This window comes from Odontesthes bonariensis, chromosome 14 (assembly GCF_027942865.1).
Source record: "Odontesthes bonariensis isolate fOdoBon6 chromosome 14, fOdoBon6.hap1, whole genome shotgun sequence".
In the NCBI taxonomy this organism is placed as follows: domain Eukaryota; kingdom Metazoa; phylum Chordata; class Actinopteri; order Atheriniformes; family Atherinopsidae; genus Odontesthes; species Odontesthes bonariensis.
The window spans coordinates 28,913,270-29,057,448 of record NC_134519.1 but is presented as its reverse complement, the minus strand read 5'-3'; the positions used below and the strand labels follow the sequence as shown (position 1 = coordinate 29,057,448).

General features: G+C 41.3%; 1 protein-coding gene across 1 annotated transcript; it reads left to right on the top strand.

Annotated features, from left to right (window-relative positions):
• The first annotated feature begins 44,213 nt into the window (after positions 1-44,213).
• Positions 44,214-127,440, top strand: tmtopsa (teleost multiple tissue opsin a). The gene is made up of 4 exons (XM_075483910.1): positions 44,214-44,586; positions 54,137-54,465; positions 104,681-104,914; positions 125,859-127,440. Exons 1-4 carry the CDS (start codon positions 44,214-44,216, stop codon positions 126,129-126,131), a joined length of 1,209 nt encoding a protein of 402 aa, XP_075340025.1. The 3' UTR covers positions 126,132-127,440.
• Positions 127,441-144,179: the final 16,739 nt, after the last annotated feature.

Below are 144,179 nucleotides of genomic sequence, written 5' to 3'. Positions count from 1 at the left end.
ATGTAAAAATGTGCATAATTTGACAATGTCAGAAACTTAGTCTGCCTTGAGAGGTTGACTGAAATATTTAATGAAATATTTAATTCAGTTTGGCAATGCAAGACATCATCCCATTGAAATTGAATGAAAAGTTGACATCTGAAACTCTGAGCTTTTCAAAGCAATGCATTGCTGCTACGGCAACAGAAGAAACTTATCTTCCACTTCATCTTCTGGCCTGATTTTCCACAGCAGTTTAGCATTAGCTAAGTAGTTAGCTGAAGAAGAAGAAGAAGAAGAAGAAGAAGAAGAGTGATACAAAGGTGCTAAAGCAAACAGTTTAATGACACTAACTGGTGACAATTAACCTGCTCCTTGAGTCTTAGGTATTTTTTAAAGCTACAGTTAAAAATTAGGGCATTTAACATCTTAGTATCTTTCAGCTCTTTTTTATTAGGGCCGGGACTTTAACGCGTTAATTGTGATTAATTAATTACACAACAATTAACGTGTTAAAAAGTTACGCAATTATTTTTGCACCGCTTAACGTTTCTCACTGGATGAGTTTCAGGCGTACCGATTATACTGGAGCACCCACTGACGTTCATGACTTCAGACAACAACAAACCACAGTGAACAATAGTCAAACATAAACGAAGAGGCTGATGAGACCGCTTTGGTTGGGAAACAGCCCCATGATGGGAAATTTTGTTTTAAAAAACGAACGAATGGAAACATCGATAAGAGCACGGTTGTGTGCAAATTATGCAACACGGAATTCACATATCACCGCAGCACATCAAGCCTCAAGTATCACTTCTAAGCAAAACATATAGCAGCTAGCGTGGAAGCTAGCGTGAACGTTAGACGACTCCGAGTACAAGGACCCACACCCAACCCACACTCAATCAGATGACTGGTTTCAGGGCCAGAATAACTAAGTCCACGTCTGAAAAAATAACCAACTTCCTGGCTCACTGAATTGCACTCCACTGTAGACCACTTTGTTAGAAGATAAGGGGCTGTAAAAGGTACCACAGATTGCATCATCTGACACAACATATGAGCTGCCATGCAGAAAGACAGTGACAAAAAGAATCCAGCAGCTTTATGACAATGAAAAGGAAGATAAAGAGAATTTATTGGAGAAAGCCGAATGTGTTGCCCTGACTGGGGATCATTGGACCTCGGTAAGCAATTCAAATTACCTCAGTGTGACGGCACACTTTATTGACATCAAGTGGCGTCTTCACTCATTTGCCTTGACCATCCAGAAGACCACCTCTAGGCACTTTGCTGAAAACGTGGCAGAAGGTTCTGAGTCTGTGGAGGACAGTCAGAGGACTGGGAAGTCACACAAAAAGTCACCACAATCCGAACAGATGGTTCCCGAACCATGACCGCTGCAATGAGACAGCTCACATTCCAGCACATGCTGTGCGTTGCAAAGGACCATCCCAGTTTGCCTTGCTTCACAGGCACATTGGCAAGATGTCGTACGATAGTGGGGCATTCTAAACACAGTCCCTCAAACACAGAGGAACTGCACAAGGAGCAAACAGAACTAGAACAAGACAAAGAGCCACTGATACAAGATGTTTCCACAAGGTGGATTTCAACACTGTTTATGATATCTCGTCTGCTGAAGAACCAAGACGCTGTGAAGGCTGCTCTAGCAGAAGCACAAGCTCAACATGTTGACTACAGCAGAGGGGGACCAGACTGCAGAGGCTCGAGACCCTCCTTAAACCATGCAAGTAAACACCCACCAACTGTTTTATTAATGGGATCATTGCTGTCCCTTGTAAAACGTTGTGAATTGACTATGATAGTGCAGTATGAAGTAAATTGCTTTTCCAAAATGTATTGTTCTGAATATCACAATATCACTATGACTACTGTATAAAGTTGCTACTGTTTTTAATCTACTATTAATTGGTACAATAATAAATCACTTTCCTAAACTATCCAGTGCAGATATGTGACTGAGCTCCTTGGGGATGATACTTATGTCTCGTGCTCTGTGGTGTTACCTGCTCTCCGCCACCTGACCCGCACCATGGAGGTCTCACATGACGACCCAGCCTATGTGGTGAGATTCAAGGACCTGTCTCAACGTGAAGATGCACTCAACCCTGGATGGCTCAGGGTGGCTACAGCCCTCGACCCGCGCTTTAAGGTAACATGTGTAATGGTCTTCTTTGTTTTTCTCTTTTCTTGCTTGGACCAGCGTTGAGGCACTGCTGCGAAAAGAACCAGACAGAGCCACTCCAGAACCCACAGAGTAGCCTCCTGCTGTTTAATTCAGACTCTGAATCAGAGGATGAAGAGGGGCCCAACGGGGCTCTGGGCTGCTACAGGGCAGAGCCCATCATCAGTGAGACAGACTGCCCACTGCGGTGGTGGTCCTCTCATGAGGGGGCCCATCCACAGCTTTCTTCCCTGGCTCGCAAGTATCTGGGCAGCCCTGCCACTTCTGTCCCTTGCGAGAGACTTTTCTTACTGGCGGGTAGTTCAAAAGAAGAGGGCAGCCTTGAGCTCTGAAAATCTGAACAGGCTAGTTTGTCTCAGCAACTGACTGAAAGAGAAGAAGCAGAAGAAGTAGCCTGAGAGGTATCCTGAGGCCAATGGGCTTGTTGTTACTGAAATGTTGATCAAACAGTGGCCTATGCAACAGAGAGATTGTATTTTTCATCAGGATATTGGAAGAATAGGAGGGATTGAGGTCAATCACTGGCACTTTTTTATTTGATTTTAAATGGTACACTTTAAGTTGAACTATTTATTGCTTTGGCCAAGGTTATTGAGAGAGTTGGACTGAAATTGATTTGATTCTTTTAAATCAACTGTTTGTAAATCAACAAAGGTCTTATGGCCTCTGAAGCAACAGAGAGATGTTTTCTAATAGTCAGGCTTTCCAATGTTCTGAATGTACTTGAAAGTATTGTGTTTTACTTAAAAACCAAAGTGTTATAGTTTACAGATGGTCTACCAAAATATAGGCTACCTGAATCTCTGAAATGTACAATATTCCTAAATATGCTATTGCTACACTTTATGGCAAAAATTGCACTGTTGGTCTTGGTTAAGTACCACCTTGGAAAAAAATAAACAATGTTTTTTTTGCTTAAGCTTATGTAGTTAGTCATTATTCAATGGTATACTAAAATCCATGAGAAAAAAAATTGCTTCTCACTGTTCTCAGGTCAAATATTTATGTGACTAAAAATGCGATTAATTTCGATTAATTAATTACAAAGCCTCTAATTGATTAGATTAATTTTTTTAATCGCGTCCTGGCCCTGATTTTTATATCAGTGTCTGCAACACTGGCCTTTAGGTTTGGCCTAAGCAAAGCTGGGCAAACTGTTTTATTAACAGCAGTACAACAGAATTCAAGAGTAGTTTGTGATCTTGGAATATTTGGAGGTTGTTGCCTTTAAATAGTTTAAGTAATAAATATAATTAAAGGCCAAAGCCAAGGTTATTGAATAAAAATGTTATATTTAGTTTTGTCTCCCAGTCCTACTCGTACAAGAATTTTGGAAACTATAATGAAGTGTCTGTGTTCCCAACTTCTAATAGTCAGTGACTGCGGAAGGCAGCTTAAGGCTGTCTTACATACGAACACACATCTGTATGTTTCGGTAGGAATTACTGAACGGCTCTCCTGTAAGGTTAGGGCTCCGGTTACACCGGCTTACTCTGCCCCAGTTCCTGCTGCAAGCACAGTGCACCACATTGCTGTAATGAGGCCTGCCTTGCACTGCTTATGAGTTTTACCTTGAGTTTTAATGACTTCCAGGAGATTCTCAACCATTTTCTTTCAAATCCTCATCCTACACACATTTCTGAATCATTATACATGCTGAACATGGCCCCTCCTGGCTGTCATAGTCACACACATGCTCAAGCACCTCCACACACACAAAGGCACACTGTTGTAAGGACAAACAACACAAAACTGAAAAAAGTCTGTTATTGTGACCTTACCTTATGTTGCAGTGTTATAAGAATGTTATAATCTTACTTTATTTGAATATTCTCACAAGATTTTTTTGTAAAACCATAATTTTAGAAACAGATGTGGGAAGAATTGTCTAAGGTTATCTGCGGACATTGCAGGATGTGAGCTTCGGAGACATGCCAGATTAGCTCAGTGTAACAAGTAACCAGTGAATGTAGTCAAATGCAGATTTGGTCATAGGTTAAGGTCATAGACAAGGTTTCAGTCAGCAGTGAAAACAAGGCAGATGAGACATGGGGAACACAAAACCTCAGACATGCCCGACTACTCCAGATGAGGACCAAGCCAAGTGGAAATGTCATGTCAAAAGGTTAAAAAAAAAAACTACTGGGAACAAAAAGAGAGAGAAAAGATAACAAACAAGTATGAAAACAATCTAACAAGTGCGAGGTGGAGAATAGATGAGCTCCTGATAGGATGAACCTAAACTGCATTAAGGAAAGCGTCGACCCATTTCACATGTATCAATTAAAAAATGCTCAGAAACACTGTGAGATATCACCCTGAAATGAATGAAATAATCAAATCTATGAAACAAGATCTTTCAGTGAAGCTTAATGTCGTCAAGCAGTGGTAGCAGGAGTTCTTAGGTATGCGTTGCAACTCCTGTGGAATGTGCTGGCTCACTAAAAGTGCGGGGCAGTTTCCATCCCAAAAACAGACGGTTCAAACAGGGGCTGAAAATGTGTCAAAAACAAGACACACTGCGCTTGTTCAGACATGTTCAGCTTGTCTCATACATCTTAATAACACCTGAGAAAAATTGTGTCAAATTGTTAAAAAAGGCATGACATGACACCTTTAATGTACTGTAACTGTAAAGCTTGTTCGGTGGCATAATATTTGACTGAACATGATTCGTGGTGTGGTGGTTAACACCGTCACCTCACAGCGAGAGGGTTCCAGGTTTAACTCCCTTTCTGCCCTTCTGTGTATGTTCTCCCATTGTCTACGTGGGTTCTCTCCAGGTACTCCAGCTTCCTCCCACTGTCCAAAAGCATGCATGTTAGGTTAATTGGTGTCTCTAAATTGTCCCCAGGAGTGAGTGTGTGTGGTTGTTTGTCTCTATGTGGCCCTGTGATGGACTGGCGACCTGTCCAGGGTGTACCCCGCCTCTAACCCAATCACCGCTGGGATAGGCTCCAGCGACCCTGCAACCTGATCAACGAATCAAGCGGGTAGAAAATGGATGGATGGATGATTCCTTTGACCTTTTTCTTTTTTTACCAAGTTGTAAATCCACGATGAACAAATTGTTTAAAAGATTAAATATCAAGCAAATGTATTTGAATCAGCGTTGTAGTACAGTTAAATGTGGAATAAGCAATGCCAACGTTTGATCACTGTTGTCTCAAAGTGACAGACTTTTTAGATGCCAGCTGTTTTATTGATTCTGTTGTGGAAGAAATATCTGAATCGTCATCAGTCAAACTTTTTCATAGTATCAGCGTAGATTTAATACTTCTGCTTGACCAAATTTATATATCTTAAGTTAATTTTGCCATCTGGGAATGTCAAGAAAAGGATCAGTGAATGAGAGATGCTTTTTCTTTTTTTTAAATTCTATGTTAGACATCATTTAATCCAAATTTCAGCTCCGGGGATGATTACGTGTTTAACAAGTTTTGATTGTTGTAATTATCTAATTACAATCTGTCCTATCTAATCATCTGTCCATATTAAAACAAGTGATCCCTTTGTGACAGTAACAAAGAAAATAGTTACTTTATGCTTCAAGCTGAAGCATTATTCCTGTTTTTATTTATTAGCTCACCCCTCTGGTGCTGTGCTTGAAGCCACATCGTATGCAGTTTTCTTGTTTCAGGGTTTGTATCTTTTTCTAAGCTATTACCGTAAAGGGAAGAGGAAAAACTGAAAAGGAAAACTGTGGTTGTCCTTTTTCACAAACAAGCAAGTTGATAATGCAGCATAGATGTCGGCCAGTGGCTAACTTTAGACAGGAATTAAACTAAAACCTATGTTGTTGATTTACAGGCATTGTTAGCTTTTTATTGGGATTTTCCCTTATTGCCATCTTCTAAATTAGACTCTTATTTCACATCTTCATCATGCAGTAGATGGGTGGCACTTTTTTTTCTTTAGAAACAAGATAATGAGTTTTAAGGTGCTTTTTAGGGTCAAATGAAAGTTGATCTGAGGGCTTTAAAATATTCCCATCTGCTGAACTAGACAACTATTTACACAGTCACAAAGTTTACCCCACTCCTTGCCTTTTCATGGTCTGTGCCCATCTGTCATCAGAGCTGTCAGCACCATATCAAGATTCATGATGAACAGGATGTCCATCCTGACACCTCTCCGTCACCCATTCCTTCCGCCATGTCTTAATCAGGAAGGAACCTGTGGGGGTGTAATGTGGATATCAGACTTTTTCTAAATGTAGCGTGCAGGTTGACAGGGGAGGTCGCTTCAATCAAAGGAGGGCAACATACTCGCTTGAGTACCTGAAATCTCATACATTCACCAACGCCAGCCTCTTATAGATCAGCTCATATTTTTGTTCATGGGCGTACATATGAGAGGACAGATTCAACCATTGGTTACTGCATAGATGACTGGACATGTCGATTGAAGCAGCAGTAGATTGATAAGGCTTTCCAGTTTTCTGCTCATCAACCTAGATTATGTGCTCTTCCAATCTTTCTATCTATTTTTTAATCTCTGTCATTTTGAAGCAGGTTAATCTTACTTTCTTAAGCAAATCTCATGTGATCTGACTGAAATCGTTACTCTAACAAACAGTGCTGTGGTCACCCAGCTGATCACCGGTGTGTAAGAACACAATAATGCGGAGCTGAGCCTTCTCTGTTAGGCGAATTATGTGAGAATAATGAGGAAGAACAGTGATGGGTTAAATAAAACATCTTTTTTTTGCCATTAAGCTACAACCGATATGTGAATGAGGTTATTGTCTCGTACTTCACAAATAGGGCTGTATTAGTTATTTCTGTCTTGACTAGCAGCTTGATCCTTAACGCCAGGAAGACCAAGGAGATTATTTTTGACTTCAGAAGAACAGAAAGAACAGCCAACCTGAACCTTCACATAATTAGAAAAGCAGTAAAGAGTGTGGAGACACCGAAGGTCCTTGGTGTCACCTGAAACAAGCACAGCTTCTCCAGAAACTAGAAAATAACGGGGAATCAGGGTTCGATTCCGCAGAGGGAGCCTGAGAAATGGCTACCACATCCAAGGGAGGCAGCAGGCGCGCAAATTACCCACTCCCAACCTGGGGAGGTAGGCTGCTGAATTTCTACAGAACCACCACTGAGAGCATCCTCACCAACTGCACAGCTGCCGAGGGGAAGGACCACAGCGTGTGGCAGGGTCGCTGCTGCCGCACCAGGAAGATGTCTGAGGTAGAAGGCGAGCAGCATCATTTCAGACACTTTTTCCACCCCGGTCAGCCTCTATTTCAGCTTCTGCCACAGAACGACAAATTCCCACACAAGCAGACTGAGGACCCCCATCCCCCCTCCCACCCCAATGACTTACCCACTACAATAACTTGCACTGACAATAACTCATTGCACCTTATATAATCACTCTATTAGGAATTAATTTACATATTTATTGTTTTATAAATACATTGTTTTTGTGTTAAATTTAGATGCCAGCCTAAATGTTGTTGTACTTGTATAATGACAGTAAAGTCGATTCTTTTCTATGTTCACGACATCACTTCTGCATCTGAATATTTCAGTCCTGATGTGCATTTTGGTCATCTCTCCAACCTCCTCCTGTATTATCTAACTGTTTTTTGTTCAGACTGCATTTATCCAAATGTAGGGATTTCTTGGTTGTTTTGTATTTAGGCTTCCTGCTCAGCCATTGGTGGAAATTGTGGAGAGACTGGAGGGACACAGAATTTTACCGACACTGTTTGCTTGATTTGGTTAACTTAATCTAATCATTGACCCAAAATGTAGTATGTATTGAGCCACGTGTGCAGCTGCAGAGTCCTAATCTGTTCACCGATTTTGAAAAAGCGTTGCATTATTTACTGTTTCATGGTATCAGTGGGGCATTTATACATAAGGAATCCTTTACTTTCAAACCAGTTTGAACACATCTATGTGACTGTGACTGCACATGCTGCCATATAATGTACGGCAGAGCTAAAATTAGTAATAAGCAACACTGGTCAAATTTTCATTCTTTGGAAATCCCACGTGAGACGATCCTGGACTTCTCACTTGGCAGACTACTGCCGATAATTAATTCACAGGAATGATATCTTGATGTATTCAGGGTTGTGTGCCCGCCTGTTTACTTGATGGTCTTCCTCTTTCTCACCACTTGTCTGTTATCCTTTGCCCAAGCTTTCTTTCTTCATGTGTCCCTGAGGATGTGATTAGATGTGTCTGCGGTCCCGGTGGGAAATCACTCGTGCTGCCGCTGGTATGTCTGTAGTGACAGATTGGGACCAGGACTCACTGATTGCTAAATTACTCTGCGGAGCTGGCCAGGTATGAGGAGAACGGGAGAGGAACAAGAGGAAGGAGGAAACGGACACAGATGATAAAGCAGAGCAAAAGGGAGATGGAACATGAGGCTGATGCATGGAAAGGGAAGCACAGTGAAGAGTACTTCAGGAATGTTGAAATTGAAAAGGAGATCGAGATGGCTGAGAAGAAAGGGGGAAGGGGTAAAAAAGACAGGAGACAGAATGAAAAGGTGTTATTAATGAAAAGATGTGCAGTTGATGGGAAAAGAGCAGGTAAACTGAAAGGAGATGTAGGGAGCAGTAGACAGGAGGGGGGAATTATGTAAAAAAAAAAAAAACAGCAAATGGTTACTGAAAACCCTGAGATGCTATAAACAAAATTACTGTCTATCCTCCACACTTTTTACTTTACAAAGAAAACATTTTTGTACATAGATATAGATGTTGTGTAAGAACATTTCCATTTGCTGTCTCACAGTAATCAGAGACTCAACAGTGTGTGATTCATTAAAACAGGCTACAGTCAGTGGGTTATTTGGCACTGAAAGGATGGGATTATTGGCTAAATTACAATAAGACTGAGTTGCTCCTTATTTGAGCAAAGGTAATTATCCGATATATGGCAGTGAATTAATCTAATCATAGGCACAAAGCATGTCATACTCCGGTACGATAGGTGGCGCTGTACCCATTTCAACTATTGCTAATAGAGCCACTTCCGGTTGACCGCTTCACCACCAACAACAACAAACTCAAGTATTCGAGAAAGATGGCGAACTAAGAGCAAGATGAAGCTTCTTCCCTCTACATTTGGTTTGTGATGAGCTGCTTATTGCACAAATGCGACGCACAACGGCGCATTCTTCATCGCCTTGTTTGTTTCTTTCCGACGGCGGCGGCAACAACAAGAGTAATATCGTCTCTTCCGACTTCCGGGTCACGACCCCGGGAAAAAATCTCGAGCATGCGCAGAACGCAAAGTCTAATTCAGCGTCTACAAGCACGTTTAGTGTGACTTTCAACGGAGTTATCTCGGGGTCTTAATCCAATGGCGAGTAATCCGATCCGATCCAATTTTCTGTCCGATTAAGGTGTCTACATGAACTTAGTAACTCAATCTTATTTTAATTTAGCCAATAATCTGATCCTTTCAGTGCCATGTAACCCCACTGAATGTCTCGCAGCTCTCTGGTCGAGCAGTGAAAGCATCCTCGTAAAGAGCCAATATCTGGAGCTGATCAGGTTTTCTGTGCAGGTAATGACTGTACAGGCTGTACTTTATGATCACTAATGCCAGTCAATGAATGTGTCTTGATTTCCCTACTTCATTAATCGATGGATGGTAGAAGCAATGGTCTCAGTTTCACGTCAAGAAAATTCAAACCCACAAAATGAATCACAAATGTGTAGCGGACAATGTAAACAGTAGGCTAATTTCTCAACTAACGTGAGGAATATACTCAAAATGTGGATGTCACAGCAGCTCTGAAACCATTGGTTGCTCCAGTAATGTGCACACAGAAAAGCAGAGAAAACCTTTGGGGCTCTGTGAAGAAATGACACCTGTCTCTGGAAACTAACAAAATCATCTTAAATTATGGTAATTATGCTTTTCAAGGCTTTCCACTTATTTTTGTTGTTTCACAGTCGGTTATTGATATCACACCAGCAGAATTGTAAGTCGCAGCTGACCACTGTGCATGCATAAATACCTGATTGAAAAAGTGTTGCAGTGTTAAAAAGAAAGAAGAAATCCCTCTGTGCCTTGTTTGCTCAAGCTGTTGTGTGGGTTTTATTTGTGTTAGATGGGGAAAATTTGGTCTGAGAATGCTCTGATTACTGAGAAAGGTTGCTTGTTTGAAGAGAAACAAACAAATGAGAAAAAAAGCATTATTAGAAAAGGCTATACCTTTAATCTGCAACAGCACTGTTGATCACTTTCAAATATTTCTGGCTCCCTTCAAAAAGTATTAACTATTAACACTGAAAGCCAAAATGTCCTTCCTGCCAATATAGCCTGCCTGGTGTCAGTTGCTAGATTTGCCCTTTCTAATCACTCTGCAGACGGTCCTTCTCAAAATTATATTCAGAAGACATTTGTCTTGATACGCACTTTTGCAAAGCAAATGTTCGTCTTGCTGAATCAAATTCAGTTGCAATTTAGTAGACTGTCATTACATCACTGTGCCCAAAAATATGTGCTTGTGTTACTGCCTGCTATATAAACTAATTGCAGCTGTTGTACTGAATGTTATTTGGTATTAATATTTGTGCCAAATTTTTCAAACAGAAAAAACATGCAAAAGAAAACTAAAAGTATTCTTCAGTAAGCAGATGCACACAAAAGAGTACACGTTTCAACACATTTACCATGGTTACATATGTCTTGTTGCTCATGACAAACCAATAATCCCGCTGAGGCAGCTAGCGCTGGAGCTAAGTTGGTCTGTGGTAAAGTACAACTGAAAATAAATCCAGTAACAAACACTAACTGACCTTATAAACTTGAGGCTTCGCTCCCTTTTCTGTATGGCTGTTATTTTTCCTGTTTGGCCTTGGTAGACGATAGCTGTAATGTTAGAGCTCTGTGACCCACAAACATCTTAATGTTGTCCTCCATTATTTATCAGCCTGCTCTTTTTCTAGACAAATATACTGCACAGTGATGTGGTGGTGAGCACCGTTGCATCAGATTAAGAGGGTTCCTGGTTTGAATCCCAGCTGGGGCCTTTCTGTGTGGTGTTTGCATGTTCTCCTTGTGTATTTGTGGCTTCTCTCTGGGTACTCCGGCTTCCTCCCACCACCCAAAAACTTGCATGTTGTAAAGCCTTTATTTTTCTGGCAAGATCTTCTAAACATACAATTTTGCTTTTGAATCAATTTAGATGCAATTAAGATGCAAATAACTTATTGTATTTTAATTGATTTCTTTATGTCACTAAATGAAAATCTGACTCAAGCAGTATAATTATCAACAGACTGTAAATAAATAGATTAAAAACAATCCAAATTACACCACTTAAAACCTGTTAAGCGAATCTAAATGAAAAAAATAATTTAAGATGATGAATTGCTTCTCGTCGAAGGATGTGCTCCTTAAAGGGTTGTGGTTCATTTAAAAAGATACTCCTTTTGATATACTTTGTTGAAAAGCTTTTTATGTTCTATCCTTTATCTTCTCATGCTGTCAATCTCAGAACTCATTTGGATTCACATCGCCCCCGAGCAAATCGCTTTGAGTTGAATAAATGGCTCCCTCAGGTAAAATGATGAATATTTGCATCTCACTGATACATCGCAGCTTTCTGCCTCCTCAGCTTGTAGCTAAGAAAACTAAACTGCTGTTGATCTGTGATGCTTGCAGACACAGAGAGGCCTCAGAGCACATTTGCTTTTTTCATGGCTGAAGAGAAATTGAGGGCTGTTCAGCGTTTTCATCGATTTAGGGCATCCAAAATGGCAAAATTTCATTTAAATGGAAAGTATGGTTGTCTTTATGCAGTTTGTGCTGTGTACAGTGCTGACATAGCAGCGGCATGAAGCCCTCCTGTTGCCTGCTTATCGATGGAAGGAGAAGAAAAAAAAAACACATCCTGAGATCATATTACTCTGGTTTCAACTTGTCTGTGTCAGCAGCCTGCTAATTTTAATTTTGACTGTAAAGTGACCATTAAATATTGCTGAATGTGAAAGACTTGAGGAAAATTTCCCCGCGGCTTCCACTTGCTCACTAATCGCATACCTTTCTCTGAGCATTTTCTCTTATTCGACCATGGAGAAAAGCCCCTCGGGAGGGCCCAGGGTCACAGGGCCTTTTTGTCATCGAGCAATAAAAGCAAAGGACAAAGTAATATTCTTCCAGAGTCACAGCAGTAAGTATTAGGATGAATAAACTATTTTCTGATGTCCTCATTACCTTTGCTGTAATTAGTGAGCTTGCTCAACTTAATGGTGAGAAAGGAAACTGTTATTTCTGTCAGTTTTGTCTGCATTACTGAAACGCTTCACCCATCTAGTTCCCAAATGAGGTCCAGTGGGCCAGCATGTGCTGCATGCTTGTTCTCTCTTTGTATTATTTGTTCTCAGTTATCCAACTCTGTTATTTTCTCATCTTTTTGTCTGTTCATTTCCACCAAAACTAAAAGATCATTCGTCATTCGTCATCATTTGGTAGCAATCTCCCAAGTAATAAATAGCGGCTCTACAAAGGTGAAAGGTGAGAGTATGGCACAATTTTCCTCAATTAGTTAAACATGGACTCAAATGTGCGATACTGGATTACAATAATTGGAACTGTCACTTCATACATCTGTATTATTGTAATGATTAGTGTGGTCTGAAAATAGAATGACCTTCTGTGTAATATGAGACACATATAATCCATCAATTCTTCCCATCATTACGAGCCTGTTAGGAAGGGCACGTGATTGGGAATGAAATTGGGGAGACATTAGCTTTTTTTTCTTTTTCTCTCTTTTAGGTAGGAACATCCTGTTACAGCTTCTAAAAAATATGGGCCAGGTGGTCATAATCCTTTTTTAAAAAAGCTAAAATCTGCAATTTGCTAAACCAAAGCGGCAAAAAAGTAACACACTTTTTCCATCATTTTTTTTTTTAACGTTGTATGGAAATAATGCAGCTGATACAGAAAAACAACAAGCTAAAATGTCAAAAATGTAGGAAATGTCAAGCTTATTCACGACTTATGATGCACGGCTTCATTCATACAGGAAATGTCACTGCGATGCGGAGTGCCTTGCTACAAATTGCATGTGCAGAACTTCGTAATGAAAATCATTCATTTGAAACGGTCATTACACACACTAACAATGTGAAATATCAATATATGACAAAAAAAAGCACTGAGGTCTCGGAGGGGTAATGGGGTCTTCAACGTGGGGTTGCGTTGCAGCTCATTCTAGATGTAAACTGCAAAGTTCCAGAGCACAATGTGTCGCAGCGCTCTGCTGGAGCCTTTCTGTGTGGCCTTTGCATGTTCTCCCTGTGCTCACACAGGTTCTCTCCAGGTACTCTGGCTTTCCCCCTCCCTTATTTTTTTTCTATTCAGTGAATGGGGACTTATGAATATGCTAATTTGTCCATATTTCTTGCCCACCAAAAGCTAGCACAGCTCCGTTTCTTCTGCTACACTATGCTGTGGCTAGTTCTTTTAACCAACGAGCATTTCTCAAGAAGCTAAATTTGATAAGATCACACATGCTAGTGGAAGTAGGGGGGTCAGCTTGCACAACTCACCCAAGCAGCTGCTGCCTACAACCCAGCTCAGCTGACATGGCTGGTTACCGCTGTAGCTATAGGCCACTTCTAGCATTCATCACCGAATCCATGCAGAAATTTCTCTCCAACTTTTATCCAATGGGAATTTTAAACAAACTTAACAGATTAAACCGATCAAGTGAAAGGTGAAGAGATCATCTAATTGAAATGCAACTTTCTGCAGGTTAAATGTGGGTCTTTTGCGTTCATGTAGGCAAGGCAAGGCAAGGCAATTTTATTTATAGAGCACAATTCATACACAGGGCAATTCAAAGTGCTTTACAGCTACACAAAATCACAAGAAGGCAATAAAACCATTAAAAAGGAATAAAAAAAAACAAAAGAAAGAAATTAAAAAAGAAAGAAATTTAAAACCCATTAAAATAATCATTAATTAATTAAAAAGTGAAGAGTGCAGATAAAATACTTTCAGGTGTCATATGCACAGCTAAATAGAACTGTTTTCAGCCTGGATTTAAACATTGTCAGAGTTGAGGCCTGTCTCACATCTTCTGGAAGACTGTTCCAGATTTTAGGGGCATAAAACTGAAACGCAGCCTCACCTTGTTTAGTCCTGACTCTGGGCACCAGCAGGAGACCCCTCCCTGAGGTTCTCAGAGCCCGAGTTGGTTCATATGGCTCTAACATGTCAGAGATGTACTTTGGCGCTTGACCGTGAAGAGACTTGTACACAAGCAGAGCTGTTTTAAAGTCTATTCTCTGAGCGACAGGAAGCCAGTGCAGAGACCTGAGCACTGGACTAATATGGTCGTATTTCCTGGTTCTAGTCAGGACTCGAGCAGCAGCGTTCTGGATGTACTGCAGCTGTCTTACAGCCCGTTTAGAGAGCCCAGTGAGCAGGCCGTTACAGTAGTCTAACCTGCTGGAGACAAACGCATGGATCAGTCTCTCTAAGTCTGCTTTAGACACTATTCCTTTGATTCTGGCAATGTTTTTTAGATGGTAAAAAGCTGCTGATGTTACAGATTTAATGTGGCTGTTAAAGTTCAGGTCTGAGTCCAATATTACCCCGAGATTTCTAACTTGATAGTTAGGTTTTAGAGAGAGAGTCTCAAGGTAACTGATAACACTTTCTCTTTGTTTCTGTGGGCCACAGACAATGATTTCAGTTTTGTCTGAGTTTAGCTGGAGGAAACTGTTTTGCATCCACACACTGATCTGTTCGATGCAGCGACACAGTGTATCTACAGGCCCGTGTTCTCCTGCCGTCAGTGACACGTAGATCTGAGTGTCATCTGCATAATTGTGGTAGGACACATTATAGGGAAGGCAAGAACAGCATTCAACATATTAAATAAGATCTGGAAAGCCAAAAACATTTCACTCAACACCAAGCTCAAAATCTTCAACTCCAACGTCAAAACAGTGCTGCTATATGGATCAGAAACCTGGAGGACCACCAAACAAATCACCAATAAGCTGCAGACCTTCACCAACCACTGCCTAAGACGCATCCTCAGGATCTTCTGGCCCAACTGCATCAGCAACACCAGCCTGTGGGAACGCACCAAGCAGGAAAAAATAGAGGCACAGCTCATGAGGAGGAAGTGGAGCTGGATTGGACATACCCTGCGAAAAAACAACACAGCTATAACCAAACAGGCATTAACATGGAACCCACAAGGCAAAAGAAGCAGAGGGAGACCCAAGAACAACTGGAGAAGGAGCACAGAGATGGATGTAAAGAAGAGGGGATTGTCGTGGAAACAGCTGGAGAAAATGGCACAAGACAGACGAGGGTGGAAAGTCTTCATCAATGGCCTATGTTCCGAAAGGAATATAAAGGCCTAAGAAGAAAGAAGACATTATAGCTGCGTATTAGCTGGCCTAGTGGAAGCATGTACAGATTGAACAATACGGGTCCCAGGATTGACCCCTGGGGAACCCCACAGGTCATAGCCATTTGGTCTGAGACACAGTTACCAATTTCAACAAAATATTTCCTGTCCTCCAGATAGGACTTGAACCAGTTTAAAGCACTACCAGAGATTCCCACCCAGTCTTCTAACCTCTGTAATAAGATCGCATGGTCAACTGTGTCAAAGGCAGCACTCAGGTCCAGCAGAACTAAGACTGTGACTCTACTTGCATCTGTGTTCAGGCGGATGTCATTTGTCACCTTGATCAGAGCTGTCTCAGTGCTGTGGTGGGGCCTAAAGCCTGATTGGAAAGTATCAAAAGCATTGTTAGACAGGAGAAAGTCACTAAGCTGTTGGTATACAACTTTTTCTAGGACTTTGCCTAAGAATGGCAGGTTTGATATGGGCCGGTAGTTGTTCAGTACTGTGGCATCAAGATTGCTCTTCTTTAGAAGAGGCTTAATGACAGCAGTTTTTAAGGCCTTTGGAAATGTTCCAGTCTGGAGTGAGATGTTGACTAGATGAGCGAGTTGTGGTAACAAACTGCTCAGCACAGACTTTAGGAATCTAGTGGGCAACTCATCAAGGCAGCACGTTGATGAACTCAGACTGCAGATGGTCTCTTCGACTGTTTTGTCAGTAACAGGTGTGAAATGTGTCAGCTCTAGGTGTCTAGCTGGATGCAGAGTAGTTATTTGTGTTGTGGAAATTATTGCATTTTTAATGCCTTGAACTTTGTCATTAAAGAATATTGCAAACTCATTGCACTTGGATGTAGAAATGAGTTCTAAAGGCAGTGAAACTGGAGGGTTTGTTAATCTGTTTACTGTAGCAAACAGGACACGAGAGTTGTTACTGCAGTTTTTGATGATTTCAGAAAAATAACTCTCCCTTGTTCTACGCAAAGTCTGGTTGAACACACATAGCTTTTCTTTGTAAGTCTCATAATGAACCTGGAGCTTTGACTTGCGCCATTTCCGTTCGGCTCTCCGGCACTCCCTTTTCTGTGCCCTGACCGACTCTTCTTTCCTCCATGGCGCCCTTTGCCTACTTTTAATCATTCTAACCTTGACAGGAGCAATGGTATCCAAAACATTTAAGAGACTTGATGTGTAAGAGTTCAACAGATCATCAACATCAGAACACAGGGTGTTCTCAAACCTAATCATTTCCATAAACTGTGTCCCTGTTCTGTCATTTATGAGTCTTCCCCGAACAACTGCAGACCCAGCTGGTGTTTTGGGTAAAGTAGATAGGTCGAAGAAAACACAGAAATGATCAGATAAAGCAACATCAACGACATTCACGTTTGAAATAACAACACCCCTTGAAATGAGCACATCTAGAGTGTGCCCTCTGTTGTGGGTGGGCTCAGTCACATGCTGAGTTAGACCAAACATTTCAAGGACAGCAGTGAGCTCTTTAGCTTCCTTGTTATGCGCTACGTCCACATGCACATTCAAGTCCCCTGTTATGACTAAACAGTCAAAAGCAGTGCACACAATTGAAAGTAGTTCAGTAAAATCATCAATAAAACAATTCTGTGGTGGTTTATAAATGGTGATATAAAGTATGGAAGATTGTTTTATCTCCATTTTGAATGACACATACTCAAATGATGAAAAAAACCCAAATGACAACTTGTGGGTGGGTATATTGTCCCTGAACATGGCACAAACACCCCCACCCCTCTGGTTTTCTCGTGTTTCAGACACAAAATTGAAGTGAGGTGGACTAGACTCAATCAGGACTGCATTTGCTGTGTTTTTGTCGAGCCACGTCTCAGTTAAAAACATAAAATCAAGATTGTGAGAGGAAATAAAACTATTAATTAAGAATGATTTGTTACTTAAAGATCTGACATTGAGTACTGCGTGTTTGAGATTAGTTATAGTTGAACTGGATGCTGTGTTCTTGCAAGGGATATGGATAAGATTTCTCTGATTGGACAGTCTGATTGTCCCTCTCTTCACTCCATCCTTGGACCTCTGGTTGAGATGGTGTTTACCAACACAGAGGCCCTTAGTGTCCTAGACAACAGCATTGACGCTGTTGGAAATGACAGCTGTGGGCACTGGTGGTGGGGGCCAAGCTGGGGGGGCTTTGGTCGATGGAGTAGACTGGGGAGGGAGAGGGGCTCGATGCTTCTTTGAGGATAGAATTCTTGATCTTGCCATGTTTGGCGTGAGAGGAACCATTTTAATCCCCGATTTCACCAAGCTTTCAAGGTGATCAGGAAATCTCCTGGGTGGCGGTGGAGAAGAGAACGATGGTGAAACATCTCTGGAGGGTGTAGATGCAGCAGGTGGGTCCCAGGCCTGTGGTGAGTCCCGTGGTGAAGGCGATGGTGGAGCTGCTGAATCCTGTGTTCGGGATGCTGGAGGTGCTGCTGTGGCTGCTGTGGCTGAATCCTTTGCTGGTTTCTTGGGTGGCGAGGCAGGAGCTCTTCTCTGGCTCGTCTTCTGTCTCTGCGGCAGCACAGGACCCGGTCCTGGTCCTGGTCCTGGTCCTGGTCCTGGCCCTGGCCCCTTCTGATGCCTCAGAGCGTGGAGAAGATTATCCGTCAGTCGTCTCACTCCACCTCTGTTCAGGTGTGGGCCTTTTCTTTGAAAGAGATCATCTCTTTGCCAGAAAAGATTAAAGTTCTCGATGAAATGAGGTCCTCTGCACTCACAGACTTTGGACAGCCATGTGTTCAACTGAAGCAGCCGGCTGAATTTGTTGATCCTCCTGTCGATGTTTGGGAGAGGTCCACTTATGAATGTTGGTATTGTCACTTCATCAAGACTCTCAAACAGTTTCTCAAAGTCTTTTTTTAAGATTTCAGACTGATTCTCTCTGATGTCCACTGCACCCACGTGCACAATCAGCTGTTTCACCCCTTGGTGTTTTGCCAGTACCTCTGGTAGTAATCTTGTGATGTCAGAGACAGTGGCACTTGGATAGCTGCATGTAACCATTCTGTTTATGTTTATATTAGATATGGCTCCGTCTCCAAGCACAAGAGTATCTTTGACCTTGACACTCGGCACAGTTTCTCTGTCCATCTGCTGCTTTGTACCGTCTCTCTGTCTGTTACACTCAGTCACATTTGGCTCTGACAGTGGTAAAAATCTGTTTGTTAACTTTATTCCGGGTGATGTTACATATTCTCTGTTGATACCAACAGTTTGACGATTCTTCGGCTTTGCACCAAGTCCATCATATGTGCCTTTACAGAGTCTTGGAAAAGACACAGTATCATTTAGCTTTAAGTTGGAGGTAGCAGTTTTTTCACTCTTTCCTTTGGAAGTAAATGTGGACTTCTTACCACTGGATTCCATTGGGAGCGTTTCATGAAGTCCCATTTCAGTTTCTAAGGCAAAAATCCTTACTTGTAGCGCCCAAATTTCTTGTTGATATATCCGACAGCTTTCATAGGGCATGTTGAAAGGATTGTAGTCGCTGGCTCGTCAGATAAGATGTAAAAAGAATAAAAATGATTTTAAAAAGTCTTGGTTCACTTAAAAGAAAAAGAATAAAATTATATCCAAGACTTGTGGAAAGAAGTAAAATGATTTAAAAGCAAATAAAGCGATAAGCAGCAGGAGGAAGCAGAGACACGTCTGCACTCTTCAGAAGCAGGGGTTGGAGATGATTTTCACATGTGGCACCTTTCTAAACCAGTGTGCACACCAAGCACACCCTCCTACAGTGACAACTTTTTGTTTGATCTGTTCATTCTTATCATTTTATGATGGATGTAAGGGAATATTTGACACATCAAATATTTCATAAATTAGTGACAGACATTCATACCATCCATCCATCCATCCATCCATCCATCCATCCATCCATTATCTTCCGCTGGTCCGGGGATCGGGTCGCGGGGGCAGCAGCTTAAGCAAAGAGACCCAGACGTCCCTGTCCCCGGCCACTTCCTCCAGCTCTTCTGGGGGGACCCCGAGGCGTTCCCAGGCCAGCCGAGAAACATAGTCTCTCCAACGTGTCCTGGGTCTTCCCCGGGGCCTCCTCCCAGTGGGACGGGCCCGGAACACCTCACCGGGGAGGCGTCCAGGAGGCATCCTAACCAGATGCCCGAGCCACCTCATCTGACTCCTCTCGATGCGGAGGAGCAGCGGTTCTACTCCGAGCCCCTCCCGGATGACCGAGCTTCTCAACCTATCTCTAAGGGAGAGCCCAGACACCCTGCGGAGGAAACTCATTTCGGCCGCTTGTATTCGCGATCTCGTTCTTTCGGTCACTACCCACAGCTCGTGACCATAGGTGAGGGTAGGAACATAGATTGACCGGTAAATCGAGAGCTTCGCCTTCTGGCTCAGCTCCTTCTTCACCACGACGGGCCGGTGCAGAGCCCGCATCACTGCAGACGCCGCACCGATCCGTCTGTCAATCTCCTGTTCCATTCGTCCCTCACTCGTGAACAAGACCCTGAGATACTTGAACTCCTCCACTTGGGGAAGGATCTCATTCCCGACCCGGAGAGAGCATTCCACCCTTTTCCGGCCGAAGACCATGGTCTCAGACTTGGAGGCGCTGATGGTCATCCCCGCCGCTTCACACTCGGCTGCGAACCGCTCCAGTGAGAGCTGGAGGTCACGGCCTGACGACGCCAACAGAACCACATCGTCCGCAAAAAGCAGAGACCCGATTCTGAGGTCGCCAAACCGGACCCCCTCAACGCCCTGGCTGCGCCTAGAAATTCTGTCCATAAAAATTATGAACAGAATCGGTGACAAAGGGCAGCCCTGACGGAGTCCAACCCTCACAGGAAACATGTCCGACTTACTGCCGGCAATGCGGACCAAACTCTGACACCGGTCATACAGAGACCGGACAGCCCATATCAAGGAGTCCGGCACTCCATACTCCCGGAGCACCCCCCACAAGAGTCCCCGAGGGACACGGTCGAACGCCTTCTCCAAGTCCACAAAACACATGTAGACCGGTTGGGCGAACTCCCATGCTCCCTCCAGGATCCTGCGGAGGGTATAGAGCTGGTCCACTGTTCCACGGCCAGGACGAAAACCACACTGCAACTCCTGAATCCGAGATTCGACTATCCGGCGGATCCTCCTCTCCAGTACCCCCGAAAAGACCTTACCAGGGAGGCTGAGGAGTGTGATCCCCCTGTAGTTGGAACACACCCTCCGGTCCCCCTTTTTAAAGAGGGGGACCACCACCCCGATCTGCCAGTCCAGAGGCACTGCCCCCGATGTCCACGCGATGCTGCAGAGGCGTGTCAACCAAGACAGCCCTACAACATCCAGAGCTTTGAGGAACTCAGGACGGGCCTCATCCACCCCCGGGGCCTTGCCACCGAGGAGTTTTTTGATCACCTCGGCAACCTCAGCCCCAGAAATGGGAGGCCCCACGTCCGAGCTCCCCAACTCTGCTTTCTCATCGGAAGGCGTGTCGGTAGGATTGAGGAGGCCCTCGAAGTATTCCCCCCACCGACTCACGACGTCCCTAGTTGAAGTCAGCAGAGCCCCGCCCTCACTATACACGGTGTTGACGGTGCATCGCTTCCCCCCTCTGAGCCGCCGGATGGTGGACCAGAATCTCCTCGAGGCCGTCCGGAAGTCGTTCTCCATGGCCTCCCCGAACTCCTCCCAAGCCCGAGTTTTTGCCTCAGCAACCGCCGAGGCTGCGTTCCGCTTGGCCTGTCGGTACCCATCAGCTGCTTCCAGAGTCCCACTGGCCAAAAAGGCCCGATAGGACTCTTTCTTCAGCTTGACGGCCTCCCTCACCACTGGGGTCCACCAGCGGGTTCGGGAATTGCCGCCACGACAGGCACCGACCACCTTACGGCCACAGTTTCGGTCGGCCGCCTCAACAATGGAGGCACGGAACATGGCCCATTCGGGCTCAATGTCCCCCACCTCCCCCGGGACATGGTTGAAGCTCTGCCGGAGGTGGGAGTTGAAACTCCTCCTTACAGGGGATTCCGCCAGCCGTTCCCAACAGACCCTCACAATACGTTTGGGCCTGCCAGGTCTGACCGGCTTCCTCCCCCACCAGCGGAGCCAACTCACCACCAGGTGGTGATCAGTTGACAGCTCCGCCCCTCTCTTCACCCGAGTGTCCAGGACATACGGCCGCAAGTCCGACGATACGACTACAAAGTCAATCATCGAGCTGCGGCCTAGGGTGTCCTGGTGCCAAGTGCACATATGGACACCCTTATGCCTGAACATGGTGTTCGTTATGGACAGTCCGTGACGAGCACAGAAGTCCAACAACAAAACACCACTCTGATTCAGATCGGGGGGGCCGTTCCTCCCAATCACGCCCCTCCAGGTCTCACTGTCATTGCCCACGTGAGCATTGAAGTCCCCCAGCAGGACGAGGGAGTCTCCCGGAGGAGCACTCTCCAGTGCCTCCTCCAGGGACTCCAAAAAGGGTGGGTACTCTGAACTGCCGTTCGGTGCATAAGCACAAACAACAGTCAGGACCCGTCCCCCCACCCTAAGGCGGAGGGAGGCTACCCTCTCGTCTACCGGGGTAAACCCCAATGTACAGGCGCACAGCCGGGGGGCAATAAGTATGCCCACACCTGCTCTACGCCTCTCACCGCGGGCAACTCCAGAGTGGAAGAGAGTCCAACCCCTCTCGAGGAGGCTGGTTCCGGAGCCCAAGCCATGCGTCGAGGTGAGTCCGACTATATCTAGCCGGAACCGCTCAGCCTCGCGCATCAGCTCAGGCTCCTTCCCCAGCAGAGAGGTGACGTTCCACGTCCCAAGAGCCAGCTTCAGTAGCCGAGGATCAGACCGCCATGGTCCCTGCCTTCGGCTGCCGCCCAGCTCACACTGCACCCGACCCCCATGGCCCCTCCCACAGGTGGTGAGCCTGTCGGAAGGGGGACCCGTGTCGTTCCTTCGGGCTGTGCCCGACCGAGCCCCACGGGCACAGACTCGGCCACCAGGCGCTCGCCGGCGGGCCCCACCCCTGGGCCTGGCTCCAGGGGGAGGCCCCGGTGACCCACGTCCGGGCAAGGGAACACGGTGTCCATTTTCTTTGATCAGACATTCATACATTTTCTGCCATCTCACTGATATCAGTAATGGTTCTATTCTCAGCTTTAATCACTACTGACTTGTTCTTTAGTGATTTCACTCATCACCAAAATGCATTACCATCCCAGTTTTGGGAAAGATAATCAATTTATGCTTGTCTTACAAAGGGTCCCAGAGTCAGCAACTCTGCCAGTCAGAGTTTTTGCCAAATAGACCAAATAATTCAAGAAGTATTTCTATAGCAATGGGAAGAGAGATCTTACTCCCTTTTTTGAAATTACATTGCAGGTTTTATATCTGATGGAAGAGCAAATGTAGTTCTAAAGTTCCCACCTAATTAACATAAGGCTAATATAAGGCTGAGTATTGACAAATGAGTGAGACTGAGGAAAGAGCACAACACAATTCTTGTTTAATCATGTCGGAATAAAATAGAGCCATATTTTTTTGCTTTTTTGACTGTAGTATTCTGACCATACACAGATAACAGGACTGTGTTGCAAGGTTTGCACATGTACAGCTGGTAGAGTGCAAAAAGCGAAATATTCTGGACCCTCAATTTTTTTCTTTTTTTTTTTTACATCACTGCTGATACTTCTTGACTCCCCAGAGACGAGTTCCAAATCCTCTCAAGAGGAAAAAATGGTCACAACATGTACATAAAAATGTATTTATGTGGCTAACATTTAAAGAGGCTTTTTGAAACAAGACCATCTTTACTTTGCATACACACACAACAGTTGATAAGCGGAAGATGTCTGTACTACTTATGTCCTACTTTAAAACTAGTCATTAGAATCTCATCTAATCATAAACTTAAACACATGAGGCAATGCAGCTCTTGCAAGAAGAAATTAACTCTTGACAAATAAAAACTTCAATTTATAAGAAACAAAACCTACTTTGGTGGTGTTTTGATGACTGTTTGACTCCCTCTCCTATGCTACTGTCAATTGACTCAATAAGTTTAATTTAGTTTTATCTATAGAGCACCAGTTCACACTAGAATTGATCTCAGTCAACTTTCAGGCAAACAGCTAAATCCAAGTCAAATTCAGTATTATAGTATTTCTATGCCAGTTTATTTACAAATTGTCTACATCAAGAAAGCAACTGATTGCACTGAAGCTTAAGTTCCATTCTATCTATCATCCTGAGCATGCATTAAGAGTCATGTGAACAAGAAGAGACCTCCAGCAGAACCAAATTCCTGTCACCCATCAAATCTGTGGGCAAGAATAGCTGCCATGGAATAGGCTAAAAAGGACCTTTCACAAAATTAGTGACAGCAGCAATGGCATATAAATACACAAAGAGTAAAGCCATTAAGCTCAAGGATAATAAGGACGATAATTCTTAAAAGCAGTAGTCAACATAAACTGGCTGTACTGGCCTCCATTTCCATTCTTCCCTTTTTTGTGTAACTTCAATCCTTTTTTGTGTTGTTTTTATCCTCTGATGATGACTGCCAAACAGTTTGCCAGTTATCAGCTGGGAGACAGTTGCACTTCTAACCTTCTAAATGATAATTTGAAACATCAATGTTAGAGCTTCTGAATGCATTCAGTTAAAATGCTAAACAGTCGTATTTATTCCATAACTGTGAATTGTAATTGCGTTGACGCTGTTTGGAAAAAGAGAAAATGCCCTGCTTTGAACATCTCAGTTAAGCAATATTCACTTAACTTGTTTCTCCTCTCCTCCTTTCTATCATCCCGTGTATTTCAATTTGCTGTTCTGTGTTGTGCACCTCCATGTTGTCCTTTGTTACATCTGTGCATTCATTCGATTTCTTGTCAAAAGCAAAGTCTTAACTATTGGTTTGCTGCTTGGTTTCTCATTTCTGTTTCCAACTGTCTGTCTCTGCTGACTGTGTCTGTTCTCCCTGAGACTATTATATATATGTATATATATATATTTATATAGGGCTATATTCATTTGCAAAGGGATGGCCACAGTCACATAAAAAAACTTATATAATTTATATTTATGTTTGTATTGTATGGATAAACTTCAGAGACAGCAAAAGCATATATGTCAAGACTAAAATACAAAAGAAGATAGAGGTCATTGCAGGTCAAACTCTGCCATTTAGTCAGTCAATCCATTTGAAGCCAGATGTCAGAGCCTGCAAACTATTGGCAACCTCTTTAAATTTGTTTTGTGAAACCAACTCTCTCAGATTCAGCTGATTCTGCAGCCGAATTATAACAGAAAGAGCAGCATATTTAAACACCCTTTTTACATGTTCAGTGTGGGCTTCAGGGATTCTGTTCATAATTTTTATGGACAGAATTTCTAGGCGCAGCCAGGGCGTTGAGGGGGTCCGTTTTGGCGACCTCAGAATCGGGTCTCTGCTTTTTGCGGACGATGTGGTTCTGTTGGCGTCGTCGGGCCGTGACCTTCAGCTCTCACTGGAGCGGTTCGCAGCCGAGTGTGAAGCGGCTGGGATGAGAATCAGCACCTCCAAATCTGAGACCATGGTCCTCGGCCGGAAAAGGGTGGAATGCCCTCTCCGGGTCAGGAATGAGATCCTTCCCCAAGTGGAGGAGTTCAAGTATCTCGGGGTCTTGTTCACGAGTGAGGGACGAATGGAGCAGGAGATTGACAGACGGATCGGTGCGGCGTCTGCAGTGATGCGGGCTCTGCACCGGCCCGTCGTGGTGAAGAAGGAGCTGAGCCAGAAGGCGAAGCTCTCGATTTACCGGTCAATCTATGTTCCTACCCTCACCTATGGTCACGAGCTGTGGGTAGTGACCGAAAGAAAGAGATCGCGAATACAAGCGGCCAAAATGAGTTTCCTCCGCAGGGTGTCTGGGCTCTCCCTTAGAGATAGGGTGAGAAGCTCGGTCATCCCGGAGGGGATGGACTCCTGGATTCCTCCTTGGTGAGGTGTTCCGGGCCCGTCCCACTGGGAGGAGACCCGGGGAAGACCCAGGACACGTTGGAGAGACTATGTTTCTCGGCTGGCCTGGGAACGCCTCGGGGTCCCCCCAGAAGAGCTGGAGGAAGTGGCCGGGGACAGGGACGTCTGGGTCTCTTTGCTTAAGCTGCTGCCCCCGCGACCCGATCCCCGGACCAGCGGAAGATAATGGATGGATGGATGGATGGATGCTTCAGGGATTGCAAAAAATAGCACATCTAAGGAGTAGAGACAAAAGGTTTTGGTATGTTTTTGAGTGATGCAGATGAGGAGATGGGTGGAAGCAGACCAAGAAAAGCTACGTATACCCTAATAAACCAATACTTGAGCCTACTGGATGATGAAGCAGACCTAAGCATACATCATACAATGATGAGTAAGGGTTTTGAGGTTTTTAATTAACCTTAGTGCTCATTGGTAGACTGTGTCTAATGCAAAGATGCATGAATGTAGATGACATCTCATAAACCCGTCACAGACATAAAAACGTTGGTGAGAAGTCTCCGTCCGGCTGAGAGGAGAGACCAAACTTTATTCCAAAGAAATATCGCTGACTGCACCGATTCTTTTCACCAATATGAGACACAAAACATATATTTCCTATGCACATACATATATATGTTAGGATATTAAGGCAATCTCAAAGCCTTAAATATAATCATGGATGAAAGGATTTTGTAGCAGTTTTGTTTTGTTGCCCTTCAGAGCAAGTTTTAAATCCCATAAAGTACCTTGGACAGTCCACATGTAGCTAATGGAGAGCCTGGTTAGCCGTGGATGTAGAGCAGTACATCACAGTAACGTGCATAAAAATGAAAATTAGTGTTGGAGACATTTTGATTAAGAGATTCATATGTGAATTGAATCAGTATTTCTAGTTCCGGTCCCATGCCCGTATAAATGGTGAGGGTTGCGTCAGGAAGGGGATCTGGCGTAAAACGTGCCAAATCGATGATGCGAGATCGACTCGCTGTGGCGACCCCTGACAAAGGGAGAGGCCGAAAGCAGAAGAAGAAGACATGTGGATTGAATAAGTGATCCAAGAACTGACTCCTGGGGAACGTCTCTTGTTGCACTGTGGTAACTGGTAACTGGGGGCTGGCTAAAGTTCAGGAGCAAGAGCAGTTGTCCGCGAGTTGGAAGGTTGGTGGTTTGATTCCCGATGATGAATTACAATCTATCTCTTAGTAAAATCCAACAATCCTACAGTGGTCAGTCATTGCTTTCACTTTGTGTGTCCACAGTGTCAAAAGTAGTGTCGAAGGATCAATTAAAGGTCTGATTAATGTTTAAAGATTCAGTAAAATAATTTATTTCCTTTATTTAATTTCTCAATGGCTATTATGGAAAACTATAAAGGGTCATTTTGACTTGGATTCTTTTTGCGCTGCACGTATGGTGCACAGATCTCCCAAAGTTAATGTGAACATGTCTGATATAAAAAACATGACTAGAAGGGCTGTAATAAAAAGGCTGTACTGTCTAAATAATGTTTTGGAACCAAAGGGGACTCAAATATAAGTCTTGACCTGCTCTCCATCCAACTAGTGATGAATAGAAAAACTGTTGCTCTTGACATGTTGCCATTTCTTAATGTGGTGACAGCTGTAGAACCCCCACAGAAAATGTTGTTTTTTTCTTTAGCATGAAAAGATGTATTCTTACAATTACCACCTGAAGAGGGATTTCTGAAAGCTTAGTGCTTTTAGCACCCTGCTCCTCTCAGACAGTGCAGCAAATTGCTTTTCTTCATTTGGTCTGAAAAAGGGCTCAGTAGATGAAGATTAATGAGACACTTCATAAGAACGATCTTCAAAAAGTCTTTCATGATCAGCACAGCAGGAGAAAGCATATTGTGCTGAGGTAAGAAGGAGAGGGAGATACGTACAAAGAGAAACTTTATAGGACAAGAAGAAAAACTGCACGACCCTGTTCATATCTAATGCTTGAAAAACACAACGTGTGATGGTTGAAAACTCAAAAGCCATTTCCACATGTAAACTCCAAAATCTGAAGTTCTCTCAGTGCCTCAAAAGTTATTTAAAATACAATACTTCTATTTTTTCCAGTAAAGTTGTCTTTTAATAAATCTAAGGTTCAATCAGACTTCAGAGAAAAACAGAAGTTCTTTTTTTATTTGGATTAAATCACGTCATGATATTACAGTGTTCTTTGACTTAAAGCCATGTTCAAATTTTCTTTTGTCAACACATTCTGTATAAGGAGAAATAAGATCTAATCAGTACTGTGGCACTTTGCACACAACAAGCACTTTTATTCCAACACCTGGTTATTCCCTCCATAGATTAAGTTACAGCCTTTCCACTGTGCATATTCAATGATCTGGTTTATTATCTATCTCAATTTCTCTCAGAGTGGTTCACAGGTTTTTGTTATCAGTGAAGCCACTATAACATCTGTAGGAGTAATGATGAGAATGATCATCAAAGTGCCTGTTTTATATACAGAAGAGGTGTTTTAAATGCTTTTCATGTTTACCTGAGGCCCTTTTTCAATAGTCATAAAGTAATTCACATGTCGCCATTGCTTTTGCTCCTATCAAACTACTTTAAAAGAAGAATGAATCTTTTTTCAGTTGGAATAATACAATTCTGACTTTGCTTTGGTTTGCCAAGAGCAATATCCTCTTGGGTCAGACTTGATTTCAGTGGAATAATATTGGAATGGTGTGACTCATTAGCAGTAGTGACTAATAATGTTACAACTCAGAAATAACATAATTAACTTTCTTTACGATGTTAGGAAGCTAAACTTAAACCTATCAATAATTCTATTATAATAGGTGGTGAGCCAGATGTCTCAGTGGTGGCGTCAAAACAACCTCATTGGATACAGATGGCTTTTGTGAATCTTCTCATGGGTCAGTCCTTAAGTTGTGCAATTTCTTCCAATTGTCCAAGTGCGTTTCACAAATTGAAAAGAAAAAATTCGACTCTCAAGATTAGAGACCAGAGTTCTTGGATAAGGAATTTGAAATGGAAAAAGAATCCATCCATAAACACCTCGCTATGGTCTCTCTCTGTTCAACAACACAGTCTCTGTGCCTACCTTAAAGCAGCTAAATGCTTATTATGATTCCTCGGTTGACTGAAAAAATGGAGAGCTTTTCTGCAAGAATCAAACTCTTTATGCTCCTTCAAAAGTTGCGCTTGTCTACATTATCAGTCTTTTAACTTTATACCCATCAGCCCACTTATTTGGATGGAGGCCAACCCCAGGAAGGGCAAAATAAACTGATTTGAATATTTCTTTTTACCTCTGAGATGTTCGTCCAAGTTTGTCCAAAGCGTGAATAAAATCTAAGAATATCTAATTGTAAAACCGATAAAAAGTGTCATTGGTGCAGAACCATCTTTAGCAGCAATAACTTGAAGTAATCTCTGACATTGTGGAGGAATTTTGGCCCCACTTTTCTTTACAATGTTACTTTGTTTCATTGAGTCCAGCACACTTTAATTCCTGCACAGCTCTCTCCGTGTCCCAGCACAACAATTCAGGTTGAGGTTTGAACTTTGAGTAATTTTTGATTGGAATTTGAATTCTTTTCTTTTTCATCCAGTCTGTTGTAGATTTGCCGCTGTAAGATCCAATTGCAGCCAAGTTTTAGCTGTCAGACAGATGTTTTTACATTTGACTAATAAGTTTGTTTTACAGAGGGGTTCTGTAAGGAGCCCAGATCCTGTGGCTGTAAAACACACCCAAAACAAGTCACATGTTGTTCATCTGAGGTTCTCTTTAATTTGATTATCCTTTTTTTTATTATTATTAAATTATGTCCCTGTACAAAAAATCTTCAGAATTGAAGGAGAGTGCCATTTCGTTTTCATGTGTCTGTACTTGAAAACTTGAAAACAGCCAACGGAATGCAGAGCAGCAGTAATTTCCTGCCCGGTGATACCACAGGATCAGGATCGCCTTTTGCCGAATCCATAAAAAAAAAAAGTTGGGCTGTCATATCAATTCACACTTCTTCTATTTAGTTTATTCTAATATCCCAAATAGAGATTAGAAAAAGGATATAGGAATTGAGCAACCGCCTATTCTGCACTCTCTATGAATAATACTGACATTCAAGAAGGGTTATAAAACTTGGGATCCTGTCAGAATATAAGCCACTTGTTTGCCCTGTCAGAATATAAGCCACTTGTTTGCCCTGTCTGAATATAAGCCTTGGTTGGCTGTACCTCAAGGGTTTACGCCTGTGGCAGGTGTGACAGTGTCTGTACAACAGTTGCACCAGAGGGAGAAGGTGCTTTTGGCAGAAGCAAAAGGGCCAACATTTGTGTTTAACGTTTATTTTTTCATATTCTTATGTCACATGTTTCCTGGTGGGTTCCTGTGATAGACTGGCAACCAGCCCAGTGTGTACCCCGCCTCTCACAGGTGGCAGCTGTGGTAGGCTCTACACCCGTAACAAGGTGTAAAACATCAGTGAATGAATGAATTCTTCCTTGTCATCCAGCTCCTTGGGGAAGGAATGACATCACAGTGAAACTATGTAATGTTGAAGTCTTTATGTCTTTGTATTGTTGAATGTTTGGGGCTGAGCCCCTTATTTCAGGTTCTAAAAACTGGTATTTGTGATACTGTATTGTACAAGAACAAAACTTAACATGGAGTGACAGAAGGCGGGGGAAATTTAATGGTAAATGTTCCAGTGAATTTGATCCTTATCCAGGTTTAACAAAGCGTTTCAAAATATGTTTGTCATCCTCCCATTCAAGCATACACTCATTCGTCACTTTTTATCCTACGTTTTCTCTACAAGTGTGGGAACTTTGCATGCTGTCCTTGTGAATGCATCTGTTCTCTTCTGATACTCCAGCTTCCTCCTACTGTCCAAAAACATGCATGTTAGGCTAATTGGTGATTCTAAATTGACCCTTGATCTGAATTTGAGCGGTTTGTCCAGTTTGTCTCTTTGTGGCCCTGTGATCGACTGGCAAACTGTCCAAGGTGTATCCTGACTCTCATTTGATGGCAGCTGCAATAGGCTCAGATTTAGGCAAGGCAAGGCACATTTATTTGTATAGCACAATTCAATAACAAGGCGATTAGAAGTGCTTTACAGATACATTAAAACAGTAGAAATAAAAAGCACGATTTAAATTTTAAACAAAAAAGAAAGAAATAAGAACAATAGATAAAATCAGATAATATAAGTAGTTAAAATGTGATTAAGTTTGAAACTCAAGCTTCAGATTTAGCTGCGAAAGCGGCTTTTTGGATGATGGGAGAATTATGATCATTTTGGCTTTCCATATATATGTCAACAGAAACAATTGTATTACAATGTGCGTTAGACTGGTATATCAAAGTAAGCAAAGAACAGAAACAGAAGAAGAACATTTATATCTATATTGAATAAATTTTGAAAAACCATGCCACAGTGCTTTGAATCTAACTGAATCGAATCATCTAATCAAGCTAAATCGTTCTGTTTAAAATTGAATCATCCCAGAAACAAATTGAACTTGCTTGGTGTTAAACAGTAGGGCTGTGCAACTCTCCTTAGGAGAGAGTCTCTCCTTAGGAGAGAGTTGCACAATCCCTACAATATATAATTAAACAGTTCTCGAGAGCTGTTTGAATTTGGAAAGATTTGATATTTGAAATATTGCTCCAGGTCGTAGTTGCTCTTGTTGTATTATGTAACATATTCAAATATCTGCTTTTAATAGGAATCAGGCAGACCTGAAATTACTTATCTTGTTGAAATAAATAAATCAGTATGCCTTTGACAAACCCAGTGACCCCACTATCAAATCTATCTGCAGATGCTCTCAGTTCTACCGAATGTTTTGGCATCTGTCAGATCAGAGAAATTTTGAGCCAGTCTCCTATCAGGTTTGTTTCCAGCAGCAACAGCTGCTATCTGCCCTGCTCTAAACAGACAGAAAAGGTTTGCCGGTTGATATGCATTGCTGCTTGAAAGCAGATATTTTTCTAACAAGTTTATGAGCAAAAAACAAATCAGCAGACAGTGGATATCAGACTAATGATTTCATTGATTATTTTTTGGGTAAGGCTATTTGCACCCCTGGTACAATTAGCACTGTATGCTGATTGTACCCTGGTGCAAATAGAAGTGAATGCTATTCGTACCCCGGTGCACTCAGCAATGTGTTCTATTGATACCCCGTCTGGTGCAATTAGAAGTGTATGCTATTTGTACCCCGGTGCAATTAGAAGTGTATGCTATTTGTACCCCGGTGCACATGGCAATGTGTTCCATTACTGTAATAGCCCCTCTGGTACAAAATGCAATGTATGCTATTTACACCCCTTTGCATTTACACTGGCATATTGATCACATAATTAAATTTTAATGCAAAATCTGCAATGGAAATGCCTCTTTTATGATACTCGCATTCTCATTTACAGAGCTATGATCTACTTATTATAAGACATTTTTTACATGATCATGTATGGAGGATTACGTCGCTATCCATTAGGCCAGAGATGTCCTCAGCTAAGAGTTAAGAAAGACATCTATATTTCCATTTAAAAAGATATTAGTGCCATCAGAATTCTTCGCTTTCTGATAAGGAAAAAACGAATGTCCGCAATGGCCTTTGTGCTCACGAGCAAGGTGTTTTTGGTGGTAATTCACGGGGTGTGAAGAATCACAGATCTATAAAGAACCTTCTTTATAGATCAGTGGTGTGAATAGTGTAAGGCTATTGTACCAGGGGTGCTAATAGACATTCAGAATAATGTACGCTATTTATGATCGCGAAATTTCTAAAAACTAACAAACTGATGATTGTAATGTGTTCACTGAACATCGATTATGAAAATAAAACACAATGTTTCCATCTAGTTTTTAATTGGAACAGATATTAGTGCCGAAACCTAGCAGTATTCTTCACTTTCTGATGACAGAAAAACGGATGTCCGCCATGTTTTTTTGTGCAAGCGAGCAGCTTTTGTTTTGGTGTTACGTCACGGGGTGTGAATAGCTCAGCTGTGTGGCCAAGGCTATTTGTACCAGGGGTGCAAATAGACACTCCGTTATTTTTTCCGGCCCTGGTAACCACACCAAATAATACAGTACATACATTTGTGATTCTATTGATATTTTTCTCTTTCTCTTGAAACATTTTAATGGAATGTTCCATGACCTGGTGGTTAATGAATGACAAATGTTTTAGGAAAATGTATTTTTATTCACCCATTTTCACTCCTTCCTACTGGTTATAGAAATATGACTGCTACGTATTTTTCAAAAATATATTTTTTCAATACTTTTGACATTTAAAGTCATGAAAAAGAAAGTACACCCTTTTTAATTTCTAAGCATTTTACATGTCAGGGCAAAATAAAAAAAAATGATCCGGTCCTTAAAAGCCACATTTGGCTAAAGAAAAAGACAGCGTATCAACTCAAACCCCTGTTTGCAACGGTCAAGCACGGTGGTGGAGGGCTTGTTCTGCAGCCACAGGACCTGGACACCTTGCAGTGATTGAGTCCACCATGACCTCCTCTGTATACACAAGTATTCCAAATGCAAAGCCATCTGTCTGACAGATTGGCCGAAACTGGGTCGTGCAACAGGAAAATGAGCCCAAACACAGCAGCAGATCTACAGCAGAATGTCCGAAAAAGAAAAAAAACATGAAGGTGTAGCAATGGTCCAGCCAAAGTGTAGACGTCAGCCTGACTGAAATGCAATCTGATGTTGGACCTTAAAGGGATAGTTCGCCTCTTTTGACATGAAGTTGTATGACATCCCATCCATCCATCCATCCATTTTCTATACCCGCTGAATCCGTCGGTCGGGTCGCAGGGGGGCTGGAGCCTATCCCAGTGGTCATCGGGTGAGAGGTGGGGTACACCCTGGACAGGCCGCCAGTTGTATGACATCCCATATTAGCAATATAATTTATTAAATTTGACTTACCCTCTGCTGCGTCCTGTGAGCCGAGTTCCAGCCTCGTTTTGGCGTTGAGAAGGTAGTGCGGCTAGTTGGCTAATATGGGATATTAGCCCATATTACAACCTGGAGCAATATAACTCAAATATCAATGGGATGTCATACAGCTTCATGTTAAAAGAGGTGAACTATCCCTTTAAGAGAGCTGTGCATAAATTAATGTCTGTAAATCTCTATTAACCGAAGCAACGTTATAAACAAGAGTGAAGCAGAATTCCTCTGAAACAGTTTAAGAGACAGATAACATCAAACAGAAAATGATTACTTTATAGTTACTACTGATAAAGGTGGTCCTTCAAGATGTTAAATCATGGCTTTAGGTTACAGTTAATAAATAATAACATTGTGCAACATGTCATGTGTTTGTCTTCTAAGGTTTTTTTTCTTTGACCTAATTTGAGGTCCCCATAAGGACCAGAATAGTATTGGGACCAGTAATAATGGTGGCAACTAAGACAAAAAACGACTATTACAAGGTTTAATTTGATAAGAACAGTTTTGGAATCTTTTCTCTGACAGCTTTTCCTTACCACCTCTCCCCACCCATCCCAGATATATTTTCCTTTCTTGTATCATGTCATGACAGGCTGTGCAGTAAGAATTCAAAGCAGTGGTGCTCGAGTGACACGCATGTCCAGATAAACTAGATCCTGCACTGGGCCCATGCATTATATGTGTGGACCATAAATTTATATGATCTACAGTATGACATCGCCCCTCACGTGAGCATCCCTCAAAGCTTCGCTCTTATTAAGTTGCAGACCAGCGGTGGCCACTTGCTCAAGGTCAGTGTCAAAGGGGAGGGCAGCAGGGATGTATAAGGAGGGGGAGAGGAGAAGAAATGATGAAGGTTAGAGGGAGCAAAAGGGGCAGAAAAAGAAGTGCTACAAAATATAAATGTGATTGCAGGTTTGAAACACAGATGCCTAAAAAAAACCTAGCCGTAAATCATCCTCAGGTCTGTTGACCCTTCCTTCATCTGCTTACTCTTGGCTCCTCACCCTTTGCCCCTTATTGACTCAGTGAGGTATCTTTGTGTTTCGTGCATCTGACACTATGGCAAACTGCTTGCATACAAAGATCCACTGTGTGCACTCCACTGTGTGCATTTTTTAGATGCAGGGCAGTAATACCAGGTGACACTTTCACCTTGTGTTGCCTACTCTTTGGAGGCAGCGTAATGTTGACACAAAAAAAGGAAAAACAGAAAAAAAACCAGCAAGACTTCCATTATCTCTCTGTGAAGCAGGATAAACAAATCAAATGCACTGAATCTGGGCCTGATAGTGAAACAGTGACAGTCTGAGAAGATGTAACATGAGAATTTATGATAATGTACGTAGATGTGAAACCAAACTGAGTACATTTTTCAAAATTCTATCAAAAGAGAGAAGAATGAAACATTGCTTGTTGTGGTCCTTCTTTACGTTTTGTCGATGTGCAGCTTTAACAGTCGATTATGCAGTTTAGAGGACAACACTTTCAAAACTGATGAAACATGTCTTTTGATCTGCATTGCAGTTTTTTTTTTCGTTTCACAAGACAAAGTTTTCAAGGCGACATCATACCTTGTATTGTCTCCAAAATAAAAACAAATACACAGAGTGTGGTGATTGCACTATTAGAGACACTTTGGCATAGACTAAGATACCTTTGTTAGTATAGGGACTGTAATGTAAATTCAACTGACAATAATAAATCCTGGATTTTTTTTCTCTGTAATACCAGTAGCAGACTGAAAACTGATCTGCACCTCGAGTCAAATATCTTGACATAAATTAAAGCGTGTGTTCAATCCCCATTAGAATGTGTTGAGTTATTGATATGTGCGAAGGTCTGACTCTTCCCCTCCAGCTAATTTGGTTCATGTGGCTTTCCTTGTTTGTTTTTACCTGGGTCTTTCCAGCCAATCACTGCTCAGCAGTGGTCTATAAAATGACCACGGAGCTGTATTACCTTTTGGCCATTTGCCTGCCATGACTTTATAATCACTTCTTCATGTACCATCGAAGCAAATTGCAAAAAAGAAATGTGAATCAGGCATGTTTCTCGTCTGTTCACATCAGCTTCAAATTCTGGTGCAAATAGTACGGTCTACCTGTCTACCTGTTGCCAAACGTAGGTAACACATTGTCAATAAAAATAAAAAAAGTTGACTGGATAAGACCCAACTGTCGTAAACCAGTACACCTCCTCTGACAGCTAACGCACCTAGCTAGCGTGCTGAATTTAGCTAACGTTAACGTGTGCTGCTACGACAATTTACACCGTTGTCGAGGAAAGAAGTTACAAACGATAGTTGACCCATGTATAATTCGTGTAGTTCTTTGTTAAAAACACAACCTCCACGACTTCAAGCCCCGGTTTTAATCCTGGTTGCACTTCTGCTGAGTATCTTTTTACAAGAACTATCCGCGATCTAAGTTAAATTACGCTTACCAGACTCATTTAGCAATTAAAAGTTAGTTGTATCTGTTTTTGTTTCCACTGATATGCATCAACTTTCCCGAAACATGCAAAAAACTGACTGAAGTGGCAGTTCATCTAAACTTTTTAAATTAATTATTGGAAAATTTGAAGTGGTAAATGGACTGTAATTGCATAGCACTTTTCTCATCTAGCTGACCACTCAAAGACCACTCACCTATTCACACACGTTCATACAGCACGCCTTAGTGTACGGGGTTACACAGTGCTTTCTTCTACATTCACACACATCTCTCCACATGGACACAGCGGTGGGCAACGTGGGGTACATTGTCTTGCCAAAGGACAAGCTAAGGCCGTCCATTCACCTGCCAGTAGCATAACCTGAACCACCGCCCTGTTGCGACACTGCGCAGCATTGTTTACACGCTGTCAAACAGTCAAGGAATGCATCTGATTTATATTCTTTTTTTTTGCTGCTTTTTAAAAGATGTCCTCACATTTGCTTTGATAGTGAATGGAGACCGTGTTGTTCTTAATATGTTGATTCCCAAGTTGGCCTTCAAGTACAGAGCTGCCTTGTTTTGTAGCAGCCCTCTTGCTCTCTGTCATTATTTTTGCGGGATTTCAGCTACTCAACATCTTGTGGCCTGAGGGCAACACATGTTTTCACTGGATGACATAGTGATTGTTATAATGTATGCAAAATTAATTTGGCATAATCTTGCTATAAAGAAACAAAACCTTTCCTGTAAACAAAGGAGCCCATGTTGCTCCAAAACCTGCATATATTGTCCATGAGAAGTGGTGCCCCAAGAGATTATCAAGTTACTGATACCAAACTGATACCATATACAATAATACACTCCAATACATCATCATGGTATTTGAACAAATTGGGTACTCCCTGAAATAATTGCCCAGAAGAAGCAACCCCCCCCTCCAAAAAAAAAATCTTTATCAAATTTTGTTTAATCTACCTGCACCATAGTTTAACTCTCTTTGTCAGTCCATCTTGGATATAGTGTTCCATGTTTTTTTCTGGAATTTGCACAACTTTCTATAAAATAAGTACAGTAACACTGTTCTGAGACATTCTACAATCAGCAGAGTAGTTGGCAATGGGTGAGGGTGTCAGGATTGGGTATGAAAGGAAAATCCACTAAAGGAATAGCCTTTCCAAGCATGGATGGATCATCACTCACTAAAATGTACCAAATTTGGTCGAGGAATCATCAACAAATTTCATAAAAACAATCAGTTTCTTTCAGTGCCTTCAGAGCATACTATGGTAAGTCTGCAGATATCTCAGTACATAAAGACAAAGGACGGACACCCAAGTTGCATAACCTTTGAGCCTCAGGTAGCACTGCATAAGAGACCATCATGATGAGCATAGTCACGTGGACGTAGAGGTATCTTGAAACTCTACACAATTTACTGCTACATCCAGGAATTGTATTACACAAGAAAGAAGCTATATATGAACTCGGCACAGTAATGCCACCAAGTTCTCTGCTCATTTCAGATGGACAGACAGACAGTAGACACATGAGTCCACTTTTCAGCTGCTTTTGGGAAACTCTAATGTCTTGTTCTACGTGCCAAATATCAGAGAGACCATAGACTATAGACATATGATACCATCAAGGTAATTCTAGCAGCAGATTCTTAGTTATTTCAGCAAGACACTGCCCGGCTTCATTCTGCACAAATTCTAAAAGCATGGCTTCAAATATAGAGTGCGTGTGCTTGACTGGTCTTGTCTGCAGTCCAGATTAGTGTCTTACTGAAAACATATGGAGAGAAACATTACGAAGAGGAAAATCAGACAACACCAATATATATATGAATATTGTACTCAGCAAAAATAGGCACTTTCTGATTCCAGAGCTCTTTTACTTGAAAATGAACATTGTTGTTGAACTCTTTGTTGTCGTCTGTGATGATGAGAGAGGTATTGTGTAAGGGTGCATGAGGCTTTAGAAGCAATGCTGTGATCTTCTCACATTCTTGTTAGCTGCAGAGCTGCTGTGTCCCCTCTGAACAGACTGAGATGACAGCAGAATAAGCCGCAGACTTTGAGCAAACTCTGCACCCTAATCATACCTGAATTCAGACAGCAGATGTGTTTGCTCTTCATGCTCGCAGCAGGAGTGTTGTGGGGAAGACAGCAAACACAGTTGCTCAACAACCCTTCACTAAATGTCTGCTGTGTGGAGTTTTGATGGAATTGGTCCCAACTCTTAACAAATGAGAAATTTAAGATTTTGTTGGCTTTCAAATCGGCTCCCAACGTTTCTGGAAATGATATTTGTATCTTTGAGACTTGGGATACAAACATAATTGCCATGATAGGTGGTGTCTCATAACACTTGCATTCTGCCTGGTATGATTACACTGTAAGATAGTTTCTTGGTAAAGATGTTTTTATGACAATAAAAAAAGCAAAACAAAGCCAAATCATTGTGTTTGTCGAACAAACTTTTCAAAATGCACGTTGGTCCGACTAAAATCGCCAAATCAACTTCTCAAAACTGGGTTAACACCCAGATAATGCAGTTGGGTTTGAATCACTCTTGCAAGTCAATGCTCGACCAGACTCAAAAAGTGCTTTCTACATGCTCCAAAGTTCTAAAACTTGATTTACAAAAAAAAAACAAAAAAAAACAAAACAGTAAAGTGGAAGTTTAAATGGTTACAGCTGAATTCACATTTTTTTCTGTTACAGCTAAGTGAGTCAGAAATTTTCGTTTAAAATTGGCCCATTAAGACTATGAGCCCATTTGCGGTTACTTAAAGCATTTCCAGACTGTCACTCTGCTCTCATAAATTTCTTATTCTAGAACTGTAGCGTCATCATACAAAAATCGCCATTGGAGTAACTTAAAGACAACTTCTGTGCAGTGAACATAGCTACACTTACATGTATGATGATCTTCCACAGAGAAAGGTAGAAGCAGCAGAATGTCTTGAACATTTTTTTCACACAGTCCATAGCTTTTACGTGTTGGACATATACTATATTGCCAAAAGTATTCACTCACCCTTTCAAATAATTAAATTCAGGTGGTCCAATCACTTCCATGGCCACAAGCGTCTAAATTTAAGCATCTAAGCATGCGGACTGCTTCTACAAACATTTGGGAAAGAACAGGTCGCTCTCAGGGGCTCAGTGAATTCCAGCGTGGCACCGTGATAGGATGCCACCTGTGCAACAAGTCCAGTCGGGAAATTTCGTCGCCACTAAGTATTCCACAGTCAGTCAGTGGTACTGTCAGTGGTATTATAGCAAAGTGGAAGCGATTGGGAACGACAGCAACTCAGCCAAGAAGTGGTAGGCCACATGCTTCATAGAATGGGTTTCCATGGCGAGCAGCTGCATCCAAGCCATACATCACCAAGTGCAATGCAAAGTGTCAGATGCAGTGGTATAAATCACGCCGCCACTGGACTCCAGAGCAGTGGAGACGCGTTCTCTGGAGTGACAAATCACGCTTCTCCATCTGGCAATCTGATGGAAGAGTCTGGGTTTGCTGGTTGCCAGGGGAACCGTACTTTGTCTGACTGCATTGTGCCAAGTGTAAAGTTTGGTGGAGGGGCTGTTATGATGTGGGGTTGTTTTTCAGGAGCTGGCCTTGGCCCCTTAGTTCCAGTGTTAAAGCAGAGACTGTGAGCCTGGCCTTCTCGTCCAGCATCAGTGTCTGACCTCACAAATGTGTTTCTGGAAGAATGGTCAAAAATTCCCATGAACACTCCTAAACCTTGTGGAAAGCTTGCCCAGAAGAGTTAAAGCTGTTCTAGCTGCAAAGGGTGGTCCAACGTCATATTAATGCCTATGGATTATGAATTAAGCATGATGTTGCTTAAGAGTACAGCCACATAGTTGACCTAGAAATCCAACGAAATATCAGCTTCCCAATCCCACTGCAATGATTAAATGAGGGTGGTATTCACGGTAGAACCCGAATGTCTTAACTCAACTAAATTAGGCCTGTATATGGAGAAGATGTTGTCAGAGTAAATGTCTCTGTACAGTTTCCATGGGTAATTACCTTGGGTCCAGTTTGAAAAGGGGCCTATTTAGCAAGAATGGTTTAGAACAGACCATAAAGTGGAAGCCTAATTTTCCCTGTCTAATTCTTTTAGGTTGCTCTATAGCTTTCAAAGCCAAGAATCGCAGAGGACACATTTTTACACATGATAAGGTATACTGCTTTTGCATTAAATGCCAATATTTGATTGCAAGAGTTAGATCTTAATTACAGACTAATTGCTGACATTTTGATACTGTAGTTTTTTTTCCTTTTTTCTTTATGTGGCTGATATTATTGGTGTAGTGCGGAAACATATTGGATCCAGCTTCTGTATCTGCACCTGCTGCCGAATGGAAACTGTTTTCTGAAGAACTTGGTGGAGCTCTTTTGTACGCACTTGAGTTTCCTACGTACGGCATCTGCTCACTGTTTGCAAAGGACAGTATTCCTAACTTGAAACCACAGGACTTGCTGTTCTCTTCCTAAAATGAAAAAAAAAAAAACAGCAACATTTAGTTGCTTTTTCTTTCTGTCACACATGTAAAGTAGGTAACAGCACAGAGGTTATTTTGTGCAGCTGAAGATGAGATTATACTTGTTGGACTGAGGAGGCACTCAAGATTCTCAGTACATGGAGTGCTAGATGAGTCTGCAGCTTCTCTCAGCTGGTGATAGAATGCTTGGACACATTGATTGGAGATGCCTGGCACTTGGCATGTTTTCAGTGTTTCGCTGCTCGTCATTATTCCAGTCAGAACCTGCAATCCCTGAGGTATGTTTTTCAGAGCTAACAGATGGAGAAACACTATGAATACAATTCACAAATTGGAAGGGGGGGCAGAAATAGGACAAAGTAGAATATATCTAAATTGATTTCCTCTTGGAGAAAAGCAAGTTACTAAAAGGCAAGGCAAGGCAATTTTATTTATATAGCAAAATTCATACACAGGGCAATTCAAAGGCAATAAAATCATTAAAAAGAAATAAAAAATAAAATAAAGAAATTAAAAACCCATTAAAATAATCAATAATTAATTAAAAAGCAAAGAGTGCAGATAAAATACTTTCAGGTGTCATATGCACAGCTAAATAGAACTGTTTTCAGCCTGGATTTAAACATTGTCAGAGTTGAGGCCTGTCTCACATCTTCTGGAAGACTGTTCCAGATTTTAGGGGCATAAAACTGAAACACAGCCTCACCTTGTTTAGTCCTGACTCTGGGCACCAGCAGGAGACCCCTCCCTGAGGTTCTCAGAGCCCGAGTTGGTTCATATGGCTCTAACATGTCAGAGATGTACTTTAGCGCTTGACCGTGAAGAGACTTGCACACAAGCAGAGCTGTTTTAAAGTCTATTCTCTGAGCAACAGGAGTTTACCTGTACTTTCATGTTGAAATAAGCACTACGCAGTGACTTCAGCATAATTGTATGTCAGACACAGAGAACGGAGGACGCAGAAGCAGGAGATGTTGAAAAAAATGAGCTTTAATGAGGAGCAGCAGATCTTAAATCTCTTCAACAGAGAAATAGACACAGTTATCTATATATATATATACCTCTCCCAAAGTGAGAGAGGTATATGTATGAAAATTATCAAAATAATGATCACTCCACTGAAAGGAGGAGAAAACATAAAGGACTATCAAAAGATTAATCTTAACCAAAAATCCCTCCTGCTACGGAGGAAAGCCAAAAACCTCTCCTTAAAAAAAGGAGGCACTATGCTATAGAATATTACACAAACAAAAGATCACTCCACAGGGAGGAAAAACAAGGAAGCTATGAAACTTAGACTTAAACTTTAGCAAGGCTATATAATCAAAATTTAACAAGAACAAAAAAAAACTCTCTTAAAGAGGATTCAACCAAAATGGTGACTTAGATCAAGGCTTTAACTGTGGCTTGGAATGGCAAGAGTGAACGCACGTTAGACCAACAAATACGACACACTGGCACAAGACAAGGGGAGACGCAGACTCTTATACACACAGGGTTAACAGGGAACAGGTGGAATCATTCATGCGGCAATCAGACTGGGACACGAGAGGAAGGGCAAGTGACCTGAAACGAGAGGGGAGTTAATCTTTCAAAATAAACAGGAAGTGACAAAACATGACATGGAGACCAGACAAAGAAAAAAAACCTTGACCTCACCGCGGTGAGACATTGTATAGTCTTGAACAACCTCATGGTTGAGCGTATTGTACAAAGCACATTGAGTTGCCTGTAGTATGAAATGCGCTATAGAAATAAAGATGCCTTGCCTTGCCTTGCTTTGTGGCTGGAAAAATCTGGAGAGCTTCTGTGTGTAGGTTAAAAGTACTGGAGGACTGTTTGAAATGCGCCTCTAAACAAAGTGAGAAATAGTTTAAAAGCTGTTACAGACGTGGACAGATTTGTGTTTGGGATCATTGTCCTGTTGTATGACCCAGTTTAGCCAGTTTAGCTGCCAAACAACTGGCTTCACATTTTACTGTAGAACACTTTGATCAATAGAGTAGTTCATGGTCTCGCCAGAAGTCTTGTGGTTCGTTCAGATGTAACGCTGCAAACATGAGCTGTGCTGCCATGTTCTTTTTAGAGAGAAAAAAATTTTTTTGGCAGCACCTTGCTATTACTTATCCTCTTAATTCGTCTGGATGCAGTAAGGGTGGACTGCTTCTCCAGTTTCCTCTTATTGTTTGTTAAAAAAAAAAAAAGATTGACACAGTCTAACTTGTCATGTTTTGTATTTTTTTTAGTAAAGTTGTATTTGCCTTGCTGAGGACCAGATGATTTTATATTATGTCCTGACAAGTAAAATCTTGGAATTGGAAGAGAGTGTACTTTTCTCCCTGTAAGACACGGAGAGATGACATACATTTTTTATCTTAATTAACTGATCAGGTGTCAGACTTGGCATTAGTATGGTAGAGATGTTTGGTTGCTATGCGCCGACCTTATCGGCAGCAAGTCTGTCTCAATTTTTCTCATCGTGTATATGATAATTTGTCATTTTTCATTTTTAGTTTCTATCTAAACCAATCATTGTAAATATTTAAAAAAATGTTGAGCTACTTGATGAATTTGAATTTAAATAAAGTATAAATAAAGTAAAAATAAAGTAAAAATAAAGTATTTTTCTATTCTATTCTTATGGCTTGAATCAAAGACATTTCTGCGCATGCCTCTACTGTTTACGACTTTCAACGCTCAAACAGATATTGAAATGCAAGACTTGAGGACTTGAAACCATCTGTTAACACGTCCGACTTAACGATCCGACTCATGAGCACTTACCATTCATTATCACACGAATTGCCTTTTCAGTACTCATAGGTCGGACTCGAAACACACCCATTTCTGACGCGCGCCTTGGCTCTGATGAGAGTGAAAGAAAGGCGCACACAGACATACACCTGCCAAAGTTCTCCAAACCATCTGTGAGGTGGCTGCTGATGCAGTAGATGTGTCAAGAGCACACACACACACACACGCACGCACGCACGCACACACACACACACACACACACACACACACACACACACACACACACACACACACACACACAAACACAAGAACTATTTCAGGAATGGATCAGCGGAGCGGCTGCTGAGATCGTGTTCAGCACACCGGACAGCACCTCGTAACATCACGCGCCCAGTAGCGCCTGAAACTTTAAGGTGGACCTGAGTCGAATCGAACTCTGAGCGCAGCGGGTTGCGCAATATTTCTCTGTGAGACGCCCGGTTTAACGATTGGTCTGCCGCTGTTTTTCCACGCGACTCTCTTGCCCGCCCAACACCAACCCCCCCCCCCCAAACCTAAACGTCATCTGCCGGAGAGCGCGCTACAGTGATTTAAATACGACTAGAGAGGGAAGGTGTCTGGATGAGACACAGCAGCATCTCTGGAAAGAATGAGAGCGCGCATCATAGACTGCCACACGGTGGAGAAAAGCCTAACCAAACTTTTTATCCCCAGAATTTTAGAACACCCCCCTCCACTTATGCCCCCCGAACGGAAGCACACAGTTTAGATATTCACAACAAACAATTAATTTGTTATCTCAAATTTCAGTTTGGCTCAATTTTTCTCAGCCTGACATGTTTTTTTAAAGCAACAAGTGTTTCTGGCGGCTCCTCTTTCTTTTTCATTTTCCACACAGCCGAAAAAAAATAAATGTTATCGACACATTAGCTGCCGTGGCCTCCCAGCGTGCCACCGCAGTGACACAGACTGCCATGATCGTGTCCAACGTGAGCCTGGGCGGCTGCGCGGAGTTCAACAGCGCTCTGTGCGCCGGAGCCGGGGAAGGACACCTGGGGGGCGGTTCATACCGGACGACCCTCAGCCCGACAGGGCACCTGGTCGTGGCGGTGTGCCTCGGCTTCATCGGCACTCTCGGACTCATGAACAACCTGCTGGTGCTGGTGCTCTTCTGTCGCTACAAGATGCTGCGCTCTCCCATCAACCTGCTCCTGATTAACATTTCTGTCAGCGACCTGCTCGTGTGCGTACTGGGGACTCCGTTCAGCTTCGCAGCCAGCACTCAGGGAAGGTGGCTCATAGGAGAAGGGGGATGCGTATGGTACGGCTTCGCCAACTCCCTCTGCGGTGAGTAGAGATACGGAATCTGTTTGTTGATGGTATGTGATGGTCTGTTGCATCTTCACGTTGATGTATCGCTGTATGTACAATCATGGGCACAGCTTTTTCATCTGAGATGTGGTTCTGGTGGGTGTGCGGAGCCTTTATCGCAACACTTCGTCCGATGGAATTGATGAAGTAAAGTTTCTCTCTTGGGGTGGAAATGAGCATTTTGGACAATAACTGTGTCACGCTCTGATGGGCACTTTATAGCCACAGCAAACTTTCTGATTAAAAACGTGGAAATTTCGAAGCGCATGTCAATTATAGGCCTATAGGCTATTGAGATCATAATGATCATTTATGCGTGCACGAATATGAAATCTGTTTAGCAGCTTGATCTGTTTCCATGTGTAATCTGGATTTTCTGTCTTTAATTATTCGGGTGAGCAGCCAGCTGTTCGTCGGGAAGCGCGAGTCGCCTCATCATCTCTAATCTGTGACTGTTTGCAGAAAAATAAAAGTTGAATTAATTGTAAGTAAAAAGCCAAATTCTTGTGTTGCTGGTGTGCACGTCCGCTGTCATAGTCCGGATCATAAGGCATGTGCACGTTCTGTTCTGGTGGTTAGTTCTGAAAACAGCTGCTCAGCTCCTCGTGCGGGGAATGGAGCTTCATCACAGACTGTTGAATTACTTCCCAAGCTGCCAGCGCGTGCATTTCCACGGCATAACATCGCGTTACGTGTTTAGGAAATAATGTGGCGTTTTAAACAGATGCTTAGTCATTTGCTCAAACCTTATTAAAAACTCTAAAAACGTTCCTGTTTCGCACGGTGCAGGCAGACGCTGTTAGATGGCTGCTAAATACTTGTTTAGGAGGAAAACGTTGTTTGTACAATAAATTCAGCATGATGGACAAGAGTGTGCGGTATCTTCCCCTTTGAAATGTGCTAAATACTTGTTACCTGAGGCGGCGGAAGCCTCCTCACTGTTCATTCAGCTGCCTGTGGAGGTCTGCGGAGACACGGGGTCGATCAACGGGCGTCCCAAAGGATGCATTAGGAGTATTTCTTGCAAAAACCAAATCATTCAGTTAAATGGCTAAGGGGACGTTGGTACCTTTGCTCAGGTTTGCTGATATCAATGCAAATGAGGTAAGATTATGAAACTAAGAATTAGGCACTCAGTCACTTGGAACTGGGCCAGGATGGAGGGAAAAAAAGCACACACGCAGAGCTTGATCATTCCAAATGGGTGTGCTGTAGGTGAGCAGCATTTGGTAAAATCTAAATAGAATAAGATGATATTTTCGCAGCTAAATGTATTAAGTGAGTCATTTGTGTTTCTATTGTGTTGCAAAGTCTGCTTTTTTTCCCTTTCTCGCTCTCTCTTTTAAAAAAAAAAGAAATAAACCAGCTTTCTTGGTGTCTGCAATTGATTTAAAAGCTTTCCATTTAATTGAAACAACCTTTGAAGACCAGACAGATTTCTCCTCTCCCTGACATCAGCACTATGTTATAAGACTCTCATTGTTATATATTACACAACTTCTGCTTTGCTTTTCAGTCAAAACGCATTTCAAAGGCTGTATAAAGGATGTAGGTTATAAAGGGGAACTAAGCTCCTAAATCAACTGAAGCAGAACTTTCAGAAAAAGGATATCATCCTGCATAATGGTTTCATTTTTGTTCATATAAGTGTTTATCTAACCTTCCACCTTCAGTCGATGCTCAAAGTTTTAGGTATACAGAGAGATGTTTGAGCTCTCTGATACCTTTTATAAATGTCTTAGTAAGCTTGTCAGGAGTGTGGCTTCTTAACAGTTATTGGGGGAAAAAGGTTAGGTTAGGTTTTAAATCATTCGAAGGTCATAAGTTTTTGATTCTTCAAACCTTGCCCTGACAATTGGCAGTCATGAGATCCACGAGGGGCTGCACGGTGGTGTGGTGGTTAGCACCGTCGCCTCACAGCAAGAAGGTTCCAGGTTCAACACCCAGCTGGGGCCTTTCTGTGTGGAGTTTGCATGTTCTCCCCTTGTATGCGTGGGTTCTCTCCGGGTACTCCGGCTTCCTCCCACTGTCCAAAAAATCATGCATGTTAGGTTAATTGGCATCTCTAAATTGTCCTTAGGAGTGAGTGTGAGCGTGCATGGTTGTTTGTCTCGTTTGTCTCTATGTGGCCCTGCGATGGACTGGCGGCCTGTCCAGGGTGTACCCCGCCTCTCTCCCATTGACTGCTGGGATAGGCTCCAGCCCGCCCGCGACCCGATCGACGGATTCAGCGGTATAGATAATGGATGGATGGAGATCCACGAGCAGCTGCAGCTGTCAGAACATTAATATAATTGATCCTCACAAAGCAAGAGAAGACTGTGAGAACACAACAAACCACAAGAAGCTTCTTTCTCAGTTTGTAATGCAATTGGAAAGTACAGCTGACAAGTTGAGCTGTGGGTGACCAAGAAAAGAACTGATTGTAGGATAGAGGCAAAAGAAAATCCCATTCTGTCTGTAAAAGGCCTCCAGAAAGATTCAGCAAACTCTGAATGGTCAGCGACACCTGTACGATTCTGACCTTCACAGGAGTCATCACAGGAAATCCTCCAGGATTCTCAGTACAACATTTATCATCAGAAGTTTGTAAATGAATATCTGAAGAAGCTTGAAGCTCTGGAAAAATGATTGAAGCCTGATTGCAGTAAAGCAGAACTTTTTGGTTCAATAGAAAAAGTATGTTTGGAGCATTTCGTTGAAAGAATGCCCCTCCTACTCTTATGTTGGATCGATCATGCTATGAGCTTGTGTTGCAGCGAGTGCCATGGGGAACCTTTCACTGGTGCAATCAATCAAACACCAGCAGACTGTGGAAGCAAACACCACGCTGTGTAAAAAAAAAAGAAGAAAAAAAACAGATAAAAAGAGTCTGTAATGCTGACACACCTCAAAATCCAACTGCCTAAAGGAGTACAAGCTGACGGTTTTGCCACAATCCTCAGAGTCCCTTGAGTTGAAAATCATAAAAAATGTGTTGAAAGGCCCTAAAAACAGCAGCAGATGTATGAAAACCCAATAATCTCACAGAACTAGAAGACCTTTTCCAGGCTGAAAATCTCCTGGTGACGAACATATAGATGGTTAGCTGACAATAAAAAAAGCATTTACGAGCTCTGATATTTGCTGAGGAGATGTTGATAAATATCGTCCATGCAGGATGTTTAACTGTTTACCTCGGGCTCTTTCAGTTTTTTGCTATTCTGAAACTGTAAAAGCTGGAAGTAAAGAACTAAAAACTGTAAAAGCTGGAAGGAAAGCACTCAAAACGGTGAAGAAATCGTCACCTTGTCAGCTTTTACTCGCTTAAATGTTCTCAACAGACCACAGCTGATATCTTAACAAGGGGAGCCGAGATGTTTGCATGCCGGTTTAAATTCCTCCAGTAAAATTGATATCATTATAGTTGTGGTATGTTTGAAGCTTTCAACTGCTTTGCTTCCAGCAAAGCACTCGTATCACCCCATCAAAGACAGACAAAGATTAAGGGCCATTTGAAGATGTGTAACACTGACATCCACAAGGAGCCAATTTGTCAAATTCTGTCTCGCAGAACTTTGGTTTCTACAAACTAAAAACATCGCAGGAATACATAGAGAGAAAGAGATGGCTGGCAGACATCATTAGAGCATCCATTGGTCACGGACGAGTAAATCCTCGATGGGCTCATAAAAACTTGAGTGAGGAAAGGAAAAGTGAAATTGATTGTTTAGATGAATAATTCTCGTTTCGGCATTGACAAAGTGATCCTGTCTGTCTTCACAAAATCCCTGTAAAGCTTTTCCGCCCCTCCCCAAATGATCAATGCTCCTTCAAATTAGAGAGCCCCATTGTCAAAGACAAAAGATGTTGTTAGCCTGGTGGTAGCGCATTCTTGGTCTCCCCTCACATCAATTTCTTCTCTTTGCTTGCAGCCTCTTGCTTTCATCCTCACATGTTTTGAATAACTGAACAATTTATGTTCCACGCCTTTGACTTTATGCCAAAAGGATTTTTTGCGCGCCACAGACACATCCTCCAGCTCTGCCTTTGCCATCAGCCTCCTGGCACCCATTTAGTTGCTTCACCTCTTCTCCGCTCCTCTTTGCATTTTCCTCACTCCCTCTCTGTACTTTTATTGTCTTCCATAATACTGTCGAGTAACCAGCCACAGTCTTCTATTCTGTCTTTGACACCCAGTATACGTGCTCCTGCATACTGCCGGCTGCCTCCTGCCCCGAGTGGACTCTGCACACAGTCGCTGGATTAACCTTGCACTGCTGAGCCCGCTCACCGCATACTAAAGTCAGGCTTCCCTCCGTGGCACATACACACACACACACACACGCACACATGCACACACACACACACACACACACACACACAGAGAAAAGAAATGGATGCACAGAGGCAAGGACTTGCACGTGCACCTCACCAGCAGAAGCAACACCTAGCCTCACCTAGTGATGTTAATTTGTTGTGAAGGTATGGAAGTCTGAGCAGGGATAAAGGTGAGTGAGTGAGATCATAAATGAGCCGAAGTAACACACAGCAAATTAGAGGCTTCGTAACGCTGAGGTGAAAATATGTTCAGAGGATGAGAGGTGTATGAATAATTGACCACATCCACTGAAATGTTTCTCTGTTTTCTTTGTGAACTTGTCGGGATAGCTTTGCGCCTCTGTGACGACCGAGGGGAAGACACTGGGACGGGATTCCCAGAACAAAACATCTTTATTCCATTCCATCCAAAATGTCTTTTGCTGGATATACAGTTTCAAGTTGAGCGATACTGAAACAGAAGCTTTTCAAAAGACAATTATGACAACAGCTGAGAGGGAGCAGCATAGGGACAGCAGAACAAAGGTTCTCGGGGTTTTTTTCTCTCGTAATCAGATCCTGAGATGTTTCATTTCGGAATATTAGATTCTGCTGCTTCGTTTGATTCAGCCAGAGGACCGTCTTTCAGAATGACATTATACGCGCTCAAATAAAGGTTTCCCTTTTACTCACACAGTGTGCAGTAAAACCAGAGACGTGCTGTACTCATCAAGAGGGAGGCTATCATACAGGATCTGCTGATATGGGCTTTTCCCTAAGATTAAAATCACAAACCATCAAAACTAATGACTTATTAATGGCTACAGCAGTTTTGAGGAGGCCCTCCAGAAGGCAACAAATTTTTTTTGGCGTAAATATGAGCCAAATCTGGATTTTTCTAATCGTTCACATTTGGCCTTGATTTGAAGGTCTGGGTGAATGTGACTGACTTGACTGACAAGACTCAGCCATTTATCCACTAGATGTGGCCAGAACCTGAATTTCCTTTAGAATGAAAGGATTTCTGATTGTTATTACAAAAAGTAATGAAATTGGCTTATTAACTTTGACATACCCCTGCAGCCCTGTGCATGCTCAGGCTGACGGGATAGAATTCAACCGATGATTCGATGTGATCAGCTTTTTAAAAAAAATTGGCTTCATTTGAATAAAATTCTAATTAAATGGATTTAATTGAACTGCATTTACTCTCTCTGTGTAGCACCCTGAGATGACTTCAATTTTGTTTATTTGGTGATAAACAAAATTGAATTGAACTGAACTGAACTAAATTGTGTCCCAGATCAGGTCAGACGTGTCAGCTGTCCTGGTGAGGACAGAAAGTTTCAGCACCATTATGCCCAGGGTTTCCCTCTTGATGTCACTGAATGTGAGCAGTGTACCAGAGCTGCTAATGAGCTGTAGCATATTTGAAGTGGGATTTATTTTGGCACTCACTAAAGCTGATTTATAGAGACTGGAGACGTGTGTCACCTCGAGGACTCATTATTCACATGCCTCAGCAGTTTGGATGATCCTTTCATTTGATTCACAACTATTCAGTTAATAGTCATAAGATTTGTCATAAAGCAAATTCCATCATTAATCCTGAAGGTCACGTTTAGCAAATGGAAAACAGCAAAGTAGAAATATGGAAATTCTACCCTTCAATTGTTTGCTGTTGCACCAACAGGGGTCGAAATGATATATATTTTACAATGTGGCCCAGCTGCCTAGTGGGTACACGAGAAGTAATTCACACTTAGTGTATGTGAGCTCTCACATTGAAGAGTAATATGAATCTCTGGAGGATGTGATGCTGCTTCCTGCTGTGTTGCGTGTTGGAACAAGAGAGCCGCTTTGTGAGATAACTTCTGTAACTTGAGCTGTTCCAGTTTCTACTGGGCGATGTCACAATATCTGACCATCACTGCACACTTATTGTGGATAAAAGCATTTATGATAACAGTGTTATTGTGATATCAATGCAAAACTTTTTTTAAAAAGAGGAAAGAAATACATCCCCAACAGACTGATTCATCTTTGTTTCATGAGATTTATTTATTTTTTTGGTTCCTGTTTTTTTAGCATTAGTAATGCACTAAATCAGAGGTTTTTGATTTCATCATCTTAGGTCAGATGACCATATATGTATAATCTTGACGATTTGATATCACAGTTATCGTTCATTCAGGAATATGTTTACCTTTTATTTTGGATGACTAATAAGTTGGTCAAAAAATTATCTAATAAGACTAAGAATTAATTACCTCGGGAATATTGATCACAACACAAAGAACGATATGAATGGCATAAATAGGTTTTCAGGCTGTACAGTGGTGCGGTGGTTCGCACCGTCACTTCAGAGCAGGAGGAATCCCGGTTCGATTCCTTTCTGTGTGGAGTTTGCATGTTCTCCCCCTGTATGCATGGGCTCTCATGGGGTACTTTGGTCTCCTCCGACCATCTAAAAGCATGCATGTCAGGTTAATTGATGTCTCTAAATTGACCCTTGGAGTGAGTGTGGCTGGTTGTTTTTCTCATTTGTCTCCATGTGGCCTTGTGATGGACTGGTGACTTGTCCAGGATGTACCCCGCTTTTCGCCCAGTAGCCTCTGGATTAGGCGACTCCTCCAACTATGTTTGGCGTCCTTGTAAACAACTAAGACATTCAGAAGAAGGTTGTTTCTGCTTGAAATTCCCAGCTGTGAACCTGAGCTGGGATAGAAAATGGATAGATGGATATTGATTTTCAGTCTCATTTTAGGCTCAGTGATACACTTTGAGCCTAAACTTTAAAATTTACGAATCCCAGGAACCCGTGAACAGTTTTGGCTGGGTGTAAGATCTGCTCATTTACAAGCCGGTGTCATGTTGAAATCTCAGATTTCAGAATCCAACCCTTTTTCAGTCTATTCATGAAACTAAACTAAATTCCTAGGTCCCAACATTCAGCTGTATGTTCTTGGTATTGATTAAAAAACAATGGGATTCATATCCCATCATTTATATCACTTATCAGAGGATAAGAAAGATTAAAGCTAACCAAGCAACACAATACAGTATGTCTTCTGTCATTGCCCTCCAAAACAACATGTTCATTTATCAATACTTTATAAAACATACATGTGAAAAAGGATTAACATGACTTTTGGCTTTGTCATTATTTGATTGTGTAAGGCTGGAAAACAACACAAGACGGTTTGGCTTAGACAAGATTATGGTTTGAAGGGGGTGGGGGGTACAGATGACAATGGTCAAGGTTAAGTGTATTTATTTCAAGAAATCCAATGATTCTGATGGGTAAAAAGAAAAATATCAGAGGAAAGAAAATGAGGGTCAGGTGGTCAGGTGGACTTCCCCTGATGTGAAAACGTGGGCAGTAAAGAAAAGGCTACAGTTTCACCTCAGTTTCCAAAATAAAAAGTTTGTTGGAGCCATAACGTTGGATCACCTTCAGCTCGTAGCAAGCATAGAACCACTATGGATTTCTGCAGCTTCCCTTACGTGCAACAAAATATCAGTGACCGAACCACAAATGGAAACTATGTTTGGCGTCCTTGTAAACAACCAAGACATCCAGAAGAAGGTTGTTTCTGCTTGAAGTCATTATTTTCCATCAAATTCCTTACAGGTAGAGTTTTCAGTTTTACAGGCCTCCAACATTTTGATAGAAATGTAACAATGTTCACTGTGAGTGATGCTCTGAGCCTGAGATGATTTTTTCTACAAAACTGTTAAATCATTCAGACATAAATTGTTAAAAGTGACAAGAATCTCTGAAAAAAAATCAATAATTAATCATACGCTTTTGATAAACACGCCTTACACTCAAATTCCAGATGAGATCAGAGAATCCCTCCAATGAAAATAGAACAAGGAGGTGAAAGCAGTGTCACCAGATCAGAGCTCACACATCACTGAGAGCTTCTGCTGCACTACACCAGTATTTAGTGATGACACCCAGCTATAAACACTCTATCACAAAGTCTCCGGTGTGAAGATGACATCAGCCTGTCTGCCAGGTGTGAGAGGACAATTCCCCCGGTGATTCATAAGAAACCTGACGACAGAGCTCTAAACGAGGCATTTTTAGTCAAAATGACACAATATTGGAATCATATTTGGAGTCAAATTGCTGTGAGTCAGCCCATATCAAACAGAAGCATAAGTGGGTGGTTGTAAAGCTGTGTTGACCCTGTAATATTGCAGTAACAGAACTAATAAAAGCCCTGAGCTAATCAGTGTGTGAAGGGAAAAGCAACATGAGTTTAATATCTGAGAGCAAACAGACTTATACAACACTGTCTCTGAGACTCTGCAGTCAAGAAACGCACACAGTTTGGTCAATGTACTGTTTGCAAAATGTAAGGACAGACACACAGACATAAAAACACCTCGTCTTCATGGCAGAGCAAAAACGTGTTTCCATCTAATTCTTATTCTAACTCACCTCCCTTTATTAATATTTCCTATTTATGATTACCCATCATGCCGAGTAGTCAGTGAAAGGTCTTGTTCTTAGAAGAGCATTCAGTTCAGGTCCCCTTTATTGCCACTTAGACTCAATGGGCTTTACCAGCAGCCCCATGGTACATAATGGCTTCAAATAGCAAACAGGAATGAAAATGCCAAGGGATGGCATGAACACTGAGCTTCAGGCTGCCACTGCTCAGCTTTTGCAATACTGAGTAACAGAGACACAAAGCATGTGCTGCATTGAACGATAAGAAAGCTTCTTGAAATGTCTATGTTGTTTTTCAGTGGACTGCCTCTGTCAGAGACACTTCAGGTGGTGCCATTGTTTCTAATTTACAGCAGCGGGGACCTGCTGCAGGTTGCAACATATGAGCTGAAATATTAGCTCTAGTTTTACTGTGCTGCACGTCTCACTCAGGCAATTGTCTTTTTAAAACTATATCCTGCCCTCTGTGTGAACTGGTAAGACACATTTTACCTGCACCTCTGATTTCAGAGAGAACTGTGAGGCTTTACGTCACAGTGGAAGGATAAGCATGTGGACAGAGAGTGCACTTGTGTTTTATGGTCAAATTAAATGAACAGAAGAACTCACCTGCACATGCTGTTTGCAGCATTTGTCTTTTGCTTAACTCCTTTTATTATTTGTATACTATAGGTTAATCCACGTTGTGTATCTTTGTGCACATATGCAGTATATACGGTACATTTCATGTTAATTGTTTTTTGTGTCCCATATACACTGTAGGCATCGTGTCCTTGATCTCCCTGGCCATCCTCTCCTATGAGCGCTACAGCACCATGATGACCCCCGCTGAGGCAGACTCCTCCAATTACCACAAGATTTCCCTAGGCATCGTCCTGTCCTGGGTCTACTCCCTCATATGGACCCTGCCACCGCTCTTCGGCTGGAGCCACTATGGTCCAGAGGGTCCAGGCACCACTTGCTCTGTCGATTGGACTGCCAAGACAGCAAATAACATCTCTTACATCATCTGCCTGTTTGTCTTCTGCCTCATCGTGCCATTCCTGGTGATCATCGTCTGCTATGGGAAACTGCTGTATGCCATCAAACAGGTGCGTCAGTCAGGGACTCTCCACTTTAAACATAAACCTGTGCTGGGGGGCATTCCAGTACTTAGCTGTTGAGTTAACAAAATCAAGTCTCAAAACAAAATATGAAGCTTTTACTGATTTATTTTTTTTAAACATGTTTAAGAGACAACAAAGTATGCATTTGGAGGTCAGAGAGGTTGGGGGACAGAGTTGCACACAAGTTGAACAGCCGAGTTCAACTTGCATCCCAACCACTAATGTTTCAAAATAACTTTACTTTGATTGTCTCTTTGCACTGCTTCACACATCACATATTTGGTTAACATAAGGCATTAAAAAGCTACATGTTATGGGTAGGAAGTCATCTTGGCCTGTTACATACAGAGTATTAATGTATTGCATGAACATATAACTTTACTGTGTCACTGGCTGCTGAGTCCTGCCCTCCTCAGCTGAACAAATAAAACATGTTGGACACACAAACCAGACCTCTATACATTTATCTGAAACTGGTGCTAAATGGCATTAAAACAAAAACAAAGCAAAAAAAATAAACAAGCAGAAATCATATTCTTCAGCATGGATGCAAAGGTTTCTGTGTGGTGCCTATTTCACATTTTTTTGTGTGACCCAGGCTGGTTCACATCTTATTTACATAAATCTCAAGATTCAAATGCATTTTTTTAAATTATTGATTTAAATTTCAAGCTGTTCTCATCACTATTCTATATTGCAATTAAGTTAAATTGAACATATGTGTGAATTATTTTACTCATACTCTTCAGTATCTTCCTGTTCTGTGGATTGTTTTTCATTTCATCTTATTCTTTTAGTTTTAGATACTACATACTCGATTGTTATAGTTTACTCTAACTGCTGCCAGGTAGACAGCCTCATTTTTGTATAAAATCCTACTGTAGTGGCCTTTTGCCCATAAAAAACAAACTCAACTTTAAACTAAACAATATCAAAAGGCCACTGATGCACCATGGGGATGTCGTTTAATGCAGGCAAAAGAAGATGAATGTCCAAGCTGAATTTGTGCGTTTTCTGATGATTTATTTAAAAATAATAAAACAAACAAAAGAACAAAGAAAACCATGGCTGCTGCTTCTAAATAAAGCACTGAAATTAATCAAATAAAGTTATTCATAATTAGCTAATTAAATTTACAACTAGAACCAAAAAACAAAAACTAACTTTACAAATAGCTCCTACACCTACCATATGCTACATGCTAAGCAATAAACACCAGGCAGACAGACACAGTTAGCAACTAGCTAGCATACACCACGGAACATTTAAAAGCTAAAAAGCTCTACATTTTCCACACAAGTTGATGGAGATCAAACAGTGAGCATTGAATTCACACTCGTCACTGGAAACTAAAAATGAATGCTAATGATGCTATTAATCTGAGGAATGTATAGGCAAATGTTTGCTAGCATAAATCTTTATTTCATGTGTTTATAGATTGTTTTTGAAACTTCCAAGTGGCCAGATAACCGTTAATGCAATGTCCCTCACACACACAGAATCTTTTTTAACCTAAACAGAATGTACTGTATGTCATAAAAGATGTAGCTTGTGGGAATGCAATAATAAATACACCGCCAGCTGATTCAGCTGATTGGGAATCTGATAGTAGAACAATAAAACTACATTCTATCAAAATAAAAAGGTCAAAACTTCTATTTCAACCCCTGCCCTATAAACATAAAAAGTGATAATGTTCCTGTCTTTTTAAGGACACTTGTTTTCAGTGTTATAAAAGCAATGCAGACTTTGTGTCTGGGGTTTGAACAGATTTCTTTTTAAAGGAAAACATAAAGAAGCAGTTGTGTAACGAAGTAAATATGAATAAATATACTACAAAGGGGCAACAGTGTTACAGGAAAGGATTATATTTCGACAAGGAAATTAATTTAATTATAAATAAAGACCTACTGCTGCGTCGCCTTTAAAGGAAGTAATAATTAAAAGAGTATATATCATTTCCACGGCTTTAATCGAGACACGACAGGCACATTTTATTCTTAAACATCTTACAGCTCAATGTTTTGATCTCAACAGTACATTGGCAGTTAAAGTGACATTTCACGGGTCATCCAACATTGAAGCAGTGAACCCGGCAGTGATCTTAGGTAGTAAAACTGTACTTCCATACACAAAATGGTTGGTTTACACATTTATCTGAATCACCATTAAAAAAACACAAGTATCTTAAAGTGGTCTCAAGTCTAATGATATCTTCCATGCCAGTACAGACGTGGAGTCTTGTTATCACACTCTCTCACACACATTTTAAATACTTCAATTAAATGTAGTCCAAGTCAACAGGTTGTAATTTGTTGTCTAAACAAGCAAATCCCTCCAAAGCAGAGACAGGTTCACTTGCATTGTGAGAGTTGAATAATGATCCCTCAATTTAGCCAGGGAAGCTGTAAATAAACTATAGTGTTCTAATTGGGTTTTAAAAAGTAAAAGTATTTCATGCAAGATGCAGTTTTAACGAAAATTAATGCATATCTACTCGGCTGAATATCATTAGAGTGTTTTTCCTCTATAAATGCGGGATGCCAAATAAATAACTAAAAGAAGTAGGCAGCCTTACTCTAAAGTGGGAGTGTCTTTAATCTTGTGCTGTCTTCCAATCTCTAGAGGGATGTTGACATACTTGATGTATATCGGTTCTCATCATGTCAGTGAGTTTTCAGCTGCTGCCTGCTCTCAGGTGAGGAGGACAGCTGGTCACCCAGACTGTGTTTTTTTGGGATTTGCTCCTCTTTCCCCCTCGGGTATGAACTGTGGCATGAGGTGACCGGTTCTTCACACTCTTTCTCCCTCTGACAGAGTGGGAGAATATGAGCAGAGACTGTGTTGAATGCTGCGTTTGCTGGCTCTCCGGGGAAGCCACACCACATGCAAACATGTGCACTCGCACAGTATCCAAGAGCAAGTCCCTGAGCAATTTTTTGGGGATTATAACTCACTCAGACTCTAGGACAAACAGTGAGTTACACATGTGAGTGCGTGTGTGAGCATGCTTGTACACTTTCTGCTCTGATAAACTGTGCAGCCTGGTATGTGACACTGACATACCTGTGAGGGAATTTGAATAACGATTCATCAACAGCAACAACATTTTGTTCACTTTGTTCTTCTTCTTTTGCCTTTTGAACACCTTATCTATTTGCCTGTCCAAATGCCTCCACTGTTCTTTGTACAGATGAAGAATCGTGCTTGGGAAAGTAAAAGTGTTAAGTTCTTTTTCTCTCTTTGTCTTTGTCTGCTTTTTTTTTTTCTCCCTCGTATATCTACTACATGTCAGCTCCAGCTGCTTGTTTCTGTCTCTCATCCTTTGCCCCTTCTTTGTGCAGGATTACATGTGCATTCCTTATCTGTGCTTGTTTTAATGGCCCACCATGCTGTTTACGGTCCCTCTCACAATGTCAGTGCTATATAAAAGAAAGGCTATGGTTCTCCCATCAGCTCACATGGGTTCATGCCTGCTGGAACAGAAAAAGATTTTCGACCGGCACTTTCTTAACCGCAGAATGTCTGTTTAGCAACACGGCCCACAGTGTGTTCCAAAGCTGTCCAGGCTGCAATACCGTGTCACAACACAGATCTCGTTACGCTGAGCAACTCTGTGCAAATATCGAGTGCAGAAGTGACAGGGTGTAAAAATCCACTGTATAGCGATGGATCAAACCGCGATGATACAAGGTCTGGTGGCCCCATTCTAAGTATCTTTTAGTCTTAACTTGTCTGTGCCAATAGATGAATTATGACGATGAAAATTAGGACATCTCCATATAGATAATGCAGTGGATGCACTTCTACTGACAGTGAAAATCACGTTTCGAATATTTCCTGTACTATAAAATAAAGTAGGCATTTAGAGGCCCAAGAGTCCAAAAACTAAATGTTAACTAAATTGAAAAAAACTGGCTTATGCCAATGCAAAGTGTGCACAGTATGGTTTAAAATAGATCTCGGAAATAAGTCTGAGGTATAAATACGGTGAGAAATACAATCCTCCTAAAAATAAAATAAATTCAATATAAATTCTATCATTTTCTATGAAAAACCTGATGTGGAACATGGACTTTGGACATTTTCTTGTCATTCAAACAGGACAATCAGAAGCAGCAGCTGATGGGGTAGAACCAATTACCAAGACAAACTTTAGGGTGAAGCTAAAGAGAATAATGCCATTCTCTGCTGCCTAATGCTTTTTTCTTGATTAACAGTCAGCAAGTTAATCAACAGTTTGTTTATCACTGGCTCGAAACTGGTTAGAGCTTGAGTGCTTTGTTTCTAGAGTTCATTTACTGTTCCTGGGGATCAAGCGACATGAAGCCGATTGAAAGTTTTTGTGGCATACTGTAGTTTTGGGAACGTCATGTCCAAAGAAGCAGCATGCCCTGGCGCAGTTGGAAATGGCCTGCACTGGGATTTGGAGGCATGAATTACATGTACTCTTTAAAATGAGCGCTCTCTGTGTTGGAACTAGGTCGCAGCTACTTTGTTTTAGCAGAGCAGTGACAGAATAAACAGTTTTGTTTTGTGCAATTTTGTTGACTTTAAGTTTTTACCTAATTAGACAGGACCAACTCTAAGCACACTCTTAAACACACACATAACATTTTAACAGCGCCCAAGCTGGAGTGGTGCACAACACGGTGTAAAAACAAGTTTTCCACACAGTGTTTAAGACTCATTCCTCAAAGGCTGCATTAAACCTTTTCATTTCTCCATCTTGATAGCTCATGTCTAAAAAAGGACGTTCAATATAGTATAAAAGGGACCACTGCATCCAGCTCCCTATAGTGCTTTTTCCTCTTACCTTGATGTGTTCAAAGATGTGGCAAAACTCTTGAGAGACAAGAAAAATAGAAGTTCTTCACTGTAAAGGCTCACAAGAGTTATAATAATCTCTTTATGTGGGACATAATACATGATTAGGACATTCATGATCAAATCAAGATAATGATCATCAGATGAGATGCAAATTACTTTGATTAAACCTCTAATAAACCTCTAATTGTTGACAGATCACTGTAGGGACAACTAAGTGGCTGAAGCAATAAAACTTGTTCTAATAATTTCATGATTCATTCTACTCTGACAAAGCTGCTAGCTTTTCTTGACCGAAAGACCCTAAAAGACTTCAACAACAAAGATGTAATCAAAAATCTCAAAAAAGCAGCATTTCGTGAACAACTGCTTCAGGAGACCCACAAGGACAAGCTAAATCCGTGAGCTCGAATTCATTTGGAGTAAAACAGAAAAAAAGAACAAAATATCCTGATGTACACACACACACACACACACACACACACACACATACATGAAGTGGTCCTTGGTTAGATAACCAGCCGTTCTGTTCCTCGTCTCGGCATCTTTACCCTTGGTCTGAATTCGTTATGTGACTTGTCTGTCCCTGTGGATTTCTACTCATGCTGTCTTGAGTGCGACAGTATCTCTTCAGTATCCTGTCTGTGGCCCATATGGATGCAGGCAGGAAGATGGAGATATAAAGAGTAAGGGAAGGAGGCAGAGTGATGAAAGCGTTAGAAGGCGGTGGAAGGAGGGCAGAGAGTGGCAGACTGTGACTGCTGGAGTTCTAATTTTGAGCTGGCCTACATCAGATGTAGTGACCTTGGGCTGCTCAGGTGTTAATGTCTTCGGCTGCAAGAAGATTTTCTTTTCACACCTTTACAGATTAAGCCATTTTATGACTTGCTGTAATGTCTCACATAAATGTACAGGGAGCGTGCCTGATGTACTCTCTTTCATAAGAGAGATGTATTGCAGTCCGTCCCAGTTTGTTCATGTGCAGAGCTGCAGCAAGCAGCTCTGTTCACTTCCACACTTTCTCTTAACAATTTAATAAAGTATCATTTTAAATTAAATATTCTATAAATGCATTTGATAGGTTATAAAAGGCTTGGATTTTCCTCTTCTCATCTCAAATCACTGACTTTACCTTTGAAGACTTTTATTGCTGGACTAAACTGTGGATTAACGAGCTTGACGACTGACTCAGAATAAAGAAAGGCATCTGGATTCAGAACTGTTGGTCAGATGAAAATACACCTTTGGCTTTGGGACATTTTAATGCGCAGATCTTAAGTATTTTCAATACTTAAATATGAATATTAATTTAGACAATCTTAACAAAAACTGTGTATGTGCACAAAGGCAGAAACTTACATAATGCATTCTTAGTGTCAGATCTATGTAGTGGTTGTGAGTCATTTGTTTCTTTTTTTTTTTTATATATATTTCTTTGACACATTTTTACATTCCTATATGCATTTCTGTTTAATAATGCAAATGATGGGGACTGTCTTTCAGAGGGTCTAAGCTGATCTGCTGTTGATCTGCTGTTGCCAGCAGGGGAGGTAGCAACAGAGGCGAAACGATCCCTCGCATGTGCTTACACACATCAAGCTGGCATCCCAGGAACTTGGTACTCTAATCAATGGTGCTGTTGTCACACAAGCCTGACACCTGATACTGCAGGCGCACTGGCAAATTAACATGGATGTCTTTTTTGCGCTGATCAGGAGCAAATTATTGTGTCAAAGTGGCTAATGACTAACTGATCTGCTTAAAGTATAGCTGTTGTTTATAGCAGTAGAATATAGCAGTTAGCCTTCCCGACTTCTGGTCTGAAAGACAGGTCCCCTCATTTGAGTTATGAAGCACAAATATATAAAGGAATGTCAGAAGAAAATATGGAAATAAATGAAGCGCAACATACAAAGGGGAAATATTAGAGAATAAATCAATCTATAAATAAAAAAAAGGAAAAATTATTTAATTTGGAGGTGCTAGGAAAACAAGAAGAGAAAGAAAAAAATATTGAAAAAAATATCAGGAATATATGGATAAATACAACAGTTAAATAAATGAATACATTTGGGGGTATTAACATAAAGTTAAATGAAAACAGTTTGATACGTCTGCTTTAATTTCTATTAGTTTACTTAACTTAATCATCCCACAAAATGACATTTTGCTATATTTTAGTAGCATTTATCAGCAAATTCTTCTGGGGCATTTCTTTGGCAGTTTTAGTTCTCCGTAAACCTTAACTCAGTAGTTTCAAATGTGTAAAACAGCAACAAATTAGCAAGTGAAAGTGCAAGGAATCGCCAAATGAATCCTAAAATGATATATTCAAATTAAATTCACTTCAAAATGTGAAACTTGAACTCAGCTCTTCAGCTTGACAGTTCTGTGCAGCAACACCACCCAACTCCTCTGACCTTCATCTGGTTATTTTAATCTCTTAAATGTGATAGTCACTTTGTGACTCTTTCATGACATGCGATGACACTGTGTTTATCTCCAAGTTTTTTTTCTTCTTTTTGGTGTCCATTATCACTGTGGGCATGGATCAATAGATAAGGCTTTCATGACGGTTTCACAGTTTGCTGTGAGTGGGTTGGTTAAGAACGTGCAGAAAGGCTGCTGCTGATGGAGGAATGGAGGATGGAGGAAAAGTTGATACATAGTGCCTATCTACAACACTAGTTTGGTGGTTAATGAAATCTTAAACAAGCAGCAATGTGGAAAGTGAGACAGATTACATTTAGTAAAAGAAGAATGGTTTGGTGTAACATTTCAATCTAGAAAATGAAAATTCCGTTGTAATATGTTTCAGAATGAATAGGAGCCGACAGTACGTTTGACTTCTCCCTGTGTGTTAGGTTGCATCAAATTCAGTTTGTCCAGTCACAAATGAGTTTAAATAAGCGTTACAATCTGTGTAGCATCTGACCCGGGGCATGTTCCTTTCTCAGACTGCTTCAATTGAATAGGTTTTATGATCCCCAGAGGAGGGTACAACTCTTCTCCAGTATTTGGCAGGCAAGAAGCATGAATAGTCTTTACAGTGATTTGTTGTTTTCTCTGCAATCCTTTGGTTGTTTGACCTGTAGTAAAAACAACAACAACAACAACAAAAAAGAGTCCAAGATTTTCAGAATTAAAAAACTCAAGTGTTAACTGCTCAGTAAAACACCTGCTCTGTGACTCTGGTCAGACATTATGAAAAGAAAGAAAAGACAGCCGGCTTGTCTGGTGATGTCCATGTGTCCTCCACAATGTCATTTCCGTGTTTATTTCTAGGCTCGCGTTAAAATCCCTGATGTTCCTCACACAAGGCTCACACATATACACTCAAACATCACGGGAAAGAAACTGAAGGAGACACAGCTGTATAATGGCTCTGGAAACCCTTGGAATGAAAATTGCTAACACTTGTGCTTGATCTGAGCTTGGTGAGGGAGGGGCAGGATGTTGGAGACCAGACCTCACACAGAAATTAGTTATCAGATGAAGGATGAAGCTCTTATTCTGTTTGTATGTGAACCTCTAGTGCCTTATCTTATTGTATTTTGGGGTCCTGTTTGCTGTTTTTTCCCTCCTCCCTCTAAGCATCCATCTCTGTCTCCATTCCTGCTCTTTTGAGATGTCTTTGGACTGTGATGCTAACCTTGTGAGTGTGTGCGTGTGTGTGTTTTTCATTCCTCACTGTCCCTGTTACATGCTTACTTTTCTCAATCTTTGTGTGTGCACACAAACGGCACAACACAGGCTCAATTTTAATTTTCTGCAGTCACGGCTTCAATCCCAGTTTTTCTTGCTCGCTCATTCAATCTTTTCAAAGCCCTCTTACTCTTACTCTCATTCTCATTCTCTCTCTCTCTATCTCCGAGCTCTCCGTGTGCCCCGTTCCCATACCGTCTCTCTTTCTCTGTGCCATTATCATTTATCTTCTTCACCTTGGTCGTCGCAGTTGCCATTACCACTTCCATTTCATCTCCACCCCTCATCACCTCTCCAGCAAGCAAACCAGAATGCGCAGCCTGTGGAACCTTGAGACAGATGTTGACCTCTGACAGCTAAACCTGTAAAACAAAAATGAGGTGGGAAGCATTGGGTTTGAGTGATGTGGACACGCTAAAATACTGTTTTGTTATGCGCTCCCATCCAATGTAAACACTGACAATGTAGCTTAATTCTAAAAAGAAAGTTTAACTTTAATATAGCCTCTTGAAGGAAAGATCCTTTTTTTTTTTTTTTTCTTAAGAAATTAGATATTTTTCTGCATTAGAGACAGCTTGGAGAAAAATTTAAATCGCAGTCATGTTTCCAGCAGAAAGTAAGTTGACTTTAATGAAAGAAGTTCTGTGAGAATTTTCTTAGAGAGTTGTAAGATGTTGCCAATGTCACCAAAAAATGAAAAAATGAAGCTGGAGAACATTTGTGACCTCTGAACATGACAAGTGTCACATTCCCTGAAGACTTTTTGTGATGTTGCTAATGGCAAAGTCAAGAGCAAATCAGAGTGGAGATGCCGAGGTTTTATATCACCGACCAGAAGAGTTGACAACTGTTTTACTTTGGATGGATGTGCGAGTGAAGTGACAATGTTACTCTCCTAACATTTAGCATTTTAATTATACACATGATCAAAGTTTTAATTAAATAATTATCAGTTATTTAGATCAGTCCATGACCTTCATGTATTTGCTGAGTGTGTGTTGTACAGTAAAAATGAAAATTTGAGATTAAATTGCAGTTATTGCATGTTGAATTATGTTCGACCGAACTGATTTAAAGTGGAGAGGGTGTGTGGGAAGTGGGTGAGCTAGCTAGTCACTAAAGGAACAGATGGAGCTGCCATGATGTCCAAAAGCCAAAATTGGGGTGGTGTGGTACCTGAGAGGAACAGAGCTAACAACATCGATTTCGAGTGTTGTTGATGTTCCAGAAAGTAGAGGCCCTCCTCAGTGGATCCAAGGCCTGCCACCACACCAGTCAACTGAAGAGAGCAACCCTGGCACACAGCCTTAAGCATGAACAGCCGATGCTCACCAAAATTATCAGGACCTGAAAGAGTAGGACAGACACTGCGCTGCATACCATGGACTTCTTCCTTGAACTATTTGTAGCTCTAACTTACAATTGAAAGTGCTCCAGAACTGAATTTGGAACGCCCTAAGGGTTAACTGCAGACAAAATAACGCGTGGAACACTGTGGTTCATTATCATCTTTTATGCACTCAAATTATGTCCTCAATCCGCAATAAACTAATTAGAGGGTAACGTAACGGGCATTCAAAAGTCAGGAAATACTGAAATACTTGTCCTGACAGGCTGCTGTGACATCCTTTATGACATTCACACACTTAAAGGGATAGTTCGCCTCTTTTGACATGAAGCTGTATGACATCCCATATTAGCAATATCATTTATGAACATTTTCTTACCCCCCGCTGCGTCCTGTGAGCTGAGTTCAAGCCTCGTTTTGGCGTTGACGAAGGTAGTGCAGCTAGTTGGCTGGGGTTTAAAAAATAAAGCGTTTTGCTTTTCAAAATGATATGTGTTCAAAAGAGTAATACATTTGCATCACAAAATCGTTCATCCAGAAAAAGTCAGACCTCACAATCGCTCGGCGCTATTTTCTCTACCTTCGTATCACTGCGTGCTATGTAGACCGTGCAGACCGAAGTGCAGACCGAGCAGCAAACACCGTAACAGGCGCGGCTGTCGGCAGGTGGCGGGTGGAAGATATCCAATGAGATCTTTAAGATATGATGGAGCTCGGTCTTTAAGAGCTTTATATGTGAGGAGAAGAATCGTAAATTCTTTTTTGAATTTCACAGGGAGCCAATGAAGAGAGGCTAAAACTGGAGAAATATGATCTCTCCTGTTAGTTCTCATCAGAACTTTTCTTTGCTGGCTCAGATTGATTACCACCAGTGAGTCACATGATTTTTATTTTTGCAACGTTAGACACAATTCGCACAGTTGTTTCCATTCCCCAAAAGCGCATCATTAACCCCTGAGCCATTGATTCACCATTATCTACACCAATTATATACTATACATGGTCATGGGATGCTGAAGTTTTCCAAGCTGCCACTGGGTAGAAGCAGGGTACACTAAAGATAAACTAAATAAACTAAAAACACTAAATTCAGAATCACCAATTAACCTAACAGGCATGTCACAGGCAGAAAGTCCTTACAGAAAGGACTCAGATGAGGCTTGAACCTTTTTGGTGTGAGGTGACAGTGCTATCCACTGAACCATTGTTCTGGCATCTTCTTTAGGTTCGTGCTGCCTGCTTTTACAACCAAATATCCACTGCCATCAACCATACCCCGCTGATACATTAATTGATAACTTTAGTGAGAAATGTTCCCTGCAAATAAGGGTAAAAGGGGCTGCCCATTCCAACTACCCATTGGAAAAACCAGAGGGAAATTTTTAATCTGCCAAGAGGGGAGGAGTAATACAGCTCTAGAAATAAAACTGGTAATGTGGTCATTTTTTGCTGAGTTCTTAATGGTCCATTGAGAAGAAGAAATCAATAGTGACAGTTCCATTTTTGCTGGATGTATGAACCAGTTCAGTGGGGTTATTGTTTGTAAGCAGCATTTGTACATCGGTAGGTGCTAACTATTGATCGGTGTTACAATAGCCTTTGCATTAACAAATCAGTTGTTATGTCCTCAACAGAGTCACACTAGAGCCTGCCTTCAAATGTCACATAGAGGTCACTGAGCTCAAGCTATTCTGACCCAACCCTCAAAGCAACATTTATTGGGGGAAGAACTGGAAACATCATCAGCAAGCTCAACTAAGACTTAACATGGCAAACTTATTTTCTGGCTTTGTGTTACTGTATCTTTCATCCTTTGGCATTGTATTACCTGATATAACTCTTTCATTTATTTGATTTTTTTTCTGTAGTATGGAAGCTGATGTAATAGCTGGGGATGATCAAGGCTTTGTTCAGATAAGGTGTTCTAAAAGTTAAAGACTTTTCGAAAACCACATTTTCGATTTTGTTAAACTCCGAAATGCTTGAGGGTTCATGATTATACTGTTTAATTCCACTAATTTGCAAACAAATGAGACAAGATAACTGCAAACTTTTTGTTTGACATATTCTAACTTCACTAAATCTATAAATGGTATGTCCACTGGGCCTCACCAAGAATGTTTGAAGACCGCTGGCTCAGATCATAACAAGGTTGATAAACATTTGAGAAATAGTTCAAATTTGGACAAAGAAACCTGAACAACAGCCTCTATTTTTTTTTTAAGGGATGTACGTATAAGCTGTCAAGACCAAATCTCAATTGAACTTGTGAATGATGTCACTTACCTGCTGTTTTCAATCACCACTTAGGTTAATTAGACTCTCCACCCTGGACACCCCTGAAACACACACACACACACACACACACACACACACACACACACACACACGTATCACTTTCTTTGTCCTTTGACTTTGAAATCAGCTGGAAGAAGTCCTGGAACTTTAAGGAAATCTTGAAGTACAGAAAATATTTTTATACTGACGGTATACATCTACATCTAGCATTTTGATAAAAGGTAAATGCAGAAGTACATTGCTGTTGACAAAACCTCAAACACTCTTGCTCTGTTCCAAATGAAAGACAAGCTAATGTCACATGCCTACATTTCCCTTTAGCAAATTGTAACAACGCTTACATTCAGCATTAGAGAAAACTTTCACAAATGCGATTTTGTACAACCATTAGATGTTACAAAGCACTGATGGCTTTGATTAAACGACCGAACAGGCCATTTTAAATGTTAATGCTGACAAAGACAGCTCCAAACACGACCAAGTAACAATGTAGTGTAATGTTACAGCACCTAACAGGAATAAGGCTGCATATTTTTTATATAATATGATATATGTAGATATGTGTTATTTGTAATATAGTGAAACGTAATGGTACTGCATATATCACAGTGCCATGTAATGCAAGAACATTCTGAAAGGCTGTAAGCTACAAAGTGTGAAATTTGCAAAAACTGACTTCCTTTTGTGTGGCTGTCCTGGGTCTCATCGATGCATCTACCACAGAATATTTGTTATGACAGACATGTCTTTGTTCAATATTTATTGCGGCAAAAGTGTGTTTCATCTCGTGCTCTTGTGCTATGTGGTACCTTAAAGCAAAATGGTGTCTTGCTAGTCTGGAAACCAAAGTTTTGACCTGCAGTACCTCGGGCCTGAGGGGATTCCACTGCATTTTCAGGCCAAGGAATGCGCATTACAAAGGTTGGTTTACTTTGAAATTAATTAATCAATTAATTAATTAATTTTGAGGTTAAAAACTTTAGTGTTGCTTTAAAAGGCTTTACATTTTTTTGTTTGTTTGTTTCTAACTGTACAGGACAAATACAGAATTTTAGTTACATCCCCAAGCAATGATGGACCCAGTTACAATTTGTTGTGTTAAGCATAACTTACTCACTTGGTGAAAGTTTACACAGAGAGTTTAATAATTCCCAGGCTCAAATGTCCAAATAATTCAAAGAGAAAGAAAGCCTTTGTTGGGTTTTTTACTGACCCAGTAACCCAAACAACATTGACCACATGGATTAAAGGGATTGAATTATTAATTTTCTCTACATTAATTATTGACGGTTGTGCCATAGCCCTCTGTTAGAGGACAAAGTCTGAAAGACCAGCATCAAAACCACTTACATTAAGTTCTCATCCTGTCATCCCCATCACATTTGCCTCCAAATCAAACTGGGACAGGATTCATCTGAAAATATCGACCCCGATTCTCCCTGCACTAAAGCTGTCACGTTGGCACTCCAAAGAGGGAACTAAAGTGTGGGCAGTTGATGAGAAAAATGCACAAATCCCAGGGAAAAACACTTTTATTGTATCACACAGAGTTAATTGACGTGCTTTTGTTTTCATACCAACATCAGTGTGGCGTCCTTAGCCGGTTGCCAATCAGCCTCTGCTGATTTGCAAGATTATACATCTTTGGCCGAAAAGTACTACAAGCGCCTCCCGGAGTTGTCCTTGGTAGATAATAATAGACAGGTTCTACAGGGTGTATAGTCACATGAAAAAGAAAGTACACACAATTTCTTGTCATGTCTTTTCTTAAGTAAATACAACCAGGTGAACAAAAACTCAAAATATTACACCATATCATATTTAACTAAAGCTAAACCAAAACTAAACCATTGCTGTAATGTCACATTGATGGTGAGGTTTCATTGATCTAATTCTAAAGTAAGGAGAGGACCAGATATTTATTTATTTTTTTTTAATGTCCTGATTCATAAGACCTTGGAATTGTCATGTGTCATTGGCCTTTGATGCCAGAAAGTTCAGCTATTCAACTTAATTGCATCAGAACATTTTATGTCATTACCTCCCATTAACCTCCCTACAACATTAATGTTTTTTTTTATTTCTTAGAATCAACTTTAGGTCTTGTTAAGATGTAGAGAAAGATGCCTGCTGTCTTTGGATGCACGTAAGTGGTACAGTCAAAAGGGTTCAGAACTGTCTCACTCACACACACACACACACAAATAACTCAATATACTCAAGTAATTCAGTGGAGGTGACAAAACTGCCAGTTATCATCTGACAATTTGGTAGCTACCAATTTGTAAGCTGCCCAGCTTACAAATGAGAAGTCTTAGGTTATCCATTTTCTTCTTTTCCATGTGAAAAAGGGATAGGGTTGTCTTCATGCTCATAGTTTCAGTCTTTACCCAAATCATTCCATTTACCAGTAAGCCTTGGTGTCTTTGGAGTATTTGAATGAGAGGCAGCCTGATACTGCTAACCTCTGCAGCCTTCTGTATGTAGGATGTAGCATCATGTCAGTGTAGGCTGAGGCACACATGTTCAGACTCATTCATCCAGCAAAGCAGATGAAAAGTGATGCATTTCTTGGAATTACAGCAGTCTGTCTCAGTCATATTTCACAGAGCACAGGTTTATTGAGGATGACTGCCTGCTATTGTGACAGAGTGTGCTTGCCCAGCTCCACTTCGTCCGTCTTTTTTCCCAAGGATATAAATCTAACAAACCTCATGAGAATCCTTTATGGAAATGGAGCAGCAGCTACAGATATGTTATCACTTTGATTGGGTTCTCTCTGACCTATTTTTATGTGTTCATTTGTTTCCTTGCCCTCATTTAAAAATTAAGTTTGCTTGTGGAAATTTTCTACTTCTGTTGTAGATGGCTGTTCCAAACTAATGATTTTTCTTTTGAAGAGTTTGAAGCTTTATAAACTGATTTATCTTGTTAAATCAACCATTATGTCTTCCTCAGAATACCTGAACATAATTTGTTGTCAGTCATTTTACAGTCATGTGAGTACTTTGGTATACAGAGGAGTCATGGTGGACTGCAAGGTGTTGGGGTTAGGGTTAGGGCTGCAAAACAAGCCCAAATCATCAGCCCTCCACCACCATGCTTGACAGTTGGTATGAAGTGTATATGGCTTGTAAGGGTCAAATCACTTTTGTACTATTTTCTAATTGTCCTGTCATGCACTATAACATTAGAAAATGCTAACTGAGGCCTGTAGTGTCTGAGATGTAGCTCTTGAATTTATTTGCTGTTTCTCTAAACATTGAGCAGTTTGACCTTGGGGTGGAAGAGGTACCTGAAAATAGCGGGGCATAAATGAATGCTAACAAACTACAACAAACTACAGCAACATTGGAAAGAAGAGTTGGTGAAAATTCCTCCTCAGTGATGTGAGAGACTGATAACTTCATACACACCAGGAAGTCATGCGATATACGTAGTTTTTCACATGTTGCTTCTGCATTTCGATCCAATTTTAGAGCTCGTAAGGACCAAATGATTTTTTTAAATGTCCTGGTATGTAATACATTTTAAGAGAGTTTATTTTCTTTTTTCCTTTTTATATGACTGCATATTGTGCTTCGTGTCATTCAATGTACTTCAGTGAACAGGAAATGCTCGGAAAAAAATCTCAAGAACGTGGCAATATACGCTGTTCAAAGAAACAGCATGTGGTGTTGCGTCCATTTTCAGGGCTTACTATAAGAGCTCTGCACGGTCAAGCACCTTCCTGCTTTAAAAATGTACTGCAGCTATAACATGTAAGAAGATGTTTAAGGTCATCTGGCAAAGGCATCGCTCAACTGGATAATTGATTCATTCAAAAGATTCCTACTCCTTCTCTTTGAAGTGTAGTACGGTCAACTTGTTTGTGAGCAGGTCTTGAGTGGAACCCTTAGCTAGGAACATTTAGCATAATTTACATCAAGATATACAGTCATGGCTGAACTTCCAAAATAAAATCAAAATTTTTTTTAATTAAGCATGCAAGACTCTTCAGATCACATCTGTAATGTTAAACCTTGGCTAATTGCCTTTTTTCAGCATTACACCAAACTGAACATTCTTGTAGATGATTAATTTGCAGCTGGAAATTTATGCCCCCCTAATGTATTAAAACAGAGCCATACTAGGGCAATCAATAATATTCTCACTGAAAGGTGCTGAAAACCCTACTCCTAGTAAGCTGAGGGTGTGAATTTGTGTTTCAGGCAGTTCCAGGGCACACTGAGCGATGAGCTGTTGGCCCCCTGTCGCTAACTGATGAAATGCAAGGACGTAAACAGTTGTACCCCATGACTTTGTGTGTGTATGCATTTGGTTACACATGACTGAGCTTATGTGAGGGAGTAACAATTAACAGCATATCGTCCATGCAGTAATAAATTTTTTAAAGGGACACTCTGCAGATTTTATTCATATAATCTTCATCCTCAATTGGAAGCACTGTGAGGTTTTCAAAACTTTATAACTTTATTTAGTGTAATGAAATGTATAATGATTGTGGAAAATGTTAGCTAAGGGTCTGTGAATTTTAAGCTTCCTTTTTATAAGTGTGGTGAGACCTAAAAAGTGGATTTCATGACTTATGGAGGAATACGTATGGCGATTGAGCGCAATGATTTGCTGATGAATTGAAACTTAAGCTGCATCTGTTTATGAATAGAGTAATGAAAATGTAGTAATCGTACAGTTTTGAGGCTTAACTTTAAGTTCTGTGGACCAAAGTATGAGGTTTGTAATGAGATGGGGTTATTTTATTGTAGTCACCTCCATTTTTTCCTTGGATAAGAACCAACAAACCTTGTGAACAAATGGCCTCAATCTCACTATGATGTCCTCAGGCTGTAATGGCTGATGCAGTCATTAATGGAGACTGTACAAATATTATTCGGACGAAGTCAGGATATCAAGGTCCCCACTGCAGAAATTTATTTTCCATTTTGTCTTTTGTGAGTCCTCGTTGCGATCTGGTATGAAACATGAGTGTAAACATTTATTGATTTCAAGAGTCTTAACAAAAATGGTGCCTTATTTGTCCCATTCTGTGTTTTCATTTGAAATTTTTACTACCTCAGTTTTTTATTCTTTTGTATTTTTATAGTTCTGAAGCAGGTTTTGAGCATAAGTTGCTATGGTAATACAACTTGGTAAGAAGTGAATCAGCTTTGTGATATAAAAAATCTGAACCTGAAGTTGACTCTGTAATCCAATTATCCTGCTCAGTCGTACAGGCCCCAGGACAGGGATGTTCTTATGTTATTGCTAGCTTAGTGGGTTAACACTAACATTGCAGGTTGACAGTAATCATCGCAGGTCAGCAATAATACTTGCTGACTTATTCCTTTTCACTCATCTCACGAAAGATATCGACATTTAGGAGGGATCAGTGGGATCTCAGCACATTAGGAGGCACTGTTAAGCAGCCTATTAGCTGTGAAGTCTAAATGAGTGTGTCTGTGACCAAATAAGCGATTTTAAAATCCGTCTTTGTGTGAGTTCATGTCTCTGTGTGTCACTGTTTGTGTCAAAGAGCTTGACTGAGCCAGCCAGCTATCGACATACAAGACAAACCCATCAAATGAGTTGGAATAAATTGTTCTCTCTTTCAACACAGTCTGTCACACTAATGAAAGCCTTCAAAGGCCCAATTTAGCTGAGTCAAGTGATAATTTCCCTGTAGATTTGTAGATTGAATTTGTTTTCTGCCAAGCCTCTTTTCTTCAATTTATATGTACACACACACATGCGTGCATATGTATACAGTACAAATATGGATCTGTATGAGGGTCCATTTTTGGTGTCTAAAATGTGAGTTGTGCTTGGTGAAAGCATGACTAGTATGAACTCATCTTTGACACCTAACTCACAGCTGGCGGACTTCATTTATTTTGTTCTCAGTATTTTGTGAACTCTACAAAGCCTTTTGACACTGAAAAGAACATCAGTCTGTTGATTTTTTTTCTTTCTTTTCCCCTTCGGAATCTATTGTCCTTTCAGTACTCCGGGAAGCAGCAAAAGTGGCAGGATCTCCAGACGCTACCAAAAGCAATCTAACGGGGGAAAAAAGACCTTTAGGTCAACAATTCAACAACTCAATTTCACATTGCTCGTACAGTGCTACTCTCTCTTTTTGGTCTTCAGAGTGTTATTACTCCAAATGAAAATGAATGTCCCGGCACTCCACCTCAGCACACACACATATGCGAGCGCATCAGCCTTCCATTCACCACATCCGCTCCTGAACTCCCTGTGCAGCCTCACCTCCAATTTGATTCCTGTTTTTTTTTCCTTTAGAGATTGTTTGTCTGCAGAATGCAGATGGTGATGCTTATTCCTCTTTCCCCGGCAGATTTACTTTACTCCGGCTCATTCAATAAAAGTCACTATCATGCTCTATTTTTTGCCCGACCTTGCAGACACTTTGATACAACAGCGAAAGAGGAGAGTTTAAGCAGGTGGAGGGAGGACCGTCAAAGAGGGAGGAGGCGGGAGGGCGTTTGTAAAGAGACACAGTGGAGCGTTGAAGATTCTTGCTGAGAGAGGCCCTTTGATGGGCGACAGGCAAGCGTAGTGTTTGGCAAGCCACAGGAGGCTAGCGCTGTACAGGACTAATGCAGTAGACACAAATCCTGCGATCAATCATGTTTAGCAGCCAACTACTGTGCTGGCAGAACACCCAGGCCGACTCAGGAGTCGGAATGCTGAGGCAAAACAAGACAGTCGAAAGTGCTGCTCCTATGTCTTTTTTTCCTTCTGGGTGTTGTGAACTTGTGTGTGTACTATCTCACTGTTTGTCTCTGTGGATAAATTTAAGATGATGTGTTAGTTGAATGCCATATGTTTGTTTTTAGACCTCAGAGTATCTACGTGTCTATTTTATACTGCAATATTTATTTTGGATATATTTGCAGGGTGCATACACACAGCTGCCTATACATTTCAAAACAGTATATACAGACAGGAACCAGGAACAATTTAAACACTCTTTAAAGTTTATATTTGCTATGATTTCATACGCTGAAAAAAACAACTCATAAGATTTACTTAAAAAACCCTTTGTAAGTATTTGCACTCAAATGATTTAAGTAATATTTAATGCTGCAATATCAAGTAACACTCACTTGTCAGTATCAAGTCAATTTTACTTACCATAAAACATAACAGTTTTGAAGATATTAAGTAACATTTACTTAATTACATCTAAGTTTTAAGTTATATTTATTTAAATAAATTAAGTAAAGTCTACTTGTTTTTTATAGGCAGGAACATCATTTTACTCAAAATTTTAAGTAAATTTTATATATCTGTAGTATTTGCTGTTATGAAGTAACTTAGTAGATTTTAACGATACACTTTCAGAGTAAAGTTTATGTAGTCTTTCTAGGTTTATGTACATACAACTATTAAACATTTAAATTGTATGAGGAAACCTAAATAAAACTTACTCTTCCCCCATAATTCATGTATTACGTTAATAAAATGTTTAATTTTACTTAAGAAGATCTAGTTCTTACTGAATCTTAAAAATACAAGGTAGAAATTATGACAGTTACTTTAATAGAGTTTACTTCACCAAATATTCACTTTTTTCAGTGTAGCCTGAACCCTCTTAGACGAGCTTTCTGTCATTTCTTTAAGTAGTCTTCAGGAATAGTTCTCCAGGCTTCTTGAAGGACATTCCAAAGCTCCTCTCTGGATGTCGGCTGCCTTTTGTTCCGTTCTCTGTCAAGACGATCCCACACTGCTTCAGTAATGTTGCCACTGATTTTCAGTCCACTTCTTGTGTCATTTGTCACAGCTCAGCCTTTTCTTCCTGTTTCCCTTCCTTAAGAATGGCTTCTTGACAGCCGCCCTTCCATGGAGACCATTTCTGATGAGGCCTCAGTGAACAGTAGATTGATCAGCTGAAGGTCCAGATGCATCTCTCAGGTCCAGTGTCAGGTCTTTGCTGGATTTCCTCCTCTTTCTTGACATCACTGTCAGATACTGTTCGTCTGCTGTAGATACAGTTAGTATACAGATAGTTTTTTAGGCCTGACACTTATTCTTTTGTCCTCCAATTTTCCAGTTTCCTCAAATTATTTTAAGGACACAATTCAGAGATATGACAAGTTTTAGCTGATGGCTCTTTAAGTATAAAAAAAATGTGTCTAACAAACTGTTATCTTCTAGCCTGGAAAACCAGCGCCAACTGCTGGACGGCAAAATGTTTTGCCTGCGGTTGGGTCTGGCTTCGAACCACTTTTCATTTTGAAAATACTGCCCTGAATCTGGCAGATGGCAACTAAACCAATCACAACGCAGAGATGTGTTTTGAATCAACGCGGGCGGGGCAGAGGGTTCTGGGGCGGGGTTTTGAGGGAGTGACGACAGAGCAGTGCGACGTTGGGCAGTGGAAGCGAAAGCACAACAAGAAAGATGGCGGCGGCAATGGAACAGCGCTCGTTTGATTCAGCCTTGCTGAAGTTGCTTCAGTTGTTTACATACAGTCCCCTCCCACCAAAGCTTTCTGTCGCGCTTACTACGTACGTCACAGTCAGTGCGCTGATTGGTCAGAGCGTTGGCCTATAGGCACAGACACGGTTTGAAAGACAACGGGTTGTGCTCATCAACAATGTTCCGTTGTATCCATTCATCGGAGCCAGACTAAATTAGACATCCAATCCATTTAGGCTGGTTTATCAGGCTAGTTATCTTCTGCCTTTATCATAGATGCAAAAAAAGAAATGGGAACGCACGATGTGTCTTTGGGACAGACTGAAGTGCTTCAATTGCCTGAAGACACAATTAAAAAAGTTTATAAGTTATCTTTTAGGTGTAGACACAACACTAGTTCATCCCTTGAGTTCAGTGCCTTTTTATGCATGAATGAATTATAGGTCAGTGTTAAACACACACACATTTCCCTTAAAATGATCAGGTACAAGGACATGCTTGAGAATGAGTGAAAAAGCAGCCACATTCCAAAGAAAAAGTATGAGAAAGCTTCAGAAAGCCTGGAGAACTATTGTTCCAAACCATTTTAAAAGATTACAAGGAAGTCATGCTGCTTGGAAGCAAAACATAAATAAATTAGGGCTGGATTAAGACTTTTGCACAACTGAACTGAATGTGCATCTGATTTTGTGCACAAGCCACAAAGCATCATTCGGCTGGAGTTGTGTTCAGCTGATTAGCTGCTAGAACCATTTTTCCCTCGTGCCCACTTCAAGTGAGTAATTTCTGAGAAACTTACATGTTTTCATGTGACTCTCAGCATTACTTGAACATCTTGTCTCAGCCACTGCGCTCCCCCCACCCCCCCCCTGGCAGAGCAGGGAGGGAGATGATGGAAGGGCACAAAGTCTGATTAGATGGGTGAGAATGCAGCTTTCACAGGCGCTCATGTTCCGCTGCCAGGATTTGACTTTTCTTTGATGTCGTGCTGCAGTTTCAACTGTCAAAGTCCTGCCAATGGGGGGAGGGGGAAGGTTAAGAAATCATCAGATACATTTTCCAAATGAGCACCAAAAGGGTTGCATTTCTTCACTTTGGCTTAAATTTCCTACTATTACTCCGACGCCTGAAGCACAGCGAGCTGCTTTACATTTGTAATTTCAGAACTGCAGGTCTTGAAAAGCCGCGCTTTTCAGTCAGAAGCCAGAAGCTGGGGATATTTTGACGGGGACATATGATGTGCCTCTGTTTAATAAATGATTAGATTAAGAAAGGAAAACTGTAAGTTATGAGAAATCCTAGTTTTCATGAGGGCAAGTTGCCAAACTCAAGAGCTGCAGCATGAAAAGTTTCCTCTCCATTAAACTTTGAGAGTTGCCTGCGCTGAATGTATATCTCATATTTTGTTCCTCGGAGCTAAACTTTGGTCACATTCAACAGTCTCAAGATAAGTTTTTGGAGTTGTAACATTTCATAGTTTGATACAGCCAACTTACAGACTTGAAAATGGGCAAAAGTTTTGTGGAAACGATATAGGGAGATAAGAAGTCAGAATTTATTGCAAAGGACTTCAAGGAAATTACTTCTAATCTTTCTTTTCTGGTTGAGTTGGTGTAGCGGTACAAAGCTGTTCCGGCTCATGTCTAGTTTCAGGGGAGCTGCCAATGCATTCTTGCAAAAAACTCTGCAGTTTTGGTAGATACTAATTGCCTCAAACGATTTGGCTCTGGTCTCCGTTTCCCTGAAGGTCTCTCAGGGTGTGTGCTCACAGAGGAAAGCAACGGTGCACTTATTTGTTGCAGCTTTCTTAGAGAAGTGCACCTACATGACAGCTGTGGCTTTCAAGGTTAAGCACACGTCTGCCTTGCTGGTGAGTCAAGCATGACTGCAGCTGCTTTTTCTCTGCAGCCATATAGAGCTGGCCGAGCTGGAAGCCTCTCCTGACGCTTATAACATCAAACAAACTCCCCATAACGAGAAATGAAAAAAAAAAGAGCGAGGGACGAGGAACGCTCTGAGCTAATCTGGCAAAAAAATTGGACTCACAAAAGGAGAAATCTGTTATCCACCTGCATGCAGGTCATCCCTATATGACTATTTCCCCCCCTGTGGGAAATTCACTTGTCCACCTCTCCTCACTCGTTCCTTCCCACCGCACCATTCCCACTCCTCCTCCTACCTACCTGCTGGGGACATTTACCTGACAAAAAGCCTATCTTCACTCCGTCTCACTCTCTCCACCCTGCCTCCACTCCACCTCCATCATCATGTGTCGGGTTTGTTTCGCCCCAGCAACAGCCTCACACTGACTGCTTTCTGCTTTTCGACACCACCAATCTCACAGTCCAGCAGCCTGTGTGCGAGGCAGCTGCAGGCGGGAATGAAAGTATGAACGCAGCAGGGGACTGCACAGGAGCAGCTCTGCCGGTTTCCAGCCTCCCGGAGCTTCAGCAGCATGTCTGGCCACCGCTTGCTCCGTCCATGTGATCGAGCCCTCTTAAACTGTACATTAACTGATTATGGGGATTAAGTAAATCTATTTAGAGTGTGCTAATCTGGTTGCATTTGGTATGAGTAAGGTAAGCCAATTAAAGTGAGTTTAGTTTCTGTGATCTTTGTGTAACATGGACTGTGAAGCACTTTTGCAAGACTCAACACTGAAGGGTGCCCAGGGAAACTAAACACTCTGTTCAGACAAGTGGTCCAAAGGATGCATGCAGTTGTCCAATTGGTCAAATGAAAATACAGTAAAGGTAATTTATATAGTTTTTCCTTAAGGTCATTAAATAACATTGTTGTTATTGTTAGACTCTCGCTAGCCATCCATTTGTAATATTCCATAATCGTCCATACTCTAAAATACAACCCTTAACTGCGTCCTGTAATGTATTTCCCCTACAAGTACCAGGAACGAGATGCACCTTTTTTGCTGTTTTTCACATTATTCACACATCAGTCTCAGGTCTTTTGTTTAAGAAGTTCTTTTGTTTAAGTCCTCATGAGGAGGAACGAAGACCGGTTGCACGTACTGGTTTGAATAATGCGCGTTAATGGGTTGTGAGATTAAGACCAACGTCTTTAACATGGTAACGTCAGCATCAACATCATCAACATGGTAACTCATCATGACAGACGTTAAAAAGTGTCAGAAGCGTCTAAGCCAGCGTGGAAAAAACTTTGTTGTGTGGAAAGCAGGACATCTGAAAAATACTTGAAAAAAATTAAAAATATACAGCATATTATTGGAGCTACTCTAACTTGCCTCCACTATGGTGCGGCTTTTCTAGAATCATATATGTACGCCGGATTTATTCATCCGTGGATGTTGACAATCCCTAAAATAGTAATTTGCATGTAAAAGTCTTCTTTGCTCCTTCTGTGTTTGACATGTTGATGCTCTGTTTGGACTAACAAAGAAACCAAAAAGTTCTGAAACCGGAAAAAAATTACAAAGTCAATGTAGGTTCAAAGCAAACTTCAAGGCCCGTCAACACAACCAGAGCAGACAGCTTTAAACATCACTGCAGCTAGTGGTACCACCCACAATAAACAAAAACATTTTTTAAGACTGATGATCTTTCATAGTCATCCATTTAAAGGCTGTTGATGAATGGTAAACTGTACATGTTATAATAGATGTGTGTGGATGTGGATACTATTTTTCATTTCCACTTCAATGTTTTAATCTTAGCTTGCTTTCAAAAAAATGTATGTATGCATTGTTTGAAGTCTGTGTGAAGTACGCACGCTCTCAGCGCACATTCACAAGTGCCTGTTGAAGGCATCTGCGTTGCTTTTATGTACACGTGGTTAATGAATCTGGCTGCTGGCCTTGGATAGATGATGCTGTCAGAGGGAAAACAAGTGATAGAAAAGCAAAAATATGCAGAGTATGGCAGGGGGTGTAGAACGTCTCTTTCATTCAGCTGTACACCAGTTTTATGTGTGCTTGGAACATGCTGGTGGTGACTTATCCTGCACAGGGGGACCCCACACACACCCGAAAGTGTGGCATCAGCGCAGATTTACTCAACTTTAATCTTCCTCTAAAAACCACCAAAACACTCAAGTTTAGCATTAAACCGACAAGATACTCTGCCAACCAAAGCCTTTTTCATTGCATATTCATAGTTGCACCACAGATAAGTTTGTGGTTACAATAGCCTCGATACAATAAAACTCAAAACTCTTAAAATTCATCTTGCGAGACTTCATTGGAAGGAAAATAACAGGGGATTGAGAGGTTTCACTGCTTGCAGCTCTGTTCTTCAATATTAAGCTGATGAGAATATTTGATTACACTGATATGAAAAGCAGCTGATCGCATCAGTGCGTCATGAGGCTTCAGAGATGAGCTTATTACAACACAAACACCAGATCCACACCTCTATAGCCTCTTGTTACTTGAAAGCCCATAACTTGTGTTTTCATGCATGGTTTGGAATAAGCAGTTGGTTTCCTTTCACTGCATGAAACACCCCCCCGAAAAATTTATATCTGATCCGTGACAGGGTAATGTGACAGAAATACAGATTTGGAAGTTAACTACCTGTAATACTGGACTTTATTCTTAAACTTTTAAGTCTAACTTTGCACAGACTTTTGCTGTAATTCATATTTGTAGAACTTTTAAGTGGATCTTGTGTGAAAATACAAAAGGGCAACAGTGTTGAATTGGTAGCTGAGCTGAAATGGAAGCAATGAAAGGAGCTGCAGTTTCATTTCAAGGTTAAACACCAAGAGGTATCAAATTAATTTTGGCAAATAATTACAGAATGTAGATGTTTTGGTTGAAGTGGAAAAAATTTAAATCCTCTAAAACTCATCGGTGTTCTTCAGAACTGTAACTTTTGTCAACTGTAAAAGTTTTGCCATGAAAAAGTGCTTTGTATGAGTGTGACTCCATACCTTTTTTCCTATTCAATGAATGGGGATTTAAATACACTACTCAGGCCCAGCCCATCTCCTTCTGCCATCAGGTGACAATGCCTTCCATGTTTAATTTGACTGACTCTGCACTGTGCTGTGGCCAATTCTGTGAACAAAAAAATTATTTTCAAGGGGTGTGCTTGGAGATTGAGTGGTTTAGACCATGTCCCGAGTTTGTTATCAAAGGCCATTGCAGTGATTCGAGTCTCGACTGTGCCGATCTTTGCTGCATGTCCTTCCCCCAGTAGCTCTCTCCCCTTTTCTGCCTTTCTCCACTAAGCTATCCATTAAAGGCAAAAAATGACAGTAAAAAAAGGGATTTTCAAAAAGACGAGGCTAAATCACACAAGGTTGCATACAAATTTAGTATCACAAATTTGTCTTGTATTTACTTTCTATCTCTTTCAACATGATTAGAAATGCACCACTCATCAGTCGGCCGGAGCTGCCACTGCAAGCAGCTGGCTGGTGAGCAGCTTTGCAGCTACAGCTCCATAGCCTAGCCATGGATGCTCCCTGCTGCATCTGGGAGATTCAGCTCAGGGGCCGAGATCCATGCTGGCTGAGACAAAAACAATCTGCAGGAAAGAGACACAAGGTTAATGATTTGCAATGGATGGCACAAATAAACGTATAAAAGGAGAGTTGGGAGTAGAGGGAAGATGCTCGATGCATCATGGAAAGTCACCGTTAACTTCATCCAGTTTAACCATGCTTTAACATTTATGTTCAGAATGCATCTCTCCTGCATGATGTCACATTGGCTATCTTGCCAATGGGTTGTTCGAGAGCAGGTCTGTTTCTGGTGTTTGAGGCTTCATTTTTCATTGTAAACAGCGCTTCTGGTGACTCAGCATTCCCTCATTCCCTGTCTTCATAAACTAAATTTTACGGCCACACGACAGAGCATTAAGAGCACCGGGCAAGCAATCCAACTTACTCAATACGTTTTGTTAGAGCCGATTCTTTATATTGGAAGCCCAAGACCCAGTTGGAGCAGTCTTAAGTTAAACAAAGTATTTATTGGAGGTCACAGGTCAAGTATCAGCGCTGGACTTGGAGAGAGAGTTTTCGCGTGAAATCCGTCTGACCAAGTCCCGAGATCTGGAAACATTTCATATTTATGTTCACCCTTATCTCAGAGATTGTACCTACATTTGACAACGCATCATTGAATATTTACTCATGCTGTGAGCAGGCCATCCACTGTCTTTGTCATGTTCTTTGGATGTGATAAGCGATGTGTGTGTGTGAGTGTTGTTTCAGGCGTGCACCTACTGTACCAGACCTATCTGTCCTAAGAAACGCTTTATTTGACCCAGTTATTTTATCCCGCTACGTCATCTTAAAGTGTTGGACATACATTTGCGTTGTATGAGTAGAACATAGATTATCTAGAGAACTACAGACTATGAATACATAAAGTCTAAGAATAAAGCCAATTTATAACATTCCCCCTCTTGGCATGATTTCATCATGTCAACCTTAAAATGAGGTCGGAATGTCATATTCTGTATTGTGTCACCACTGTTAGCGGCAGCCAACCTAGCAGGGCCCCAAACTGCAAGTCTGCGGCCACTTTAGTCTGCGGCACAACCAGAGGAGATTTTTTGTCATCATTATGTGAGCGTCAATGTGTAAGCTGTTTCTTCATTGCGTTATCAGCAGCAAGCAAGTCTTCATTGCACAGGCATGTAGAAATTAATAAATATAATAAACAATTCTAATGCGTTAGCAAACACTTTTCTATCAGGAGTATTCCCTCATTTTGCTCGGAACAGAACCTCTTTCCGAGAGGGTTAAGACCTTCATAACTCACTGATTGTAACTCTGCAAATGAGCACATTTCTTAAAAACTATAAGTGTCACGCCTCTACGTGTATGCAAGGACTACATGTATAAATATTTATATTATTCTGTGTGTATGTGGCCCCGAACCCATCTTCTGTGTGGAAAACTATATGTGGTTTGAGCAGTGTCAAGGCCCTGCTCACCCATAAGCACCATCATAACACATAATAATAAATAACGAAGCTACAAAAAATTTCTAACATCTTGAAACTCAAACATTGCATAAGGCAATTAACATTACCAGCAGGCTCGTCCACCGTTTGCAGCGAATAGGAGCGAAAACCCGATGGCTGAACCGGGAAACATTACATTACGGTCATTTTACAGACGCTTTTAACCAAAGCGACTTACAATAAGTGCGTTCAACATCGGTAGGCAAAAGAACTTCAGGTCACAAGAAATCATAAGTGCATTTCCTTCCAATACCAAACAGCTAAGAGCATAACTAGTGCTAGAGTAAGTGCGATAAGTCAGATACCTCAGCCTCTCACCAACTGCACACCAGTCACAGCGGGGAAGGGATGCAAACCCTGGTTTGGGTAGGGGAAGAAATAAAAGAGGTAAGAAAAGCAGGAATGGGATGCAAACCCTGGTTTGGGTGGGGGAAGAAATAAAAGAGGTAAGAAAAGCAGGAATGGGATTCAAGCCCTGGTTCGGGTAGGGGGTAATGAAAATATAGAGGGTGCCAGTGGTGGAGGAAACAATAAGTGCGTAAGGAACTAGGACAGAGGAGGGTAGTTTTCCTTGAAGAGGTGGGTTTTCAGCCTGCAGCGAAAGATGGGCAGCGACTCAGCTGTCCTGACATCAGTCGGGAGATCGTTCCACCATCGGGGTGCCAGAACAGAGAAAAGCCATGACCGTGTCAATCGTGCGCAGGGACCCCTGAGTGACGGGGCAGCCAGGCGCCTGGTGGCCGCAGAGCGAAGTGGTCGGGCGGGGGTGTAGGGCTTGACCATAGCCTGGAGGTATGAAGGAGCTGTTCCTTCCACTGCCCTGTAGGCCAGCACCAGAGTCTTAAACTGGATGCTGCAGCTACAGGGAGCCAGTGTAGAGAGCGGAGAAGGGGAGTGGTGTGGGAGAACTTGGGGAGGTTGAACACCAGACGAGCAGCAGCTTTCTGAACCAGCTCCAGAGGTCTGATGGCAGAAGCCGGGGCGCCAGCAAGGAGGGAATTGCAGTAGTCCAGGTGGGAGATGACAAGAGCCTGGATGAGCACCTGTGCTGCCTTGTCGGTGAGGAAGGGGCGAATCCTCCGGATGTGGTAGAGGAGGAATCGGCAGGAACGGGTCACTGATGCGATGTTTGGCGAGAACGACAGTTGGTCGTCCAGGGTCACACCCAGATTCCTCGCGGTCCGGGTTGATGTCACCACAGAGTCATCCATGGTGATGGCCAGGTCTCTGAATGGGCAGCCCTTCCCCGGGAGAAACACCAGCTCAGTCTTGTCCAGGTTGAGCTTAAGGTGGTGCATCGACATCCACCCCGAGATGTCTGCCAGGCACGCAGCAATGCGTGCTTCCACTTGGGTGTCAGAAGGGGGAAAAGACAGAATCAGCTGGGTGTCGTCTGCATAGCAGTGGTAGGAAAAGTTATGGGAGTGGATGACAGAACCAAGAGATGATGTGTAGAGGGAGAAAAGAAGAGGACCCAGGACCGAACCTTGGGGAACCCCGGTGGTGAGCCTACGTGGCTTCGACACAGACCCTCTCAGTGTGACCTGGTAGAAGCGATCTGTCAGGTAGGATGAGAAGATGAGAGAGGATGGGAAAAATTCTCCTATGGCCCCGTTTCCACTTGGCGACCGACCACCTCATTACCTTTCAGTGTCTAAGGTCCCGCTCCAAACAGCCGAGTCACCCCACTGGCAATGGTTATACTAATGATTGGTTGATTTATACCCAAAAAAGATTAATCAGCTTAATAATTACATGAAATACAACATATGAACAAATACAGTTTCTTTTTTTTTTTAATGTCCACGTGACGAGTCGTGTAGTCTCTTCTGGTCCAATCCTGTCACTGCTTGGTGCTGGGTTCTCCTCATGGCTGAACATCAGTTCAGCATTCTGATCCGGACCTAAGCTTGGAAGGAGAGGTCACCAGTACGTCACTTCCTGAGGGATCTTCAGCATCCCTTTTCCCTAATTAATCTTGTTTTTAGGACAATTTCAAGAGAGAATTTCCGCTGTGTTATGTTGACAGTGCTTGAAGATTGTGTGCTTGTTCAATCATCATCTTGGCATGATGGGCACGGCCTTCCAGAATTTCAGATGGACTCCTTGTCCGTTGCTTGGCTGTGAGTCCTGTAGTGGTTCTGAATCTGTGGATTAATAATTAGTCGGAGAACAAATCATGCAGCACACCAGAGCAATTTTCATTTGCCCTGTATCTTATACTCAGGACATGTCTTTCTTGTCCTCACTAGTGGGCACAGGTTCAATCCTAGTGCCCAATTCATCATTTCCTTATGTCCCCCAAACCAAAACCAAAACAACCAAATAAAATAAAACAAAAAATAAAAATAAAATACCAATGAAAAAAAAAATAACCCAAAACAAAACAACTGGCCAGTTGATATAACCCTTGTGCTCATATGACTCAATGCTGTGCAGCATTACTGCAGAATTCAGTACCATCAATTTCCTTTTGCTGTGGAAAAAAACTTCAAATCATTTAGAGAACACATCACCACAGAGACACAACACAAAACAACACAATACAAAGACAAAAGAAGACAAAAACACACACAGAATTTTGTTGGGAAAACTTGAGAAGTAATTAATTGCCGAACTGCTCCACTGCAGTTTCTGCTCCTGTGCTGTTCTCTGCTGCAGGACAGAAATGTTTGTGGTTAGTATTGAGTTTTTTCCGGCTCCAGTTGAATCAGAAACATTGCCTATTGAGCTTTTCATGTTCGACTCTCCCACCCCAGGCGGAGAATGAAAATGAGAATTGCAGTGATTGTAACCATTAATGTTACTGCCACTGTGGTACTACAGTCTAGTCTCCAACGTAGTGTTTTCTTCCCTTTCATCGTCAGTGGTCTGTTCAGAGTTTTAGTCCCAGTGATGCAGTCTTTGTCAGTAGGTGAGGTTCCTCAGTCAGTGTTCTTTCGGTGGGATCTGGAGCATGAGTACAGCGAGTCCTGTGGCTCCAGTTACTCAGTCTGTCTCCTATCAACCATACCTTTACACAATCCGATGTAGCTTCTGCTACCTTGTTTGGTCCCATCCACAGAGGAGAGGACCAGTCACGTTTGTTGACTGTCTTTAGGACCCAGTTTCCTACTTACACAGGTGAAGTATGGCGGTCCTGTTCCTTAGTGAGCATTTCTGTAACCTGTTGAGATATACTCATCACCGTGTTATTCAGTTGTTTCACTTGTTCACACAAGTTTTCATACTGTCGTAGAACAGGGGGCGAGCCTGTTGGTGCAGTAGTAAATGGACAGAGTCTTTTCTCCCTGTCCAGGCCTCATGTGGGACAACCTGACAACATTCATGGTGGATTCTGGAGTAAATCTCAGGTTAATTAACATCATAGGGAGAGCTTCAGCCCAAGTTAACTTTGTGTCTACACAGAGTTTGTTGGGCCTTTTTGATGGTTCTTATTTGCTCTTTCCACTCGTCCTTGTGAAGCTGGGTGATAGACTGCACCGAGCTTATGTCCAGTTCCAAACATCTGTTCCACTTCTCTTAGTTCTTCATAAGAGAAGTGAGTACCATTGTCTGATCTTATCACTTCTGGTACCCCAAATATTGAAATAATTTATCTTGTAAGCCATTTAATGACTTATTTCTCTTTTTCATTGTCTTGCCTTCCAGTTGGAGCAGCTGCCTCTTGAGTTGATGTAGGTGTTAAACAGGGCTGAGGTCACAAAAACTTTTCTTATAAACGGATTAATCTTCCTTTTCCAATCAGAGCGGCTCAGACCTCTAATTATTTAAAATGTTCTAAAATTCTCAGTTTGTTACTATGGTTGAGTGGCATCTCTTTAACTGCAAACAGAATTTTATTTCTATTTCATCCATTCTATCCAATGCTATACTGTTTAATTCAATTATCATTTATCTGCAGGGTTACAAACTGCTAATCGTGTTGATATATTGTTTCTCTTGTATGGCTCTCTGGTCACTGTGGCTGTTTTTGAATGCGTCATAATAACAAACCTTTTCTTGTCTTGTTATGAATCAGTCTCCCTGCAGCTGTCTTTAAATGTCTTTCAGAGTTTTCGTCTTTAAGAAAGCTATTGGTAATATCTGACTCCTGTAGCGCCTTTTGTTGTGTTTTTGTTAATATCCTAATAATCTAACCTATTTTAAACCTCTCTATAAAGCACTTTGTTGCTTTGTTAAGAGAGCATTTTAATAGTTTCATAGATCTGCTGCAGTTAAATAGTTAAATGGTATATGGATATTGATCACTATTAACTCAGAATTGGTGAAGAGAGGCAGAGGAGGCCTATTTAGATCAGCTAAATTTTTGGAGTTATGTTAATATGATCTCTAAAATAATAAAGGCTAACCTTTACTGCTTTAAGATGATAACCGGCTGTTTGACATCTGACTGTCTGGCCTTGCTGTTAAATCCTGATTGTTCAACCTATGTCACATGGTCTGACTGTCTGATCTCAGTCCTGCTTCAGGTGGAAATCATAAAGTCTCACTTTGTAGAACATTTGTTTTTGTTCCAACAGCTTTTCAATCAAAGGAGGAAATATTCTGAACGCTCTGCTTGTGTAAATCTTATTTCAGCAACAACTTGTATGAATGTCTTGTTTTCCTGGATTTATTTTGGACATTTTATTGCTTCTTATCTCTTCACTGTGTTTCTTGCATTGAAAAGCTGTTTTTAGTTTATCTAAGTACTTTAGTATCTCTCCTAATCATATTCATGTTAAAATAACTAGATGTAGTTCTTGTACTCTTAAAGTACCGGCCAATGATCACTCAGAGTCTGTAGATAAACGTATTGTTTGGACTGTCCTCGCTCTCAGGTTGAATGAGAGAAGAAGAAGCAGGATTGAGATGAGGCACTCTTAGGGTGATAGTATTTTATGATAAAGAGAACAACTAATAACATTATGGAGCAGCTTGGAGGTTATCAGTTATCTGACAAAGTGTTTGGAGCTTTTAATCTGTGTGATTCATTATTTACTGTGATGCTGCTGCACAGCTGATCTTTAGTTAGAACCCTCAGGCCAAGCCTCCAACCCTGTTGATTTTTTTTTTTCTTTTTCTCTTATTTAGGTCTCTTATTAGTGACTTCAAAGTTGATGCTGAAAAAAAAAATAATTTCTGTCAATGAACCTTTGGGGAAAAAAAATGTTACTTTGATCCTAGGTTAATTTGGCTAGTTGCTCTTGTGATTGTTAGTTTGGAGTTAGATTGATATTAGTTTTATTGCTAATACCATAAATGCTATTTTATTGTTAATTTAGAGCTAGGTTAATGCTCAACCTGTTTTGATGTGACTCAAGCTAAAGGTGTTGCCCCAACTTTTGCCCTAACCAGATGCTCCCAATCGGATCTATTCATAGACAACAATGCACATCACAGCTCTGTAAATTCTAACCAATGAAGTATTAACACACCTCTAAGCACAAGATTTTATTAAGTCCTGGGACGCCCTATTGTAGCATTCGATGGGAGCCAGAGGCCTGATGCCAAGAATTCTGGTTTGGGTAGGGGTGGGGAGGGGCTTGCTGGGGACCCCGTTGTGGAGGAGGGTAACTATCATACTCATATCGTGGAGTCCCTCCTTCTGATTGTTCTAAGTGCTGTCTGTGGCGACATTCATTGGCCCAATGGCCATATCTTCCACATTGATAACACTTATCATTTCTCTTTGGGTGACGGTGTTTGTTTTTATCATTTCTTCTGACTGGAGATCTGTTCTGCTGAGCAGCAGGTTGGTGGGGGTAGGAAAGTGGTGTAGAGTTGGGCAGTGCTTCTGACGTAGCACGTATAGCGTGGAGCAACTGTGTCTGAACCGCGTCCAATAGCATGCAAGCTTCAGCATAAGAGGGAGGAGGAGTAGGAGGAGGCAGAGTTGTGTGTCTCTCCTCCGTTGCAGTTATGTTGGGAAGGGGTGTGTTATCTTTTTGTGTGTCAGGATGTGTCCCTGGAGAAGATTGCGGCCCTGCTGGCATGAGGTGCTGTATTTGTGCAGAGGACTGTGTGTGACAGGAGAATTTAACTTCACCTAAAAAACCCTGACAGTCCGCAAGAAATATTGATGCCTTTTTTTCTTCTCTATCTGCTCTCGCTCTTTGCAGTATGCCTGCCTCTTTTAGCTGTGTTACTGCATGTTCTTTACTTCCGGTTGCTTGTTTTAAGAAGATACTGAACTCATTCAGCTTCGGCAAAGCCCCTTCCCAGCATCCTCCAAACATTCCTCTTTTTTGCATCTCTCTAGTCCAATCTACAAACCTATCAGTCCCCTTTTTTTCTTCTTCTTTTGGGACCTTTTTTTTCCATCTTGTCAAGGTGTCAAATAGTACCGACCCCAAAGAGCCGGGTTCACATGTTTTCCACTCATTGATCATTGTTTGTGACATATTTAGATATTATTACACGTGTTAGTCAGAATGGGTGAAGGGCTCAGTGCCCGAGTGGTAGGACCCGTTTCAAGAAGCTTCTACACAAGCCTAAAACTCCTGTGCGCTTGATTCGCTCGGGGTCATTTCCCAGTCCACAAACTCGTTTTACTTCACCAATTTCTGAAACACCCTATCTTACTTCCCCCCTTTTTCTATTCCAACCCCAATATGCACAAACCACTTGAGATCTGTTTTCTGTCACAGCAAAAATCTCTTCAAATGGCGAACCACCCCCACAGTTTCATTGAAAATAACAAACTCTTTCCCTTTGTCCTTTATGATTTATCAGACTGACCACCACCGTGGATTGGTTTACCGACCCTTCCAATTGAGGATTAACACTTTATTTTTCTAGCCTAACCACTAAGCTGCGGACGTTTTTACGGACTCTGCCCATGAGGATACCCCAAATCATAATTGATAGTCTGACCACCACCGTGGATAAGTTTACCGACCCTTCCCATGAGGATTAACACTTTATTTTTCTAGTCTAATCACTGAGCTGCGGACGTTTTTACGGACTCTGCCCATGAGGATACCAATTTAGAAGAAAACCTCTCACACGGTTTCTTTTATTTGTTCGAATTAAACTTTTTGCAGGACACTTATTTTCTTTCCCTATGTGAGACTATGTGTTTTTATACTTTTACGTGTGACTACTCAATAAACCAAACAAACAGTAAATTTATGCTTTGATTTTTACTGATCAGGGGACATCTTAATTCAGACAACTTAATTTAGCTTGTCCAATGTGCAGAAATTTCACAAATATTCATATATAAGAGGTTTTTCTGCTCACCTTTTTTTCTCGGGCGCCTCGAATTGTCTGAACAAAGTGACCCCCTCAATCAGCTCCGGCAGTCCTTCCTCGGAGTCAGTCCAATTCACAGGGTCACGGCACCAGCTGTTAGAGCCGATTCTTTATATTGGAAGCCCAAGACCCAGTTGGAGCAGTCTTAAGTTAAACAAAGTATTTATTGGAGGTCACAGGTCAAGCTGGACTTGGAGAGACAGAGTTATCGCATGAAATCCGTCCGACCAAGTCCCGAGATCTGGAAACATTTCATATTTATGTTCACCCTTATCTCAGAGGTTGTACCTACATTTGACGACGCATCATTGAATATTTACTCATGCTGTGAGCAGGCCATCCACCGTCTTTGTCATGTTCTTTGGATGTGATAAGCGATGTGTGTGTGTGAGTGTTGTTTCAGGCGTGCACCTACTGTACCAGACCTATCTGTCCTAAGAGACGCTTTATCTGACCCAGTTATTTTATCCCGCTACGTCATCTTAAAGTGTTGGACATACATTTGCGTTGTATGAGTAGAACATAGATTATCTAGAGAACTACAGAATATGAATACATAAAGTCTAAGAATAAAGCCAATTTATAACAGTTTCCTCCTCCTGGTGTTCTGGTATTGATTTTGCTTGTCTGGCAAATTAGATGCAATATAACCTTGGTGTGTTTTCTTTCTGCATGTCCCTCTGTTTGAACTTGAGAGATAAATATGAGAAATTTAGGCCAAATTTTTGACGTCACATCATTTTATTTATTTTTTTATTTTTTCAACTTTTCTTAATGTGTAATTCAATACATTGGAGCTATCAAATATGCCAACAATTGGTTTGGAATTATCCCCCTTGGAAACTATACCTAAATAATACTGAACTTTTTCCCATCCTATATACTTTTCCATCAAGACTGACAACACTGTAATAAGTTGTGACTTCCCTTTAGAAACATAACTGCCATATGAAGCACACACGTCAGGCAAAACCACAGTAGGGAATTCTCAGAAAAATCTATCAAGTATGATTTCTCCTCATATGGGTTCTGTTGAGCTCTTTGCTCAATCTTTAATAATCTCCCCACCCTGAGCCCTGCAACACCAACATCAGCCATGCTGCTCAACTCTTAGCTGAAGCTAAAGCTCTTTAATTTTCTGTTTCAAGTTGTGCATGACTTTCCACTCTATCCACCTTTGAACAATAAAAGCAGATGTTTTGGCAGTTAGCTGATCTGATCTGGAACGTTCAGGTGTGTGTTAGCACAATCCCAAAGAGGAAATACATTAGCAATGATGTACATAGTGGAAAATAAAGGAAAGCCATGTCTATGTTCTCTGGTGTGCCATCAAGTAATAGTTCATATGCAAGTGTGTGAGGAAATATTTGAGCATTTACAATGCCACTTGTCAATGCCATTTGATGCTTATTATCTGACCAATCTGTTAGTCGACTCAATGACTGCAAGGTGCCCAGGTCCTGTGCCTGCAGAACGAGCCCAGATCATCAGCCCTCCACCACCGTGCTTGACAGTTGGCATGAGGTGTGTATGCTGTGTTTGGTTATGGTGTAAGCAATGGGCCAAAACGATTTGTCCATCTGTGCAAGTAATCCGTGCATATTTGGGAAATGTGTGCGTCTTTGGTTGTAGTTGAGTATAAAATAAATATTTGTGATCTCTAAAAATGAGTCCATCTGTGTTTTTACTGGGTTGTGTTGTAATATTTGTCAGAATACAAATTGAAAAGTCACGAGTTGGAAAGTTACGAATGCAAAAGTTACGAATCAAAAAGTTACACATTCAAAAGTTACGAATACGAATTTCTCAAGTGCAAGGAAAGGGGACACATATACGTCATCGCTGACGTCATCACGCCACAGGCATCACCCAGAGCTATAGAGTTACAGAGTTGCGACACGCTTTGAAGTCGCCGCTTGGGCTGTCACGTGGTTCATGTGAGCCTCTGGAGTTCCAAACATCAAGGCGCTGTCAGCTCCGTTAATCTCAATTACTCGTCAAGAACAATTACTGGTAAGTTAATAAAATAACAACATTTTAAACCTTTTTTTTTTTTACATTTTTAAGCATTATCTATCAGAAGTATACTATTAGATATCGTTATTTTTACAATTGGTTAGTGTGAAATATTGATGTTAAAAATGGAATGGATTTAGGGACCTAGCTTAAAGCTTGGTAACGGTGGCTAACGTTAGGTAATTAACGTGATCATTTCACTAAAGTCCGTTAACTTTTTATTGTCAGGTGACATAATGTAAAGTTGTTTTGATTGTTAGGTTTTAAAACATCACCAAAATACATTTAATACATTTTTGGTATTTCTGACGTATTTTCTCCAGTAAATTGATTAAATTACAAAATTTTTGGCATACTGAGGCATTAGCTGACTGTTCTTTAATAAAGTAAGTTTTTTTCAGCATGACTTTGCAGCTGTGATAATGAATTTATGAATTTCTCTGTTGTTGTTGTCAGGGAGGTCAGCAGATGTGCTGGTCGCTGCTGTCATGGATCAACCCTTATTAGGACTTCAGCCGATTTCTACAATGTCCAAACGCTTAAATTTGATCAAATACAGTTCATTGTTGCAGATTAATCTACCGAACAGCATAAATAGCAATAAAATAACTTCTTTATTAAGGCTTGTTTTACATTTTCCATGATGACATTTTATAATAAAATGTTTGGTTTAAATCTTCATCCATCCATCCATCCATTATCTATACCGCTGAATCCGTCGATCGGGTCGCGGGCGGGCTGGAGCCTATCCCAGCAGTCAATGGGCGAGAGGCGGGGTACACCCTGGACAGGCCGCCAGTCCATCGCAGGTGGTTTAAATCTGTTTTGTTTATTTTTTTCACAACTGACACATTTATTTTGTCGTTAATATGGTTTTAACCAGAAAAAAGTTAAATTCATATTTTAATCCATTAGACCCGCTGAATCCGTCGGTCGGGTCGCGCGGGGGGGGGGGGGCATTGTCCATCTGACACCAGAAAGAACAGACAGACTGAATGACATCTTCTACAGATAGAGTGTTTGGGACAACAGGAGTAGATCCTGGGAACAGACAGTAACATCAGGCTCTGTTGAAGGATGTAGATCTGAAGGTAAGCTGGACCACTGGCATGATTCAGTATAAAGGAGGACGAGGTAGCTGCCCCCTGCTAGCATGCAGGGGTACCTTCTACGATTTAAAATGGTGATAAATGTGTGTCTGCGCTCCAAAAAAGAAAAACGTTGATAAAATACATCGTCGGTGAAGTGATCAATGCACACTATGGGTCAATATTTACCGAAAATTGCATCGTAAATGTTAAAGTTATCGTTTTTGTGCTCCGTTCAGCTAAGACCCGTTCAAACTGACTGACAGTGCCTTGATGTTTGGAACTCCGGAGGCTCACATGAACCACGTGACAGCCCAAGCGGCGACTTCAAAGCGTGTCGCAACTCTGTAACTCTATAGCTCTAGGTGATGCCTGTGGCGTGATGACGTCAGCGATGACGTATATGTGTACCCTTTCCTTGCACTTGAGAAATTCGTATTCGTAACTTTTGAATGTGTAACTTTTTGATTCGTAACTTTTAAAAACACAGATGGACTCATTTTTAGAGATCACAAATATTTATTTTATGCTCAACTACAACCAAAGACGCACACATTTCCCAAATATGCACGGATTACTTGCACAGATGGACAAATCTTTTTGGCCCATTGCTTACACCATATTTGGTCACCAAATGTTGTGCTGTGCATCATGGCCAAAACTTTGGTTTTGTCTGTACTTTTTATAATTGCACTGTCACAAACTTTAATATATAACATGCTATCTTTGGTTTTTCACCATTCCTCTTAACACGGTCTGACTTTGGGGTGAACTTGGGAAGATTATTAGCTTTTTTCACCGTTTTCCACTTGTAATTAATCTTCCTTACTGTACCAACGATCACCACCAAATTGTTTGGAAATGGCTTTATAACCCTTACCACAATGATGGGTGGGAACAATTGCTTCTCTAAGATAACTGCTGATGTCTTTCCTCCTTGGCATTGTGTTAACACACACATGAATGTGCCAGACCAGCCAACTGACAAAACCTCTGCTTTTACAGAAATGCTCACCCTTGATGATATTATATATTATAGTATATTTGATTAGCTACTTACCCTTTTAATTTCTATGGAAGCAGTATGGGTGGACTTTAGCTTAGTTTTTGTTTAGACCAATAATGACACGGTCATGTGAAATTGGAATAACCTATTTTTAAACTCTGGTAAGTACTGGATATATATTTCTTTCTTCTTTTTTCACCCTAAATTATGTATTTATACATAAAACCACAGAATTGAAAGATTTTGTACTTTTTTTTTCACATGATTGCATATATGCATGCACAGATTCTGTCATTCACTCTGCCCAAGTTCCCCTTGGTAACATGAAGTATATACAGCTTGAATGCCTACAGTACAGTGTAACTGTCAAATATATAAAGTGGCATGGTATGCCATCAAGTTTAGCTGCTTCCCCCACTTCACACACCATTATTTATCTTTTTCCGTGTGACATGCTGTGATTATAACAGATGGTTTTGCCTACAGACAGGACATTTCTATAGCGGATGTCTGTGTGACAGCACAAGTCTGCCGAATGACTTTCTTTCCCCACGGAGGGACACCGTAGCTGACACAGTGAAAGCAGGTTCTTAATGTCAACTTCATTGACATCTGGAAGAGATGCCTGTCCAACAGACAGCACACAACCGTGCAAGCAAAAGCAACAAAATACATTTCTTTTTCTATATTCAGTCATGTTCAGTAAGCAGAGGACATTTTCAGTCCATACTTGGTAGGATTTTAGGATACTCTTGTTGTTTCAGCAAAAATATTTAATCAAGGCTTTACACAGTTGAAGCAGATTTTTGTTTCTGACATCACGTTACATGTGGTGCTTCTCTTACATTGCTTGCAGCACAATTTTAAGTACATCGCACCGCTGGTTTCTTGACCTACACAATCTGTCAAGTCCATCATCTAGTCATAAATCTTTCAGTTTCTGGACTTTTGAGCTTTTATACTCAGCAGTTTGCATGGCTCCAGTTGTGCCTTCTGCTGCTGAATCCTGCTTTGCCAGGGCCATAGCTTTCATATAACATAAGATGTGGGTCTTTTCAGATCACAAAACTGTCACACATCACTCAAACTGCATCTGAAAGGATCCAATTACGACTAGCTGAACTTTGGTGTATTTCCTAAACATCCATGGATGGATGGATGCATGACCCACTGGGGCAACACTGCAAGACAGGCAGCTGTGACCCTGATCGATAAACACATTTAAAAAATATTTTTTATGTCAATCACGTGTACCAGCAAAGAACTCAGGCAGGAACTTTTCTTGCCAATCGAGCAGTTTTCTTTAGAAAGAAAAGGGGCCGACTCATTTAGTGTAAATTACTGCATGCAGATCTCTGGCTCGTATAAATCATAAGCAGCTAAAAAGATATCATCCTAAAGAGTCTCCTGAAATAAATCCAATAATAATTTATGAAAACAAACTTTTATTAACATTCAGAACTTGTTTGTGCAAAATATTCTGTATCTCTAGCCTGGAGCATAACATCAGGTTTCCAAACCAGAACACCAAGACATGTCTCTGTTATAACTACCCAAAGCAAAGATAATACTGACTGTTTCCTCAGCTGGGATACTTGCTGCTAGGGAAAAATTATCTTAAGGCAATAATACAACACCTATTCAAAAACTAAAAAATACTGATTCTCGTAAGGGTTTTCTATATTGTACCCTCTGTGTTTAAGGTTTCATAAAGTTTTTATCTGCTCTAACTTGTTTCAGGATGTATATTTGCTAAAAGACACATCATTAATAAAATAAGGAATAAACAGAATAGCCTCTCGCTTTGCAACCTTTGGGAAGACGGAGTTAGACCATCAAACTCTGCCAACATCTAAGTAGTTTATCATGTTTATTTAGAAGCTACAACCACTAACCCCACCCAGTTGAGTGTCTTCACACATTAACACATGAAATGAACACATTCATGAGCAGCTTTCATAGTTTCCATGGAGTTTTAACTCAATGAGCCTGTTTTTACTGACAAATGTGTAGCGTGCACAGCTCTCCTTCGTAGCATGGAACGTCACTCTTGTCGACTCTGAACGTTTCAGCACGCATTCGCAGGTGAAACCACAGATCTTATAATAATTTTTGTACCATTCACAGGCATGAATACCCTGTATACAACTAATGTTACTAAGTTTCTTTTAGATGTATGGTATGTTGTTAGATCCCACTAACTTGAGTGACATTGATTGATTCAAGTGTTTTTCACTGAGCTTCAGATGGCTAATATGCTTTCATCGGTGTGTAAAAATTATTAAATGAAGTTGGCTATGCACTAAAGACATGTTTTATTTTTAGTCAGTCTTAACTATCTTGATGGTCGATGCACAGATAGATGAAGATATGTGCATATATCTACTCACATGAAGTCTATGTCCCAATACTTCAAAGCACTCTATAACACTGTGTTACCTTATAAGGAGAATTCAGAGGAGGTGATAATAAAGTGAGAAATGAATGCGATCTAATTATGTTTTAACTGTGACCTTAGTTCAGAAATTCAAACGATCAATTATGAACACTATTGACAATTAGTCCTTAAAATCTCTTCCTAGCTTAGATTAAGTTTAGTAACAAACCTATTATCCCCACACAGCCAGAAAGACTTGAATAATCCCTGTGACTGCGTATTTCCACTTTGAAACTGCAGCGCATCAATGAAAATCTCAGAACAACAGTTTCAAACTCTCAGAGATATATACATAACAAACTGAAGCCAATCACATCTACTTGCACATAATGCTTCCAGGACAAGCAATCAGGGACAAAGTTTATCCAATGTCAGCATTCAGTAACATTTTAGATGAATGCTCATGTAGGCTAGTGGTATGCTCATATTATTTTTGTACATTTGTTTTACTTCAGTGTGACTGAAGTAAGTTATACGGCTGCTTTGCTCCTCGCTATCTGATATGTTTGAATCAGAGACTCGCTTCAGCCCCAACTCATATTGCTACTATTACCATAACTATTTTCAGTGGAAAGCAGCTAAAGCCAGCTAGAAAAAGTAGCTCGATGTTGTTAACATCATGTGCTTATTAGCATAGCTATAATGTCATTAGCTCTTATTACATCCTGCTCTCTGTTAACTGTTCAAAACTTTTTTCTTCTTTCCTTGTGGCCCATTTAGAGTACATGTTAACCCACGATCAGAGTCAGTACATCCCCAGGCTGCTGCTCTGCTCCCATAAACCCTGTTTATATAGGCGGAGAAAAATTGTAAGCCATTTTTACCCGTATGGAAAGAAAAAAAAATAAACCAAAATCTAAATAACCAATCAGTCAAAACATTATGATCACCTACCTAATACTGAGTAGGTAATACTTGTCACCAAAAGGTCTCTGACCAGTCAGGAGTCGGACAAAGAACATGTGAGGATGTCTCTCACTGTCTGGTTTCATGATGTTGGCAATGTATCCTTTTGGCTCTGTGCGTTGTCGTGTGCATCTTTGTGGATCCTAAAATTCCATCAATTCCCATCGGTTTTGTATTTAGGGATTTTTTTTTAGGTTGGAAGAACATCATCAAAGTGAATGCTAGGATGCAGAGTTTCTCAGTGGAACTTTATGTTATAACAAGATGAGCAGCGTTACTTAATCCATTTAGTTTTTAGAGGTTAAATTGAAGCCTGAAAAATGTCTTTAAAGTTTAGATAACTTTTTAGCGCAGCAAGAGTGATACTTTTTGGAACAGGCTATGGAGGTCACCCAGTTCATTCTTACGGTATGTGAGTAATTTTGAGTATGTGTGCTTTGAAATGCAGATAACGTTAGACCAGGGGTCGGCAACCCGCGGCTCTTTCATCCTGATGCTGTGGCTCCACGTGGCTTGGGAAAATAAATAAAAAAGTATCCAATTGAAGTGTATTTTATTTGTGTTAGTTCGTCCAAGCGATGTGTATTGTAGTTCTAAATTGGAAGATTATTGTGATCTTGAAATATTAAAATAAATTATATTTTATTATTTTTATTATTTTTCCTCATAATATGCGTCACACTAGTCGAAAGCCGGTCTAAAAACGCTGTGCTTTTATCAAGATGTTCAAGCTGCCCAGTACGGAGAAATGTAAGAAAAGAAAAATATCTGAAGAAAATAGAACAATTAATGATGCCCGGGCAGATTCATTTGCAAGTTGTAAGTTCAGCTTTTTAATTAATTTGAAAGAATCCTTCAACTCGGCGTCTTTTTTCAAAATAATTTTTTTTTAAGAGTTCAAATTGTTGTAAAGGTGTTCATTACATCAATAAAATTTAATATTCTCTGTAGCACTTCGTAAGCAACACACTTTATACAAAAAAAAAGACATTTCATTGAAGACTAATTTTGACAAAACAGCACAGCAGTCGGATGATCGACCTCTACAAAACACCAGACTCAAGGGGTGGCAATACTCCTTCAGGAGGATTATAAACTATGACATATTTAAGTAAGATGGTAAAGGATGTGGAGATATTCTCCCCCTCTTGACAACATTTTCCCCACCCAATAATTCATAGGAGAATGAGTATCAGTGTCACATTGGACTACTGCCTATAATCTACAACTCTATTTTAAACTGTTGCAGAGCTGAAAAGAAAGGGTCTGTTGTTCTCCCTTCACAGCAATATCCTCAATGTGTTGTGCCATCAGTTGGACACAACACATTAATATTAATTACTCAGCTTTGGGGTTTGGTGTTTAGCATAAGAAACGGCTTCTTGCAGTCAATTGCCAAGCCAGCCTCTTTCACCAGCCACACAGCCATTGCTTGTGATCATCCAGCACTTACTCTCCATTTCCTCAATTTGTCTCTGATCTCTGCCACTTAATTGAATTAATCAAAGGCTAAATTGAAGCTATTAGCCACCTACTCCTCTGAGCTGGCAAAGTGGGGGGGGGGGGGGGGGGGGGAGAGTACTGGGTGGGAACATAGTCATACAGGAGGTAAAACTGAAACTTTTCTGGAGCAAAATGACAGCTGACCTTTTCATTTGTACAAGGATGAATCCAACAAACGTCCGACTAGATGCAAAAAAGCAATAAAAGGACAAAAATGTGTCTACATTTGGACAGCTTACTGAATGTTGACGGGAGAACAGAAAAACAATGTCAAAAGTAGAAATAAGATTTAGTGTATGAATCCACAGCTCAAAACCAGACAAAAATAAAATAGCTTCCTGTGGAGATTTATTTCCTTTATAAAAATGACAACAGAATTGTGGATCTGTTGCCTTGAATTTAAGGTGAAAAAATGCATGCAGTAATACGGACCTTATTAAGCTGTTTAACAGGATCTGTGGAAGCAGAGTTTCCTGATCCTAGTAAGTCACATAGTGGAGGCATTCAATGTTAAAATGACATGTCAGCACTGAAACTCCAGTCTCTCTTGTACTTTTTTGTCTCGATGCTGCTCCACTGCCACTCCCTCCTGAATTAGGACATCTTTCTCTATGTTTACTGTATCAACTAACCAAGGGAATTCCTGTGCATCGTGAATCAGTTGACATTGGCAAGATTTAGCTCAGTTTGGTAGATTATGTGAGATCAGTTTACAAAATTATGTGAGAGACATTTTAGTTGTCATTCTCAATCCCCAGCCCTTGGTCTCATAAGACAAACAGGATCCACACTGTTTGACAAAGCATAATCCACCTTTTGCTTGGCAGTAGCAGGCAAGGGTGAAATATGTTTGTTATGAGATATAGAGTTTGTTAGACATTTAGGACTGTGATGTTATTCTCATTTTCCTTCATTAACTTTACAAATATGAGAACATGGTGTTGCCAACTGTTTTCAGTGAAATGCAACTAAAGTCTATTAAAAAAAAGGTTCCACCAGCTGATGTCACACACAAGCATATACATGACATTGTTACTGTATATTTACATTCTGCTTTGTACCAGCCATTTACATCTTTTTGCCTCTCTTTCTTCATATATTATCCAGTTCAGCCAAACCCCCCACCCCAAAAAAGATGCTCCCGTTTACATAGGTTTCTCTTTCAGTTTTTGGACGATGATACAGGTCTAAAATTCTAGATCATTCTGTTTGGTAGCAAAGAGAAGAGGGTCAGCGTTGGTAAATATCTTGAGACTCGGGACCTTACAATCACTGACCAAGTTGGTAACCTCGGAGTGTTGATAGACTCAGATCTGACTTTCAGCAGCCACATCAAAGCTGTCACCAAGGCAGCTTTTTACCATCTCAGAAACATCAACAGAATTAAAGGTTTCCTCTCCCAAAAAGACCAGGAGAAACTCATCCATGCATTCATCTCCAGTAGACTCGATCACTGTAATGCTCTTTTAACTGGACTTCCCAAAAAGAGCATTAAACATCTGCAGCTCATCCAGAACGCTGCTGCTAGAGTTTTAACCCGGACTAAGAGATCTGAACACATCACACCAGTTTTAAAATCTTTACACTGGCTTCCAGTCAGTCACAGAATAGATTTTAAAAGCCTGCTGATGGTTTACAAATCCCAGAACGGTTTAGGCCCAAAAATACATCTGTAATATGTTCAGAGAATATAAACCCAGCAGAGCTCTTAGATCCAAGGACTCAGGTCAGCTGGTCCAGTCCAGAGTCCAGACTAAACATGGAGAAGCAGCATTTAGCTGTTAAGTGGAACAAACTGCCAGTGGAGATTAAACTTTCACCAAATGTAGACATTTTTAAATCCAGGTTAAAAACATTTCTTTTCTCATGTGTCTATGCATGAAATATCTTTTAACATATCTAGACTGTTGCCTGTTTTTAAATTCATTTAAATGATTTTATTTGTTTCTCTTTATATTCTTATATGTATTTTTAATGCTTCTTGGACTCCCTGCTGCAATGCTTTTATTTTATGTAAAGCACTTTGAACTGTTTGTACATGAAATGTGCTATACAAATAAATTTGATTTGATTTGATTTGATAAAATTCTGACAAAGTGCCTCATTAAGACTTTGTGTTTACCTGAAATCACTTTCAAGGTACTGCGATGGTGCTTCTCTGCTATAATAAATTCTATTTTTTTTTTTAAAGTCAGTGTCATCTGTATAAAAAAAAACCTCCATCCAGTTAAGTTAAAGACAACTTCGATGCAGCGACTCAGTTTTATTTACATGTCCAGTGATCACTCAAAGAGAAAGATAAAAGTATATGAAATGTTTTATCTAAATTTAAGGTGGATGTTTCACTTCCTTCCCTGTGTTGCGGTGCTGGCTCTGCAGCTGGAGCTAGTTAGCTGGCTGGATGCTTCTTACTCACTTTACCAGAGGCGTACCCACAGCAGTTAGATCCCGCACCCATGGAGCAATATTTCTGTTTCTTTTCAGTGAGGCAGCTAATAGTAAAAGTCTCAAAATGTTGTCGCTAATTGCTTCAAAAGTAGAAGTTTGACTGAAAAGCAGCTAAACATGTCCATAAATCCACAAAGTTAGCAACACTGTGATAGCAAAGTAACTTAGCATACTGCATGAAAAACTTCCGAGTGGATTATCATGTGGTAAAGATTCTTCTTTGCTAGATGCAATCCACAATACACATAAAGCTTCTTCGAAAGAGTATAGTTTTTTTCTTTTTAATTTGATTTATTCTGTCAGGAGAGCTAAACTTAGAACTGAATTTTCCCCGCCTAAACAAACAAAAAAGTCAGTAGTTCAAGCATTATTGAATAAAAGATTTTTGTGAACCAACAATGTAACAATAACAATATTATTGTGACATCAATGGGAAATTAAGAAATAGTTCAAATTATTATAGTATTAGACTAATTTACATTTGTTTGCTTTTCTGTGTTTGGCACATGAATTACACTCAAGTAGACGGTAGGGAACCGGGAATTGTAAAAGGGAACACAATCTGCAATCAGTAACATTTTACATTATCAGCCAGAATGTGTTTTTGACACAATGTTGAATGTTCCTTTTTTTTTTTTAATACAGCAATTATCCTCAATACTGACACGTTGTGACACCCCTTAGGCTACGGCTACACGAAAACGAAACGAGGTTTTTTTTGAAAACGGGTACGAAAATTCTTGCGACCACACGGCAACGCGCTGCTGTAAAGACTCAGGTCCAGACGAAAACGGATGAAAACGATGAAACGATGCAGTACACACGCCACTGTGTCACGCCACGCTGTGAGACAATAGAGAAGTGTTAAAATTGGCTCACAGCGTCAACGTTTGACTGACGCAAAAACGTTTTGGCTGTAATAATGGAAACGAAACAAGGCCGTTTTCAAACTTTCCCACTCTGGAACCCGTTCTCAAAAACTATCGTTTTGGGGTAGTGGGAACGCCGGCTCCGTGTGGCCGCGACAGCGAAACGATAAGAAAAAGTATCGTTTACAGTGAAAAACGTTTTCGTGTAGCCGCAGCCTCAGTTGACACCATTGAAACAACACCTGACACCTTTCCAAGTCATGGAGCCATGACACATGTTGCCGGATTAACGCTTAGTTTGAAGGGAATTTTCTACTCGTTTGGATGAATACGGTTCCTCTGTGCAAAGTTGCGGAAGTTTTTGGGGATAAATGAGCAAAATGTAAAGAGGCTGTTAAAGGCCCTGTCACACTGTTGCGTATGAGAGAAGCATATGAGTTGCGTATGAAAATTATCACTCATACGCTGGTATATGCTGACACATGCCAGGGGAACGTTAAGCATAGGTTATATACGTTTCAAGCACGCTGGCATACGTTGGCATACGTTGGCATACGCTGAGGCAGAAATAAATTTTTGAACATGCTCAAAACTTTTGTGTGTATGGTTAATACGCTAAACATACGCTAGGCATACGCTGAATACGCCAGAGGTACGATATAGGTACGTTACTGATAGGTCGAGAACGCTGGACATAAATTGCCATATGTTGGCATGAAGGTGTACCGTACAGCTAGCGTATTTATAGCCTCCGCCCGTCTGCCGCCGATTCACGGGAGCGGTCAGGAGGAGGAGTTGGGGATCTTGATCGCTCAGAAACATGTAACTCATCAGCCGCAGGTGCATCATGTCAGGTTGTGGTGTGGAGGGAGGACACGGATGCAGACTTTTCAAAAGAACAAGGTAAATTTATTAAACAAAAACAAAGTACCAACATAAAACGCGGCTGAGCCGGAAAAAACGTAGCTGTGGACAAAAACAAAACAAAGAACTTAACACGGCATGGATAAATACTTAGCTTGAAAAAACGACGTGGAACATGGTAGCATGACATGGGTTTACCAACTTGACTTTAAACAAAGATCCAGCAAAACTGAAAGGGGAGGCAGGAAACTAAATAGGGAGTGAGAGTGATTGGGGAGTGAGTGCAGCTGAGGGAAAAAAACACAGGTGAAGTGAGTGAAACTGATAAACAGAGTGCAGGGAAACTAAAATGGCAAAAACTAAACATGGAGTGACACACAAACATAACCTAAAACATGAAACTAAAAATGTGAGTCCATGGGTGTGACACATCAGGCATTTCAGCAGGTTTGGGTGAGAATGATTCTTGTGTTTTTTTGCCTTTTCCTCGGCCCAGGGCCCGGGCAAACGACGATTGCTTCGTGGGAGGCATGATCGAGATGAGTGTCTCGAGAGATGTTGATAGCGCGGCGTCTACTGCAATAATGGAGCAATGTGGAAAGGCTGCTGATATAGGCGCGTTGAAACGTACGCTGGGCATGCGCAGTTCATATGCTACTCCTACGCTAGTCATTTTTTATTTTCAAGGACTTTTCGTGCGTATGAAAATTATATTATTCATTTTCATACGCAACTCATACGCTTCTCTCATACGCAACAGTGTGACAGGGCCATAATGTCTGGCACGGTTTGATTAGTCTGCCACAATAAAAAGGCACTTGTTTTTTCAATGACTTGTAACAAGAAATATGTGAATTAAAGAATGAAGCAGAACAGCAGCCACTCATTCTTCACCATATTGTTCATTCAAAAATACATGTGTAAAGTGTGAAAGTTGCAGTGAAAGTAGTGTTAAAAGTGCATTGAGTGGTCGGCTAGACTAGAACAGTGCTATACAACAGTCCATTTACCATTTATCAATATGTACTTTTCAAAGAGAATCAACAAAACCAATTTTCCTCATGATAAGCCGTTGTGATGTGAGAGATCATGACTGATCTCTGGGGCTTTGAATGATTTATTTGTGTTTCTCAAAGCACATCTGCTGTTATCGGGTTTTCTTGCACGGCATCCCTCATAAAATCTAAAATAAAACCTGCCACAGCTGGAGCTTTTTTTGAAAGAGGAATCCTGCTTGTGAGCATCTCCCTGGTGGGGAAACTGAGTGACAGCAGCAGACATGTGGCCATCAGGCAGAGATGCACATTGGAGACAGCTCAAGTTTGCTGAGAGTGAAGGTGTTTGGCAGTGTGCAAGTGTGTTTATGTGTGTTTGTCTTAACCTTTTATGTTTGGCATATTCAACTCAGTGTTCTTTCAAAATCAACCTTCTACAAAACTCCAGTTTAATAAAAAAAAAAAAGTGTGATTGTTATGTAATCTATGTAATCATCTTTTTGCTATCATTTATATCAATTAAGATAATGTGCTGCTCACTAAAGCAATTTGCGAGATCTGAGATAATGGCCACATTGCAACTCCAACTTCAATTTCATGAGAACCCAAAACAATAGTGGTCAGGTAATAACTCAGTCTGATTCCAGGGTTATTTCCCAGTTTCACTGTCCAAGCAAGGGTATCGATTTTACTTTTCCCCTTATTTTCAGAGTCTTATTAGTCATATTTTGCCTGAAACTTCACCACAGCACTGTTTACCTTGGGAGTCCTAGAGCTTGACCTATAACTCCTGGCAACAAAGCCATTGAGGATCTGTAGACCATAGAAGCTCTTAGATCTAAGAATGTATAAGCTATGTGGTGTTGTGCGGGGGATAAGTAACTAAGGTGGGGATAGAGGGGATAGTTTTAACAGCACTCTTTCCATTTTTCTTCTCTATCTCGTCTATGTCATCACTGATTACGGTCCTTCTGTACATCTTGATATAACTTCCTCTCCCTTTATCTTATCATCTCTTTTCTGCTGTCTCCTACTCTCAAATCTCTATTTGTCTCACTTCAACCTGACTGACTTCCTCTTTTGTAACGCAATCGTTTCATTTAACAGCCTCCTCCTTTTCTGGAAGCACCTTCAGGGAGTACAAATCCAGATATAGAAGCCAAAATGTCTGATCGCATTGTGTAATCATGGAAGATTGCAAGCTTTTAATTGAAGCCAGGTTTAATTTTCTTTCTCTCTTTTTAAATCAATGTCTACAGGTAGGCAGGATCAATTCATCGATGAGCAGAAAACGGGAGCAGCGTGTCTTATTCATGGTGGTGATTATGGTGATCTGCTACCTGTTGTGCTGGCTGCCCTACGGGATCATGGCCTTGTTGGCCACCTTTGGGCCCCCAGGCCTAGTCACACCTGAAGCAAGCATCATCCCCTCAGTGCTGGCCAAGACAAGCACGGTCATCAACCCAGTCATCTATGTCTTCATGAATAAACAGGTGAGAGCGGGAGAACTGTGGCTCGGGCCGGAGCCTTTTATCTTTTGCTGTCACAAAATGGCAGGCAGAGGTGATCTTGCCCACTGATCCTAGAATTTTTGATTGTTTTCAAGGTGGTTGTTGGGCCCGTGCTTCGTTGATCTCTCAGGTGTTTTTTGCAAGGACATCTTGACAGAATATTTTACATTATGTGCAGATGGGTGAATTGTGAATACGAAGGTGACTTCATGTCCGACTCTTGCTAGTTGTCAAAATTTGTGAAGACAAAAAAAAACTGTTGGCAGGATCACAGAGTCCAACAACCAGTCACCTAATGGGATTAAGAACAAAGTATGAACGGAGAGGATTGGCTTTGATCTTCTTATTTGAGTGAAATTTCAGTGTACTTAACAAATCTAATCTCGTTTGTCGTCAACTAACTATCCTTCACGTGGTTCTACCCAATTCCTGGCACTCACTGGTTGTCAGACCAGAGGGGTTATGTGCTGTGTTAGGAAAGTACCCATCATGAGAAGTGTGGAGAGTTATTTTCACACTAAGTCTCCATTAATCCTGGCCCTTACTATCTTTAAATAATGATGAATCACTTTGGGTGTCCTTATCTTTAATTGGAAGCTCTTACTCACAGCTTGCTTTTGAATGTGGCCTGGGATGACCGTTGTGTTTTATTTGCTCTTCTTCTTTTAATAAAACTACTTTGAATAAATCATAAAATCCTTTGCAAACAGGCTACTGTCTGAGATATGGTGAGAACCGTATCTGCATATTGAACCTGCCTATGAGGAGGCACCTGTGGTAGTTTGGGCACCTGAGAAAAATGTATTGTGAGCATACAGCTTTGCCAGGCACAGCATGATGAGAAAAGGCCTGAAGGGCTGACCCTATATTTGCCTGCGAGTAAATGTATCCGTTGTCCTGATGTGCAATACTTAATATTCAGAAATGCATCATTTTAATATTAAAGTCTACACTTTTTTTATCAGAAGATGTGATCTTACACAGTGGCAAACGTGGTCCGCCCCACCCTTTATGAAACGGGTCTGCTATCAATCAAATTCAAGATAGGATAATACTTTCAATTTAATGATAAAATACCTCTCTTTCAATATTTGATATGTTTTCTAAATTCTATTGTGAATAAAATTCTTGTCTATGAGATTTCCAACTCAATGCATTCTGTTTTTATTTACATTTTTCCCGTCAACCCAACCTTCTCAGCTCACTGTCTACAAAAAAGGGAATATCACATAAGATGTTGTGTTAGATATCCGAAACTAAAACTATGTTGCTACAATGAAAGCTAAAGGCAACCCAACTTATCTTATCACAATTGATTGACAGTGACAGAACAGAATGGTGTGTATGGAAATAAACTCATTCGAATTCTGTCACCCAAAGAAAAATGTTTCTTTTTCTTTTTAGAATATGATGTATTCATCTTGATCATTTCTATCACTTATGAAGAGAAGTCTCTTTGAGCAGACATCTGTCGCAACTCGAGGGGAACAAACACAATTTTGGGCCATCGGAAACTTAACTAGACAGTGTGGGTCCTGCTCGTGGTTTTATGGTTTGAGGGGCCAAAGAGACAGAAGAGAGGAAAAAAGTCAAAAGGAAGGCAGAGTTGGGAAATGAACACCAGCATCTGACGGGTTTTCTCAGTAATCCCTCATGTCATGGCTCACATACAGAGAACCATATTTGATTATAAACGAGCTGTACATATATACTAAACTATTCATTAAGGACCAAGGGGCACAAGCAAACTTTGTCCACAAATAAAGAATGTTTTTTTTGTTTTTTACTCAAATCCACTGACCGATGGAAACAAGCAGGTTTTTGTTGAATCATTCAGCTGGAGCTTTTTTATTAAGCAGTTTTAGGTTAGACTGACCTGGAGTTTAGAGCACAAAACAATAGCTGAAGAGGGTCCAAGATTCTTCTGCTTGAAAATTAGATTGAGCTATTTCCAGCAAAGGTCTTTGGTGAATCTGATTAGCTTTGCGGTCCCACAAAGCCTTAGTTGTGTTTCCTTGAGTTTGGTAGTGGCACCCAAAGAATAAAAGTTTTTTTTTTGTCGTGATAATCATCCCCTTTAAAGAAAACACAATGTCACAAATAATGTCTCTAAAATGCTTCAGCAGTTCTAAAAATAAACCAACCACCTTTTTTTCATGTTTATGAGGGAACTGTTCAGGGTGTGTCTGATAGCAGCAGCTGCAGAAATCTGAACAAATCTCACCTGTAACTCAACAGGGAGACACAAACACTCCCGGTTGACAGCTACGATGTACAAGATATCCTACATGACATAAATGCAACACCAGCAGACATGAGTAGTCAGTGCTTGCCAGGTATTTTACCTCAAACTGCAACATAAACAAGTTCAGTTGGAAACTGGATTTTCAGGTTTCACTGCTGAACATTGTTGTGTTTTGGACAGCAGTCTTGTGAAAAAATAGACCTTATTTACCAGGATATAAATTAAATAGAATTTTTAAAAAATCCAGTTCTTACTTGATCTTAAAGGATAAGACCGGTTTTTTGACATTGGGCCCTTGATTTCACATTATAACATGATGTTCTACTCACCCCTGCTTGTTGTTGGTCATTTGGAGCTGTTCCGAAGATATTCGCGAGGCGTCTGGCTGCTCTCTTGAGATATTCGGCCATGAAACGGTTTCCTATGGGCAAGCTCATACAGGCACAAACTATGCTGTTTATAATTTATTAATTACTCTACACTAGCACTGATAACGTGGAGGTGCGTCGCTTACTTAAAAAAATCCGGGTTATTGTAATTTTGATTTTTTTGTCGTAAAGTGGGTGTTACTGACGTCCTCCTCGTGCTACTGCCACAGACAGCCCACAGACCCTGCCTATTTATTCATTCGGCTAAAATTCAAAATTATTAACCCGGATTTTTTAAGTAAGCGACGCACCTCCACGTTATCAGTGCTAGTGTAGAGTAATTAATAAATTATAAACAGCATAGTTTGTGCCTGTATAAACTTGCCCATAGGAAACCGTTTTATGGCCGAATATCTCAAGAGAGCAGCCAGACGCCTCGCGAATATCTTCGGAACAGCTCCAAATGTTCAACAACAAGCAGGGGTGAGTAGAACATCATGTTATAATGTGAAATCAAGGGCCCAATGTCAAAAAAACGGTCTTATCCTTTAAGATTCGGTAAAATTCAACAGCTCGTAGAACACCTTAGCAGCCGATTGTGACCATGTGGACCATTACAACACCTTGATTCTTCACTTTTTTAAAGATATTTTGTTGTAGATGTGCTGCTGTGTTTGGGATCATTATCCTGTTGTATGACCCAATTTCAGTTGTTTTAGCTGTTTCAGCAGTTGGTAGTTTGAAACGGGACCAACTTCTTAATTTTTTTAATGAAGTTATTTAAGTCTAGAATCCTTTTGTATCTAAAACTGGGCAGCAACAACTGCTTCACTAAGATCATTTCTGATGTCTTTCCTCCTTGGTAAGGTGTTAACAAACACCCGACCAGAGGTCCGTTTCACGTAGCAGGTTAGAGAAAACTCTGAGTAGGTAACCCTGAAATGAGGGAAACCCTGAGTTTTCCGTTTCACAAAGGGAGGTAACTCAACCCCGAGAAAGAGGGGTAACTATAGCCTGTTTCACAAAGAGAGGTAACTTAACCTCTCGGTCAGTTACCGGAGTAACAGACTCTCTGAACCTAACCTGGTCGGGACCAGGTTTTATTCAAGAAACCTTGAGTTCTTTCTGTCTCCGCCCTCTTTCAGCCACACACGCCATTTGATTTCCTCATTCATTCAGTTAGCAGAGCGAGTTCTTCTACTTCTATAAGTCCATTAGGCACAGTAGGAGGCAACTTTTTTCACGAACATGTCCTTTTGACAACGATCCCGTGGATGAAGGTGCAGCATTATTGCGCGGAGAATTATGGATGATGGATGGTATAGATGAGAAGACAAAGTTTATGTGTGTGAAAACAGCATTATGTTGGGAATAAAATAACTGCACAGTCAAATAGCCACTTAATATTTATTTTACAGTGTAAAACATGATCAAAATGAGCCTCCATGCCGAGGTCTCACCTGTTTGAACTATGTTTTTATATTTCATCTTGAACTGCTGCCAAGAGCGCTTCTCCCCTGCGGATTGCACCTAAATTAAATAAATGAATGGGCTACCATTCAAGCAGTGTCCCTGTAATATTATTGTGATTGCAAAGGACTACATTTAAACTTACACTTTTGCTGCTGCAACGGTGTTGCACTTATTTCTAAAAACGTATTGAAACTCGCCGTATGAGCGCATTAACGGTAGGCGTCCACTATTCCGGCACGTCAAGCCGTATCCAACGCATTCAATTCATTTTCAATGAAATCCGGCCGATCGTTGTCGCCGTGCTCCGCAAAGCATGCTGGATTCCGGCACGGCGAGCGGGGGACCTGCGGCACGTCAAAAAGTTGGGCTCGGCCGAACTTTATGCAAATTTGCCACGGCAGCGGAGTTCGTTATCCAATGAAAGTAGATCATGTGATCTCCTGTGTCGCAGCAGCAGCAGCAGCAGCAGCAGCAGCAGCACAGCAGCTCTCCTCGCTCGCAGATCCACAGCCATAGTGAATACGAAATAATGTTCCATTGCTGACGATTTATACACATTCATTTCCCTCCAAAACTCAAATTTTTAGAGGGAGAAACTTCGGTTGGTTAAAATCACAAGTTATTTACTTCCCCCGAGCCCGTATGTTTTATCTACAACTTCGTATACAAGCCCCTCTGTACACGCCCACTGTAGTAGCAACACGGCGAGACTAGGCATCCAATCCGGCGAGTTAAGTTGACGTGCCGGAATAGTGGACGGCTACCGTTAGATTTCCAATTCGAGGTTGTTGAAAAACGTAGCCCCTCCTCTTCCCCGTTCCCATGGTGACTCGTCGAATCGGGGCTCCATTGATGCTGGCTTTTTAAAGTTGTGGTGCACGAGCTAAACTCAAGGTGAACTTACTCAGAGTTGATTAACTCACTCAAATCAGCGTTTCTGGAACCGAAAACTCAGGGTTTTCTATCTCAGAGTAGATCAACTCAGAGATCAGGAATAGACTCTGAGTTGGTTGAACCTGCTACGTGAAACGGACCCCAGCAAAACTCCTGCTTCATAGAGGTGCTCACGTTTGCTGATGATCAGTTTATCAAGTGCATTTGATTAGCAGCACCTGCTGCTTCTTACCCCCTCAGTCACTATGGAAACAGTGAAGGTGACTTGTATACATGTGTATACATGTGAAAACGATAAATGACAGAATACATATTATATAATTGATCAAACTTCACCAAAAAAATAGAAAAGTGAGAGATTATGAATATATTCATCTTTTAAGTTCAACCATAACCCTCTGAGGTCTAGATTCACGGCCGGCGTCATCAGATCGCATGACGTCATTACGGCTCAGACCCCAGAGGGTTAGTATCCTAATAGTTAGCATTTTAAAGATCTCTTACGTGCAATCTTACACACCCTCAGGTGTTATACAGCTTTCCACTGCAATACCACAATTAGGTGACTGACGCTGATAGAAAAAAAATAAATGGGATATTAAACCCATAATACATGGTTTTGATACTCTCACAGCAAAGAATGTCAGCTAACAGATTGCCTCCACAGAGTGAACACCTCATTCTTAATTCAATGGCTGTTTGAGTTGATTAAGGATTCTCATTTTTGCTCCAAAAAGTAACTCTTCAAAATTCGAGCTTACTTTGTTCTCTGGGCCTCTTTATCAAGCTGCTTTCTAAAGCAAATCTCTTTGTACAAAGCAATTATGTTTAGAGTCAAGATTTAAGATGTTTTGTTCCATTCTGAAACGCAGTTTATCATGGTGAGAAAAAATAACTGAAGATAACCAAGATTGTCCCACTGGAGCAGGACTGATAAAACCTTTTCCTTCTAAAAAAAATCTTTTAATCTCATTCTGGTCCATGTGAAGCCCAAAATGCTGTGTAAGGCTTTGGAAAATATTCCCCTCAGACTCTGTCAGAGGGATTTCATGTACTGTAAGAGAATTATGTACAGTGCTGTATATTGGAAAGTAAATCTTATCACTTTGTCAAAGACTTTCGAGTGTAATACGTTTTGTTGAAGTGTAAACTTTCTTCACAGAGTTGATGTCAAGAGTTATTTATTGCGCAGCTCAAAACTGGAATAAGAAAAATAAAATGAAATAATTTTAAAAAGCAGGTTTTAGATGTCATTGTCATCTGGAGTTGGGCACTCTTCTCCTGTCACTGTCTTTCTCTCACACGGAAGCCCTTCCACAGCCGACTGACCTCACAGAGGCATTTCGCCGAAAGTCATCGATCTCACGTCAACGCAAAAGAGAGCAGAAGTGTGAGCAGGGGACACCACATGTCCTGTATGTCATTTTCAGTCTTCAATTCCTCCCAGCCCGTTACTATGGAAACTGTGAGTTGAGGCGAGTTGAAGACTAAAAATGCTGTACAGATACAAGTAGCAGCTGGTGTGCATTTGTCCCGATCAAGTCAGCAGCGATCACAGCCAAGAGGCTGAGTGACGTCAGAAAACCCAGGGATTATGGGTAAGTTTCGACTGAATCGTCTCACTGTTTTTCCCCTCCTGTGAATACATTTTAGCGTGCACTCTATGTCTGCAGTCAGGCAGAACATGGCGGGGGTGGGAGGCTTTGCACAAGCTGCACATCTTGAACCCTCTCACCCTAAATTGGTGTTTTACAGACATACAAACTCGGGGGGATGTTAACTTGAGGCTTGCCTGTGTCTGAGCATCCCATTCCAACAAGATCTGGCAACACAAATGCAAAAAATAAAAGCGACATCTTATGTGGAGAACCCAAATATAACGTTGATACATTGAAATGTACTCCTTAAGCCTGATTCTTACTCGGCGCAACCTCGCTTTGACCCATTCTTACTAGCTGGTCGCAAATGGCGCAAACGGTCACGTGACCCAAAATTCCGCCTCGCCCCCCGTCGCAAGCTAAAAAATCCTCGCGCGTCGCAAGGTCGCGCACACAACTGTTTTTTCTGACTTCGCGCAAGCTCAACCGAAACAGCTGACCAAGAAAAAGGAAACATGAACACTGCAGAGACCGCGGTGACCGAGAGGGTGCGCCTCTACAAACATCTGTACGACACGTCCTATGAAGTTACACTGGGACAACGTTGTCCAAAAGGACAACGTTTGACAAAGTTCGTCTTGTTGCAAAGGACGAACATTCCACCTTCTCTCTGTTTTGCCGCAGCCGCTTAGCTCTGAGATACATAAACAGTTCTACACCCAGAGTAAATTCATTCCGCATCCGCATCAGATGTGCCAGCCTCTGCTGACGTGACACCACAGGTGGCATTGTGTATGCTTTCTTCGTATGCTTTTCAGCTTGTTTCCTCAACAGTGACGCCCGCTGGTCTGGAGAGAACTGCAAATGTGACGCATACTCGGCGCAAGCTGCGCTCATGAGCTGAAGGAACTGTGAAGGGGCTGGCGCTTTTCGATGACGTCATTAATGGTTCTCGAGCCAGAACAGTTGTGCAGTTGCGCCGAGTAAGAATCAGGCTTTATCCCTATTACCTGCATTCATAACATTTCCTTTGAAATGATCACAATTGCAGCACTTAAAGCCCACCCACTTAAGAAACAGGAGGTTTTCTCCACTTTGGATGTTTAGCACAGCTTCAAGTTGGTTTTGTTGTTGGTATACAAGCGCTATGTATAAAAGATCCACTTATGTGATTTCCCTTTGGTGTAAATTAAGAGTTAAGCTGTACGCTACGTTGGTCAAAACAAACCAGCACAATCTGCCACTCGCTAATACTAATGTTTGCCCATTGAGAATGCCAGGTGAACAAGTCATTTCTCAGAGTTCTCAGCTGTGACAGTTAGTCTCTTTTCTGCCTGAGAAGCAGGACTTAGGAAATAAATGTAGTGTGTGTATTGGAACCGTGCTTGAAAGTAACGTTCTTCAGTCTGAGCAATAAATTGTAAATTGTAATGCAAGTTTGCTGTTTAAATACTTGCACGCAAGGTACAACAATCGCTTCACCAACAGGTTCACTTAAAACGGTTTTGACCAATTTGTTTGGATTTTAAAGGCTTTTGATATAGAGAAGGATGCTCATTACGACATGTTCTCACCCCAACACAGCACACTTGTTCTTTCCCGCCTCAGATTTGACATGTACCTACTCTAACAACATTTGTTTGGCGACACGTGACGTGATTTCCCTTTCAGCGGTGCTTTGCAGATTTAACGGCAATCATGAAGCACCGCTGCATTCAGCTGCTGTCTGAAATACATTAGCAACTGGCTGCCCCTAATGTTAGCGGGTCTTCTGTATAGTTGACATCATAAAGCGAGCAATGAGAGAATGAATGGACAATCCAAACACAGCCAAGATCTGTGCCTGTGGCGGGGTGCATGCACTGGAACAGCTTCAAAAGCAGGTTTAAACAGAAACGGTGAATTGAGCACTCTGTGTAGCATTTTTATTTGAAACTTGACATATATGTTCTCAGGACATGCAACATTTAGTTTAACCTGTCAAAAACAGGGTATAATCTTTTTCCTTTTATGCATGATTACCTATGATAAAAGAGACAATAAAAGTACTTTAAGTCATAAAGTAGTAATCAGCACATGCAACTGTGAGATGGTCTAAAATGAAAGAATGGGCTCCAAAAAGATCAAATCATCAGAGTACGAACTGCAGGGGAATTATTCTAAAAGATTTAAAAAGTACTCACCATCAAAGCCATAAACAAATAAACTACACTAAACACACTATTCCGTGCTGTCATATCAGCATCTTCAGTTTTCACTGTTGTGAGTTGTTGCAAAGCATTCTGACAGGCGCTGCGATCCTCTGTCTGAGCAACTCCATCGCTGCTTAAATATTAAAATCCACAATTTGTTAACCAGTGTTTTTCATTCATGAGGAGCTCAAAGCACGTCTGAGCCTCTCAAGAGCCATCTGCCGTGTCTCCAGGTAGAACAGTGATTTAAGCTTCATCTAAAGTCTCTCCCTATTCACATCCTCAAGGACGGTAGAGACAAATGTTCTTCATCACTTTGACATCAGCAGGAGAGAACAGATTGCACACTACTTTATCTCTCAGTTCTCTAAAACAGGACGTGCAGACTGATTATTCTCAAACTCGATTCAAAGGCCACTCAGAAAGTATATCCTCGGCCATGGCAAGGTGATCCAGATCCATGCCAAAATGCTGTGGGTTGACAGACACACTGAGAGAAATGCACATACAGTCTGCCATGTAGTGCCAGTAGTTCAAAATTCTGCAGGAATCAGTGATCTGGATGGGCACAGTTTTTGTCTTCTTCTTTGTTTCTTTACAATGATGAACTTGCTTGTGATTGTGAATTTTATGTCTGTATTTGGAAAAAAAAAAAAACTATTTACCAATGGAAATAATTAGAGCAGACATTTGAGTAAATCAGTTTTGATTATCATGCACATCTGTTGCACAGCAGTGAGCACTGGCCTCAGCTGCATCCCAGATTTATCGCTGGTATGATTGATGGAAGGGTATAAGCAGGGCTGCTTTATTCGACTCTGGTACACCAGAACAGTTAGGCTTGCAGAAAAATCTGTTACAAAATCTGTTTTGTAGTGTTTGTTAATAGATCTTCATATTCTACTGACAAGATGAGAAAGCAATCAAATGTCAAATTAATATGGAGGTACTGCGTTTTCAGCAGGAAGTCATTTAACTGAGAAACTCCCAAAATTTCACCGTGTGGGTACAATAACTGTGTTTGTTATTTATTATTAGAAAAATAACAGGGAGGTTTTATATTATCCTTATATTTATTAGACTGGTTTGGGTGCCTTCAGGCTTTTTATAAAGCTAGATTTTTTTCTTACAACAGTGTAATAATCTAGATTTAGAATTCAGCTAATACCAGGATTAACCATGTGATATTACACCCAAGTCCTGTACACTTCTTTCCCTGTGTTACTTGTTTTCGAGATACATAATTTCTTAAAGGAGATATATTGTGCCCTGTATTCACAAGGCGACACATTTTTCAAAATACAACATTCCTTTATCAAACACTATTAAAAAAAGGCCAGTTATGTGCATGTGATGAAGTTTTCCTTGAAGCAATATTACCATTAAATGACAGTGAAGACCATGAACACCTTTTTTTGTTTCGAGGAAATACTCAAATTAAGTAAATTTGGCCTCAGCATCTGTCTGAGGAAAAACAGTTGCACAAGAGCTCACGCGAGCAGAAACAGCAAGGTCAGCTCAGACTACCACCCATAAAAACTGATAGAAAAAATACATGACGGGCAATTTTATTCTCAGATAGTTACATTGTCCTAGTCTGCAATTTGGCCACAGACAGTCGGCACTAGTCCTCTGTTTTAAGCGCAAGTAATGTACTGGCCAAGGTTGTGAAATCACTGCCTGCGGATAGGGCAACATAACAGTCGGCTGGCAGGTTAAAGGGGAACTCCGGGGCATTTGGAGCGCAATCCCATTGCTAGAGGTTGTCAAATACTGACAGTAGGACACAGCCGGTGCAAATCGGCACTTCCCTGTGTGGAGATCGCGCTAGTTTGCGCAGCCTGTCATGCGAGGCTAATACGTGGTGGCTAGGGGCAAGTGCTAAACCTTCCACGTAAAACAACAACTTGCACACTGCAGAAACGTCACACCACTTTATAAACCATCCGACAATAAAGTCACAAGCCTTACCATCAAAACCATATGCATGGTTCTCACATTACTGGCATGGGGACGTTACAAAACAACTTTATAAACAGCATGTAACTCACCGGTTGTTGGTATGCGCGCATGTGAAAGCCCAAAACAGTCAATGGACCGATACTCCCATATACAAAACAATTATCTTCTCTAGAAAAACTGCGTTCAAGTATTTAAAACATTACAACAATATTACTTGGCATGTATTGTTGTAATGTTTTAAATACTTGAACGCAGTTTTTCTTGAGAAGATAATTGCTTTGTTTGTATAATATGAAGCTTGTGCTTTTCTGAGCTCATTCACTACTTTATTTCTCAAGCTTTTAAAGTAAAATTGTCTGTGCTGAGTTTGGATTGTAGTGATTTCTTCAGGGCTAGATCTCTCTTTTCATGAGATTCCTTATATCATTATTTAGCCACGGGAGACTATTTTCCTTTTCTTTGCACTTTTTTGAATGGTAAATTTGTTAGTTAATTGAGTGCTCGCAGCAGTGATTGAATTGCAACATTCATCAACATCTTCCAAGGCTAAAAATATGTTCTCAATTGAGATGTTTTAGTTCCCTCTCAAACTGTGGGATTTTGGATTTAGGGATGAAGGATTTCATGCTATTTTCATTGTTCTTTAATTTACCAAAGTAGCAAAGTCTCTTTTAGTCAGCTTCCTAGCAGTCAAGTCAAATTGTGGGTCAGATAGTCCCGTTATTAAATTATATGTTTTTATAATGCGCTCAGGTTTGTTTGTAAATGCCATGTCAATTAAGGTTTTTGACTGCCGGGTGATCCTGGTGGCCCTTTAATCATTTGATGGTACTTAAATTTTGTCATGATTGTTTTAAGTCTTTGTTTGCAAACTTTTTCAGCACAGTTAATGTAAAATCCCCGTACCATATTGTTTCTTTGTAAGTCTCAAGCTGCTTAATTGCATGAGTTATTTAATCATAAAAAGACACATTATGAGAAGGTGGGTTATAGAGAACAACAACATTAAAATTCATGGATTGTGACAAAATTACATTTCTGTCAGAACCACTCTAGTCAAAAAATACGAGACAAAGACAGAGATAAATTCAGAAGCTTTATTTCTGAATGCATACAATTTGTGTTTGGCGGTGTGGCTCTGTTTGGAGGAAGTTCCCGACTTCCCATGAGCTCCATGGAAGCCAGACAGGGAACAGCAGCATCCTCAGGTGGAGTGCCTTCCATTTGCTGTAAAGGCAACATACCCCTAGAACAGAGCAAGCAACAATGACAACATATGACATGGTTTGGCAATGAGAAGTCGGTGGAGCAGGGAGGTGGTGCAGCAGAAGCAAAAAAGAGCAGTGACAGCAAAACAAATTTGGTAGTTTAAATGAAGCGCCCCACATGCCAGCAGCCAATTGCGAGCTGCAGCTGATTACCATAAGCGCAGTTGGTTTGTGGACAGCCATTGGGGTTGTGTCGGCGTCAGCCAATAGGTGCATTGACTACGTGGCCTGCCAGAACTAACGCGTCGCTCCATTTAAGGCTAGACATTCAAGAGGAGTGTTAAGTTCAATTACTTTACAATTAAATTGATCTTTGATATAAATTAGAACTCCTCCTCCCTTCCCAGAGTCTCTGTCCTTTCTGAAGCATTGATATCCTTTAATGTCTATCATATCAGTAGGGATATTGCTATGAAGCGACAGTTCCTTCTAAGTGCTACATTCAATGACAAAAAGTCAGATTTTGTGGTTGGGATAATTAGACAAAGTAGAGCATTGTCAGCTCATTCCCTTCTTATTTTAACCATATAACTAACTATGAGAATCTGATGTCAATATATACTGGCAACTGAATGTCATATTTTCTGACCTAAAGGGTCCCATGGAAAGGGAAAGCAGCAGCAGTGGACACAAGCCTTCCCTGTCTCTTTGATGCAATGACCAGTTCTAATATTGGTGTAATCAAGCCAAACATTTTTATATTCAATTTGTTATAATTACATGCTCAATAAAGCCCAGTTAAAAGAAAAAGAAAATTCAGCCCAACGACTTTGAACCATAGAGCGAATCTCAAGAAGACCAAATGAATAATTCACATGAAAGTATCATAATGGTCATGTAATGTTTTTTTTTGTTGCTTTCAACAATTCAGGAGCTGCTAGCCCAATTCTCCCAGAGGTAGTCCGGTTTCTGCGATAAGCCACACGAGAGAAGCATGGCCAAGCAAAAATCACTCAGCAAGCCATATGAGCCGAGGGGCACGCCCCCAGCTGTGGGGGTGCTGGGTTGGCAGTCTCAGCCCGGCCGCAAGCTCGACCAAAAGCACGTTTGCTGCAGAGGCCCCTAGTTCCAGTAACTAGGTCTGTTTCCAGGCATGTTGAGCCTGCCACTCCCACAGCAACTGGCTTCCATGGTTCGTCCCCATTTGACAAGAAGCAAGCCGGCAAGCTTCTGACCACCTAACACAGCTTCTCACTCGGCCTTGCTCTCTTGCTTCTCATTTCATCTATTCCCTCGTAACTCATAGAAATTACCTACTTAGGATTGGTTGGTGCTGGTTCCTCACAGATGTTTACGCAGCACGTACAGGGGGTCTAACCTCACTTTCTGTACCTTTTCAGTGGTGCTTTGCAGATTTAAAGCAGAAAGCCTCAGCTAAAGTACTATTTTTTTGCTCATGACTTGTCATGTAACACGGAAGAATATCTCATAGGCATTTTGAAATGGTAATAAAATAGATTTTTAGCAGAGGGGGACTTTAAAGTATTCTTAAGACAGCTCCAATAAGTGGAGTAAACCAAAGAGCTGATCTAATCTATCACTGTAGTGTTTGAACATGTCCACCTTTAAACCAAAAATAACAGGTCGTAAAGATCTCGTGTCAGCAGACAAAGATGGCATTGATGGTCGTGTTACCATGGAAAAGCAGTAATACATATAAAACAACTGAATAACCTTATTTCCGCCTCCAGACCATCAGGGCATTGTACTGGATGCCCCCTTTAAAGTTTGTATCATATTACCTTAAATATGCTGTTAAATTACTCTCAGGTACTTCAAGTTAAAGGCAAGCACTCAGCTTGTTAGGAAGTATTAAGTCAGTAATTCTTTCCATCACAGAATTTAGAAATTGCACAAAATCTGCCATGCAAGGCTTGTTCCGTGCCTCGCTTCAGTGTGAGGAAATGATTGATTTACAATATAAACATAGTGCACTGCTGTGCTGAATTGAGAGGAGAGTGCCAGGAAATCCCAAAAGGAAGTCAGATGATTGTCATTCTCTTCACACGTGCCTGTGCGCTCCTGCTCTCAGATCTATTAATTTTCCTTCCCGTTGCACTCTGTGGAGTGCATGATACTCCGTAACACTGAGGAGTTTGCTCAATCACATTAAGTCAAGTAATTGTCATGTGAAGTAGCAGTTTATGTGCTGATGCTTATAAGAGAGGCTTAACGCTTCTCACCATTGACTCACTTAATTTAGATTTCTTAAAATGCTTCTCTTTCTTTTTTTTGCAGTATTATGTAGTGAAGTGTTTCTTTCAGTCTGCGGTGAGAACATCAAATGTGTCATCTGGGACTGTTACCTCACGAATACAATCAATGTTTCCACTTTCAAAGCAAACGTGTGTTAACTGGCAATGATTCTCTGTATACGGTCATATAGAAACAGAACAGGACTTGAGCCGAGCTGATGTCGTAAGCTTTGAAAAATAGATGAGCTTGTTATTGTCAAAAGTTGATTCCTGACATTTGACCCTTCAGTTGTCATCCTGTATCCGTGGAGGATCAGGCTGGATCACAGAGCATCATGCAGACCCGATAATGCATGTCTGAGAAGACCATTCATGAGTCACCCACAGCCTTCTCTTTTCTCGACTTTCTGTCAGCGCGTCTCTATCCTTTCATCTCCCTGTCATGCTTCATCATTTTATCTGTCATTGCCCACACTTTTCCCACCATAGCCTTGAAGCCTCTGTGTTTTAACTAACTTCATTTGCTACCTGTTTGTCTGTATTCCTCCATCACACTCTCTTCCATCTTTCCAAACATGTTTTCAATGTGGTTTTTGGACAAACTGAGGGGAGCAGGGAGTGTGTGTCAGCACCACAGAGAGTTGCTGATAATCTTGTTTCTCCACATCTCCTCACTAGCTTTCCCTTTCAGATGACCTGAAGGTTGCAAGCAGACTGACAATAGGGATGAATGCGATGCTCGTAGCTCTGGCGTGAGTGGAATTTTTCAGTAATAACCTCAGGCATTTCTGTCTTTTTCTGCATCTCTTCCGAGGCAGCAAGCATTTGACAGACAGCAATGTGCAGGAGAAGTTCGATGATGTGTCAAATTATTGCAGTTCTCAATAGATGAGTTCATGTTGTTTAAACACAAAAGATTGCCAACTTTCAAAGCCTGTTCAGCTCTCAATCCAAACCCCTTTGTTTCTTGATTTTATGTATCGGGCGAAAAATAAAAAACAAATCATCTGGCCCTCGCCTGCTCTTAAGTTAATAGGTAAATACAACTCAGATGAACAACAATATATGACATATTACATTGTGTTATCCTTTATTTAACAAAAACTGAAGCAAAGCACAGAAGTAGTGTGTAAAAAAAGTTCACCGTAGCTGCCTCCACGGGAATTAAGAGAGTAAAGAGCAGCCAGGAGCTGCTAATCAGATCAAATGATCATCAACAAGTGTGAGCGCCTCTATAAAAGCAGAAGTTTTGTCAGTTTGCTGGTCTGGAGCATTCAGGTGTGTGTTAACACAATGTCAAGGAGAAAAGACATCTGCAATGATCATTGAGAAGCAATTGTTGCTGCCCATCAGACCATTCTCAAACTTTTTGAATCATTACGGCCCAGCAAATTAAACACAGCATATCAGCACAAAGACCTCATACCAACTGTCAAGCACGGTGGTGGAGGGCTGATGATTTGGGCTTGTTCTGCAGCCACAGGACCTGGACACCTTGCAGTCATTAAGTATGCCAATTTATTCTATAAATGTGAGGCCATCTGTCTGACAGCTGAAGCTTGGCTGAAACTGGGTCATCAACAGGACAATGATCCCAAACACAGCAGCAGATCTACAACAGAATGTCTGAAAAAGAAAAGAATCAAAGTGTTGCAGTGACGCAGTCAAAGTTCTGGCTTTTTTTTTTTTTTTGGTTCTTCTTGATATTGAATTATGGGAACTGCTTAGTTTTTCACACACTGTTTACGACACAGTATACTACGTTATGTTATATTGATTTACCCCATTTTAGATCTGGTGAGGACAAGATAATCTTTAATGAAGAAAAAAAATATATCGAAACATTTAAATTTAAAGGATGTGTATTTATTACTCACGTGTTTATAAATCTTTAAGACGTAATCCTACTTGTGAAACTGACTCAGACGAAGCTCTCGCGTACATGCCTAAAGGACTATTCCACCTAACGGTGTGACTCATTTCTATTTCCCCTTGATGATTTCTCGATAGTAGTTGAGGCTTTACAGGCTATTCGGTTTTGACGTCACAAATAATATTTCATTATTCATACAGTGCCAATTCACAGCACAAATCCCCTTGAGGGCACTTGAAACAGAAAATAAACAATTTCACTAGAAGTCCTTGAAAGAGGCTATTTGTTTTGTCTAGAATCGGGTTGTTTAATGATATGAAACATATTTTCCCTTGTATCTTTTAGAGGTAGCTCAAAGCTGCTGTGCTCTGAACATCATCTCTCATTTTTACACTCGTTTACATCTCTGTAAAAACCCACGCCAACATTGCATTTGATGTTGTTTTTATAAAATAAAGCATTGATGTTACAAACCCTTTCTGTCTCTCTTGGTATCCATCATTATACATGCTTATATTTTAACAAATGCTTTGAATTTGATTTTTCTTTTCTTGTTTCGATTTCTCGAAAATTACAAGGTGCTTTCATCTCATGTTGCACTCGTGAGGAAATGTAGTAGACTATAAGTGTACATGAAACTCTGAAGGTATACTAAGTATACTACGTTTACTCAAGAGTCGCATCTTTTCATGGTCTGCATCAGCATGAACTCAAGAAGAAGAGTTTAAAATGCAGTAAACGCAACACAAAGCATGAGCCTTTGTTTTTAGAATATGTCACGGATGTGGATGGACATGCCCAGAATCCCAAGGACACCCAAATACTCCGAATGTATTCTTGTGCTTTCAACTTGTGGCTGGGGTCTTCAATTATTCAGGATCTTGCCATCCGTCCATCATTATGATGAGATACCCAGATATGAGCGGGGCTTTGTTTTACGTAAAACAAGGTTAGAGTAATACAGGAAAATATGCATGAAATCACAATCTTGAGACATCCAGGTTTGTTTCTTGGATTTAAAAATGTATCCAGGGCTCCATTCACTATTCAGTATGCCCTGACAGGTGGTCTATACATTTCAATGCCTTTTCTCTGTACCTGGAGGCAGTCTGTCCGTTATTCCCACAAAATATTTGGATGTGTTCTGTTTCTTGATTCTGGTCAGAATACGGTATTTGTGGAGTTGTAGACCTGTACAGGCTCATAAAAAGGTTTTATTGTCTATTTGAGGTGATATCTCTCGTTCTTTAGCCAATTAACAATCACGGCAGAATTTCAAACCAAAGACTTTACTTTCATTTAATTTGTTCTTCATATGAATGCAACATAAAATCTCACTCGATCATTGCTGGTCTTGATGAGGCTGCCACAACCAGCTGAATGGTTAGAGGTCTTTGATTGAATAACAAAGCTGAGGACTTGTGAGGCTGGTTTGAACTGATGCAATGAGTGATGGTGTCTGTGAGGGAAAACTTGGATATCGGCTGGTTTTCAAAAGATTTCATGTTTTCAGCTTGAGACCTTCTTCAGACCTTCATTTTGTCATGCATCCCTGCTGTTATTGTACTTTGAAATAATATGAAACAGAGATGATGACTTATTATCATAGTTTTGTGGGCTTCCTGTAAAGAACTCTGTCGCATTACAATGAAAACGCTGTTACTGGATTCAGGAAGACATTACATGTGGATTAAAAAAATAAAGTAAAAGTGTGCGTTTCTTTTTGGTAATGTCATACAGAGCAGGGATCTGTACTGTGAAGCAAGTTCAACATATGCAGGATATCCCCAGGTTTTTTTTTTATTCGGGATATGTGCGCCCAACACAGCTGATGCAGCCAAAACAGGAACAATTAAAGCAAGGCAATCTATATCTGACGATGTACAATTGTTTTTTTCTTAAATGAATGTGCTGCAGGTGTGAAGCATACGAAAGTCTCAGACAGTCTAACAATGGCTATGATAGTTGTGAAGTTCCTCTTGCCCACCTTAGAATTATATGATGAAAAAAAGTATATGGATTTCATTGAGCCTTGTGATAAAGCATTTCATAAGGTGGATGTGCATGTGAGCATGAGTGTACTGCAGATGTCTTTGGATGCAGTTTGGAGAATTTTATACGTTGCACACTCGCTTTAGGAGGAAACTGTAAGTAAAACATTGACAGTTTAGTGATGACTTTCTTTTTTTGAAGTTATTTCTCTTTTGAGAATAAGGAAGAATGAAGATCTTCTCAGTAAACAGAGATTCTTCCACTGTCTAAGCTTTGATGTCCTTTTTTTTTTGGTCTGAACATGTGTTGATCTCTCACTTCAGAACCTTACACCTATCATCTATACATCTGGAGCAGGTCAGGTTTCCAGGATAAGTTGCTATGGTGATACAATGCAGTAAGAAGTCAACCAGCTTTGTGAAACTTAAAATCCAGGGCTGAACCTGAAGTTATTTCGCCAAGCCAGTTATCCTGCTTCGTATTTCAGGACCTTTGTCTCCCTTCTATGATGATTATCAGCTGGTCTTCAGTTTCTTCACACAACATGGACAGTTTTGTTTTAAAAATGCGGCTTGTTTTCAAAAAAATTAAGATAAATGATTAGAGATTGTGTGTGGCATGCCTTCTGTCGTCACTGCATCTTTCTTATCATCCACTTATTTGCAACACTGATCAGCCAATTATAAGGAGCTCGGTAAGCTCTCAGTTTAGAGAAAAACAAGAGAAGAACTGAAAGGAAACACAGGTTTGGACCTGTGACTCCAAACTCAGTGCTCCCACTGCTGTCTATTGTAGGTCAGACACTGGCTGCTCCTGAAATATGAAATATGTTTTCAGGATGTTTCCAATGATCTTTTGTTTTTTGTTGTTGTTGTTTCTGTTTTAGCAAACCAGAAAAAATATGTAATATGTGTGTAATTTCAGCCTTTCCTTAATGTTGAAGAGCAGTCATCAATTGTGGAGTGTTAGGTGTTTGGCTTCCCTTTTTCAATTAAGCAAAGATTCCCTGCAGCCTTTCTGTGAAGCTAAAGGGCAGTAGCACCAACTTGAGTCCTGTCTTTGTTTTCTTTTCATACAATTAAGCTTTTGGAGTCCAGAGTAATGAAATTAACCTTTGCTGCTATTCCTTTATACTCTCTTGGATGATGCAGGCACAAAGGGACACCAGACATCCTCAACTCTTATCTTTAAAATCTTTAAAGAGTTCTCATGTTTATCCACAGCTGCCTCGAAGCAGCACGAAGCACCATGGAGACTGCAGCTACGACTGCTTATCAACAACTGACCGCTGGAAAGTTAATCCCATGTAATGAATAAATGATTCAGGTCAGAAGTATAGCTACTTGTTTATTTTCCCAACTTAAATCAAATTATTTCGATTCAGTTCCACCACATATTTTTTTCTTTGGACATCCACAACCCCTGGGGTGTCCACCACCCCTAACTTTAGAGCTGCTGACCTAGATTAATCTCTTAGAAAATATATGCAAAAGGGAGTTTAACAGCCCTCTCTGGCAGTAGCTACACTTTCTTTGCCTATGTCACAGAGTCCTCTGGGGCACTGGTGGCATATAGGTTAGAGAATCTAGTCAGCAACTTAAAGCTGCGCATTTAATTTCTGGGCCATAAATAATAATCAATATTAATTAAGTGATGAAAGTAGCAAAAAAGAAGAAAAAAAAACTGAAAAGTAGGCCTGTAATCTGCAAACTGGTCCACTGGAGTGGTTCAGGGGGCAACAGAGCAGACTGTGGTTATATTTATAACAAATCCATACATTGCCCTACCAGAGTATCTCCCAGTCTGCTTTCCAGTGCCGGCACCTCAGGCAGCCTCCAGGTGGGACTCTGTGTGAACCTGAAAATGAGGGCATTGCTCCCCTGGTTAAAGAAATCCTGTCTGTATGTGAAAAACCAGCGGTCAAGGTTGCAAATGAGGGAATTTCCAAGGTGTCCTCTACATTTTCTACACAACACGTTCCCCTGTGAGTTGATGACTCATTGAATGGAGCCTCACACCATAATGTGATCCTCTGGCGAGCATTGTATACTTTTTTCAACATGTAGTTTCCTCTGATATAGAAACGTCAGAAAATAGTTACAACTTCCTTTTTGAACTGATGCAGCTTATTATATCCAGATGAACTGAGGCCTGAAAAAAAAAACATGGAGATGTTAATGGGGCAGTTAAAAAAGAATGAAGACATAGCTCATATGTTAAACGGCAACATTCTTAAAAGAAAGATTTTGCCTCTAACTGAAACCTATTCTCCCAAGAAGGCCTGTGCAATACTTCCAGTTGCACAATGGAATGATCGATGACGTAGTGCAAATATCTCGTTGTTTTACTCAAGAGAAAGAATGGCTCTCTTCCATTTTCAGACTCTTTCTCATTATACACTCACATTAGCTAAATCACTTATCCAGCTGAAAATGCAACAACGGTTTGCACTCCTGACAGAGAATGTTCTCAGCTAACCATTTCATTTAAAAACAAATTATTTGCTCGCCTTGGTGTAATGCGCCAAAATCAGAAGGCAAGCGACACAATAACCCCAATGACAAAGTATTGCTGCCGGGTGCTGGCATATATAGGAGGGCAGGAATCACTGATAAATGATAATTCAATTCAATTTGCCTAAAGGTTCAGTAGAGAGAGTGACTGGGAAAGAGGTCGGAAAATGTGGATCCCTTGGGTAGAAGCAGCAACTTTGCCCAAATATAAATCATGTTCATGGTTAATCAGTTACAGGTTTGAAATTTATATTCCACGTATTAAGACAAAGCCATGAGCAAATTAGTCTTTGTGTCTGGCCTATAATTTATTACACTTTGGTCTAATCATGTGTTTTTTATGCTTGCCCCAGTTTTACAGATGTTTCCAGGGCCTGCTGAGTTGTGAGGCTCCACGACGAGGCTCCAGCATCAAGAGCTCCTCCAAGGCTGCTACAAAGGGCATGAGGGGGGCCGGTCCCCGCCGTACCAATGATTTCCTGTTTATGGTAGCCTCATTGGGCCAACCTGCTACCACTCTGCCCCAGCTGGGCCTGTCCTGTGAACCCACCATTGATGTCACCAAAGAACCCTCTTCAAACAACAAACCTGTCATTGTATCACTCGTGACCCATTTTGATGGCTGACGATTTGCTATTACTGTGAAATCTTGAAGTTACTGTTTAGAGGGTCGTTAATAAAGAAGAGAAGTGTTGCAGATGCTCAGTGAGCAGCAGCCTGCCAGTCCAGGTGGATTTAATGCAGCTCCTGTGACAGCTCTGTCCCGGCTGGTCCAGATGACGGACTCATAACAAAGGGAAACCTTGGACTGTCTCTGGACAATATGAGCAAAAATCTGAGTGGTGAACCTGCAGAATCTGGGACCTATGTTTCTCTGCAGAGAACATACCTGTAGAAGTTTACTAATAAGGAGCATTTGACAATTTCTGAAGTAAGCACTGTTTCTCAAATAAAATATGGAATCATAGGGATCATTTGTTTTGTGCAATATCTAAGCTATAGGTTTGGTAAGGCTTTCATTCTCATAAAATGACAGGACTGTGTTCAGAGTGAATGAGGAGTAAGATTTGTTTTGTCACCGACAGTGGTTACAAAACAAAGCAAAGAACACAAGTTGTTTATAACCCCAATCATTTTGAAGTCTTACCCAATACAGATATGTTTGAAAAAAAAAAAGATAAAAGAGGGAAGCCACAACAACGAGAGGTACTGATTTTACTGTCTTTTAGCACTTCCTGTTGAAGCTGGTTTTAAGTGACTTATGCGTGTAGCGTTGCTACTGTAGCATGCTATTGGCAATAAAATCTATTTTCAGGAGTCGTGACTTAAAAGTCATTCATAAGTGCATGTTGGAGAGTTTCTGTATAGATCCTCCAATTAAAACTGTGCATGTGCACTGTTGGAAAAAAAATTGCAAATTTGTAGATTTTTGAAATTATGGTGTTGTTTGCTGTTCATGGCCATGTTGTCACCAGCGTTTCAGCCTTTTTTTACCCTCATAACTTACAAACTTTAAGATATTTGTGAGTCTGTGTTTTACAGTCTGAATGATCTTGTTACAGAATGTGAACATTCTGAAAACCAATCAAAACTATTTTTACAACATGAAAAATGGCTCTTTTTAAAAGAAAACTTTTAGATGGAGTATGTGTGTACATATCGTTTGTCAAGTACTTTTCATCACCGTATTACATTTTTTTTGATTACTCATTTGACATTTTCTCATTCCTTACTGAGTAAAGGGGAGGAGTCAGTGCTTCAATTGGTTTGGTCTTTTTCGTTCTGGCATAAGACAAACTCCAGTGTCTGTGCTATGTTGGGTATTTTCTTTATACTTCCCATAAACTGTTCTCTATGTACTGTCAAGATCTTGAACTTGTTTATCATTAATATATATGAGTTGATACCAAAGCAAGGGACACTTTCATATTTTGGAGGGGCGTTGATCAATAAAACTTCTAAAACCTTAATCGGTTTGCAGTTCTTTTATTTAACTCTAAACATTTTTTTTTTTAAGTTTTAAGTAGAGTGGTCACAAGGTGAACAACTTAAATGTAAAACGAAAAGAAAAAATGTACTAGATGTTTTGTAGAGCATGTATATTCTGCTGTGATTTGTATATCTTAAAGGGATAGTTCGCCTCTTTTGACATGAAGCTGTATGACATCCCATATTAGCAATACAATTTATGAACTTTGACTTACCCCCCGCTGCGTCCTGTGAGCCGAGTTCCAGCCTCGTTTTGGCGTCCACTAAGGTAGTCCGGCTAGTTGGCTGGTGCTAGAAAAATAAAGCGTTTTGCTTCTCAAACCAATATGCGTTCAAAACAGTAATACATTTGCATTGTTGATGAGTCAGACCTCACATCACTTGGTGCTATTTTTGCCTCCCTTGATATCAATGCGTCAAGCCACCTAGCGATAGCTGCACCTGTTACGGTGTTTGCTGCTCGGAAGCAGGGGAGTGCTCAGTCTGCTCTTCAGTCTGCACGGTTTACATTGGACGCATTGATATCAAAGGAGGCAAAAATAGTGCCAAGCGATGTGAGGTCTGACTTTTTCATCGAGAACGATTTTGTGATGCAAATGTATTTTTCTTTTGTACACATAATGTTTTTGAGAGGCAAAATGATTTTTTTTTTCTGGCCACAGCCAACTAGCTGGACTACCTTCGTGGACGCCAAAACAAGGCTGGAACTCGGCTCACAGGGCGCAGCGGGGGGTAAGTCAATGTTCATAAATTATATTGCTAGTGTGGGATGTCATACAGCTTCATTTCAAAAGAGCGCACTATCCCTTTAAAGTGAACAGCAGGCTGAGCCATCACAACGAATATCACTGCAGGATGTCTGGTGATGTTTGGTAAATATGCTTAGTATCTGCAATGGTGCAAATTTGCCTTGCGTGTATAAATTTGGACACAAAGTACCAATAGCCCCCTTAGCTATGTTTGCACTACTATCCGTTCACACATCTAATGCTAATATAACAGACTTCTTCAACAGTTTCACTCAGTGCTTACCATTCAGACTTTAACCTTTTTAGTGCTGGAACAGCCTCATCTTTTAGCTTCAGTCTCCTGGCAAAGCCAGCATTATAGCTTCCTGGTTCTTCCTGGTTCTCCCCCTTGAGCTGTCACCTTACCCTGGTGGGGGGGTTTGCGTGCCCCAATGAATCTGGGAGCTATGTTGTCTGGGGCTTTAAGCCCCTGGTAGGGTCACCCATGGCAAACAGATCCTAGATGAGGGACCAGACAAAGAACAGCTCACAAAACCCCTATGATGAATGATATTTTTGGATACCGTGTTCCCTTGCCCGGACGTGGGTCACCGGGGCCTCCCCCTGGAGCCAGGCCCAGGGGTGGAGCCCGCCGGCGAGCGCCCGGTGGCCGGGTCTGTGCCCGTGGGGCTCGGTCGGGCACAGCCCGAAGAAACGACACGGGTCCCCCTTCCGACAGGCTCACCACGCGTGGGAGGGGCTATGGGGGTCGGGTGCAGTGTGAGCTGGGCGGCAGCCGAAGGCAGGGACCTTGGCGGTCTGATCCTCGGCTACTGAAGCTGGCTCTTGGGACGTGGAACGTCACCTCTCTGTTAGGGAAGGAGCCTGAGCGGTTCCGGCTAGATATAGTTGGACTCACCTCGACGCATGGCTTGGGCTCCGGAACCAGCCTCCTCGAGAGGGGTTGGACTCTCTTCCACTCTGGAGTTGCCCGCGGTGAGAGGCGTAGAGCAGGTGTGGGCATACTTATTGCCCCCCGGCTGTGCGCCTGTACATTGGGGTTTACCCCGGTAGACGAGAGGGTAGCCTCCCTCCGCCTTAGGGTGGGGGGACGGGTCCTGACTGTTGTTTGTGCTTATGCATCGAACGGCAGATCAGAGTACCCACCCTTTTTGGAGTCCCTGGAAGAGGCACTAGAGAGTGCTCCTCCGGGAGACTCCCTCGTCCTGCTGGGGGACTTCAATGCTCACGTGGGCAATGACAGTGAGACCAGGAGGGGCGTGATTGGGAGGAACGGCCCCCCCGATCTGAATCAGAGTGGTGTTTTGTTGTTGGACTTCTGTGCTCGTCACGGATTGTCCATAACGAACACCATGTTCAGGCATAAGGGTGTCCATATGTGCACTTGGCACAAGGACACCCTGGGCCGCAGCTTGATGATCGACTTTGTGGTGATATTGTTGGACTTGCGGCCGTATGTCCTGGACACTCGGGTGAAGAGAGGGGCGGAGCTGTCAACTGATCACTACCTGGTGGTGAGTTGGCTCCGCTGGTGGGGGAGGAAGCCGGTCAGACCTGGCAGGCCCAAACGTATTGTGAGGGTCTGTTGGGAACGGCTGGCCTGTAAGGAAGAGTTTAAACTCCCACCTCCGGCAGAGCTTCAACCATGTCCCGGGGGAGGTGGGGGACATTGAGCCCGAATGGGCCATGTTCCGTGCCTCCATTGTTGAGGCGGCCGACCGGAGCTGTGGCCGTAAGGTGGTCGGTGCCTGTCGTGGCGGCAATCCCCGAACCCGCTGGTGGACCCCAGTGGTGAGGGAAGCCGTCAAGCTGAAGAAAGAGTCCTATTGGGCTTTTTTGGCCAGTTGGACTCTGGAAGCAGCTGATGGGTACCGACAGGCCAAGCGGAACGCAGCCTCGGTGGTTGCTGAGGCAAAAACTCGGGCTTGGGAGGAGTTCGGGGAGGCCATGGAGAACAACTTCCGGACGGCCTCGAGGAGATTTTGGTCCACCATCCGGCGGCTCAGGGGGGTGAAGCGGTGCACCGTCAACACCGTGTATGGTGAGGGCGGGGCTCTGCTGACTTCAACTAGGGACGTCGTGAGTCGGTGGGGGGAATACTTTGAGGGCCTCCTCAATCCTACCGACACGCCTTCCGATGAGGAAGCAGAGTTGGGGGGCGAATCTCGGATTCAGGAGGTGCAGTGTGGTTTTCGTCCTGGCCGTGGAACAGTGGACCAGCTCTATACCCTCCGCAGGATCCTGGAGGGAGCATGGGACTTCGCCCAACCGGTCTACATATGTTTTATAGACTTGGAGAAGGCGTTCGACCGTGTCCCTCGGGGATTCTTGTGGGGGGTGCTCCAGGAGTATGGAGTGCCAGACTCCTTGATATGGGCTGTTTGGTCTCTTTATGACCGGTGTCAGCGTTTGGTCCGCATTGCCGGCAGTAAGTCGGACATGTTTCCTGTGAGGGTTGGACTCCGTCAGGGCTGCCCTTTGTCACCGATTCTGTTCATAATTTTTATGGACAGAATTTCTAGGTGCAGCCAGGGCGTTGAGGGGGTCCGGTTTGGCGACCTCAGAATCGGGTCTCTGCTTTTTGCGGATGATTTGGTTCTTTTGGCGTCGTCAGGCCGTGACCTCCAGCTCTCACTGGAGCGGTTCGCAGCCGAGTGTGAAGCGGCTGGGATGACCATCAGCACCTCCAAGTCTGAGACCATGGTCTTCGGCCGGAAAAGGGTGGAATGCTCTCTCCGGTTCGGGAATGAGATCCTTCCCCAAGTGGAGGAGTTCAAGTATCTCGGGGTCTTGTTCACGAGAGAGGGACGAATGGAGCAGGAGATTGACAGGCGGATCGGTGCGGCGTCTGCAGTGATGCGGGCTCTGCACCGGCCCGTCGTGGTGAAGAAGGAGCTGAGCCAGAGGGCGAAGCTCTCGATTTACCGGTCAATCTATGTTCCTACCCTCACCTATGGTCACTAGCTGTGGGTAGTGACCGAAAGAACGAGATCGCGAATACAAGCGGCCGAAATGAGTTTCCTCCGCAGTAGTGGTGCAACGGATCATCATTGATCCGTGATCCGTTCGGATCAATTATTTCGGTTCGGCACACACATGATCCGCGGATTGCTTTATGAAAAAAAAAAATTGTGCGCATGTTCAGTCCTCACACAGCCGTTACCATTCCTGCTAGTTTCCAGGGACAGAGCTACTTTCCACGCTCTGGGTAAAAGTCTACAGCAGTTCCCTCTTCAATAAGCAAACAGTCCTATGGCTCGTTTGTGATTTATTGTCCTCAGCGTAAAACATGTAGAACAGTGGGCAAGGGAAATAAAAGTAGGCTAGACTTCGGTGCAGACTTTGCAGCGACATCACCCCGGTGTTTCACTGACAGGAGTGAAACCGAAAGCGGGTGAACAACCGCTCATCACCGCGGCATTTAGGCAACCCCTGCCTTCACAATCTGACCGGGCTAAAGCGATCACAAACGCTATCGGTGTGTTTTTATGTTGCACTTTAAGTTGTTTTTCTTTGATTATGTTGAAAAGAAGATGTTAATTGTGCACTTTAAGTTGATTTTACATATTTCAATTTAATAATTTAAAAGTATTAATTAACAAAAAGACAAAACATCTTTATTTGTCTTGTCTATTTTTTTTTTTTTTTTTTTTTTTTTTTGCTGATCCGAAAAATGATCCGATCCGTGACTCTGATCCGAGGAACGATCCGAACCGTGAGATTTTTGATCCGTTGCACCCCTACTCCGCAGGGTGTCTTGGCTCTCCCTTAGAGATAGGGTGAGAAGCTCGGTCATCCGGGAGGGGCTCAGAGTAGAACCGTTGCTCCTCCGCATCGAGAGGAGTCAGATGAGGTGGCTCGGGCATCTGGTGAGAATGCCACATGGACGCCTCCCCGGTGAGGTGTTCCGGGCCCGTCCCACTGGGAGGAGGCCCCGGGGAAGACCCAGGACACGTTGGAGAGACTATAGCCCCTTTCACACTGCCGAATAACCCGCGTTTAATTCGCGAATTTAGCGTGTCCGCTGTTGTGTTCACACTGCCGACCCGGGCTGCCGCGTCAACTCGACTCGCCTTTCGACCCGCGTCGGATCCTAGTCTTTTTGCCGAGCCGAGTTTGATGTGAACACAATCGACGCGGGTCGGACGTGGGCGTGACGTGAGGAGTTTAAAAGACAGAATGGACAGCTGATTCAGAACAACAGCGACAGGTGAGGACAAGTTTTACTCTGTTTTAGCCTACATCAAGTTGGAGACATTTTTTAATATGGCCAACCGGGGAGACAAGGAGGTCCGCGAGCTCCTCAGCCCCCGAACAGAGGACGTTATTTTCCGCCACATTTCGGGGACGGTGAAAGATGGACCTCTGCTGGAAGGGCTGGCGAGAAAGATGGGAGAGCGCGGTTTCCCACGCAGCAAGACGCACCGTAAAGTAACATCTCCATGAACTGCATTGCAAAAATGAGTTCTCAAGGTGTCCCGCCATCGTTTGTTTGAAAAATTTGATGCAGACAGGTGTATTTAACCCTACCTCCGACGCATGGCTTGTGCCTACGTCATTGTACACGCCCAGCATTTTATGTGTTTCGTGTGACGCTCTGCCACTAGGCAACTCCCCCTGAACTCGGCTTCAGGCGACACGGGTCACCCTGACACGCCAAGCGTTCACATTGCTCGACGCGGGTCGAAGGTGCAATTTGGACCCGCTAAGATAGCGGGTCGCAGTGTGAAAGGGGCTTATGTTTCTCGGCAGGCCTGGGAACGCCTCGGGGTCCCCCCAGAAGAGCTGGAGGAAGTGGCCGGGGACAGGGACGTCTGGGTCTCTCTGCTCAAGCTGCTGCCCCCGCGACCCGATCCCCGGACCAGCGGAGGATAATGGATGGATGGATGGTTCTTCTTTGTAAAACTGTTGCCTGTGAAGTGTAGAGAACAATTCCAAACCTTTTCCTGACTGAGTTGCTAAAAAAAACAAACCGTGTCCACTGATCAGAGATTGCTGGGTCTTAGGAGAAGCTGAAAATGGCCAACTGGCCCTCACAACCAAAAACACGTTATCTTGAAGACATGTCTGAAGCCAAAAAAGTACTGTGCTCCAAGAAGTATTAGCAGATTACTCATTGCTTGGAAATGTCTGTCTCGTACAAAAGGGTTGTAAAAAAAAAGTTTAGCAAGAGATGTCACGTTGGGGTGTTTGGCGTGGTGGTGAAGGAGGACCTGGATACAGATATTCCAAAATAAAACTTGATTTATTTAAACAATCCAAACCAAAAGCGTGGCTGAGCTGGAATTCCAAAAAAACGAACTATGAGAAAACTTGACAAAACAAAACCTGACTATGACTGTGAAAAAAAAAAAAAAAAAAAAAACTAAAGGCCAAACCTGACTTGCCATGAAATGCTGTGGCATGGATAACTTTGAGAATCTGGCAATGGGCATTCTTCTTCTTCTTTCGTTTATTGACACATCTTTTGGTTGTTGTATACCGCCACCTACTGTACAGGAGTGTGTAGAGTGATACTATGGCGATTTTATCTGATCAGTCAAGAGGGTGTAAAATAAAGCTAGAGATAATAAGTAATAACAAAACCAACAAATAAACAAAAAATAAAAATAAATAAAATAAAAAATAATAATAAAAAATGAAATTATTTTCATTAATTCAGTGTCTTTCAGGAAGGTAAATAAGGCTCTAATTCTGTCTCTTTGCATGGCAATGGGCATGAAAAAACCTGGAGACTAAATACTGAGGAGGGTTATTAGTGATTGAGTGCAGCTGAGGGTAGTGTTCAAATTATCCACCGGGCTTGGGGGGGGGTCGGACTTTTTGCGGATCAATTGATGACGTCCGTCCCCCCCCCCAAAAAAAAAAAAAAATCATGATAATATCATGATATGCAAACACAACAATACGTTATCATTTGCAAACTCCCTGCTAGAGCCTCAGATGAATCAAGTCACCACGTTCGCGGGAAGATCACGTCAAAGCACTCGTCTCCGTAAACTCCGTGTTGCCAGATTGGGCTGTTTTGGATGACCGTCTGCGGGTAAAAATGGATATTGGGCGAGTTTTTCTGTATCTGTATATGGCTCTATGGCCATAGAAATAAATAGAATTCCGTTTAGACTGGTTTAGTCTAGATTTAGTGCCTCCAGGCGGGGTTTGAGCATGTTTGGAAATCATCTGGCAACCCTGCAAAATCCGCGCTGAGCAGGTGAATTCAGCTCAACTCTGCACGCAGCACTGTCAAGTTCAACCACCTAGCCAAAGTTTGTCTCACACACGTTGCTGCAGCAGGACGTTGCTAACTTTCCAGTTAGCAACAAGCACAGCAGCAGAACCAACACATGCAGAATAATAAATAAATATTAAACCTAGCAACGACCCAACTTCAAACAACTGTATGGCTTACCAAAAGCCCACTAGCAAACTGGCAAATAGCCTACATTATGTAGTGCCCATGAGACGCAATCAAGAAATGTCAATCAGCAAAGTGAACCCAATGACGCATACAGAATCAAGCTGTAAATTATCAGACTACAACTGCCAAATTCAACATAGCTTGTAATGTCCGCTGTAAACAGTGTGCGTTTTTCTTGAGATTGAAAAGTGCTATAGACAGCCCCGTGGTGCTAGTCATGGTACACTGCTAGCTGCTACATGAAATGGCTTCAAACACAGTCAAAATTATGATTAATCCTATATTTGTCACGGCGGACATATGATAAGGAATCCCATTTTTCCTACCTCTTTGTGGGCATGCTATCCTTTTTGCCTTCTTGCTCGACACAGCTATCCTTGCTTCTTGCTTGGTGGAGTCACACTATCCATTTGCCTTCTTCTAACTTTGTTAAATGATATTATTCCAATTGTGCTTTAAACACATGACAAGCCTTTTACTTTATTTTCTGACATCAAGTATGTTGGTTGGTGTATTCTGGATTAGAGCAGTCCGCCTCTGTCTTTGAACTGAGACTACTTGTGCATGTTGACTCGATGGAATTCCTCTGATGTAGTCCTAGGCTAACTTTTTTCTCATGGGAGAAAGGGAAGGGCGGTCACCTGTCTTGAGTGTTTGTAAGTTCAGTGTTTTAAAGTTGAAATAATATTAGTCTGATTTGTTAGTTTCATTTAACAAATCACGGGAAACCTCCACCTTGACACCTTAAATCCACGCGATCGCATCTCAAACATCATTTTAACGGGCATCAACAGCCTGCATCTCAGTGCTGCCGATGTTGGACTATGCGCGAGCTGCCTGCGAACATGCGAAACGCCCGCTGGTGGTACAGTCCATTGAAGGGGTGTTCCAAAACGCATTATATTTGGTTATTCATAGTACACATTGAAAAATACTAAGTAACAAGACATTTACAACACCTGATTTTAATAATAGATCCATTTTTTCAGTACCCCCCAAAAGTGTAATTTAGTCCCATTTGGGGGGTATCAAGTCTCAATCGGGGGGGTCAGACCCCCCCGGTACCCCCGTAATTCGAACACTGGCTGAGGGGAGAAACACAGGTGGCATGGGTGAAGCTGATGGCAGGGCAGAAGAAAGAAAACATGTCAAAAACTAAAGACTAACCAGGAACATAAAACATGATAAAACTACAGACATGACAAGAGAGAGTTTTTCAAGTCTGCAGGTGTCTCTTAAATTATACCCTGCATCTTGAAGTGAGAAGAACCTTTGTATCCTGACTGGGAGTAATTTTGCATTAGCTTTATACATTATTTGCATTATTTTGTAATGTAGCAGATCATTGAACTTCATAGCATGAGATTTTACAAACAGTGGGTGAGTATGTGCGTAATAATTGGCCTTATTAATTATCCGTATAGCTCGTTTTTGTAAGAGAACTATTGCGTTGATAGTTGTTTAATATGTCGAGCCCCAGACTTCCACACAATATGACAGGTAAGGAAGTATGAGTGAGCAGTAAATAATATGTAAGGCCTTATAGTTTAATATGTTTCTTGATTTATACAGTATTGCTATTGTCTTTGAAATCTTTCCTTGGATGTAATACACATGTGGTTTCCATGTTAATTTGTTGTCAATAACCACCCCTAAAATTTTTATCTCAGTCACTCTTTCAATTTCAGCATCACATATTTTTAATTTCATGTCCTTATCAATTTCTTTACGATTTCCAAAGACCATGAATTTAGTTTTTTTTATATTGAGTGACAATCTATTAGTGTCGAACCACATTTTGAGGATTTCTAGCTCTTTTTCAATAGAAGATAAAAGTTCCTGTAAATTATTGCCAGAACAGTACATGTTTGTATCATCTGCAAAAATAATGAAATTCAACAGATCTGTAACATCACAAATATCATTAATATAAAGCAAAAGAAATTTCGGACCAATCACAGATCCCTGGGGTACTCCACAGGTGACCTTCCTGACTTGTGACACTGTGTTATTGATGTGTACACATTGCTTCCTATTTTCCAAATAGCTACTAAGCCAAGAATATGCTACACCTCTGAATCCGTACTTCTCCATTTTTGTCATTAATATGCTGTGATCAATAGTATCAAACGCCTTCTGCAAGTCAATATAAATTCCAACAGAATATTCATCATTTTCAATTGCCTTTGTTATTTCTTCTACCATCTCCATAACTGCATAGGTAGTCGTTCTGTTTCCCCTAAACCCATACTGGTGCTCACTAAGCAGTTCATATTTGTCAATAAACAGATCCATTTGTTTAGCAAATATTTTTTCTAATATTTTTGAGAATTGAGGAAGTAGGGACACTGGTCTATAGTTTTCCATACAATGTTTGTCTCCATTTTTGAATATTGGTATTATCTTTGCTGTTTTTATATTATTTGGAAAAATACCTTTTTGAAAGGACAGATTGCAAATATAGGTCAAAGGTTTTACAATAAAATCTAAGACTTCTTTGATTATAACCATATCAATGGAATTTATATCAGCTGATGTTTTGTTTTTTAGTTTTTTGACAATTTCAGTTACATCACTTTTATCAATCCCACAAAGGAAGATAGAATTTTTATTATCCTTAATGAGGTTATCAAACATATTAGATTTATTGTTACAAATTGGATTTTTTTTGGCCAAATTACTACCAACACCCACAAAATAATCGTTGAACTCTTCAACATACTTTGTGGACTGTCCACTGTATCACCTGAGCTATTTAGGAAAAGACTCGGGAATTCTGATTCTTTATGTTCGTTTCGAATAATATAATTAATAACTTTCCAAGTCTTTTGAATGTTATTTTTACTATCCTCTAATAATTTATTATAGTACTCCTTCTTCTGCCTTCTCATAATAGAAGTCAATGTGTTCTGGTACTGTTTATACTTTTTTTCACTTTCGCTGGTTCTCATTAGTAAATGCTTCTTGTATAATACATTTTTCTTTTTACATGCCTTTTGCAGGTTCTTAGTCATCCATGGTTTTTCCTTATATTTTTCCTTCACCTGGCAGTTCCTAATAGGGCTATGTTTGTTATAGAGCTCTGTAAATGTAGACAAAAATACATCATAAGCCAGATTCAGATCCTCAATATACACTTCATCCCACGTACAGTCTGCAAGATCTACCTTTAAAGCCTCAATTCTTTCCTTATTCTCACTAGTTTGTGAGTAGGCTGACTTATTTCAACTAGAGATTTATCTTTTATACTGTGCAAGAATCCAAATATGGGAAGATGATCAGTAATATCACTTAAGAATAAACCACTTGTTGCTGGACCATACACGTTGGTAAAAATGTTATCAATAAGTGTGGCACTATCCTTGGTTATCCTAGACGGCTTGTTTATGAGTGGCCTTAGTCCAAAGCTAAACATTGTATTGCAGAAATCATTTGTTGGTTTATGATCGTTACATTTCATCAAGTCGATATTAAAGTCTCCACAAACAAAATAATATTTGTCATCACATATTTTTCTAAAAATGTTGGTTATAGTATTCAGAAATTGTTCTATGCAAGACACAGGCGCTCTGTACATTCAACTCAGGACTATACCCTTACATCTTTTTGTCTGAATTTCAATTGTTAAACTTTCCATTACTTCATCAACAACTGTGGTGCCAATAACCTTACATTGGAAGTCTTCCTGTATATACAATGCCACTCCACCACCCATTTTATCAATCCTGTTGACACTGTAAAAATCATATCCTTCCAACACAAAGTTGGCACCCTTTTCCTTTGTTATCCATATTTCACTTATAGCTATTACTTGAAATTTATGTTTTAATGACTTTAAATAATCTTTGATTTCTTCAAAATTTGAGTATAGACTTCGGCTGTTAAAGTGAATGATAGAAAACCCTTCCAAATTAACATTATTCAAATTCTCTGAATAATATTCAGAGTTGGCATGATAATCATCATAAAGATTTTCCTCAGGATCGATACTCTATTCAAAACTAAATGGATTGGTCATTGGTATTTGTCCAGATCGTTGATACTTTTAACCATTAGTACTTTGGCCTCTCCCTGTGTTCCGTTTAGTGTAATGAATATTTTGCAGTTTGCAGTCCAGGTATGCTGAATTTTTTTCTGTTTCTTCAGGTAGCGTGCTTGTTTGGCAATGTCTGCGTTGCGTTTGGTCAGGTGTTCGTTGATGAATACGTTTGTCCCTTTTAGTTTCCTCCCCTGTTTCAACAGTGCAATCTTATGCTTTCTGTTAACAAACCTCATGATGACAGCTGGTTTGTCTTTGGCGTTTCTTCTGACCAGAGTGTGGCAAGCCTCGATGTTCCCACAGTCCAGCTCTATGCCTCTGGTCTGCAAGAAAGCGACCACCTGTTGTTCCGTTGAGCTGACATCCAGGTCCCCGGGTTCTTCCCTGTTGGTGGCGGCCACCGCACGAGCGTATGTCCGGGGTTTTATATCGAGCCCAGTGATGATGATGTCGTTCATCCTAGTGTATTGCTCCAGGTCGGCAACCCTGTTTTCAAGGAAGGTGATTTTTCTATCCTTCTCCTCATTCTGGATACGGAGGGCTTCCACCTCTTCCACCAGCGTCAAAATACCTTTCTGCTGCAGCCTGACAGCGGAAACTTCTTCGGCTAGGAAGTCGAGCGACTTTTTAATGTCGTCGACCTCCGTTACCTTTTTCGGACCCATTATTGTCAGGTTGCGCTAGATATTTTTAGTGCTGTCAAAGTTAGCTCAGCGGCTAGTTACTAGTCGGATGCTAGCTCCGCTCCTGTCCTTTCCACTTAAAAGTTAAAAGAGCATTACAGTAATCAAGTCTACTGGAGATGAATGCATGGATGAGTTGCTCCTGATCTTTTTGGGAGAGGAAACCTTTAATTCTGTTGATGTTTCTGAGGTGGTAAAAAGCTGCCTTGGTGACAGCTTTGATGTGGCTGCTGAAAGTCAGATCTGAGTCTATCAACACTCCGAGGTTACGAACTTGGTCAGTGATTATAAGGTCCCGAGTCTCAAGATATTTACCAACGCTGACCCTCTTCTCTTTGCTACCAAACAGAATGATCTCAGTTTTGTCTTCATTTAATTGTAGAAAATTATCTCTCATCCAGGTGTTTACTTCCTCCAGACTCTGACACAGTACGTCTGCTGGGCTGCAGTCGTCCGGTGACAGAGACACATAAAATTGTGTATCGTCTGCATAACTGTGATAATTGATGTTAAAATTCTGCAATATCTGACCCAAAGGGAGCATACACAAGTTAAACAGAAGAGGTCCAAGAATTGACCCCTGGGGGACTCCACAAGTCATGGCCACTCGCTCAGATTCATAGCTGCCAATTGTAACAAAATAACTCCGGCCTTCTAAGTAGGACCTGAACCAGTTAAAGACCGCTCCAGAAAGTCCAACCCAGTTTTCCAGCCTGTGCAACAGGATTCTGTGATCTACAGTATCAAACGCAGCGCTGAGGTCCAACAGAACCAGGACTGAAACATTACCAGAATCAGTATTCAACCTAATGTCGTTTAACACTTTGACCAGAGCTGTTTCAGTGCTGTGATGACGTCTGAAGCCTGATTGAAACTTATCAAGACTTCCACTTTCCTTCAGAAAGTCGTTGAGCTGGTTAAATACAACTTTCTCAATAATCTTGGATATAAAAGAGAGATTAGAGACAGGTCTGTAGTTGTTCATCATAGAAGTGTCTAGAGTTCTCTTCTTTAGGAGTGGCTTAATGGCAGCTGTCTTTAGTGACTTGGGAAAAATGCCTGATGCCAGTGAGCTGTTAACTATTCGTAGGAGATCACTTTCTACTGAGGTAAAAACAGTTTTTAAAAAGTCGGATGGTATTATGTCCAGAGAACAAGTTGTTGATTTCAGCTGCCGAACTGTTTCCTCTAGGATTTTTAAATCTACAATATTAAATTGTGAAATAATGTCAGAATTATTTCTAATAATAATAATAATAATACATTTAATTTTAAAAAAGCGCCTTTCTCAACGCTCAAGGACACTTTACAACACATTAAAAAACACAATAAATAAAATAACACAAGTTAAAAAAGAGGCTAGAGGGAGAATGCAGCTTGAAACAGATGGGTTTTGAGTTTTGATTTGAAGAGGGGTAAAGAGTCAATGTTGCGGATATCTGGTGGGAGTGAGTTCCAGAGTTGGGGAGCCGAGCGACTGAAAGCCTCCCCATGGTGCTGAGACGGGCAGAGGGCACAGAGAGGTGGAGGGAGGAGGATGACCTGAGGGAGCGAGATGGGATGACAATGGCGAGGAGATCAGACAGATACGGGGGGGCGAGGTTGTGGATGGCCTTGAATGTGTACAGTAGGGTTTTGAAAGTAATTCTGAATTTGACCGGGAGCCAGTGAAGCTGCTGGAGGACGGGGGTGATATGATGAAAGGAGGGGGTACTGGTGATGATGCGGGCTGCAGAGTTTTGAACCAGTTGAAGCTTATGAAGGGATTTGTGAGGGACACCGAAAAGGAGTGAGTTGCAATAATCTATGCGGGAGGTGACGAGGCTGTTGACCAGGATAGCAGTGGTGTGAGGAGTGAGAGAGGAGCGGAGACGATTAATGTTACGTAGATGAAAATATGCAGACCGGGTAATGTTATTGATGTGGGAGTGGAAAGAAAGTGTGCTGTCGAGGATGACACCCAGACTCTTAACCTGAGGGGAGGGGGACACGGCGGAGCTGTCTATGGTGAGGGAAAAACTGTCAACTTTGGAAAGGGTGGATTTGGTGCCAACAAGGAGGAGTTCTGTTTTATCACTATTGAGTTTAAGGAAGTTTGCAGTGAACCAGGATTTAATCTCAGAGAGGCAGTGGGTGAGGGAGGAGGGAGGGAGACTGGCGTCAGGTTTACTGGACAGATAGAGCTGGGTGTCATCCGCGAAGCAGTGGAAATGTATAACAAATTTTCGAAAAATATTGCCAAGTGGGAGGAGGTAGATGATGAAGAGGAGGGGCCCCAGGACGGAGCCCTGGGGAACACCTGAAGTGACAGGGGAGGGCTGAGAGGAGAAGGACTTGAGCTGTATGAACTGAGTGCGGCCTGTGAGGTAGGAGTGAAACCAGTGCAGGGGGGTGCTGGTGATGCCTAAGGAGGAGAGTCTATTGAGGAGGATGGGGTGAGAAATGGTGTCAAAAGCTGCACTTAGATCGAGGAGGATGAGAATGGAGATGAGACCGGAGTCAGCTGCCATGAGGAGGTCGTTGGTGATCTTGATAAGGGCTGTTTCTGTGCTGTGGCATGGACGGAAACCAGATTGGAATTGTTCATAAAGGCTGTACTTGGTGAGATGGGAGTGAAGTTGGGAAGCAACATTTTTTTCCAGGATTTTAGAGATGAAAGGAAGGTGAGAAATGGGGCGGAGGTTATTAAAATCGTTGGGGTCTGAACCAGGTTTTTTCAAGAAGGGACTGACAGCTGCAGACTTGAAGAGAGCGGGAACAATTCCAGTGGACAGTGAGGAATGGATGATGGCTGATATGAGGGGGAGCAGAGAGGGAAGGCAGGATTTGACCAGGACTGTAGGGAGGGGGTCAAGAAGACAAGAAGAGGGTTTGGACTTCATGATGAGGTCTGATATTACCGAAGGATGTTCTAGGTTTTAGACACAGATTAGTTTTCTTGTTTGTCTGTGTTGCGTTAATGTTTTGTCTAATTGTTTTGATTTTTTGGCTAAAAAAGTTGGCAAATTCGTTGCATTTCTCCGTGGAGAGGAGGTCTGGGTTTGACTGTTTAGGAGGATTTGTGAATTTGTCAACCATAGCAAACAGAGTTCGAGACTTGTTGACATTCTTATTAATCATTTCAGATAAATGCAGCTGTCTGGCCTTGCACAGCTCATTGTTATAACTACGCAGGCTTTCTTTGGACAGCTCATAATGAATCTGAAGCTTTGTTTTCCTCCATTTACGTTCAGCTTTCCTGCATTCTCTTTTCAGGTTTTTGACCGTAGTGGTGTTTCTCCATGGGGTTTTCTGTTTGATCAAGGTGCTCTTGATTCTTATCGGTGCAACAGCTTCCATTACATTAAAAATTTTCAAGTTAAAATGATCCAGCATTCCTTCAACCGACTCTGCACTCATTGTTGGTAACATAGCTATGGCCTCCCTAAACTGAGCACTTGTTTTCTCATTAATGTGCCTCTTCTTAACTGAGAAGCTCGTTGTTTGAACATTCTGAGTAATATGTAAATCGAATAAAATACAAAAATGGTCAGACAAGGCCAAATCAATAACCACAACAGAAGAAATATCAACACCTTTAGAAATGACCAGGTCCAGAATGTGACCTCGAAGGTGGGTTGGTTCTGTTACATGTTGCCACAAACCAAACATGTCCAGCACAGAAGAAAATTCTTTGGCAGTACCATCCGTCATATTATCCATGTGAATGTTAAAATCCCCGGTCAAGATGAAATGGTTAAAATCAGTCGAAATAACAGACAATAATTCAGAAAAGTCATCAATAAAACTTGCACAGTATCCTGGAGATCTGTAAATGATTAAGAACAGGATTTTAGGAACACCCTTTAAAATAAAACTCAGATATTCAAAAGAAGTCAATTCACCAAATGATATCTCTTTACACTGGAATGTATCTTTAAATAAGGCGGCCTCCCCCCCACCTTTCCTACCATTTCTGCATTTATCCATAAAACTAAAGTTTTGGGGAGCTGCTTCATTAAAGTGATACTCCGGAGTAGATTCAACCTGGGGTCATTTGAACCGTGATATCAAGCCAAGTAGCCCACCCGCAGTTTTTTCGATATTGGCTGAACATCAGCTGAGTTACTGAGTTATCCCGAATAGCATCGTACAAGGGTTAATGGATCCTGGTCCGTATCTCCAAAATTACCACACTAAAATCTCATGCCATGACACCAAACTTCTACAGTAGTACAAATATGGTCTGTACTCACCAAACGATGCATTTGGAAGTTTGAAAATAGTCCAGGAGTTAATTATTATCAACACAAGCCTGATAGCTTCTCTGCAGCTAAAGCTGCGTCGACGTCACTTCAGAGAGCTGGGAGCTTCAAAATAAGATGAAGGTTGATCTACCACTGTAGACAACAAAGCAAGGCTGCTCAGTTTCTCCATTGATAAAATAACTTCACAACTCTACAACATAAAAATTCATAAAAAAACATGTAGAATATAGCATATACTTTGTTGTCTACAGTAGTAGATCAACCCTCATCTTACTTTGAAGCTCCCAGCTCTCTGAAGTGACGTTGACGCAGCTTTAGCTGCAGAGAAGCTATCAGGCTTGTGTTGATAATAATAAACTTCTGGACTATTTTCAAACTTCCAAATGCATCGTTTGGTGAGTACAGACCATATTTGTACTACTATAGAAGTTTGGTGTCATGGCATGTGATTTTAGTGTGGTAATTTTGGAGATACGGACCAGGATCCATTAACCCTTGTACGAAGCTATTCGGGATAACTCTTTAACTCAGCTGATGTTCAGCCAATAT

Coding starts and splice junctions, on each gene's coding strand:
- tmtopsa (XM_075483910.1), top strand. CDS start 44,214: ATGATCGTGTCCAACGTGAGCCTGGGCGGCTGCGCGGAGTTCAACAGC. Junction 44,587..54,136: donor CTTCGCCAACTCCCTCTGCG/GTGAGTAGAGAT, acceptor TATACACTGTAG/GCATCGTGTCCTTGATCTCC. Junction 104,915..125,858: donor ATGTCTTCATGAATAAACAG/GTGAGAGCGGGA, acceptor TGCTTGCCCCAG/TTTTACAGATGTTTCCAGGG.